The sequence below is a fragment of the Cervus elaphus genome, chromosome 4 (genome assembly GCF_910594005.1).
Source record: "Cervus elaphus chromosome 4, mCerEla1.1, whole genome shotgun sequence".
In the NCBI taxonomy this organism is placed as follows: domain Eukaryota; kingdom Metazoa; phylum Chordata; class Mammalia; order Artiodactyla; family Cervidae; genus Cervus; species Cervus elaphus.
In genome coordinates, this window is record NC_057818.1 from 15238805 (window position 1) to 15377606 (window position 138802).

At 61.7% G+C, this 138802-nt stretch overlaps 2 protein-coding genes across 4 annotated transcripts; both read left to right on the forward strand.

The window, feature by feature from the left end:
- The first annotated feature begins 1419 nt into the window (after positions 1-1419).
- On the forward strand, positions 1420-48385 carry ZNF469 (zinc finger protein 469). Its single transcript, XM_043898265.1, has 3 exons — positions 1420-1590; positions 34230-34289; positions 35581-48385. Exon 3 carries the CDS (start codon positions 35706-35708, stop codon positions 47064-47066), a length of 11361 nt encoding a protein of 3786 aa, XP_043754200.1. The 5' UTR covers positions 1420-1590; positions 34230-34289; positions 35581-35705; the 3' UTR covers positions 47067-48385.
- Positions 48386-52565: 4180 nt separating this feature from the next.
- On the forward strand, positions 52566-118153 carry ZFPM1 (zinc finger protein, FOG family member 1). 3 transcript variants are annotated; one of them, XM_043898266.1, is made up of 11 exons: positions 57109-57233; positions 71865-72024; positions 81227-81337; positions 83811-83939; positions 102967-103100; positions 110323-110425; positions 111984-112193; positions 115373-115606; positions 115801-115896; positions 115979-116125; positions 116193-118153. In XM_043898266.1, the coding sequence occupies exons 3-11, from the start codon at positions 81241-81243 to the stop codon at positions 118031-118033; spliced, it is 2991 nt and encodes a 996-aa protein (XP_043754201.1). In that variant the 5' UTR covers positions 57109-57233; positions 71865-72024; positions 81227-81240; the 3' UTR covers positions 118034-118153. The 3 variants fall into 3 exon arrangements, with proteins under 3 accessions (XP_043754202.1, XP_043754203.1, XP_043754201.1); XM_043898267.1 differs by lacking the exons at positions 57109-57233; positions 71865-72024 and adding an exon at positions 52566-56487; XM_043898268.1 differs by lacking the exon at positions 71865-72024 and having other exon boundaries at positions 56770-57233; positions 116286-118153.
- Positions 118154-138802: the final 20649 nt, after the last annotated feature.

Here is a 138802-nt window from a genome sequence, read left to right on the forward strand (position 1 = left end):
CCGTGGAGAGGGCGATCCCAGGACCCTGAGGCCCAGAATGATGCCACGGAAATGTGAGCTGAGGCCCGGAGCCCCCAAGCCCCTAGCCCCCAGGTTCAGGTTTTCAAGACAGCTGGCAGGGATTTCTGGAACCTCCTCTGACACTGTAATGAGCAGCCAGAGGAAAACTGAGTTCGATTCACAGCATGCTTTAGCTGATTGTGAATTGTCGGTGAAGAGCTCAATGCTCGGCCACTGATGGAAACTCACAGGCTACGGGGTAGGGGGGTGGCGGCAGCCCATTCACTCATTTCCAAAGGCCCTCGTTACCTATACCTTGCTTTACATAAGAAAGGTGTTCCTAAGAGGGTGTGAAACTTGAACTTCGGTAGTCCAGCTCCCTGCAGCACTCTCAGGGGAAGCATGGTTCAAAGGACTATTTAGGAAAGGATGCCCTTTCTGGAAGTGAAGAATCCCCCCCAACTTCACATCTTAGAAGCCGTAAGCCTATGCCTTGGTTCATCTAAAGTGGGGAGGGGCTGCAGCTGTTGCAGGACACCTCCCACGAGGACTGCCCCCTGATCTCAAAGGACCCACATGTCCACACGAGGAACTGGCCTCTCGCTCCTGCCTGTCCCAGGATAGCCCATGTCACATGCTCTGGGCTGTGTGGCTTTGGGCAGGTCCCTTGCCTTCTCTGGGCCTGATGTCCTCATCTGTGAATGAACCCCTGAGCAGCTGACCTGTAAGGGCCCCTCCCGCTCTAGGGGCCTGCATGGTTCCATCTTCCCACCATCTGTGTTCCAGGCTGGGGGGTGGGGGGCAGAGCAAAGGCACTCTGATTCTAGGGACCCTGGACTCCCACCTTTGAGGCATGGGGCTACCTCAGACGGGAGTCCCCCAAGTAGGTGCCAAACAAGAGGGGTGCCCTCATCCTCCTGACTGGAAGCACAGGGGAAGAAGGTGTTTACCCTGCTGGTACCTGGTGGGGGCAGGAGATGAGGCAGGCGGGGATGGAGACAGGAGCACTTGGAAACCACAGGACACACTTCAACAGCCTGGAAAGTTCTGCTAAATCCAGTACTTGCCTCTGAGCAGCAGCAAGACCCGCCAGTCTTGGGTGGGCGGGCAGGGGTCTGGGCTTACATACCTTCCCCATGGGGATCCCCATCTCTAGGGTGGGTCCCCTGAAACAAACACCCAGGAAGAGCAGTGCTTACAGTATTGGGGGCGGGGGGCGGGGGCGGCCGGGGGGAGTGAAATTTTGTAACCTTAGCCACCGGTTCCCTGGGGCAGACCCCGCAGGCCGCCGAGGGCTGGGCGGAGGGCGCTCGGAGCACCCGGCCGGCTGCCGGAGCTTGTTTGGAGAGGACTTGGCCCGCGCGGCCCGACCTGGGAAGCGGGTGGAGGTTGCTTTCCTCCTCTCCCCACCCCGCCCCGGAGGGGCAGAGCGCTGCGCGGCCGGGCGGGCCTGCGGTCGGGGATGAGGACTGCGCCTCCGCGCCGCAGAGCGCCGTGCGCGGGCCGGACGCCGGCGGCTGCCGCTGCCGTTCCGGGAGCTCGTTTGCATCCGCCAGCGCGGCGAGCGGCGCGGGGCCCTCGGAGCGGAAGGTGAGTGTGGATGCGCCGCGCCGCGCGCCGCCCGAGGCTGCGGGTCAGCGCCACCGGTTCGGGCGGCTCCGGAAGAACTCAGGGCTTGCTCCCCGGGGTCACCTGGCCGCCCCCGCCCCTCCACATCCCCGCGCCCTCGGTGGCGCGCCCCGGCGGGACCGGACGGACCCTCCCGGCCCTCGCTGCGCCGCGGCCCGGCTGCCCCGACCTCGCTCATGGCCCGGGACGGCCGTGCAGCTACTCAGACGCCGGGGCGCGCCGGGGGCTCTGTGGGGGCCGTGGCCGTGCCGCCCGGCCTCAGCCCTGTCCAGCGCCCTTGACAAGAGTTTGGGCCAGCTCCGCCGGACACTTTGCAAAGTGCAACCCAAGTGCCGGGAACTGCGAGCCCGCTGGGGCCGCTGGGCGGTGGGTTGGGGGAGCTAGGAGCCGCCCGGCCGGACTGCTGGGAGCGGCGAGCGGGGGACGTATGGCCAGGGATTCCGGGGGGAGCGGGAGGGCCGGGCAGGGACGAGAGCCGCGGTGGACGGACCATTCATTGCAGACCGCAGCAGCTGGTTCCCAAGCCGGGCCGTTGCCTCCTCTGGGTCGCCCCGGGGCGTGCTGGCCCTGTGGCCCTCGGTCAGGCAGCAGAGGCAACAGGAGGAGCGGGGTGGGGTCTTTCCGGTCTTGGGGGGCTCTGCGCCGCTGTGCTGCTGCGGGGGAGGCCACGAGGCTCCCCCACCCGGCCCGCGCCCCTGGCTGGCTCAGGGCACCAGGGGAACCCAGCCAGAGGGACCCGTGGGGACGCGGCGCCGCGCGGCGGCAGCCGGAAGGGAAGGCCAGCTAGGCGCGCGGAGACTTCCCGCGGCCGCCAGACCCTGCCCCTGCCCCCTTCACTCGAGGGGCAACGGAGCCGGAGGGACAAGCCTCTGGGTGCGGAGGAGGTGGTGGGGGGTTCTCGCAGTGGCAACCGCTGAGGCCATTAACCCTTTCTGGACGGGCGTGTGAGCAGACGCTCCTTACTGTGTCGAGACTGTGCCACGTGTTACTGTGCTTGCTTGGTCCTTCTGTCGTGAGCGAGGTGTCCTGTATCCTGGATGAAGAAACCGAGGGTCAGAGAGGTTAGGTAACTGGGCCAGCACAGCACGGCTGGTGAGCAGCGGTGCTGACAGCCCTCTCCATTTCATCAGATAGACTCCGCATCTGCGTCGTGGCTGAGCGAGTGTGTCCTGAGCCCGCTCTGTGCCCCCACACTGTCCCAGGCACCCCCTGACCCAGCAAAGACCCCTGCCTTCCCGAGAAGGAGCAGGGTAACAGGCAGTGTCAGACAGGGAGCTGGCTGCCGGGGAGTGGGGCGGAGTTACAGTCTTAGGAAGGGTAGCCAGGCTGCCTCTGAGAAGGTGGCCTGGGAGGGCGTGCCCACATGTCCCTTGTGCCCAGCCTGGCAGGTCCAGAACCACACAGCAGAGCCTGCCTGGAGCCTCCCTGCAGGAGGAAGAGGGGGAGTCCTTTTTGAGGAAAATAGGAAGGTTGGGCCATCTGGAGGGGCACCGTGGCCCCTCCAGCATCTCAGCGTGGGAAACACAGGTAAAGGATGCGTGATCCCCACCTGGATCCCTGGCTGGCCACCCTGGCAGGCAATGTGGAAGCAGCAAGTCCCAGGATTTCAGGGTCAGAGGGAACTTAGAGGTCATGAACTTCAACCCCCTCATCCAGCCTTCAGTCTCCACCAGACCCAGCCTCCAGGTTACCGACTCTGCTTGAATACCCCCAGTGATGGGAAACTCATTCCTGTCTCAGCAGCGAGGTCCCACCCTTGAAACCCACTGGAGAGCCCCGAGCCAGCCCTGCTGCAGGTAGAGCAGAAACCTCCCACCTGTGGCTCCTATCGACCCCAGTCCTGCCCTCTGGGAGCCAGGCATTCAGGCTAACTCACACACAGTTGCCTCTGGAGAACGTTAACAGAGAGGTTACATCCCCTTTCAGTCTAATCTCAGGGCCTACGCCTTTTTAGACTGACTTCCAGGCCAGGTACCCTCGCACCTCTCTCTCTCTCTTTCAGAGAAGGTTGGCAGGTCTCCGCCAGTTTCACATTCGTGAGCACCAGGGTGGCCTGGAAGCAGAGACCTGCCCTCACCTCCTTTTTTCTGGAACCCTGCCACCACCGATGGTGCCAAAGATGCATGTGCCCCTGGACGCCGCTCACACAGTGGCTTCCTCTGGAGCCTGAGACTGCCCAGCCCAGCACACCCCATCCCTGTTGGCTTTGACTCTAAGAGTTCAATTACCCTCCTCTTCCTTGTTCAAAAGGGCCGGCTGAGAGCGAGGGGCAGGCCATGCAGATCAAGGGTGCAGGCTCTAGAGACAGCTGTCCAGGGGCTGTGTGGGCAAGTCACCAGCACAATGGGGGACCTCATAGGGCCTCACGGGACCCACCATGGTGCAGAGCGTGGGGGCACAGGTGGGCCTGCCCAGCCCTGTGGTCACTGGCCTGGGACTCTCAGAGACTCCATGGGGTTTGTGGGAAGGGTCTGGAAGATGCAGAAGACTTAGGGGTGTGCAGTGCCAGCTGCCAGTCCCGAACAAAGGGAGGTCATAGGGAACCGTTGTGCAGCCTGGGTCCTCCTGGTGGGCCCGCTTCCCAGCCCATCCCCGCTGGCCCGCCCACCTTGGCATTGTTCATCCTAGTTGTGCGGTAGGGAAGAGGTAGGGTAAGCACAGGAGCAACCCGCTCTTCTGCCCCGGCAGACAGAGCAGAGCTGGAGCCCAGCATTTGTGGATGGCCACAGTCCAGCCCGCTCTCCCCTGGAAGGCGCTCCAGGTCCATCAGCATACAGGACGCCAGCTCCCCTCCCCACTCCTGGCCCGGATACTGGACATCCGGTCTCTCATCTCCACCGGCCCACCTTCCCCGTCAGGGTGCCCCCTCCTCTGCTCTGCCCTCATTCCTCCTGGCACCCCCCCATCACCTGTGGGCCTGCCTGTCTCCCACTCGCCTGTCCCCCGTGAACAGGAAGCTGATTCTGGTGCTCGGACCTCTGTCCTCCAAGCTGTACAGCGCACTCAGCAGTCCCAGCTTCTATTGCCAGCCTCATCCTGATAGAATTGGGGGCTGAACTGAGCATGGTGGAAGGAGGAGGGTGGGGGGGTAGTGAGCACTGGGAGACGTTCTTGCAGGTGCCTGGGGTCCCTCTCTGGCTAGTTTATCCTCACCTTTCACTTAGTGACCATGGCCAGGGTGGCAGACACTGTCCTTGGGGACTGATTGCAATCTTGTACTTCATTCAGTTCCATCATTTCCTTGGTTGGAAGGAAAGGTGGGCCTGTACGGTTGGGTAGGTTGTTCACTGCACAAGGGCACCCAACTATATACTATACTCTGCTCACCAGGCCTCCGCTTGCCCAGGCTGTGTCCATCCTGGGGGTGCCTGTTCTGCACTCTCAGAGATCCTGGAAGCGTGAGTGGTGGCCCCGCATTAGATGTGTGAGCAGTGCACGCAGAGCTGTCCTTGTTCCTGAGGAGGCCACACGCAGTGCAGTCACATGCGCAGCCTGGAAGCTGCCCTCCCATAGGACCAAGGCCTCTGTGCCTTCTGACTTGGGATTCCCTCCTCCCTCCTCAAACGCTGTCAAGTCTCTAGGCTCCTCAGCCTCCTTTGGTGTCCACATCACTGGCCCCCCTTGGCCTGGGTGTGTCCCACCAACTTGGAGGGAGGGTAGGAGGCAGGGTGGGGCCGCTCAGGGACCCTCCCCCAACCGATGTGCTGGGGGCCAGGGCCTGGCTGCGGTCAGCACAGAGAGTTCCTGCGTCCAGATGGTCCTTGGAGCCTACGGCCCCGCCCCTCACACCACGGCCTGTGGTTGCCAGTCCTGAGTCCTGGAGACCAGAAGTGAGATCAGTGACTGAACTGGCAGGACTCAGGGCTGTGACCCCAGCATCAAAACGTAGGCTTCCTGCGATTACTCATCCCAGCTCTTGTCAGGATTGAAGTGGTCTCTGAGAATTATATCCTTGTCTAAATAAAGCCAGCTTCTCAGAGCACAGCTCCAAATATAAGCTCCCTTTATGACCATGGGGAGAGCCTGAGAAGGGGGGTGAGCAGGCAGGGCTCATCTGGGGAACCCTGGGGGTCACCTACTGCATCCTGACACCGTCAGCCTAGGCCCCAGCCTTCCCATCACCCAGCACTTGAAGCAAGAGGGGCCACCACCTGCCACCCAGGAGCTGGCAGCCCAGCAGTTATGTGCCCACACCAACAGCTCCCCCCTTCCCAGGTTGGGGTGGGAGATCCTCCAGTGAAGAAATGAGTTTAAAGGGAACTCAGAGCCTACGGTCAAGTCCCACTCAGCCTCCCCAAGGCCAGAACGAGGCAGTGGCCCCTTGGAAGCCCAGAGGGGGCCAGGGGAGGTGGTCTTCAGGGTGTGGAATGCAGCTGTTTGTCCTGGTCTTGGCCACTCCACCTGGACCTGGGGTCCGCAACCAGTGGAGGAGGGCAGGGCCATGCTGGTGACAGCAGGAGGCGAACGTGCTACAGGTGGACAGAACCGGGCCCCGCGCCCAGGCAGCCTCCTCTGCCATCCCCAGGCCCTCCTGGCCAGCGGGAACCAGCAGCAGGCCGTCTGCTGCGGCCTCTGTCCCGACTCTGGGCTGTTCGCAGACTTGCATCCCAGCCAGCGGCCAAACAGACTCCACATTCATGAGCAGCCTCGAGTCTTCCCAAAGGCCCAGCCTTACAGAATGTGACCATTGCATTTTCCGAATTCCTCTGGGACGACGGGGCCAAGGTGGCCATGTGTAAGCAGGGCCTGCTCCTCTGGGCCTTGTATGTGTCCAGCAGAGAAGCTGCAGAATGGGGCCTCTCTGGGTTCCCGGCTGGGGGGGCTGGGGGAGCGGTCAGTGTCGGATGGCCACGGCCACGGCCAGACGGGGCAAGGGAGCCAGGCCCAGGCCCTGGTACTGGAGGAGGCAGCCCTATTGGTGGAGGCTGTGGGCTGGTGGGTGTCCTGTGTCCATCAGCCTAGCAGGAACCTTTTCTTTTAAAAACAAAACATAATTCGTGCACCATAAAATTCACCCTTAGAAAGTGTACACGTCAGTGGGTTTTAGTATATTCACAGGGTTGTGCAACCATCGCCACCGTCTTGTTCTAGAACATTCTCGTCACCCCAAAACGAAACCCGGACCCACTGGCAGTCCCTCCAGCCCCTCCCCCAGTCTTGGCAACCACTTAGCTGCTTTCTGTCTTTGCCCATCCTGGATGTTTCACACGAACAAAACCACACCGTGTTTATCTTTCTGACTCTCTTCACTGGGTGCTTGCCCGGCGCATCCACGTTGTAGGTGGGATGGGCACTTTGTTCCTTTTCATGGCTGAATAATATTCCAGACTGTTTATGACCACACTGTGTGGATGACACCGATATGAACACATGTGCACAGGCGTTTGTGTGGACGTGTGTTCTCATCTCTCCTGGGTAGACGTCCGTAGGGTCAGGTGGTCACTCTAACCTGTCACTCTGAGGAGCTGCCGGAACATTCCTCATGGCAGCCACACCGTTTCCTATTCCCACCTGTGGGTAAGGCCGTGGGGACCCCGACCCTCTTCCTGTGACGTGGAATCCAGGACCAGGAGGTGGAGGCACTGACTCGGGTCACAGATTCAGCCTCTGCCTGGGTGCGGAGGCAGGATCGAGGCCAAGGGCGGCCGCCACAACCCTGAGGCCATGTCCTTAAGGAACAGCCCTGTCCTGCAGGAGGCTCTGTCCTCTGGCCCCACCAGTCCCTGAGATGTCTCCCCTGAACGAAGGGGAGACCCGGGCCCCTCCAGGGAACCCCGCTGCTCTGCCAGAAATGTGCGCTTGCTCGCCACTCCCGCCACCTTGCCCAAGGGGCTTTTTCTCAGGACGGGGGAGGGTGGTGCCCTTGGAGAGAGACCAAGCACATGACTCAGGGACCACTAGCTCTGAACCAATCCCAGGAAAGCCCGAAGTCACTTACTGAAGTCAGGTGAACCTGTAGAGTGTTAGCTCAGGTCCGTCCCAAAGTGGACCCCGTAACCCATCCTGCGGTTGTTTCCACGGTTCCAGAACACACAGCTGGAAAGATGAATCCGACAACTAGTGGCGTCTGGGACACCCGGGGAATGGGAGCAGGCGGTGTCCTCCCTGGCGGCCCTGCGACCCCTCTGGGTGCTGGGCTCCCTCTGTGCCCCATGCCTTCGTCCAACAAGCATTTGTGCAGGGCCGCCCGGGCTGGGCTGGGCCCCAGGCACCGCCCCACCTCACCCCCACAGGAGCTCAGCATACCTGGGGCAAAGTTGCGAAGGGGACTTCTGTGCAGGGTCGGGGAGGCCACGAGGAGACGGTGTTCCGGGGCTGATCCCAGGAAGAGAAGAGCAGAACCCGGTGACAGGTTACCAGCCTGTGCGCCCAGCCCACCTCCTGGCCTGTAGAGTCCATGAGAAGCCAGAGCTCCGTGGCCCGCACCCCTGCCATGCGTGCCATGTTCTGCTCAAGGGAGCCGTAGACCATGGCCTGCCCGTGTTGCCATGTGAGGCCCCGTGCAGCCATCAGAGCAGGGGCATGCGCATGTGTATGTGTGCACATGTGTGCCTGTGTGCGCATATGTGAGTGTCACGTGCGTGCATGACAGTGTGTTGTGAGTACTGTATGTACACGTATAGTACATTACCAGAGTAACGTTACCAAAGTAATTACTTAACAGGGGTAAGTTTAACTGTTCTGAGAGCCACATTTAAAAACAAAAAGTGACAGGAGTGAAATTGATCGTATTTAATACGATATGTCCAAAAAGGCATCTCTCCAGCATGAGGTCGATACACGATCTGTGAGGCAGTTTAGGTTCTTGAGGTCTGGCGTGTGCTGGCAGCCGCCCTGCCCTGCTGTTCTCCAGGTGCCTTGCAGTTGTGGCGCGCCTGACACCACCCCCAGCACAGGGCCCTCCCCTCTTCAAGCCCACCTCACCTTCTCACCTGCTTCCTCCAGGAAGCCTCTCCAGACTGCATTTCCTTCTCTGGGCTTTGTGACCCCGGATCAGACCCTGTCTCACCCAGGCCTGCTGAATCAAAAATCACTAGAGGAGGACCTGGGGCCTGCGTGTTCATAAGCTCTCCTGGCGACTTGAAGGCTTTACCCACGTTGAAGTTGGAGACCCTCCTAAGCCCTTATCTCTTTGTTCCTAGGTGTCATGTTTTAGGTACACCGGACAGCAGCTGTCCACACACACAGCACTTCTTGCCCACTGCCATATCATTGCACGTGCTGTTTTTCTCTCTTTGGGACATTTGGAAAGCTCCTATTCATCCTTCTAAACCCACCACCAACATTGCCCTGCCTTTCCTCTGAGGTTTACCTCCCAGGGAAGCATGAGTCCTCTCCCCTCCATTCCTCCTCCTTAATTCCACCCTGTGCATGATGGGTCTACCTCTGAAGTCCCTGGTGTGCTGGGACCTGGTCCCAGCTCTCCTCTGAGCTCCCAGAGCCTGGCTGGGCCCCCAGCATGAAGCGACCTCCAAGCATGGATGTGGAATGAATCTGGGCATGCGTGGGTGGGTTGGTCTCTGCAATCTCAGTAAACATCTGGCCACAGGGCCTGGCAGGAAGTTGACCTCGAGGGTACCACTCAGCTGGCAGCCGTCTATAAATACATTCTAAACTTGGACCAGCCCACGTGCATTCCTGCTCCCCACCCTGGAGTGCCCTTCCCAGCGGAAGAAAGGCAGCCGGCAGCCCTGCAGGCCTGGCCAGGGTGGTCGCTCCCAGCGAGCCGGAGCGTGTCCGCTCTGGGGTCAGCTCAGGGCCTGGCGCATCCGATTGTTATCTGAGCACACTGGCTGGCAGGCTAGTGCCCAGGCTGCATTTAGCTCTGAGAGAGGCTCCCCGTGCCGGCAGCATGCTTTTCTTGGATGTCTAGGCTATGTTTATGCCGGGCTGGTGCCTGGGGAGTAATTAAAGCTTCAGAGACTCCCAGAGGGGCCTGCCTGCCCTGGATAGGTGCTGGGTCTGTGCGCGCAGGCCCGAGGCCCTGTTCCATGCGGTCTGTTGAGCAGAGACTGAAGCTGGGCTGTACTCTGGTGGCTCTGAGCTAAGCCCCATCAGGGGACTCCGGTGCGTCGGGCAGGACGAGGGGTCTGGGGGAGGGTCAGCCAGCCTGGGCTTCTTCGGTGCGTCACCTCCTGGACGCTCAGCCCTCCTGCCCACAGTCCCCACTCACGGTTTTGCCACCCAGCACCTGTATGGCCTGCAGTGGGTCTGAAAGGGCTCTGGCCAGCCAGGCCTGGTATCCGGCAGCCGGCGTCATGCTCCCCAAAAGTGGAGTGGACGCCTCCCGGCAGCCCGGCCTCTTGGACACACGCCTTCATCAGGGACTGCCAGCCCCAGAATGTAGAGCAGTGATGGGGCCTGGGAACACGGCACTGTGGCTGGAACGCAGTGCAAGCCCTGGGGACCGCTCCACGTCCTGGTGGCTGGGCAAGGAGGGGGACAGGCGGCGCCAGCCTCCACGGTGTGTCTGACCCACATCTTACCTGTCGTCTGTAAGATCGACCCCAGAGGCACTTCTCATTTCTCTGGGTTTAGCGGGGGAGGGGACAGCACCGTGTGCGCCCAGAGCAGCCTGGGAGGCAGGGTTGGGGGTCACGCTCCCGTCCCAGCTCCCCTGGGATGTCACGCCCCACGTGTCCTGGAGCCCGGCTGTGGCTGGTGGGATCATGGCCCCAGACGTCAGGGGACTGGCAGGTTCTGGCGGGTAAGGGAAGGAGACACGCCGTGTCCAAGGGAACTTGGGGCTCAGGGACTCCCAGCCCCGTGGTTTCCATGAGGTTTCCATCCTCACGGTCCCCACAGGCTGCTGCGCCTGCCCCAGGCACCCACACCTCTCAGCCTGCCCCACACCGCCCCCAACCCGCTCCCCTGGACATCACCTCCACCCAGGCAGTTCCCCAAGCCTGGCTCAGCCTAGACCCTACCTGGGGCAGATCGTGCAGGCAGGGCCTCAGGAAGTTGTGGCAAGGAGGATGTTTCTCTGACAGCCACAGCCAGCCAGTGGGGAAGCGCTGCAGGGAGTGTGAGGTGTCTGGAGGTGGAAGGCAGAGGTACAGGGGTGGTTGTATTAATGGATGATATTTTGTTACAATAGAGCACCATGCGTAACATAGAGTTGTATACATTGTATCATGCAAAGTGTAGAACCATGCGTTTAAGTATATACTTGATGTTTATAAACTGCACACTGGGGCTCCTGGGATGGTGTGCCATTCCCAGGCACCACCTGCCAGGCACCATGTTAGAACTTTGCCCGGATAACTGATGTTTCTCTCATTGTACCCCTCTGGGCAGATTAAGACACTATAATTCCCACTTGAGGCTCCAAGACTACAGTGACTTGTCTGAGTTCACACACCCGTCGAGGGGAGCTGGGGTTGGAACCAGGTGTCAGCTCCGGGAGGCTGTCTGTCCATCCCACCATGTGGCCCCCACCACCAAGAGCATCACTGCACGGAGACTGTCCCTCCTCTCTGGACACCTGTCCCCGAGGGCCACAGCCCTGGGCTGTCCCCAGTGGACTACGCTACCTCAGTCCCTGCTGGTCATCTCACACCCAGGCCCCTGCACAGGCAGAGTCACCCACAGGGATGTCCGCTGTCCATTCACTCATTTTCGGTTCCCATCTTACACCCCCTCTCTGAGCGCTTTCTCCTCATCATCCCACTTTTAGTTGGACCTTGTTGTGTGCACCAATTACCTTGAGTACAAGTGGCAGAACAACTCTTGACTGGCTTGTGGGGCTGAGAAGGCCCTGGGATGGTAGGATTCCTGGGCGATATCTCAGAAGTCTGCCTCTCTGCCTCTGGGCTCTATCTTTGCTGTGTGGGCCTCGAAGGAGACCCTCCTGAGGGAGCAGGGAGGCCTCTGTCCCACCTGCTATCCCAGCCTCTCCTTATGGAGGTGTGCCCACCATGCCCCGGTCTCTGTGGTCTGAGCATGCCCCGGGGCAGGTCTGGGTCGTGCGCCCTCCCCCGGACCGGCGGTGGGAGCGGCCTGAGTCTCTCCCTTCCCCATCCTCCAGCCCTCATCATGGGGTCTGGATCGTGGGTCCCTCTCCCAGCTGTTGGGGAAGAGAGGGTGAGGGCAAGGGAGGTGGGGAGGGCATAGCTGTGCACCCTCCTAAGTTAGTAATCTTTGCTCTGACACATAAACACGAATCCGAATATTTATGTAGGTGTCCTGTATGTGTGTGTGAGATAGACTGATTCTGTCTAGGAGACTTCTCTTAGACACAATTCAAGGTTTCAGTGACTACAAACATTGGAAGACCCCAGGCTCAGATGACCTCAGACCCTCGTTGCAGACACGCTGGCGTCCGGGCGTCTGGGAGTGATGGTCAGTAGAGGAGCCCGGCCCTCATACCCCAGCCTTCCCATTTGGGGTTCAGGCCCCTGGGCGTTAGGGTGCCCAGAGCCCGGGCACAGGTCAGAGGCATCCCTGTCCCGGCCAGCTGGGTGGCGCGTGGCAGATGGCGCCCCTCTCGTCAGCACACTGGGCAAAGCTTTGTCAAAGAAAACAAAACAAAGGCCTTAAAAGCACTTTCTCTCAGCAAATAAAGAGTGCCAGAGGAAGCGAGTGTTCTCTCCCTCGGACAGGCCTTTGATCCCTGCCTCCCGCTGCGGAGTCACAGGGGCTTCTGCAGTGACCGTGGGGGGCAGCAAGTGGGGCGCGGGGCCCTCCCCACATCTCTCTCAGGCCCCCTGCTTCCCCGCTCAGGACACATCTGAGTGCAAAGATGCAGTCGTCGGGGAGGAGAACAGGCTGACCGATGCCCCAAGGCAGGGGGACAGGAGTTCTCAGATGAACTTGGATCCGCGTCCTTGGCAGCGGCCCGGAGCGTCTGGGACAAGGATTGTGACCAGACGGTCAGCTGGGACCCAAGTCACTTTCCCACAGGAAAACGATCATTTTCACGGGTCCTGGGACAAAACCGATAAAGTCACAGCAGCTGTCGCTGGGCTGCGCTTACTGTGCCGAGAACTTGAGTTGCACCCTCCTGTTTAACCCACCCCACACCCCACTTAGAGAAGAAAGCTAAAGCTGAGAGGTGCCGAGGACTACAGCTACCCGCTGCCGCGTAACAAGCAGCCCCAGCCTAGGGGCTCACACGACTGTGATTTATCCGTGTTTGTGCTTCTGTGGGTGGGCAGCAGGGTTTCTGCTGGTCCCACCCAGGCCCCTCTGAGGCAGCATTTGGTTGGTGGGTTGGTAGGCAGCCAGCTGGTCCCAACTGGTGGTGCTCACGTGGCTGGTGGTTGGTGGTTTGGGCAGAGGCCAGCTGAGAACACCCCAGCCGGGCAGCCCCTCTCTCCTGGGTGTTCCTTCTCCAGGACCCAGCCCAGGGCCACCTAAGGGGGAGGGCTGAGTAGGGCTCACAGGCCAGCAGGCGCCCTGGGACCCCCAGGGCAAAGCACCCAGGAGGTGGGAGCCACACTCCAGTCCCCACCCCTGCTAGACTCAGGGTGACAAGCATAGTGTGACCCCAGACAGTTCTGACCACCTCCCTGGACCTCGAGTCCTCCACGAGAAGCTGGGGATGACGTCATCCTGGCAGCTTGCAGGTTAGTGTGAGAATCAGCCCCCCGCCCGCCTCAGATGGATGTGGCAGGTGGGGTGAGCGGAAGATGCAGTGAGCTGCTTCCAGCAGCATCTGCTGTGGTGGCCATCACTGGGGAGCCCAGAGCCACCCGCCCTCATGGCAGAAAGGGACTGGGGCACCCTGGGCGTCCTTGACCGCCAGCATCGGCACTCATGAGCCCGGATTCTGTCCCAGCCCACGGCAGCCCCTGAACCTCAGGGACCTCCGGACCCTAGCTTCCACCTGGGTCTGGCAGCTAGAAAATCGGCTCTACTTTCCAGATGCGGGGGACTGAGGCACTGCCTGCTAGGAGAGGGGTGCAGACTCTGACTTTGAGGGTGACCTCTGCTCTCCCAGGCGTACCCCATCCCAGCCAGCACGGAAGGAGCAGGTCCCACGGCCTCTGTGGTTCTCGGAAGCACTTCACTGGTGCCTGCTTTCCGGAACCTCCAAGCCCAGCGGCCTCCTCAGGGCCCGGAACCCCGCCTCTCCCATCAGTCCCTCCTCTCAGCTGTGAAAACAGAGCAGCGGCCACAGGAGAGCTGGCTCAGCCCCGGGTCAGCTGGGGGCTGCAGTGCAGGGACCCCAGTCAGAGGCTGACAGTGAGCTGAGGTCACACCCCAGCTCCATCTGAACCTCCTGGCATCTTGGTAATTGGCAGTCACCCTGCTGTCAGGGTGCTGCAAGAGGGTCTTCTAGGACCCTAGCATAGCAAATTACTATAGCCGGGGGCTGAGCCTGCCCAGGGAAGGGCTAGGAGTGAGATGGGGCTGGGAAGGGGCCTGGAAGCAGAAAGGCCGTCTGTCCCTCTGGGCCCTCTGACAGGCCAGGTCCCAGATTCAGTCTGGCTCCCGCACCCCCAGCCCCTTGCCACGTCTTTGGCCCCCAAGGCCCTGGGGCCCTCCATAGGCTCAAGCAGAAAAGGGGTCCAGACCTTCAGTGGTTTTGTATGGTCCCTCCACTACGGGATCACAGAGCTGACCAGGAGTCACTGGGGAGAAGGGGGGTGTATCCCCTTCCCAGCCTTGGGACAGAGCGTTCGGTAACAGAGGTGGTGTCTCTGCTGTGGGCACCCGTGCCATGCAGCACCAGTCATGGTGGGTCCGCTTTCAGGGGAGGGGGGGTTCACAGGGCGGGGGAGGGGGGCAGTTGCTTACTCCAAAGCATCATAGCACCATCAGTTCTGCTGCAAGCCAGGGGTGTAATATAGCACTCAGGGCCCTAAGACTGGAATTCTAGTCCTGGTGATGGATGTGTGGTTAGATGATGATGGATGGTGAGTGGATGGATGGATAGATGGATATTGGATAGGTGGATGGATGATGGATGGATGGTAGGTAGATGGATGGATGGTGGGTGGATGGATGGATTGATGATAGGTGGATAGATGGTAAATGGGTGGGTGGTGAGTGGCTGGATTGATGGTGGGTGGATGGATGGATATTGGATGGATGGTGGATGGATGGATGGTAAGTAGGTAGGTGGATGGACAGTGCATGGATAGGTGGCTAGATGGATGACTCCTTTTGCCAGGCATTGTGCTGAGCAGCAGACACAAGGGTGAACCCTTCAGGCTAGTCCCTGCCCTCCAAGAGCTTCCCATCTGGCTCAGAAGGCTGAGTGACCAGGTGGACGGGTGGCTGGAGGGCTCTGGGCACTGGGAGTGGACACTGCCCTGCGGCACAGTGATCAACTCCCTGAAAGAGGGTGTGGTGGGACGAGGGTGCCGGATGGACATGTGGGGTTTGAAGAGTCCTGTGGATGCAGACATCCCAGTGGGGCCCAGCCCCTAGTCAGTCTTGACTCCTCCCACAGTCGACCTGGGCCCACACCTGTGCCCCAGGCTTCCAGCGTTCACCTCTCTCTGAGTCCTCACATCCCTACCAGGAGGAGGGGGTGCAGGGGTGTCCACACCTGCCTCAGGGCCTTACTCTCCTGAGTCCCTTTATCCAATCCGGCCCACCTCCCATCCGTCACCCTCACCCAGTCTCCTCTCCTGGTGGAGAAACATCTGGGCAGGGTGGGGGGTGGGGCGCCCAGAGTCAGGCAGCCAGTTAAGCTTTTAGGACTCTGCTGATTCTCTCATCTGACCAGCCCAAAGGGAACAGAAAGGCACCATAAAAAGGCCAGTTTACCCTAAGAAGATAAGACCATAAATGCCAGCACCCAGCCACACATACCAGAGCTCAGATATGTGGGAGATACGTGTAGATCAGGACACTCAGCTTTTACAAGGTCCAGACATGGGGAGGGGAGGGCGGATGCGGTCAGGGCGCTGCAGAGCTGGCCGTGGAGGGCAGTCCTGGGGATGGGTGGAGTCAGGACCCTCAAGCTGTAGATCTCACCGAGAACGAGGCGCACCCCAGTAGGGGACCCTTTCTATTTTGCTATTATTATAAATTTATCACTTGGATTCTTTTTCTTTTAGTACCCTTTTACTCTGAGAAGTACCCAGTTTGGACTGTACATTCTCTGGTCTGCATCGAGGCCAGGAAGGGACCACCCCCTGCCGCCCCCTGCCATCCCCCACTGAGGGACCCTCTTTCCAGAAACCTTTCCTCCTGGAGCCAACAAAGCAGATTGCCCAAGATCCCTGGCAATCCTGGGGTCCTTAGAAAAACAGTTGGAATTTGTGTGGCAGTAGTTGTTTTATAGGATAGCTGTTTTCAGGTATCTATGTTGCACCTTTTTAAATGTCAACAAAGGTAGTGATAAAGGCACCCTGAGCGGCCCATTGGCCGCTGCGATGGTTACTGACACCTGGTCGCCTCCCCCCTCGGTTATCCTTGTTGTGTTTTTGAAGCAAATCCCAGATACAGCACCGTTTCATCTGCGAAGGTGTCAAGAAGAGCAGTTGGTCCTTCCGAGACGAGACAAGGGGGTGCTCAGTTGTGGGGGCATTTCAGTCAGCATGTCAGTGAGTTTCCGGCGTGAAGGGTTGTCTGCCTTTTTAACCTAAATGAGAATGAGTCAGTGGCTGTCCCGTTGCCATATCCCTGCACAGTCTCAGAGGGACTGTGCGCAGTCCTGCACAGAGGGAGGCCTGGGCCCCCGGAGCTTTGGGTGTCCAGGAGTGTGGGGGGATGGTTTGGACATCTCTGGTGGCAGGACGTTGCCTCACAGCCCATTGGAGGCAGGAGGCGTGTGCCAGTGTGTGAACCAATGCACTCAATGAGGGCAATGTTTCTTCTGAGTTGGCAGGTAGGGGACAGCGGGGAGCTGTGGGAAGGAGGTTCGGACCATGGGGAGAGGCAAGGCCAGGTGGCTGAGTGAGGAGAGCAGTAACGAGCAGATCACAGGGTGCTCTGGGCCGCTCATGAGAGCCAGCAGCTGATGCCCAGAACAAAGCTGTCGCCCAGCAGGGTAGTCTGTGAGTCCCCCACCCCCCCCACCCCATCAATATAAACCCCACGAGTTTATATTGATCAGGATGCTTTTCAGCTACCGGGGAACAGAACTCAACTCAAAATAGGTTAAATAAAAAGAAGATTGTTGGTTCACCTAACTGAATATGCAGGGCATGCTTCAGGCATAGCTGGATCCAGGTGCTCAAATAGTGGCATCAGAATCCAGTCTAATAGAACAGCGGAGGGTCAGCCCCACCAAAGTCACACAATCAGAGCACGGGGTGGGTAGAGAAAACCCAAGGTGCTATTGCCAGGAACAGGAGGATGTGCTGGGCAGGCAGGAAGCAGGTGTTCTCACCACGGGAACATCCACAGGTCCAGGGGTGGTCCAGGGCTAGAAATAGGGCAGAGCCAGAAGGGTCAAGCCCCAAACCCGGGGTGCGGCCACAAGCAAGATGGGCACCGCAGACTGGGAGCCCTGGGTCAGGTCCACCTGGTATGTTTAGTTGCCCACAGCAGTTTTAAAATCATAGAATTCCACAAGGCTGTCCAAGTTTCTGGTGGAAACCAAGAGATGCATCCACGCTGGGCCCATGATGCCACCAGGAAAACAGTCGGATCAGGGAATGCAGCCAGAAGCCCCTGCTGGCCGCAGTCTCCAGCGTTCCCTATTGCCCACCCCCAGAACACCCGCCTTGCCTGTGTTCTCACCCCTTCCATTTGGGCACTTGCGTCTGCACTTCAGGACCTAGAGGGGGTACCAAGGGCGGGAGAGGCTGAGAGAGTGTGGGCCCAGGGCCCCAGCCAGGTAGCATGAACAGGAACAGAACAGAGGGTGCAGGGGGCCCCACAGGCCCCCAGGAAATGCAGACAAAGTTTAGAGTATCCGGGCAGTGACGGCCAGCTCCTCCCAGCCACCCAACGGGGCCACCGTGTCCTGGCCATCCATCTCCTGCCCAGTCAAGCCCTGCTGTTCTGCTCCAGGGCCCAGGCCCAACGTGTCCTCCAGCCTGCAGCTCTTGGCCCCAGAAGCAGAAAAGCCCTGCAGTTCAACAGATCAAGATGGTTCCTACATTCTCCTCCCACCCACTCCCCAAAAGGCACACACTCATACACACACACGTCTTGGCAGCTGGCGAGCGCTAACGTGGCTGAATTGCTATTGGGGACTTTGAAGGAAGCTAATTAAAACCAGCTGAGATGTGAAAAGCTGGAAGGTGGCAGGAGCCAGGGACAACTTTCCATGGGGCTCCGGAGCCAACTCTCTGCCACCGCCAGCCGTAGTGTCCAGCCAGGCCCCGCGACAGCCCAGCCTGGCCAGAGGAGGGACCGGCCAGGAAACTGCCCCTGCACGAGGCCGAGAGCTGCACGCGGGGTTGAGGCAGGAAGGCAGGGTGTGGGGGTCGGGGTGGAGTGGCGGAGGGGCCACAAGGCTGCTCACCTCTGTGCCTGCGGGGTCACCAGCTGAGGCTCCAGGAGCAGTCCTGCCCTTCCCTGAGGGTGCTCTGCAGAGCACCCCACAGCCCCATCCCCCGTGGCCGGGGCTGGGGCCCCACACCTTGCACTCAGAGGAGCAGAGTGAGCTTCTTCAGAAGGTCCCTGTTGCACCCTGTTGATCATCAAAGCAATTGCCACTCCATGTCAGACACAGATGTTTAAAAAGTGAGCCGGTGAGGCCCCATCCCTTCCAATCCCCACCGCAGACTTCCAGAATTCTCTCCATGAGCACAGGCTGGCTTCTGTTTGCTTTTTACGAGATAGATCTCACTGCGCGCACGCCATGGGCACCTTGCTTCTCCATTAGGGTGGTACGGGGTTGGTACTGTTCCCATTGAGTGCATTTGTTCTCACACTGGCACACAACTCCTGCCTCTAGCAGGCTGTGAGGCAATGTCCTGCCACCAGAGATGTCCAAACCATCCCCCCACATTCCCGCCCCCCCCCACCGCTGCTCCACCCTCATCTCTGCGACAGCCCCCCAGGAGCACCTGGGAGTCTGTGCTGCAGTGACCAATCCTGTCAATGGCGTTTGGGGCTGCCAGGTTGCTTTTCTGTTTCTTCCAATCTTTGCATAACCTTTCCAATCTTAGCATAAACATGTTATTTTAGAAAAAAAGAGCGGGGGGAATCATCAGGCTGTGCCTACAGGCTTGGAGGTGGTTGCACATATCAGTCAGTCCTACCGATGCCCGAGGCAGTCTGTTGGGATGGCACCCGGCCTTTGCTCCCCAGCCGCCGTGACCCCAGCGGGTGCCGGCAGTCGGCCTCAGCGGGGCGAGTGGCAGAGCCTTAGGGGACCATGTCCCCAGGCAGAAACGGCTGGCCCAGAGCTCCCGTGTGCATGAGCCAGCGCACCTGCCTGCACGTGTGCGTGCACACCAGAGTCCCCCGCCTGTGTGTGCACACTCAGATGCATGCACACACACCACCCTAATTCTCGCCTCCCCCAGAGCCTACCTGAGCAGGAACCTTGTAACAGGCACCATCTGCTGGACACTTGGGCCAGCGGAGGGAGTCACCAGGCCTCCAAGAACCGGCTCAGCCAAGGCACCACCACCGCCCCCCCCACAAGTGGAGCCCCAGGGGTGGGAGGGCCAGTGGTGTCATACCCATTTTTCTGGTGGGGAAGTGGAGTCCCAGAGAGATGCTTTCCTAACATCACTTTAAAACATCTACACTTTCTTTATCTTATAGCCAGGCCTGTCCATTCAACCTCAGGGCAATGGGAGAGATTAGCTAATATAAAAATGATGATAATGGAATAATAGCTTGCAGCCACTGAGGCATAGAACCAGCTCACTGGTTTCCATACAGTGTCTGATGTCACCCCACAGACCATGGGAGGTAGGGATGACCCGTTTACAGGTGGGTGAATGAGGCTCAGAGAGGTTAAGTCAGTTGCCTGAAGTCACACAGCAAAGAAGTGGTGGTGCATGTGCTCTCACCATGACACCATAATGCCTTTGGTCCCAGTCTCCCAAGAGGGGGCTGCCTGGCCTGGGCCCCCAGCTTGTGAGTGGGGCCAGGACCCCTCTCTCTGGGGTCGGCCTGCCTTGGGCTGCCACTCACACCATCTTCCCCTACAGATAATGGTCAGGGTGGTCCCACACAGGGGAGGCTACAGAGCCCAGAGGCCAAGGGCAGTGTCTGGCTTCTTAGTGCATGCACTGGGCTCCCTCCCACTGCCCAGGAGACAGAGAGGGGACCATGGGGACATGCTAGCTGGGCAGGCGATGGGACAGACACACTGTCTCCCCTTCCTCTTCTGTCCACTGGACCGGAGCCCATGACAATTGCATCGTTCAACCCCCGAGGCTCTGGTCCCTCACCCCAGAGCAGCGGTCCAGGGCAGTGTCACTCCAAGTGAAAGTCATCCCCAGGTCAGGGTCACTCCAGTTCAGGGTCACCTCCAGGTCAGGGTCACCCCCGGGCCAGGGTCACCCAGGTCAGGGTCACCCCCAGGCCAGGTTCATCCCAGGTCAGGGTCACCCCCGGGCCAGGGTCACCCAGGTCATGGCTGCCCCCAGGAAGACCACCTTCCTGCAGCAAGGTGTGCACTGCCCTGTCCTTCCCTACCCTACACTCTCCCCACTCAAGAGCTTCGAACAAGCTGGGTCTCCAAGGTCCCCCCTCATGAGAGGAGAAGCCCCCAGTGGACTGGGAGGGCAGGACCCCGTGTGACCGGGCCCTGTGCCCACAGCCCCAGAGCTGCCCCTCTTGCTCTGGGGAGGGACTGGCCTGGATGACTTGCCCCTCCAGGCCCACGGCAGCTCGGAGACCTCGGCTGGGCACACAGTCAGACACAGGCAGCACCTGGACTGGGGCTTCCCCTCCCTCAGAAGGGAGCGAGGAGGATAAATCCTGGCCACCAATGTCAGCACCAGCCTCCTGCTCTCACTGGCTGTGCCGTGATCTCGAAAGCCAGCTATTAGTACCTTCTGAGCCTCAGCGTCCTCACCTGTAACACAGAGGAGGGAATTCACAGCCACTGAGCAAACACTGCACCAGGCCTGGGACACCTGGCATCTCCTTTTGTCTCAGCGCAGTGCTGGGAGGTGGGGACTGGTCGGCAGGGTGGCAGGAAGGCTGTTACCGCGCATGTGCCTCACCCAGGCTGCCCCCCACCCCGGTAAGACAGTGGGAGAGACAAGCTCGCCGCGTCTTGTTCCCTTTGTAGCTTGGCGCCCAGGTAGCTCAGAGCTTAATTTGGCCCTCCCAACAGATTTTGGCTTCTGTCCTGACAACCTGTGGTGTAGGCACCATTTTTCCTGTGCCCCTTTTAGTCCTGGCTTGGGCAGAATTACAAGCTTTAAAGAAAGAAATTGGTGGGAGGGGAATTAAAGATGGAGGAAGAGAGGCAGGGGCTGCTGCCATCAGACCAGTGTGAGGGGACAGCCCTAACCAGCAGTCAGGGTCAGCACACTCCAGGGGCTCAGAGTCAGCCAGAGTCATTCCTGCACACACCCATGAGCACCAGCTGTATGCACAGCACTGCCTCCGGCATCTTCTCTCTCTCCTCCACGTGTGTGTGTGTGTGTGTGTGTGTGTGTCTCAGGCCCCCTTCCAGTCCCCAGTGCTTGGCTCACACAGGCTTCCTGCCTGGATGGGGCTTGCCCTCCTCCAACCGCTGCAGACCCTCACTGTCTCAAAGGCGGCCCCCTCCACCTCCACCTCGAAGGCCAGAGGGAGAAGACTCTGGGGCCGGGCTCCCCACGGCCATCAAAGAAACACATGGTCACAATGCCTTTTCAGTCCCTGCAAAATATTCCGCTGTCTTCCTTTCTTCCCTCCTTTTCTCCAGCTGATGAAAGAAAAACAGCCCGAGGGCTGGGGAGGGAGGGGCGTTCTGCGGGTCTCAGCCAGCGCCACCCTCGGAGGCCAACAGAGCCAGGACTTGTCTGGGATGAATATCCGCGTTATTTGGGCTGCACCCCTTAGGGCCGGGGCCCCTTGCTGGCCAGCCATCCACTTCGGGCCCCTCTGCAGGGAGGCAGGGACATGGGGGCTGTGTCTCCCAGGCTGCCAGCAGGGGTTATGACTCCAGAGACCCCCAGAGTGCAGTCCGTGGAGGTCCCCTGGGGGACCCTGGGCTCGGGCGTCCCTGACCTCACTCTGGCTTAGTTCCCCCCAGCTCTGCAGGTGCAGTGTCAGGGCCCCGGGGGCGCCACATGAAATGGGTGGAGGACAGAGGTGGGGACACGTGACTGTGGAGTCTGAGGTCACCCGGGCAAAACCAGGGTCTGTGATGGAGGCTGGCAGCCCGTCCGCGTGGGGAGCCACTGCAGAGCGGTGGGGGCACAGGGGTCCTCAGGGTGGCGATGTTCCCTCTCACATGCTGTGTGCGTGTCTTGTGTACATGCGCACACATGCTATAAAAACATACGTGCTTTATGAATGTATGTAAATACACACTTTTATACGTATGTCCACTTCATGATGAAATTTAAAATAAAGCTGGATAAAGCAGGGCCAGGAGATATTAACAGAAAGTGCTGGGGACCCGGGTCAAGGTGGTCAAAGGACCCAGTGGTCAGAGGTGCCACTGGTCAGCCAGCACATGGGCAGGGAAGAGCCGTCCGCGGCTGTCTAGGGAGCAGGGCTCCAGCCAGAGGAGGCTGAGGTGAAGCCCCGGGCTGGGTGAACGAGGGCTCCGGGTAGGGCCCCTGCCCTGGAGGCTGTGGGGAGAACGGACTGGGGAAGGGGCGACAGGGGTGCAGGGGGGTGACCGCAGTGGCCAGTCTGCCCCCACCTTCATGTGGCATCTCCTCCAGGTCTGTCTCTCCTTTCTCTTCTAAGGACAGGGCCACCCTGACCTAGGATGGCCCATCTTGACCACCCCTACAGAGACCCTGTTCCCAGTAAGGCTGCATTCCCAGGTGCCTGGGGCAGAGGTGGGGGTGGGTGGTCAGGACCTGCTGACATCTTTGAGGGGACACAGTCCAGCCCACCCACCTCCCACCACTCACACTGCCTGGGTAAAGCAAGGGCACACAGACCTGAAGGAGAATCATACCCGTTCAGACTCTGCAAGGAGGGGTCCAGACCCCAGGCAGCCATGGCGGGGAGGTCTCTGAGGGACGTTCCCAGAACAGGGACCCTGGAGGGAAAGGCCCCAAGGCATTCTAGAAGGCCCAGGAGGCAGGACCCCGACAGTCCAGGGGCTCACAGCCAGGATGGGACTTGATTCCAATACCAGCAAAGCTGTGGAGCATTTGCAAAGGGGGATATGGCCCCCATCTGTGCTTGGAAAGACCCCCTGGCTGCTCTGGGGAGAGGGAAGTGCGAGAGGCCCCAGGGAAGCTGGGGACAGAGCATTGCAGACAGGAGATGGTCGCCTGGTCCAGTGAGAGAGGGGCACCAGGGATGCAGCCAGATGGAGACCAGCCCAGGTCTCCCGGCCTGCGGCCTGTAGGCTGTGTGTTCACGGGCAAGTGTCCCAGCCCCTCCCGGCCCATCTGCAGTGAGGATGAAGGTCCCCTTCTTGTCACACAGCTGGACAGGACCAGTGTGTCATCCAGGACTTCAGACCAGCCCCCCCGCCCCCAGTGTCCTGGAGACCGAGCAGACCCCTGCACCAGCCAACCCTGCCCTCCCCGGGGAGGAACCCCACCCTTACAGGCAGCTGCCAGCAGCGGGTCTGGAAAGGACCGGCCTGGGTGCTTGTGGTGGGCGGTCGGTGACAGACAGCTGCTGGCGCCTCCTACATGGGAGGGGAACCTGAACACATCTGTCCCTCCTGGAACCTAGGCCAGCCTCAGGCCAGGAAGATGCCCGGGTGCGGGCCTGGCACACCCCCACCCTCCCTCAGGCCACAGTGCTCAGCTTGCCCTCGGTCTGCAGAGCCTCCCCGGGCCCTGCCCTCTCTGCAGCCTGCTGTGTGGCCTGGGGCACAGGGCATAACCTCTCCGACCCCCACTTTGCCAGTGCAGGATTTTCCCCCTCCATCAGGGGTTCCAGCAATCCTAGAGCTTTCCAGGGCGTCGCAGGCCTTCACCAGACGTGGCGTCAGGAGACCTGAGTTCACATCCTGAGCACCCTAAACCTGGCCCCCTAGGGGGGACATGGAGGGGCACGGTGTCCATCCTTTCCCTGGCGCCTGGTGGGGAGCCTGGCCACAGATGAATGAGTGAGGGAGCCGGTGACTGAACTCATCCCCCCACTGAGGGCACAGCCTGGGGGGGCCTCCACCCACAGGAAGGTCACGGGAGACCAACCACAGCCCCAGTCGCCCCAGCCGCTTCAGCCCACAGTACTTATTTTGTCTTAGGTGAATTTGCTGCCAAAGTTTTAAAATGGGGAGATTTCACTTTAAAACCTGGATTTCTGGCTTTTCCTGAAAAATCAGAGGGCTGCCTCTGTGCTGGATTTCCCGGCTGAGCAGCTGCCCGGCGGGCGGGGCAGGCAGGGTGGGTGCCAGGCGCTCCTGCAGCCGTGGACCCGTCCGCGGGGAGGAGAGCGGGTGCCGGTGGTCTGGCCTCTTCCCCTCCGTGAAGAAACACATGTTGATGCGGGCAGGGTGCTTGGCTCCAGGGCACGGAAACGCTTATACTAAGGAAAAGCTCAGTCCAAGGGGAGAAACAGCCGAATCCACAGTGTGTCCGAGAGGATGGGACTGAGTGGTGAATCGCACACAGCCAGGTGAGCCCAGGGACTGCCCGACCTGGGGAGGGGCGAGGCAGGAGCAGGGGACAGACCCAGAGGGCTCCCCCTGGAGCCCCCCTTCCCTTTCTCCACCCTCGGGGGGGTGCGGACAGGACAGCAGGCACTGAGCGAGGGAGCAGCCGTAAATGAGAGGCTGGGACCGCGCCTTCCGGGAAGGGCCGTCGCTGCCCGCGGGGGCCGGCCGGCAGCCCTGTGTCTCAGCACCGAGTCGTGTGAGTGAGTGCCTGTCCCGTCGGCCTGCGGCCCCTGCTCCACAGCCCCTGGCTGTGCGCCCACCCTCGGGATCTCAGCTGCCCCTTCTGTGCAGAGCTGGTGGGTGCGAGACGGGGCCTCCCTGCCCAGCTCCGGGCAAGGTTGCCGCCGGGTGTCGTGCCCAGGCAGGGGCGGGTGGCTTGGTGCTGGCGCGGCTCCGGCCAGCGCTGCCTCTGGCTCTGTGGCCTCGGCCTTTCCTTCTGTGGACAGCGGTGCCCCCTGCAGCCGGCCCTGGATGCGCTCTGGGGACAAACAGGCTGGGGAGGTACCCCGGTCCTGCCCCCTGCCCCACCCCCACCACGTTCTAGGAGGCGAGGTGACAGGTGCCATCAGGGGAGGGCTGGCAGGGAGGGCACAGAGGGGTCTTGGCGAGGCGGGGACCCTGAGCTCAGGCAGGGCAGCACAAGTCATGGACGGGGAAACAGCCTGAGGCTGAGGAGGAGCTGCCAGGCCCCTCAGCCTCAGACGCCGGGGCCTCTGGTTCCCTGCACTTGTCACACCTCGTGCCCCTCGACCATCAATCCCAAGGGTCACCAGGAGGAAGGAAGGGGCTCCCTGCCTGGTTCCCCTGCCAGCATGCATTCCCCCCAGAAGCCTTGGAGTCTGATGCTCCATGGCTCCCCAGTGCCCACGCTTCACCCCAACATGCTGAGTGCTCCCCACACATGGGCACCTGCGGGGTGGGCCTCAGGAGCCGGGAACAGATGTGGCCGACCTGGCAGGGATAATGAGAAGGAAGTGTGTGTTCCTCCCCTGCCCCCCGCCGGAGGAGCCCGGGGCCCCCAGAGTGCAGGTGTGATGCCGGGTGGGGAGTGAGCTGGCCAGGCGGCAACTCCCGGGAGACGGACAGACAGTGGCAGTGACAAGGCCCTCAGGTGGTCAGGGCCTGTGAGGGAGCAGGACAGAAGGTCCCACAGCTGCAGTGGGAGGCTGGGGGCCTGCAGGGCCACATCTCCCTCCTGCCCTCCACCCTCTGGAACAGCCAAGCCCCGCAGATGCCCTCAGGGAGGGCAGCCTCCCGCCCCTGGGACCAGGGGCTCCGTGGTGCCAAGCCGCTGCAGCCAGAGGCCCACAGCCACCCCGATCGGCCCCTTCTGAGCTCTGATCACCCACCACAGCGAGGGCACCCGGGGGAGGCTTTTCAGAGGGGCTTGGTCAGCCGGGTCTGGCTGGCCAGGGCAGAGCTCGGCCAAGCGCTTGGAGCCCAGCTGCCCAGAGACAGCCAAGGCCGTGCTGTCAGAGGACAGGCTCGCGGGAACGTGAGGGGATTGTCCTTTCCCGGGCCACCGCCAGCCGTGTGGGCACGGCTGGTCCCATTTAGGCACCAGGATGATGGCAGACATCCCTCACCACCGAGGAAGCCCCTGGAGCAGCTGGGACCCGCAGCGGGACTCCAGCCCCCCAGGTCCTCTCAGGACACAGCCTGGCTTGTCCGCAGATGATAAGGCAACAGGAGAGTGGGCAGAGCTTGGAAGTGGCCGGAGTGGAGCACCTATCCCCCAGCATGGAGGAGCCGAGGCCCCCACATGCCAAGTCTCGATTTTCTCATCTGTAAATTGGGTTGAGTGCCTGCCTGCTTCCCAGCCGTGGGGCCATGAGCCCAGCGGGCAGCAGGCATCTCACTGAATCGATTGCCCGGGGTATGTCACCTGACACACGGCCCCCCACAACCCCCGATGCAGCAGATCCCCAACTGTCCAGGGCCCCCCACCTGGCTGCTGCCCAGTGGGCTTCACTAACCCTCTGGTTCTGAGGAATGAAATCATAATCACTTTTAATTGAGAAAGGAGGCTGATAGGATTCTGAACTTGATAGGACAGTAATTAAGCTGCCGAGGAAGCTCATTAATCTTGTCACTCAGGAGATAGCTCGTTAAAGCCCGCCATCCCTGCATCCCCGCCAAGCACAGTGACCTCTCCGCAGGCCCCTGCTTCTCACGCGAAGGCCCCGTGTGGGGTGACATGGTTGCTTCCAAAAGCCAGAAGGCTTCCAGGCCCTGTTTGGGGGTCTCAGGCACAGGGTGGGAATTCCAAGGTTGTGTCCCAGTTCATTTACTTCCCTCAGCCTCAGCCTCCTCTCCTGTAAAATGGGTCTGATGTATACTCCACCCCAGGCTGGCTGGCAGGTGAGATGATGGCCTGGGGCTCACTGTCCCGAGGCCTGGAAGAGCCAGGAGCAAGCCCGGCCCAGGGAGGCCCATAGAACATACAAAACAGGCCCGATGCATTACAGGGTCCCACCGCCCCTCTGCAGCCTGGTCCCTGCTGTCTGTCACACGTCAGGATCACAGGGTGTCCAAGCTTCCCAGGCACACTCTGGCCCCAGCCCAGGCTTCAGACCAAGACTCGGCCTCTGGGTGCTGGTCCTCGACCCACCCTGAACAGCGGAGTTCTGGAAGCCCGTCTCTCATGTGAGGGCCGTGGAAAGGAGAGGGTGTGGACAGAGCCCCTCTAGGCACCGGCGCTGTAACGACAGTGCCCGCGGACTCTGCGTCACAGGTTGACAGAGGACTGCCAATGTTTATAACCAAGAGTCACATGTGGATGATTGGAGGGTCGATTGGAGGCAAGGATGGAGACAACCTTTCCTACAAAATCAAAAGTGCCCAGAGCCTTGAACACCCTTCAACCTCCAGAATGTCTCAGCCTGGCCGTGACCCCAGGCTCCAGGACAAGGGCAGGCCCAGGGGCTGCGGGGGCTTTTTCAGAACCACTACACCCCATTTGGAGTGATGTCGCCCTTCCCTTCTCTGGGAGGCCAGGAGCTGGGCCTCCTCTGGCCCCCAGCTTCTGTTACCGGCTGATTCGAGTGTCGCTGGGCTGCTGCCCTCCTGGTCTCTGCTGCTGTGTGGCCTTGGGCAAGCTCCCCCCTCTCTGAGCTGCCATTCCCCACTTGTGCAGGGAGCTCCCTGCGCGAGGTGCTCCCAGGGGTGCTCATGTGGAGTTCTGGAACCAAGCTGCCCCCAGGTCCCTCTGAAGAAAGTGCCCCATTCAGCATGGCTTTCAAGGTGGCCTCCGCGGAGACCCGGCCACTATCTCTTGTGCTTACAGCCCCACCGCCCTCCCTGCCCTGAGCAGCCTGGCATGGACGAGCTGCCTGTCGGCTCTGGGATGGTCGGCGCTCACTCCATTCACCTGGGACTTGGGTGGGGGTTTCCCGGGGCCACTGAGCCCCAGTATGCTCCTGCAGATGGGACCCCGGCAGTCCTGACAGTGGTGGGGTGGGGGGAGAGACCCTCCAAGGCCAGGCAAGGGGCAACCAGAGTTCCTTGGGCAGAGCTTGGTACACTTAACTTCTAGGGTGTAAGACCTGCTCCCAAAACATCAGCCTCACCAACAAACATTCCTGGACCCGGGCACTATGTGGAGAGATGGGGAGCCTGAGGGTGCTGTCTGTGCACCCCCACACCTGCCTCCCCCCAGCAACTCCCCACCTGCTGGCTGCTGCACACAGAACATCCTGAGGCCCCATCTAGAAATGCGGGCCAGAGGCAGAGAGCGGGCAGCCCTGCACAACCCTGGGAGGGGTGTGGGGGCATGCGTGTGGTGTGAGCATGTGCATGTGTGCATACATTCATGCGTGTGTGCAAATCCGTATGTGAGGGTGTGTGTCCCCATGTCCGTGGACTCATCTGCCTGTGGGTGCCTGTGGGCCCAAGCATGTGCAGCTGTGTGTCCTGCACACCCCCTGGTGGCCCCCCAGACCCTGAGCCCCAGGTGAGGCCTGGGCCCCAAGGTCCCCAATGCGTGTTTCGTCCTGTTCCGTGACATTGTGCTTAGGTGGGTGGGGGCGCGCCCGCTAACAGTGACCACAGCGCTCCCAGAGGTGCCTGGCGAGGTCAGCTGGCGGGCTGGGCAGACCCAGCTCCTCTGCTGCCGGGCTGGTCTCCCGGGGGGTTTGCAGAGGGGCAGACAGTGGGGCCTGAGCAGCCTGACCTGGGCACCCATCGGGCAGCCTGCTTGCGGAGGCGTGTGGTTTGGCAGAGGCAGGCGGCAGGGGGGAAGCGTGTTCCCCAAGAGACTGACAGGTGGGCCTCGGGGCAGAGGCTTCCTGGCGCAGGTGGCCTTGGAGCTGGACCAGAAGGAGGGAAGGAGGGACACCCCCAAGGGCCCGGCCCGTGCAGGGGTCTAAGCAGGAGCCGCCTGGCATGCGGCAGCACAGAGGGTGGCAGGGGTGAGTAGGTACCAGGGAGGTGGCGGCAGATGAGAGCAGAGGGCAGGGGGGCGGGAGGGTCCAGGCAGCCTGTGTAGCCCCCTCGACGGGTGGGCACTGAAGCAGGCGCTCAGGAATGATGGCACGAGATCCCCCATGGCCACGGGCAGTGCTGAGGGCTCCTGCCTGGGTCCCAGTGTCCTGACCTCTGCAGACCGTTCACCTGTCTTCCTCTTGAGTCTCCAGCCCTTCCCTGCTCAGCCTGTGGGCCAGTGTGGTCCCTCCCATCCTGCTGTTTGGGCACCGAGGCCCTTGGAAAACTGCTGGTGTCCAAAGAGCACCAGTCAGCACAGGCGTCAGGGGTAGCCCTTCCTGGGAGTGGTGGCCAGGCCCAGAATCACCTTTGATTTCGGCGGCTCTCCTGAAGCCAGGTGGTCAGCTGCGCCAGCAAGCACGTCCATATCCACACAGGCCCTTGGGATGTGCCAGATGAGACACTGCAGTCCGGCAGCTGAGGCCAGGGCGCGGCTTCTTGGGCAGAGCCAGGCGTGGACAGATAGCCCTTATCTCTTCCTGTGTCCACCCTGCCCCAAATCGTTCTGCACCCCCTGGTCCATCCTCCTTCAAGGCCCTGCTTGGACTTCCAGGGCTCCCAGCACTGTCAGAGTTAAGGTCCTAGTTCTGCGTCATGTCCAGAGTGCAGCCATGTGGTGTCAGCAGGCTGTGGGACTTGTTCTAGGAGGAATCAGCCAAGAACTAAGTCAGGAGCCTTTTCACACCCCCCCTCCCCGCCCCGAATATGGGTCTCAGAGGAACAGGAGGGATGGAGGCATTCGCGGCTTCCGTGGGCAATGGGTCCAGCCTTTCAGCACGAACCCCTGGCAGCCCCGCGGCCGCCTCCCTGTCAATTGTGAAGACATCGTTTTCTCCCCACGTGCTCCTCTTATCTGACTCCTGTTAAAGGATCTCAAATATGCACCCCGATAAGGTGGAACGCACCCCCGCTTCCCAGTCCCATCCAACACCAGCCTCCACTTTCCCCCAAAGTAATTAAGATAAATGCAGCTGATAATTTGCCCAGGATTCTTAAACAGACCCTCGGGCCATATCTCAGATATAATTTTACCTGCTAAGGTTTATCTGAGCACTCGGGTAACAGATAGTTTTTAAGCAAAGCGGCAGCTTCTGAAGCAAAAGGAAAGGGGAATGTTTGTAAAATAAATGTCACAAGGAGCTGCCACAGCAGCCCCTCAGTGTGGGCTGTGCCGACCGAGACCCCGCCTCATCTGGGCTGGCCACCCTGCTCCGCTTGCTGGCCAGGATTTGGAGCCCGTCGTGGGGCTGGCTGGGAAGGGAGCTGGGCTGGGCATGGAGGGGACACAAGAGAGCAGCGTGTGGGGGAGGCTGGTGGGGGGCAGTCATGGGGCGGTGCCCAAGGCTGTGCCCCTCATGCTTTTCCAGCCACACTAGTCAGGGATGACCTGGAGCGGAGATGATCCGGTTGAGCTGGCGTGCAAGGTGTCCATCAGGGATTAGGCTGGCGGGGGGTGTGGGGGGCGGGCTGGTCCAAGCCACGGGCCAGCAGTGGTGCAGGCACGGGTGGCCAGGCAGCAGGGCCAGTGTCCAGGGAGGCACAGCTCAGGGCACTTGGCCTGGACGGGCAGCCAGAGGCAGGCAGGGGTCTATAAAGGGGCCCGGGTTGGTGCCTCCCAGGGGAGCATTGTGTCTGGGGGTGGCAGAGGGTGGAAGGGGATGCCAGGGTGGGGGGCAGGGTCCTACTCCAGGCTCTGCCTTAGACAGGCCAGTCTTCTGGGACCCTCAGTTTCCCCATCCACACCTGGTCAGGCTGGAGCCTGGCTGCCCATCACAGCCTGGTCTACCTAGCAGCACCTACATCTTGCCTCCTGATCGGTGTCTAGGATGGGGGGGCGGTGGGCCTAGAGTGTGTGTGTCCACGGCATCCCTGATCCGCCAGTAAGACCCCCGGTGGCTGCCCCCTCGCCAGCCTGCTCACCAACCCAGTTTCACCACACCTCCTGGCCAGGGGACCCATCCCCCACACCGTACCTGAGGGACCCTTACCCAAGGCCTGGCCACACATGGCCGAGGGTCACCTCCTCGGAGGGGCTTCTCAGACCCCTGTGCCTGCTACTGTCAGCCGGACCCTGCTTCCTCCCTCTGCCGTGGTCACGACCGGCCACTGCAAGCTCCATCCCAAAAGGCGTCACGCCATGCTGCCCTCACCCCATGGGGACCAAACCCCTCTCCAAGCCTCTGTTCCCACCTGTAGCAGGAGTGAGCACTGGCCACGAAGGGGGGCCATGAGGTCAAGGTGGTGTCCACACGGTCCTCTGTGGTCACTGCCGTTGCCTCTGCATCATCCCCTAAAGCTGCCAGCTCCTCAGGGAGGGACAGATGATACAGGAGAGGGGACAGCTGCCCAGCCTGCCCCCGCCCACACCTGCTCCCCATGCCCGTCCGGTCACCCAGTGCCCAGCCAGCAGAGGCCACACACGGGCGCCGCCAGGCCAAGGCCAGGATGGAGCAAGCGTGCAGCCTCCCCTCACAACCTCGTCCAATGCTGACCACTTCCCATGGCCAAGACAGGACAAGGGGACGAAAGGGCAGACGCCTCTACCCCACCTCACTGTGGGCCTCGCCCCTCACAGGTGGAAACCAGAAGGGCCAGGTTCCTGCCTGTTTAGAAGGTGTGGCCCCACCCTGATGAGACAGACATTCTAACGGGGAAGTTAAACACACCCACATCTGGGCAGGTCGGCAGCAGGGAGACCGAGGAGACCGCAGGGCCAGAACCAGGTCTACTGCCGGCCAGAGGTCCCGAGTCACAGAAGATGGGCGGCCTGAGGGGTCAGCAGCCCCAGCCCCTCATCTAGAGCAGAGGAAACTGAGGCCGCAGGACCCGGGGAGCTTTGGCAGCGAGGGGGGTGGTGGAGCAGAAAGCTCTGACCCAGCAGGGCCATCTGTGCTGAGCTGCCCAGACACCAGGTGTTGGGGGACAGCCCCCTGCCGAAGGCTCCCAAAATCATTCCTGCTTCACCAGTGGACATACACATAACTGAAAGGGCTTCTTGGAAGAGGCAGGCTGTAGAGGAGCCTGGAGGAGCAGTGACTGCATTCAGAGTCAGCGTCTGCGGGCTTAGTGTGCGGTTCCGTCCAGCCTCCCAGCCACAAGCCTTTGAGGCCAGAGCTGTGGTCATCCCATTTTATAGCCAGAAGTGCTAGAGCCAGGATTCAAGTCCGGGCCGAGCTGACCCCCTTGCCAATGGTCTCCCTTTAGAAGTGAGTGGGAATTGGGAAGGTGGGGGAGAAGGCGGGGGCATCTGCGCAGGGGCACTGCTTAGACAAAGGCCTGAGAGGGTCCAGGGGAGTGGGCAGGAGTGGGCATGAGGGCCCGGATCAAGGACAAGAGGCCATAGCTGAAATGGGGCAGGTTGAAAGGAGAGGTGAGGGCAGAGGGTCAGGAGCAGAGCCTGGACTCTGCTGCAGCCTGGGGTCCATGGGGAGGGGGCACTGGAGGGCAGGGGCCCAGGCCTGCAGCAGGACACCCCTCACCAGGAGCTGCCACCCATACCCAGCTGGAGCCAGCCAGCACCACCGAGGGCTTGAGTTACCCAGAGGCTGGGGCCAGGTGGTGTTTCTGAGTGAAAAGGAGACGCCTGCACTCCTGGAGTTCCCGGGGGCAGGCCAGGGTCTGGGGGATTGGATCTCCCCACTTCAAAGGGGCCCCAGGCCTGCTGAAACCCACACCGGCCAGAACCAGGGGGCTTTGCCAAGAGCCTGGGCAGGGATGGGAACCCAAGACCAGGCAAATGCTGCCCCCTGCCTGCCCCACTGTCTGAGCACCCAGGACGGGCCGTCAAGTCCCTGAAGGGGCAGCCAGGCTGGGGTGCCCTGGGTGCTGCAGGCAGAATGTGTGGCCCATTAGCTCTGCCCACAGGTCCGCACATGGAGCAGGGCCACCTCAGGAAGAGAGGGGCCCTGAGGTGGGGCCAAAGTGCAGAGCCACTCGGTCCTGCACAGGGCAAGCATGGTCCCCGGAGCCCTGCCTCACATTGCCCCATGTTTGCTGCATGCTATGTGACTTGGACAAGTCACACAATCTCTCTGAGCCTCAGTTTCCTCATCTGTGGTTCCTGTTGATGTTTCACAGCAGAGGCAGAGGCAGTCACTCACCACCATGTGACAGACGCCTGACCTAGTGTCTGGCAGAAATGGTGAAGATCTCTGAATGCATGAAGGAGTGAGTGACTGAATGAAGAAGTGAGTGACTAAATGAAGAAGTGAGTGACTGAATGAAGGAGTGAGTGAATGAATAAGTGAATGAGTGAGTGAATGAATAAATGAATGAGTGAATGAATAAATGAATGAGTGAGTGAATGAATAAATGAATGAGTGAGTGAGTGAATGGGAAGCTGCAGGGAAGATCTCTGCATCCTGCAGGCCCTCCCCAGGACTTGGCCTGCCCCACTCCAGGCAAGGGCACGCTTCCCGCCCTGTGATGCCAGAAATCTCCACATCTCAGGATTCTCCACATCTCGGGGGTGGGGGGGGGGGATGCAAGTCGGCACAACCACCAAGAATTGTCCTAGTTGTTCCCTAATGCTCTGTGACACATAGCAGCTTGAAATCTACGGGTTTCTGTGGGTCCGGAATTTGGGCAGGTATTCTTTTCATCAGTCGCCAGTCGCCACGTCCAGCCCCTGTTGCAGGGGAGGGACTTGGGCTCCACCTTTTGGAGGGACGAGGATCAAAGAATTTGTGGCCAAATGTTGAAACCACAACAGTGGTTAACCTGACCATGTCTTTAGATCACAAGTGCATTTGCCCTTGACCATGCTGTTTCTTCCTTGTGTTTGTTCTGCTGGTCTCCTTACACATGTTCATTGCTCTACTACTTATAAAGGCCCAGAGAGGACAACCCAGCATCTGTCCACCCAGAAGGGTCTGGGTGTAGGCGTAGCTGTTCCGCAGAATGTTCCATAGCTGTGTGTTGGTGGAGAGGTGGATAGACAGACATCAGCCAGGAGTTGCTCTAGGGGTGCTGTGGAGGTACCACCAAGGTTCAGATGCAAAAAGTAATGCACAGTGGACTGTGTGTGCAGTGGACTGTCTCTTGAAGAAAGGGGGAGAATGGAAATATTTATTTACATTTGCTGGTATTTGCATCAAGAAACTCTGGAAAGAAACACAAGAAGCTGCTTCCTGTGCTGACCCAGCAAGGCAGGGAAAGAGTATCCGTGGGCTGGGGGTGGAGATGGGGGCATTGTGGAGACCTCTCACTTCAGACTTTCGAACCACAGGAACCTGTGATCTATGCACATGAAATACCACAACAAGAAACGTAAAATCACCCTTAACCCAGTGCGAAAGCAGCCAGCTGACCCCAGCCCTGCAGCCCAGCCCTGCCCCCGCCCCACCAGGGCTGGGGGTCCCCCAAGCTCACCCAGCTCCCCACAGCCCTGCCCTCAGCAGCTTTCCGGGGGCTCTGCAGGCGCTATGCTCCCTCGCCAGCTCCCCCTGGGGCTCTTGGTCCCCAGCCAAGCACCAGAGTGATGCTGACATGCTCCCCATTTTCTTTGCAGCCAAGAAATCCCCACCCACAAGGAAGCTGCGCAGCAATCCAGCTGAGGGCCGACTCCCAGGTTTGTAGAAGGGATGGCCGGCGTGGACACCAGAGCTGCCCGGCCCGGCCCCCACCTGCCCCACTGCCCCGTCTCCCTCCATCTCGCTCGCTTACTCGGGAAGTGCATCTCACCCATAAATCAGGGGTGACAATAACTCTCTGACCTCTCAAGCCACTGAGAGAACGAGAGGAGTGATGGGACGCACTCTGTGCCCTGGTCCACAGCAGGGCCCACGGGAGCTCAGGCCTCTGTTCTGCCATCATTATCCGTTCAGCACACGGCACCCAGGAGCCCTGCCCCCAAGGGCTGTCAACCCTTGGAGACCTTGAAAGGGGAGCTGAGGACTCGCCTGGGGCAATGCAGCCCAGAGCAGGGGGAGGCCTCCACCTCGGAGGGAGGACCTCCCCAGTAGGCAGGACTGGCCTGGCTGAGGAAGGGGCAAGGTGGGTGACAAGATGCCCTCTGCTGTCCGGCACCTGGACCACACCCCCTGAGTCGAGGAGTCCCTGCCCTGACCTCAGAGCTGGCGGCTGACCTCCCTGGACTGCCCCAGGAAAGCCAAGGAAATAAGTGAGGTGACCAGCCAGCCCCAGGCTTCCTCTGAGAATGAGACCCCCAGCACTGGGGTGGGAGTGGGGTTGTGGGGTCACAGAGACAAGAAGGGGGGCCTGGGGCTCCCCTCACCCAGCGTCTCCCTGCACTCCAGAAGCTCAACGTTTGGGGTGGGGCTTTTCTCCAGAGGCCTGTGGGGGCTGAGCTTCGCTTGAGGGTCATGAGCACACGGCACACACGTGTGCCCCAAACAGCAGGTCAACTCAGGGCCCAGGAAAAGGAGCCATCAGCTTCCGGAGGCTGGGGGTCCGCTGCAGGGGCAGCAGGTGGGAGCCTCGGCCAGACCCACCCTCTGTCCTTCCTGGGCTGTTTGCCCTGGCATCTAGTGCCCATTACCCGCACTGTGAGGCCTCTGCAGGTCTGGAAGCAACGTGCCACATGGGGCCTTCCTGCTCAGGGCCCGGCTGGCACCCCGCAGGGCTGCTCGGGGGTGGCCAGGGTCTTCCCACACCTCCGGCCCCCAGCAGCATTCGCTCTCTTTGCCTTCTTCCTCCCCACCCCCAGCCCACCCCCACCCACTAAGCCCTTCCTCAGTCTGGCAGGAGCTCATCTTCCCTCATCTCTCGAGGGACCATCGGAGCCAAGCCGCCACCCCTAAAAGGGAAGGCTGTGTGCCCACCACTTCTGCTCCAGCCTGCCACACCACCACAGAGCCACAGAGCCATTGTCCCCCACTTACTCTGTCCTTTTCTTGCAGGCTCGTCAGGACCATGCGAGCAGGCTTCTCCAGGGCTCCTCGAGGGGCCAGGATGGCCACCCAGCCCGCTTTCTGCGGCCCTCCTCGGACCACAGCATCCTCCTAGCGCCCAGGACGGAGGGGCCATGCCTGGGGAGCAGCCCCTCGGAGCGCCACCCCCAACCATGACTGGAGACCTGCAGCCCTGCCCGGCGGCCAGTGGCACAGGGGGCCCCCTGCGGCCCCCCGGAGAGATCAGTGCCCTGGCCAACAGGACCACCAAGGCCATGGGCAGCAGGACCCAGGCCATGGACGACCCCAAGACCCAGGTGCAGCAGGCTGGGAAGGGGGTTGCCGAGGCCCCGCTGCCCAGAGCGCAGGCCCTGAGCAGCGGCCCCGGCAAGGCCAGCGGCCCCCAAACCCCAGCGGGGAGCAACCTCGTGCAGGCTCGTGTCCGGCGGGCAGGCAGGGCAGCCGGCAGCCCCCAGCAGCTCTACAGTTTGAGCATCGCCAGCACAAGGCCCAAACCCACCCTGGATGGGAAGACCCCTGAGGGCCTGCAGCCCAAGGCCCTCCGGCCCCTAGACGCAGAGATGACCCCAAGCCAAGGGACCAGAGCCGGTCTCAGGCCCGGCCGTCCCAGGGCCGAGGCCTCCCCTGCCCCGGAGGAGCTCAACTTCCAAAAGTGCTTCCAGGAGACCCCCTCCAGCTTTACCTCCACCAACTATACCTCACCGAGTGCCACCCCCGGGCCCCCACCCCTCAGGGCCCCCCAGAGCAGGGGCACTAGCCCCTGTCGGCCAGCCTCCTACCTGGAATTCCAGGCCGGTGGGGCTGACGCCTGGCCTCCCCCAGCTGAGAACAGCTTCCCAGGTGCTAGTTTTGGGGTCCCCCCGACTGAGCCGGAGCCCTTTCCAGAAGGCAGCAGCCCCGGGGTGGCAGCCTTTCAGTACCCCTTCCCAGAGCTGCAGGGGGCCGGCCGGAGACCCTTCCCAGAGGACACGGCCGGGCCCAAGTACCCCGAACGGGCGGTGGTGCTCACCTTCCACCAGCCTCGGGGAGCATGGCCGGAAGCAGTGGGCACGGGCCCGGCCTACCCCCTGGCTACCCGCCCGGCCCCCCCACCCCCACCCTGCTACTCCAGCCGACCCGGCGGCCTGGAGGCCCCCAGTGACCTTGGCGGTGTGCTCCCTCCCCCTAGTGCTGCTCATCTGGCCTCCAACCCCTTCTCGGAGAGCACAGCCACCTTCCGGGACAGTTTGCACGAGACCATGACCAAAGTGCTCCCTGAGAGACCTCCTTCGGCCCATGAAGGGCTAGGGAGCCCCAGGGGGCCCCCAAACTCCTTGTCCCAGAGGCAGTTTCCAGGGCAGGCCTATGGAAGCCCCGGAGCCAGTGGAGTGGGCACCAGCCCAGGGCCTCGGGACACAGAGCTGGCCGCCTCAGGGCCTCCCACCGCCAGGCTGCCCCCGCTGTGGGACCCCGCCCCGGCCCCTTACCCTCCACCTCCCCTGGGTCCCCCAGCCACCACGTTCTTCGAAGCCCAGCCCAGCCCAGGCCAGCGGCTCAACCTGCCCCAGAGCCCCCCGCTGCCCTGGCCCCAGGTGCTCCCGGCCGCCGGACCCGGCTCCCACCGAATGGAGATGCTGAACCGGCTGCCTTTCCCCCCAGGGGCCCCCGAGTGGCAGGGGGGCAGCCAGGGAGCCCCGGGTGCTATGGGCAAGACAGCCGGGCCGGGCGAGAAGCTGGCCGTCCTGAGAAACAGCCCGGGCCAGCACGGCAGTGGCTCCCCTGGCCTGTTTGCCTACAATGGGCTGAAGGACCCGGGAGCCCAGCCCCTATTCTTTGGGGCAGCCCAGCCACAGGCCTCACCCCGGGGACCCCCCGGCCTGCCCCCACCCAGGGTGGTGGGAGCCTCCCCCAGTGAGTCCCCCTTGCCCTCCCCGGCCACCCACACGGCCAGCAGCACCTGCTCATCACTCTCTCCACTGTCTAGCAGCCCAGCCAACCCCAGCTCGGATGAGAGCCAGGTGCCTGGGCCGCTCGCGCCCTCTGCTTTCTTCCACCCGGCCCCTCACCCCCAGGAAGCTGGCAGCCCCTTCCCATCCCCTGAGCCCTCGCACAGCCTCCCCATCCACTACCAGCCAGAGCCAGCCAAGACCTTCCCTTTCCCCACAGAGGGGCTGGAGGAGACCCCGTTCCCCAACTCGGGGCTCCAGGCGGGCAGTGCAAGCCTGGAGGGCTTCCCCCAGGGGCCGCCCCCCTACTCCGCCCACCACTTCCCCCTCAGCAGCGCCAGCCTGGACCAGCTGGACGTGCTCCTCACCTGCAGGCAGTGTGACCGGAACTACAGCAGCCTGGCCGCCTTCCTGGGCCACCGGCAGTTCTGCGGCCTGCTGCCAGCCAGGGCCCAGGACAACCACCAGCAGCCCCCGGGTCTCCCCGCGACCCCCAGAGTGCCCGCCGGCAGGACCCCAAGCCCACTCAGCCACACCAGGACAGCTCCCTTCCTGCTGGGCGGAGACCTCCGGCCCGATGGCAGAGACGACCCCATGAGGACGAGCTTCCTGCCCAGCTCCACCGCCACCCCCTTCCCGCTCCCCACAGGGGACCTGGACTTGGAGGACGCTGCCAAGTTGGACAGCCTCATCACGGAGGCACTCAATGGCCTGGAGTACCAGTCTGACAACCCTGAGATCGACAGCAGCTTCATTGATGTCTTCACTGACGAGGAACCTTCGGGGCCCAAGGGCCCCGCTGCCGGGCAGCCCCCCAAGGCCAGGCTGGGGGCAACACCAGATAACAAAGCCCCAGCCCCAGCCCCACCCCCAGCAGCGGATGTCCCACTGGAGACCCAGCCCCGCCAGCCTGGGGATGGGGGCTACCCAGCTGGCCCCAGGCCCAAAACCCGCTCCCTGGGCCCAGCACCTGCAGAGACAGATGGGGCCAGCCTGGCTGGCCAGCAGAGGAGAGGAAAGCGGTTCAAGTTGTTTCAGAAAGAGCTGGACACAGTTAACACCACCAAGAGGCCTGGCAGGGGCTCCAGGGCCGCCCGCCTGAGGCCACGGAGGAAAGGCCGGGCTGAGGCCCGCCCACGGGATCTCAGAACCCAGGCCCCCAAGAGCCACACAGACCCTGGGGGCCGGGCCCTGCTGGTGGAGACCAGGAGCTCCCGGCGCCTCCGACTGTCCCCCGGCCAGGATTGCAGGCGGAGGCGGGCACGGGGCGGCACCTGGAGCAAGGAGCTCATCCACAAGATCGTGCAGCAGAAGAACCGGGCAGGTGGGCACAGCCCAGCCCCGGGTGCCTTGGATGGCGGGCCCCAGCACTGCGACTGCGCCTCCGAGTCTGAGGAGGAGGACGGACCGCGGCCCCCGGGCTCCCGCTTCAGAGGCCGGCCCCGCCCCAGCGGCCGGCGATGGCGCCGGGGCGAGAAGAGGAAGGAAGTGGACTTGACCCCAGGCCCCAGAGAGGACGGGCAGCAGCAGAAACCCAGGAAGGTGGTGAAGCAGGAGGCTGCGAGGTCTGGGGGCTACCCGGGCCCCGAGGAGCTGGGCAGGCCTGAGCCAGGCCCCAGCCAGAGTCCCAGGGCCCAGGGCCCGTCGCACAGCCCAGAGGCTGGAGTGGACCCGGAGGAGAAAGGCCCCCAGCTTCTCCTACAGGATCTCACTGGTGCCGAGACCCCAGAGGAGAGTCCTCCGCCTCCGGGCTTCCCTCAAGACACTGAGACCCCTGAAATCGCTGATGACCTTCCTCCTGATGCCATGGAACTTCACAAGGAGGCTCCAGACTCCTCTCCAGCTCCCTGCAGGGGAGGCGGCCCCTGCCCCCCAGCCCCCGAGCGACCACAGCTCCACAGGGAGGACACAGTGCTGCCCCTCGCAAGCTCACCCACATTGGGTGCACATCGGTGCTTGGAGCCAGTCACCTCTCAGGACAGAGAGGACCTGCCTGCCTCTCCATCCGGAGAATCACTGGTGACTGTCGCTAACGCTGTCCACACGGTCCACTTGGACCCTAGCACCCTCTTTGTGAAGAACCCTGGTCTTGGAGAGTCCATGGAGGCTCCAGCTGCCAGAAAGGGGCCTCAGCCCTACAGCAGCCCCCGCAGTGAGCTGTTCCTCGGACCCAAAGACCTGGCCGGCTGTTTCCACAAAGACCTGGGCTCCCACTCCTCAGCCCCAGACAGCCCACAAGCCATTAGGGCACGCCTACGCCAGGATGACCACAATGCCAGTTCCCCAGATCCAAAGCCGCCCAGGAGCCCGCCCTACACAGGCGTCACAGACCCAGGCAGAGACCAATCGGCGCTGGCCTTGGAGCCCACGCCCCTCCCCTCGGGGCTGCCCAGGGACAACTTCCACCCGCCAACCTACGGCAGCCTCTCTGGGCACAGGGACACCCCTGAGCTGCATGCGTGTGCTGCCACTCCCCCGAGGAAACCCCAGCTAGACCCACCGTACCCCTCGCTTCTGCCTGAAAGGGGCTGGTCCCTGCTGGAGGAAGTGTCCCCGGTGCCACCCAGCCAGCCGGGCTTTTTTCCCAGCCTCTTGGGGGAAAAGACTCTCAGTCAGCAGTGTCCCAGTGAAGGGTCCGTGGCCGCCAGCCTTAGTTGTCTGCCCGCCAGGGCTGTCGAGGGTAGCACCACAGCTACCTGCGACCTGTCCGAGGAGGAGTTGGAGATCAAACGGCTGGTCACGGAACTGGAGAGTCAGCTGCAGAGCAGAGAGCCGTGCAGGGCCAGCACCACTGGTCCCGGGGAGTCGAGTCCACACGGGGAGGGGGCGGACACCACGGGGGGCGCCCTGGCGAGCCCCCAGGAGGAGTGGCCCTCACCCTTGACCCTAGGAGAAGCAGCCTTGGCCCCCAGCACCCACAAGGACGTGGTTCCTCAGGGTCCTTCCAGCCCCGTGGGGGCCAGCCTCAGTTTCCAATTAGTGCAGAAAGCCAGAGTCTCAAAGACAAGGCTCCCCAGAGCCGAAGGAGGCCAAAGGGCCCACCAGGAAGTCTGCGTACCGGACCCCGTGTCAGATGTGGGGAGTTTAGCGAAGCGCTGCCCAAGCCTGGAGCCTTCGCTTCCTAAGGGTCACGGGGCCCCCAGAACACAACATGGCCAAAGCCTCCCGCTGCTCCTTCCCTGCCCACCGAGAGGGGGGCTTTCCCCGGGACCCCGCAAGGCACCTGGGCCCTGTCAAGATCCTCTGGAGCTGGAGGCATTCAGCAGCCCCACTGCCCACCTAGCGCCTGGCTTGGCATTTCGGGGTGCCGAGCTTCTGCCTCTGGGCGCCACCCCATCTTCTGCTGCCATCCATAGCAGCGTCCCCAGGGGACACTCTGTAAGCAGCACAGGTGAGCCAGGAGGAACAGGTCTCCTGCCCCCTGTCGCAGCAGGCCCTGGCCATGAGGGCAAGGAGGAGTTTGTGCCAGAAGGAGTCTCTCCAAGCTGTGCCTCTGCGCCCAACCCCAGCCCGGGCAGGAGGCTCCAGGACCCAGCCTCCAGCCCACTTCATCAGCTGCAGCTCCTGGTGGCCAGAGCGGCTGAGAGGGGAGATGATGCCCAGGTCTCAAGGGCAACCCCCCCTGCTGACACCCAGAGCCCTCTGCACAGCAATCCCTCAGATCTGGGAGGTGATGGCAAGGAAGGAGGGACAGTGGCCCACAGCCCTGCCCTGGGCTCCCTGGGAGACATGCAGATGACCACCGTGGCCGGATGTCAGCTGGAGCCAGACGAAGATGGACATGCAGGCACACATGGCCAGGCCGAGAAGCCCAGGGTCCAAGCCGAAGCTGGCCACCTGCAGCCAGGTGACCGAGGGAGGCCAGGGAGACTGGACAGCTGCACCACAGCCAGTGCCGACCCTGAAACCACACCGGCCGGGCTGGTCAGGGCTGCAGACCAGCTGGGGGCACAGCTCCAGGGAAGCAGGGCAGCCATGGGCCTTTGCAACGAGGCACAGGACACCCCAAGCCCCACCTCCTCTGAGACAGACTCTTCAGTCCCAGCCTTGGTGGCAGCCCACACCCCAGACAGGCCCGGGGACTGGACTCTGGATGCGGTGGCAGCTGGCCCAGGCCATAGGAAGCATCTGCTGTTCGCTGGGGAAAGCCCAGAGCCCCCCACCAGGGACCTGGCCAGCCGCACCCCTTCGTCCGCCTCTGCAGGCCCCTCTGATCCCTGCGGCCTCAAGCCCCTACAGCAGGAAGGCCCTCCCGCGGCACCTTCAGGGGAGCTCAGGGACCTGCTCCCAGCGTCTCCATCCCACGGGGGCGCTGCCAGCCCTCAGCTTCTGTTGGCCTCTTCTCCCACCTGGACACCTCCAGAAGGGGCCAACTGCAGCCCAGCACCCACAGGCACTGCGGCACCCCTGGCAGCGTCCCCCTCTTTGAAGACAAGCCACTGTGGCCTCAAGGATAGCCTGGCTCACCACCCTCTCCTGGGGGACGGCAGCCCCCTGGAAGACCCTCCCAAGGAGCCCAGCTTCATCAGCATCGTCAGCGCCGCCCACAGAGGGGCCCGCCCTGGAGGTCATGTGTCAAAAACCCTAGAAGCTTCCAAAAAAGAGAGGCCAAGAGACTCCCCTGCCCGTGCCACCCCTCCCCACCCAATGACCATCAGCACCCCAGGAGTGACTGTCAAGGCTGCTGCCCTGCCCAGCATCCGCACCACTGGTGGCCTGGGGGCACTCAGAGGCCCCAGGGCTGAGTCGCCAGACCCCAGGGGAGTCCTGCCCATCACGCACCCAGATGGGGTGCCCACAGGCTCCTCCTCTGAACCCCTAGGCAACAGGGAAGGCCAGGGTGTCACCACTGTGCCCACTGACCCTTCCACATGGGGGGCCATGTGGCCAGATCCCCACATCTGCCAAGAAGGCAAGGCTCTGGCCAGCCTCCAAGGACAGAAGAGCCTGGAGATGCCTGGGGCCAGGCCCCCTGCCATTACCAAGGCATCCGAGGCTGGTGCCAGGGGTGTGCCAGTGACCTGCCCTTCCACAGAGCTCTGCCCAGGCAGCACAACCAACGATTCCAGAGCCCACTCCCCCCAAAGTGCCCTCCACCAGAGACCCCAGGCAGATGTCCTCAATCCCCAGAACCTCAGACAGAAGCCGCGTGGCTTTAAAAAGAAGCCGGTGTTCACTGAGAATGGCCACTGGAGAGGCGGAGCCCCCAGCGGGCGGCCAGTGACCTGCGAGGTCTGCTCAGCTTCCTTCCGCTCCAGGCCAGGCCTGAGCCGCCACCGAGCCAGGAAGCATGGGCTGCACAAGGGTGCTGCGTCCCAGCCAAGCCCAGTGCCCCAACCTGCTCCCCAGACGTGCCACCGCCCCGGGAAGAAGAATCGCAGAGCGCTGGGGAAGGAGGAACCTGGGCGCTTGGCGGGAGACCCCAGCCAGGCCCGGGCGGCACCCCCTGTTCGTGGCTCTACAGCCCCTGAGGATGCCCTGGGTCCCGAGACATCCAAGGGACTCAGGCAGGGGCTCAGCCTTCTAGGAGCTCCAGGCTGTCCCCCAAGCTGGGAGCCGTACACCCCAGATACAATCAGGCAAGGGGTGGACGTGAGGCCTACAGAGCCCAGGAAACAGGACCGGCTGGGGAGGGAAGAGCTCCGACCCAAACAGGCAGAGAAAGGCGGGGGCCAGAGGCGTGGCAGACCGCCCACAGACTTCCCCAGCGAGTCAGAGGGGAAATCTAACAAGAAAGCGAGGAAGCCCAGAGCAAGAAGGTTCCGGGAGGAGAGCAATCCCCAGGTCCCTGCCAACGTGACTCCAAACGGAAGCTGCTGGAGTCCATCCACCTCCACTGCCAGCTGCCGCCGCCCGTCACCCAAAACAGAGCAAGAGACCAAGGCCACGGACCTGGAGGAGACACCTGCACAGAAGCCACCTGGGGACTGGGTGGCTCGTCCAAGGATGGTGGAGGGGGCGCCTCCGGGGGAAGGGCCAGGGGAGCAGAAGGCAGCCCTGGTAAGAGGGTGTGGGGGACCCAGAGAGACCAGGACATCTGGCATCTGTGAAGAGCCACTGAGGGAGACTGGGGGTAAGCCTGCAGGGGACAGTAGAGAGGCCAACAGCAGATCAGGGCATGATGTCTGGGAGGGGCAGGAGCCCCCCTGGGCCCCCCAGGGCCCCCCTCAGACTCATGGTTCTGAAGCAGGCGGCACCATCAGCAGTTCTTGCTCCCAGGCCCCCCTGCACAGCCCAGGAGAGGGTGTCTCAGAGCAGGAGGGCATGGCTCCTAAAGCCCCCGGCCCGGAGCATGGGGACCCTCTGAGCTTGTTGGATGATGAGGCCTCTTTTTCCCAGCTCTTCCCCTTGGGAGACCGCTTGGCTCGGAAGAAGAACCCCCGTGTCTATGGGAAGCGCTGTAAAAAGTCGGAGCCCCCGCCCCGGGCGGAGCCCAGTGGCCAAGTAGGGGGCAGTGTCACTCTGTCCTCTGCCCGCCTGCCCACAGACCTCAGTGACTCTGGCTCGCTCTGCCTGTCCCACGAGGACCCATGGGGTGATGAGGCCACCGAGCTGCCTGAGTCCTTCCTCCTGGAGGGCTTCCTCAACAGCAAGGTTCCAGGCATCGACCCCTGGGCCCCAGGCCCCAGCCTGTGGGCCCTGGAGCCCCACCTGGAGGCAAACCCCTGCTGCGCTGAGGACCACCCGTCGGAAAACATCCCCGAGCTACACATGGTCCCGGCAGCTTGGCGAGGCCTGGAGCTTCAGGCCCCCGTGGACGAGGTCACCTCTTCTCTAGGAGATGTGAGCCCTGAGCCCCCCAACCTGGAGCGAGAGCACTACGACTGTGGGGTGCCCAGGAGTGTCATGGACCTGGAGACGCTTGGCACCAAACTGGAGATACAGGACCTGTGCTTCCTGGGACCCTGTGAAGACCCTGTGGGTCTCCCCAGCACCAGCTTCTTGGATGTCAAGGCTACGGCCGGTTCCCAGGGCCCACGGAGCAGGACAGAGGAGGCGGACAGGGCAAGAAGGGCCGCAGGCGAAGGCCAGCATGCCAAGGCCAGGAGAGCATCCTACAAGTGCAGGGTGTGCTTCCAGCGCTTCCACGGCCTGGGCGAGCTGGACCTGCACAAGCTGGCTCACAGCCCCTCCCCTCCCCCCACCTGCTACATGTGCGTGGAGCGCAGGTTCGGCTCCCGGGAGCTGCTCCGGGAGCACCTGCTGGAGAAGCACGTGCAGAGCAAGGCAGGGCTGTGGGCCTGCGGCATGTGCCTGCGGGAGGTGTCCGACGTCTGGATGTACAACGAGCACCTGCGGGAACACGCCGTGCGCTTCGCCCGCAAGGGGCAGGCGCGGCGGTCGCTGGGGGACCTGCCCTCATGCTGGGAGGGCGGCGACGTAGTCACGCACTTCCTGAGCGGCATCGCGGGGCAGGCCTCCAGATCCCACCGGGGCAAGCGCTCAGTCTCCGGCAAGGCAGGCGAGGGCTGCGCAGAGGCGTCGGGGCCGGACGCGGGAGCCGGAAAGGCGTTCCCGAGGGAGCGGCGGAGGCCCCAGGCCCGCAGCCGCGGCTGCGACGCGGTCGGCGCTTCGGCGCAGGGCAGCCCTTCCGCCTGCGCGCGCCCGATCCCGGCCGGCGACGCGTCCCCTGAAGCCCGTCCCCACGGCGAACCCCCGCTCCCGGCCGTCCCGGTGCACCAGGACTGCAAGGACCCGGCCCGCGACTGCCACCACTGCGGGAAGCGGTTCCCCAAGCCCTTCAAGCTGCAGCGCCACCTGGCGGTGCACAGCCCGCAGCGCGTCTACCTGTGCCCGCAGTGCCCGCGCGTCTACCCAGAGCACCAGGAGCTGCGCGCGCACCTGGGCGGCGAACACGGGCTGAGCGGGGAGCTGGAGCTGGCGCACACGCCGCTGTACGCCTGCGAGCTCTGCGCCAATGTCACGCACATCAGCAAGCGGTCCTTCGTCTGCAGCTCCTGCAACTACACCTTCGCCAAAAAGGAGCAGTTCGACCGGCATATGGACAAACACCGGAGGAAGGGGCAGCAGCCCTTCACGTTCCGCGGCGTGAGGAGGCCCGGCGCCCCCGGGCGGAAGGCTTCGGCCCGAGAGGGCACGCTGCCTAGCAAACGGCGCAGGGTGGCTGCGCCCAGCAGCCCTGCCAGGTCCAGCGCGAATGGGCCTCTGTCCCAGGGAAGCAGCCCCACCCCGAGTGAGGGGTCCCTCCCAGCCCTGCTCCAGCCCTGCCCAGAGGCAGCTCCCGGCACCACCGCCGGGCAGCCCGGGACCCCAGAAAAGCCCATAGACCCTCTAGACCACCAGGAGCTCCTGCCCCCATCCTTGTCTCCTTTCCCAGCGGCCTCCGCTGATGGCAAAAATGGCCACAAGCCGGACCAGGCCCTGGAGAGCTCCGAGGATGAGGCCTCCCCAGGCAGCCCTGAGCACCTCCTCCAGCAGGCTTTCCTGCCGGGAGGCTCTCTGCCCCTGCTGGGGGCCGTAGACCAAGAGGTAGAGGAAAAGAGGACAGCTGGCCCGTTCTCAGGGAAACACAGGACCCCAAGTGCACCTGGCAGATGTGCCCCTGACAATCACCCGGAAGCCCCCTCTCTGCTCTGGAAGGAGAAGCAGGTGTCCACGTGTCATGCGGTGCCTGCAGGGGCGACAGGGGGCCCCTCCCACAGAGGCAGTGCCCCCAAGCCTAGGGGCTGCGGGAGTTTATCAAAGGACAGGTCAAGCTCATCCACCCCCAACAAAGCACCCAAGGTCCCAGGACAACTGAAGAAGGCGGTAGCCAGCCCAGTGCCCGGTGAACTCCCCCGTGGCACTGAGGAGAGGCCGAAGCCCACCCCCCTCAAAGCCAAGCCAGGCTCTCAAGGTGCTGGAGGCCCCCGGCAGGGCACCAAGGCAGTGGGCGGCAGCCAGCCCCAGCCAGCCAGTGGACGGCTCCAAAGCGAGACAGCCACCACCCCAGCCAAGCCCGACTGCCCAGGCCAGGGCCCTGCCCCAGACAAGGCCCTCCCTCGTGCCCTAGCCAAAGGCTACCCCAAGGGACCAAGGGAAGCTGGTGGCCAGGGGCTGCGAGGGAGTCTGGGCCCCAGGGAGGACGCAGACAGCAGTGAGAAGAAGAGAAAAGGCCGGGCCCCGGAACCAGCCAGGAGCGAAGGTGTGGGGAGCCTGGGCAAAGGCCCCTCGGCCCCCAACAAACCCCCCCGGGCTCCCCGGAAGCAGGCAACTCCCAGCCGCGTGATCCCCGCCAAGCCCAAGCCCAAGCCCAAGCCCAGTAGCCAGAACAGCTCGATGCTCCCTCAGTCCTCAGAGGTGCAGAAGCGGGAGCCCGGCCATGCCCACGGGGACCTCAGATACAGCAAGGAGGGGCTGAGCAAGGCCCTCCCCCAGACAAGACCTCTACACAGGCCCCCCAGGAAGGGTGGGGCTGTCCACAGTGCGGAACCCCCTAACCCCCGGGCCTGCCGCACAGCCGAGTCCCAGAGCCACCTCCTCAGCCAGCTGTTCGGTCAGAGACTAACCAGTTTCAAGATCCCTTTGAAAAAGGACTCTTCTGAGTAATTTATAGGAGCCAGCAAGTGCCTGGGAGTGGGATTGGAGACAAACTCACAAATGGGGGACCCTGGTCTTTTTTTGAGGAGCTCCAGTCGTCTGAGAGTTTGCCTGATGGCCACATCTTAATCCATCTGATGTACCATGAAAATGCTCAGACTTTAGTGTTAGAGCTGCAACTGTGATGCCTTGAGCAGAGCCTGGGGTGGACAGCAATCCCTTTATAGCTGGTAGGTGAGGGTGAGGGCTGGGCCAGCTGCAGCCTCTTTGAGGCCATGCAGCTGTTTATCCAGTACCAAGAAGTTAAGGAGAGAGTGGCGCATCCCCCCAGCCCCATGTGCCCCACAGTTAAGGCCCAGTATGCCACAGAACCCCTCGCTTTGAGGATTTCCACAGGGCCCCCCCACCCTTGTCATCTAACAGGAAGTCAGTTGAGGCAGCTGCCAGTCAGATGGTGGCAGCCTCCATCTTAGTGTCGTTGCTGCTGTTGCTGGAATTCCAAAGCGACCCTAGAAATCAGATGGGGGCCAAAGAGCCATCTCTGAGCTGCCCAGCCCCATAGAGCACAACAGGCCTCTGACCGCAGGGTTGTGAGGCCACTGTCCGTGCTGCTGACAGAAAAGCTGGTCTCTAGTGCACCTTGACCCCTGGTCCTCTGTCTCCACCCCCACCACCTCCACCCCAGCCTCCGCAGTTGCCCTCTCTAGAGCCTGCCTCCTACACGGAGCTCTCTGCTGCAAGTATGAGCAATTTTACTCTGAAGTTTCTGGTGCTATTTTCATGTAATGTGAATACAGGCTTCCTTGATTTGTTTTACCTGGGGGATGGGGTCGGACCAAGAGGCGCTAGGGGTCACGCAGGCTGCCCAAGGCACCAGCGGCCCAAGAAGCCCTGACTGGCTCCCAGCCGCCTACGTGTGGCTCCAGCCCCGCGGTCAGGTCGGAGCAGCCAGATGGGACCCTCAAGGCCGGCTCATGCACTGACCCGACCAGGGGCCGGCACGCATGTCCTTTTCACAGAATCGTGTCTTCACGGGGGCAGGAGGTGGGGAGAGGCTACCTTCTGTCCTTAGGTGTCTCTGAGGTTTGCGGTTTGTTTTGTTGTTTCTTCATTTTAACCTTAGGTACAGTGTGTATGTCAAAAGTTCTAATTTTGATATTTTGAGAGAGACCAAATCAAGCCCAAACTGCCTTTTTTTGTAGAAGGTGTGTGTGCCACTCAGAGTGCCTCTTTAGTGCTGATGAATAAACCTGGGGTGGGGGGAGCTCTGAGGTTGTACTGTAAAACCGTAGCAATCCGTGCTGTCAAATATATGCCCACTGTTGTCACAGGGCGCCTCCGCCGTGGCCTCTGTCCTCCCACCAGCCCCACCCTGCTGCCCCGCCGAGCCGCCTCCCTCGTCCTGCTCCAGAGTCACCTGGCCCTGCAGAGCCTACCGGCAGTGCAGCAGTCCCACCAGGTCCCAGACCCGTTAACACGGCGAAGATAATGCCTCAGTGCTGCGGGCCCCTCTGGGTTAGGGAACCGGAGGTCAGCACAGACAGCAGGGGGGACCAGACCCGGAGACCGCCCCCCACAGGCTCTGACCCCTAGGGACCCCGAGTCCTGAAGATGTCTCCAGAGACCCCTGTGTTGGGGACAAGCACTTGGAAGTCAGCAGATCCCTGTCTGGCCCCTGACAGCTGCCTGGGCTTGTTGGGGGCAGAGTGGGGGAGCATCTCTCAGAGCAGGCCCCCAACCACACTTGCTGCTGGGCAGTGGGAGGGGAGCCACGCCATCCACAGGGAAACGGGTCCTGCACACAGCGCAGGACCACCTTGCCCACAGCCCCACCCACCCTACCACTCCCCTCGTCCCACCAGGCCCTGGCCCCACACTTCCATCCACCAGGGACACTCTGCCCAGGTCCTTGCCCTCAGTCTCAGCCCCTCCCATCAATGCCCCCTGCCCAGCAGGCTGCCTCCCTCAATCTGGCACTTACACACCTACTGTGGGCTGCAGAGCAAGCCAGCAGCTGACAAGGGGTGCCAACTGGGGGTTGGGGTTGCAGTGGGTGGAGTCAGTGGGCTCAGAGCCGCACTTGAGAAACACCATCCGGGGGCTTGGTGGTGGACACCTTGTGGGGTCAGCCAGGTCTGCAGCACTAGGTGCCTCTGCCCAGCTCGCCATGCCTCGGTCAGCCTCGGGCCAGCCTCCACGTCTCTGGAAACACAATGGGGCGTCCAGGCCCTGCCACAGGCTGTGATTGGTGGGGGAGGGAATGAGCCTGGCGCTCTGCAGGGTCATGTGCCCATGGGTGCTGAGGCTCACAACATCGGGGACCCCTCAGCTCTAGTGTTCGGGGCGGGACATGAGTGAACCTGCCCTCCTGGGTCCTGAGCCCACGGCGGCGCTGTGAGCCCATGTGTGGACAGTAGCAGCCTGGCCAGCAGGTGGCAGCATTCGCCAGCCCGGTGGGGCCAGGGCAGCTCGGGTACCACAGGCGCACATCACGGGTACGCGGGGCACCCTCATCCTCACCGAAGGGCTCAGAGACACGCTCACAGCACACAGGGGTGCACTGTTCCCAGGCCTCACACACACCACCACACACACAACCACAGACAGCCACACACACAACCACACACACCACACATACAACCACACACACAACCATACACGCGCACCCACACACACAGCCACACACAAGCACCCACACACACAGCCACACACACACAGCACACATACAACCACACACAACCACAGCCACACACACAGCCACACAGACAACCACATACACACAACCATACACAAGCACCCACACACACAGCCACACACCTGACTGATTCTGGGCATATCTGTGGGAACCGGCCCAAGCGAGGGGTCCGGGGTGGGCATCCTGAAGGGCCCCATGTGGGCTGTGGGAGCTGGCCGGATGGGGTAGGAGAGGGTTTGGTGGGCACAGACCCTGTTCAGGGGCCACAGCTCCCTTAGGACCCGAGTAGTCAGAGCCCAGCCCCCACAGGCCCACCATCCTCAGGCAGAGCCCTTCTGCCTGGGCCCCAAGGGCCTGGCTCGCCCCCTCTAAGAAGCCAGAGTGCCCCTCACCCCGAGACTACCAGATCCCCCAGAGCTGCCAGGCAGGGGGCAAGGAGCAGGGCAGCCTGAGGGTCAGCAGCAAGGTCACGTGAATGCTGTATCTGACAACTGCACTCCACCAGGTCCCAAAGCCTGACCCCAGTGACCCCTTGGCCCCACCAGTCCAGACATGGGCCCGGAGAGAAGATAGTGCCTGGGAGCAGGTGAGGAGTGGCAGGTGGCAGGGACAGCCTGGAGAGCACGTGGGGGTCTGCTTGGGCACGTGGGACAGGGCTGCGGGAGGGAGAGAGCCGGCGGTGGAGCAGGCGGCAGGCCCCATCCCCGGGCCCCATCCCCAGACCCCATGAAGCGGGAGGCTTGCCTGGGCGGCCAGAGGGCATGTCCACCAGGAATGGCTGGAGAACGTCCTTAGGATGGGCTTGTCTAGGCTTCGGGGCCACAGACAGCTCAGAGAACCCAACCTCCCAGGGAGAGGATGTAGAAGGCCACGCTCACATAGGCAGAAGAATCCGCACGTCCGGAGTCCCACAGAGAGGGCCACCAGCGATGGGCCAGGTCCATGTCACCGGGATCCCTCCAAGCACCGCCATGGGGGGACAGGACCTGGAGGCTGTGGGTCCTGTCCATGTCACCTGAGAATGTGCCACAGTGGGCTCTGGTCTTGAACCTGAGGCTGCGCCCCGCGAGACGCCATTTCTCTGCCTGACTGGTGGGTGGTCAGCGGGCCCAGGGTCCTGCTACTGTGGCTACAGGACCACTGCCCAGAAGCAGCCACGCCAAGCATTCCAGCCTGGGCCTGGGCACCCAAGGCCACAGCCCCTTCCCACGGGCCAATGGCTGCCTCCCTGACCAGCTGGCCTGGCCTTGTGGGCTGCAGCTCAAGGCCACCGGCCTCCTCCCTGGAGCCCCCGGCTGAGAGAGGATGCAGACAGGGCCCTCCGTAGGTTTAACTGGGCCTGAACACGCCTCTGTCTCAGCTGCTGAGAGACCCAGGCCCATTGCTGGGCCCAGACAGGAGGGCGAGTGCCCAGGGCCTCACCATCCCCCCTGGGTGCAGCAGTCATCAGAAACCTGTCCAGCCCTGACTCTTGGGCTCCCTCCGAGGTCTAAGTGCTGGGGCTCACTGGCTCTGGCCAGAGCCTCTCCCCACGCCGTCCACTTGGCTCCCTCCCTCCCCTCCTTCAGGGATTTGCTCAGAGGCAGCCTCCCTAACCACCTGCCAAGATGACGGCTGCACCCCAGTGCCCAGGCCTGAGGCTGCGGGACTGAGACGCATCTGCCCTGGGGCGCCCACGGCCCGCTCCTTAATCCTGGCTGCTGTCCTGCCGCTGGACTCGAGTGCCGCGTCCTGTTGCTGTCCACAGTTGTACCGCCGGCGCTGGAATGGGAGGAAGGGGGAGGGAGAAGGAAGGAGGCGGATGGGGAAGTGTGAGCTTCCTGACCCCTACTCTCTTCCTTCAGAAACGTCCAGATAATATTTCCTGTCTGCACCAGGCTGGTAAATAGGCCACACCTGGGCAGCTGCACGAGGGGGTGGGTCACTAACCCCTCACGACAGTGTCCAGGCAGAACCCGTGTGTCCCAGGGCCTTGGAGGGCACGGCTTGTTAGAGATGCTGTTTCAGAGAGTCTCGCCGAGCCCAGAGGGGACCAGCTGTGTCCCACCCTCTGCTCCCCTCAGACAGGGAACACCTGAGCCTATCCCCCAGACCAGAGCCAGCCCCAGCCCCCCGCAGCAGCCTGCCCCCGACACCTCAGGGTGGCATCCAGTTGTCCCCGGCATCGCCTGGCTCCTCCCTTGCCCATCCTGCAGGCCGCCTCTGATCCCTAGCTTAATTTATTTTGACATCCTTGCTGCTGTGTGACCTCCTTGTGGTATCACGTGTTGCTCAAAACTCATTATCCCCCCCAACTTGAAACAGGAAGTTAATTAAACCCTTCACAGAGCCAGTGTTATGACGAGTGTCGGCGTGGGCTCCCAGCATGGCTGCCCAGCACTCCAGGGCCTGGGGCTGACAGGTGGCAGGGGAGAGAGGCCTGGGCCCCCCTTCCCCACAGGGCAGCCGCCAGGGGTCATGCTGGAGCAGCAGGTGTGGATCTCCAAGGGAGGCTCTGCTCCTCACCTGCTGTGTGGCCTGGGAGGGGGTGACTTCACTTCTCTGAGCCTGTTTCCTTGTCTGGCAAATAGGAATTCTGAGAGTCCCTTCTTCAGACAGTGCTTGGCACAAGGCCTGGCAGTGAGGAGCCATCCGCTGCTCTCTGCCCTCACCCCACGTGTGAGGTAACAGAGTGCTGAGAACCACAGAAAAGGCACCCGGGCCCTGCAGGCTGGACCAGAGAGGAGAGGCCCACCGTGGTCTGGAAGCAATCAGGGCCTCCTCAAGGAAGGGAAGGTGGGCGGGCAGTGGGAGGGAAGGGTGCCGCTAGTGGCAGGAACAGCGTGAGGGGCCGCAGGACACCTGGACCTGTTCAGGGAGGTTCAGAGGAGGACTGAGGGGGGCCGGCTGAGATTATCACAGTTGCTTTCGGGAGGTCCCACTGGCTTCAGCCTGCAGTGGGGGCAGGAGTGGCTCGGGGCCAGCAGCGGTCAGGGTGGTGGGTGAAGGAGGCTTAGAGCTGGGTGGGGATGATGGCAGAGTCCCCAAGGGGCTTCTCAGGGCTATAAGGAGGTGCAGTCAGGGACACTCGGGGGGGGGGGGGACAGTGAGGCAGAAAGAGGACTTCCGGTGCAGCCTGGCAGTCAGAGCCCCTTACCTGACCTGGGCTAGGGACACGCTCCTCCTAGTCTGTCCAGCCCTCCCAGCCTTTGCCCCTGCTCCTCCCTTAGCCGAGAATGCCTTTCTCCTACCACTCTTTCCTGAATCATCTTCATCCTTCAGTGTTCAGCTTAAGTTTCTAGAACATTCTGTGGCTCCCTTGGCCTAACAACCAGGACAGAGCTGGCTATGTGGGAAGTGCCACAATCAGTCCCCTCCCCACCCACAGCCACTGCCCGCTCCCGGGCAGTCCCCCTGGGACAGGGCAGCACAGAGCATGCCCATCAGCAAAGCCAAGCCCCCAGACTGCCGGCCCACAGGGCAGAGGTGGAGCAGATGTGAGCCCGGAACCACAATGGCATCTAGACTAGAGGGTCCTGCCCCACCCACTTACAGATGAGGAAACCAAGGGCTTAAGGACTTGCTCGGGGTCACAGCCTCCTATGTGGCAGAGCCAAGATTTGAACCTGTTCTCCCAGGGCCCAGCCAGGGTTAAGAACGTGGGCTGTGCCCTGTGGCTGCCTGGGATACAGGAATCATGACCATTTCTGAGCTGTAGGGCCACTCTGAGCCTCAGTGTCATTACCACCACGACAGCCTTGATGCTGTATCCTAGGCCCAGCGCTGCCACTTCCTGCCAAGGGACCACCAGAGGGTTGCTAGGACAGGATGCCATGAGAGACCATGAGCCAGTCCCAAAAAGGACCGGGGAAAGGCTAGAGGTGCTGATAATGATATGACCCTAGTGTGGGCACCCAGAGCTGTCCCTAGGAGCCTCTCCTGGGCCCAGGTACCCTTGGCACCTTCCCCAGGGCCTCCAGGCTATTAGGGCTTGAAATTCAGCAAAGCAGGAAACAATCAGGCCGTGGTCAGGGCAGCCGAGCTCCACGCCGAGCCCTTCCCAGCTCCAGGGCACGTGTTGCAAATGCCCACGTGCACTGAGTACGGTTCTGTTTCCACCACCAGTGATGTTTGCATGTGAATCGTGATACTCCCCCAAGGAATGCAGGTGGCCGCTAGGACCCCGCAGCAGCCCCTCTCCCAGCTCCCCCTCTGCCATCTGAGCAGGGACTCCTGCTGAACCCCACAGAGATGACGCCTCCTCCGGTCAGCCTTCTTTGACTTCCCCAGGCAAAGGTGGTGACTCCTGCTCTGTCCTAAGCCAGGCCTTCCTTTCTTCAGTATTTCTTGCTACTCTTTCCTCAGTTTATTGTCGTGATCATAGAGCTCTGTGGAGGGTGTCATGGCCTGTATGCGTCAGGTCCAGTGACCCCCCCCATCGGTCATGAGGAACCTGCAGTGTCATTATCTTTTCAGTGGTGGGAATAACAGCCCTTGCAAGGCAGACAGAGTGGGCTGAGCATGGAAGCAAAGTTCCCCAGCACCGGCCTGAGTCAAGGCTGTCATGGCGTTTCACAGGCAGGTGTCCTCCGGCACAGGTACACGGAACTCTAGCCTTGTTTTAAGGTTCCTCTGAGGCTGCACAAAAATGTTTAATTTTTGAACAAGGGGCTCCATATTTTCATTTTCCAGTGAGCCCTGAGAATTATGAAATGGGTCCTGGTCAGCAGGTTCTGTTTCTGACCTGCCCCTGCCCTTAAGTCCCTGGGTAATGGGGGTCTTAGGAGCCTAGAGCAGCCTGAAGTGCAGTCCTCTCTCCCCTCACCCTCAACATGCGTACTCAGTCGTGTCTGACTCTCTGCAACCCCGTGGACTATAGCCCGCCAGACTCCTCTAACCATGGGATTCTCTGGACAAGAATACTGGAGTGGATTGCCATTCCCTCCTCCAGGGGATCTTCCCATTGAGGGATCGAACAGTGTCTCCTGCGGCTCCTGCATTGCAGGCAGATTCTTTACCACTGAGCCACAAGGGAAGCCCCCCCAACCCCCGCAGGGATCAGGCATCACTAACTGGTCGTGGTTCTTCTGCTCCTGCTGACCCTCAGAACCCTCCTCCACACAGACCTCCTGCCACTCCAGCAGTGGTACCAACCTGGGTGCCACTTGCTGTGCATGGAGCCTCAAGCCCGGCAGAGGTCCAGTTCGTGGCCACCTCTTCCAGGGATCCCTCTGACTGCCAGGTGCCCATCCTGTAAAGAGGCTCCCCACTTTGGGAAGGCAGCAGGCCCAATGGGAAACCCAGACAGGTGGAGTCCCTTGTCTCATTGACAGACATAGTGGGAGCCCCGGGCTGAGTGAATCAGTCAACTATGAGCCACGTACTCCACAGAGAAGGGGTACAGCTCCATGGCAGCTGCAGGAAGGCTGTACCCACTGGGCACAGCCTGGGCAGGGAGTGGGAAGTGTGGGCAAGCTCATGACTCTGGACAGGTCTCTTGGCCTCCTGGCCTCAGTGTTCTGGCCTGTCTGGGGGCAGTGGCTTATCCTGGGGGGACCTCAGCCTTCTGCCCCACCTGCCAACCTCCTGCCCTCCTGAGAGCAGCAGCAGCAGGGGAGAGTGCCCAGGTCCTGGGGGCAAATTCTTCCTCTTCTAATGGGGAAGGGCAAGGGCAACAGGAGTCAGAATGAGGGGGTCTAAGGGCAGAGTGCTTAGCACCCAGCCAGCCCCCACACATGACTGTGAGGATCACCTGCCATCGGGTGGGTGGGTCCAGCTTTGCGGACAAGCATCCAGACACCCTGTTTGCAAAGCTCTTCCCCTTAGCCTCTGGCCCCTGCTAACTTCCTATTTCTTGTGAATATGGGGTTGGGGACGGCGGGGTGCACCAAATGCAGGCCAAGAATATTAAAGGAATACAGTTGAGCTCCCAGGAACCACTCTAATGCTGTGTGACCTTGAGCCTCCTGGAACGTGGGGGGGCCTCTGGGATCCCATGAACATACTCCAAAGGACAGAAGGGCTGGCCTCCGTGTCCACCGCCGGAACAGGCAGTACTAACCGTGGGAACCTCGCTCCTTTCTACTTCCTGGGCCTCCAGCAGGGGCGCCCTGGAGAGGCATGGCCTGGGAAGGAGAGACCCAGAGGGGCAACGCCTAGGGGCTGCCGCGGCGGGGCCGGAGAGCAGGCACAGGCCTCTGGCTTCTGCGGCCTCCCGGATTTCCAGCCAGATCTGAGCCCAAGGGAGGAGGGCCCGAAGTCCCTCGCTCTCCATTTGGGGCTCTGGTCACCGGAGGCGGCGAACCCCGCGGATGCTGCTTCCACCAGTCTTGGGTGGAATCCCCACCGTGCCAGAGCCGGCTCCACACCCCAAATCTGGTCCCAGGCAATGTGGGACGTCAAGGCCTCGGGCTGCTTGACCCGGCCCTCATTGTCCCATACCCGGCGGGCCGAGGAGGGTGGTCGCAGAGCCTAGAAGTTCTGGGCAGGTCAGAGGCCCTGAAGACGGAGTTATAGAGCAGCGGGGCGGAGTGATGGAGCGGTGAGCGGAGCCCAGGCTTTGGGGTGTGCTCTGGGCGGGGCCTCGGAGTTTAGGGGCCGAACCAGGTCAGGTCAGGCTTGGGGGCGGAGCTGGCATCGGGGGGCGGGCCCAGAGGGAGCTTGAGCCGGGTCGGGCGCGGTGGTCCGGAGCGGCGGAGTGTATTGGGTCGCAGAGCCTGAGCCAGGCCTGGGGACAAAGCAGCAGGGCCAAAAGAGGTGTGGAGGAGGCCACAGGTTCCCCCAGAGCGGGGGCCAGCTTCCTCGGGGCGGGGCCAGCAGGCGGGGCGGGACCATTTTAGCGTAGAAGCAAGGGGGCGAGTCAGGGTGTCGGGGCGGGGCCTGCCGAGGCGGGGAGAGGCCAAAGCCGCGAGGAAGCAGGACCGCCCGGGGGCGGGTGCGCGCTGCGCGGGCGGGGGCGGGGCCGGAGGCGGGGCCGGGGCCAGAGGCGGGCCCGGCGGCGGGGCGGGGGCGGGGCCAGGGGGCCGGACCAGGCGGCGGGGCGGGGCCGGAGGCGGGGCGGGCCCGGAGGCGCGGCGCCGTGACGCGCACGCCCCGCCCGCACGCCCCGAGCGCCCAGGCAGAGGCCGCCAGGTCCGCCGCGCGCTACCCGCAGGTTCCATTGAGAAGAGCCGAGCAGCGGCGGCGGCGGCGGCGGCGGCGTCTGCGCGGGAGCGGAGAAGCCGGCAGCAGCCCGCCGCCCGCCGCCCCCGGCAGTCTGCGCGGCCGCACAGCAGGGCCGAGACTCCGGCCTCCTCAGCGGCGCCGGGCCGGACGCGGCGGGCTGGGGGCGCGGGCCGGGGCGGCCGTGGAGCCGAGGGGCCGGGGGCATGAGCCGCCCCGCGGCCCCGCCGCGCCCCCGCCGCCCGCCGCCGCCCACCAGGGGCTAGAGGCGGCCGCCGGGAGGGCGCGCGGCGCCGGAGACATGTCCAGGAGGAAACAGAGCAACCCCCGGCAGATCAAGCGTAAGTCAAACTTTGCCCGCTGGCCCCGACCCCCGCCGCCCCCCCACCCCGGCCCCCGGCCCGCCCCGCTCTGCCCGCGGCGCCCGCGACCTTCACCCCGCGCCGCGCCCCCCGCGCTGTGTGCCAAGCGCGCCGTAATCTAATCTCTGCCGGCGGGCCGGGCCCCCGCGTCTGGGCTGTAGCACTGGGGGTCCGGCCTGGAGGGGGTGTCCGCCCAGAGGGCCGGAACGGGGTGGCTGGGGGCGCGGCCACCTCGCGGCCTGCCCCTCCCCCGCATCCCAGAGATGGTGCAGCGATAAGGCGGCCCCGATCTGGGCTCAGATAAAGTTTAAAATATTCCATTCTGCAAGTCCCATCCTGATAAGATCGCTCTGTCGGGACGGGCTGAAATTGTGATCTTATCTTGCGCGGTTGACTCTCCCAGGCTTTGTATCTAGAGGGAGAAAGAGAGACCTGAGAGGGAGAAGGGGCACCCAGGGCGCGTGGAAGTGCAGGCCAAGTAACAGAGACCCGCGGGTGCCCACCACCATGCCTTCTGGCCACAGAACCTCCTGGCTGGGGGTGGGGGGCGGGGGTGCTGCTACCACAGCTGGGCTCCAGCCCTGTCTACCGGGTCTCCAACTCCAGCTTTCCCTGCCGGGGACAACCTCCTGGAGGCCTTCTCCCTGTGTCCCAGCCAGGACCACAGGGGCTCTTGCGCTCCTAGGCTTGCGGTCACACACCCGCACTCGTTCTATCCGAGGGGCTGCTCCTAGTCAGGGAGGGGTCTCCCGGGACTCAGTCCTGGGCCAGGTGTCCAAGTTTCTCACCCATCTGGATTAAAGGCCATTCCCCAGGGGGGAGCCAGGCAGTCACTGCTGATGCCCAGCCCCCAACCCCCTACCCCAGCGATAAGAGCGCCCTGAACTCTTGGGGCCACTCCGCTGAAAGAGGGCAGTGCACAGGAAGCAGGACTCCCCACCCCACGCCAATAATAACTTCACGCCTCTGCAGCCAGGGCCAGGGCTCAAGGCTTTCTACCTGGGTTACATCTCCCGGGCCAGCCCGTCAAGTCCTTGGGGCAAAGAGGTGGCCAGCCCCATGCTCCTGAGCACTGCCTCTTCTGTCCACGTGAGCTCTGCCTTCAGGACCCCTTGTGAGTGCTCCTGGGGGAGTGCCTAGTCCCCAGATCCCATAGAGGGGGAAGGCAAGCGTGAATCCGGGTTCCCGTAACCTGACTCCTCAGCGTGTAAGCGGGACTGTTTTCCGAAAGTCGCCTTCTATCAAGTCAACTCAAGTATTAAAACCACCCACAGGTCCCGATCTGCGCTGGTTCTCTGGTTTCTTTTTCCCCTCCTCCCCTGTGTGCCTCTGTTGGGTCTGTTCTCGTGTGTGCGTGTGTCTGTGTTTCAGCGTGATGAGAAATGCAGATAACGCGGGCAGGGAGATTGCAGGTTGGGAGCCGATGCCAGTGCCGATAAGGCCCAGAGCAAGGCGAGTGCCCGGGCTGGGCTGGTTGGGCTGAGCGGAGCGCGTTGTGGACCGGGACCAAAGCGGGCGGGAGGGCGAGCCCCGCTGTCCCCTTTCAGTACGCCCGGGAACCAGGCTAGGGAGGGAGCCGACCCTGGGAGGTGGAGCTGGGGAACCATCCCTTCAGCCTGCGGCCCGGGGCGTCTCCACCCCCGGGCAGATCTAGGCGCGTTAAGATGCGAGCGCTGATTGTCACCAAGCGGCGGCGCCCGCACGCCCGCCCTCTGCCCGGGGCTGTGCGTACGGGCCCTCGCAGCTGTGTGCCCGCTCCACTGGCCTTACCTGCGACCAGGCCGCGAGCGGGGGGCGGGGGGGGGGGGTGGGGAGCGCTTGGGGCGCCGCCCCCGTGCCCCCACCAAAGCCGGGGCGCAGCTGCCCGCGCCTCTGTACGCCTTTTGTTCCGCGCGCAGATAGATGTGCCGCGCTGATAAGGCGCACAACCGATGGCGGAGGCGATAGGCGCTCCCATTTATTAACTTCAAACGTGGGAGCGGGGGAGGGCGAGGCGGGAGCGCGGCCTTGGCCGGCCAGATGGCTGTGAAGATAGGCCGGGCCGCGCTGGCGGGGAACACGGGGCGGAGCGCAGCTAGGGACCCCCGGCGCCCCCGGCCCGCCGAGGTTTCCTCCCGCCCGGGTCGATGGGAGCTCAGATAAGCGCCGGGGCCGGTCGGCCGGATGGCGATCTCCAACAGCGATAAGACGCCTTATCTACGGCCACCAGGCCCGGCAGGGTTGGAGGCAACAACAGCGCGGGGGCGGCGCGGCTGGGGCGAGTGGGGTCCTCCGAAGGCCGGAGAGGGGTGGAGGGGCATGCGTGCCTGGGTCCGTTTGGGCGAGTTTTCATCCCAAACACACTTCATTGCCAAGAAGTTGATTCTCCCCCTGCGGGTGGTACAGTCCGTCAAAATGAAAGAAAACTGACTTTGCAGCGGCCAGGAGGTGGGGGACACCCAACCCTGATTCCTATTAGATGGTGTGAGATACAGTCAGGCGGAACGAGAGAGGATGTTTTCCCCCTTGAGTCACGTTGGGGTTGGGGGTCTTCCTAGCAACTGGTAGGTATAACCTGCTTGCAGTTTTTGTCGTTGTTGTTGTTTTTGAGAAAAGAATCAGAGTGGCTTCCACTGCCGGGTTGAGGTTGGGGGAGCCCAGTGTACTAGCTTTTTTTGAACGGGTCCTGAAAATCAGAAGGGAACGTCTACTCGGACCTGCCTTGATTCATTCAGCAGGTCTTGATTGAGCACTTGCTGTATGCAAGCACTGGGTCACAGTCACTGCCCTGGGAGCCAGAGGTGGGGTAAGCGAATCGGAGGCAGAGGGAGAGCAGTGTGGGAAATGGGGGAGGGGGCAGATGGGGCTCTGCCTGCAAGGGGGGGACCTCCAGCAGGGGTCAGGAAAGAGCCCAGCATGGTGGTCCCTCCAGGGACAATGGGATAGCTTCAGTTTCCAGCTCTCAACACTGGGGACATAGAAAGCCCCCAGATCAGACTGGGGGTGCTGAGCCCCTTTGCAGTGGGAGGGTGCCCAGGGGCCATGATTCCAGATGGCAAGTGGAAACCAAGGACAGCCAGGCAAGGGGTTCCCGGAAGAAGCTCTACCGGTCCATGCGCCAGCAGCTGGTCCATGCCCCAGCAGCCGCTCCATCACAGGTGGGGGTGTTTTTCACACATCCTCAGAGTTTGATTAAGCAAATTATTGGTGGCCACAGGATGACTCATTCACTCCGAGCTTTAAGCTACCTACCCGCTCCCCCTAGCAGCCCAACGCCCACCTAGGGGCTGGCAGCATCTTCTGGCTGAGCCAGTTCCAGGGAGAGCCTGAGTGGGGCCGGAAGGGGCTGAGGTGGTCTCTATCTGAGTTGTTAGGAACTTAAGAGGGATCATCTTCACAGAGCCATGCACATCCCCTCCAGGTGTGGGAGGCCGAGGGAGTCGCCTGGTTCTAGGGGCCACCTTGCAATACCCACCACCGCACCATAGTGGCCGAGAAGCAGGGAGAGAGGGGGCTTTGGCTACACAGCTGCCCCTGACTGGAGCCCCAGCTGGTGGGCTGCGACCCAGACTGGGCTCGCAGGCCCTAAGGTTGGGCCTTCACACTGTCTCCAAGCAGTTCTTGGTTTTCCTGCGTCTGAGGGAAGACAGCTCTTTTGCTTATTAGGCAGTAACAGTGATACCAGTAGTAGCTACTGCTTACTCTGCGCCAGGCCACACGGTGTCTTAGAGTGGGTCCCCTTCTTACCATTTACCTTGTGGGGCAACGGAAGTGCACAGAAGTTCTCACCCAAGAAAATGACAGCTGGAGTTGGAAGGCTGGCAGCGTGGCCCTGCCCTGAGCAGCACACTGCTCAGAGGAGTGAGGAACCACAGCTCCTCACTTCTGTCTGCCTCTGGGCTTCCCAGCCTCAGTCTCCACAGCTGTGCAATGGGCCCCTGGGAGCAGAGGTACCCAGCAGTCTTTCCACAGCCCTGCCCTTGCCAAGTCTCCCACGGCTCCTTCCTGAGATGTTCACGTTGACAGGAGTGGGCTCCCAGGAGGCTTTAGCCAGCCCTGCCCGGGGCCTGAGCCCAGGTCTTATCCCGCCCACCTGACCAGCCCCTCCCCAGAGGTCACTGGGAGCCCAGCATGGCACCAGCACCGCCAGGGATTTAAATGGGTCAGTTGGGGAAGAAAGGAGGAGGGAACACGATGCCATTAATTGTACCCCTTATCTCCTGTTTCTATGCCAACCAGACGTTCCTGGGGCTTGACGGGCTCGTGAATAATACTCCCGGCAGCCTATCTGCCATCGACAGGCCTCCTCCTGGAGGCAGTTGTTGCCTTGCTGATGGGTATCGCCCCCCCACCCCCAAATAGACCCAGGCCTGTCCCCGCACGAAGGCCGGCCGGGCAGCGCTTGGGCGCCTGGCTGGCTCCTGCCCACCAGCCACCATCCTATTGGTTGTCCTGGCCCTGCTCCCCATTCCTGCAACAGCCCTGTCCCCATTTCACAGAGGGGGAGACTGAGGCCACCATCGCATATTCGCTCTCTGGACCTTGCCCACTGTTCCCTACTCTGGCAGGAGTGGCCTGGCCCCAGGAGGGTTGTAGAAGTGAGGGCCAACACCTGCCAAGTGGGCCTCCATGTCCTCGACTGTGGCAACGGGAGGCAGGTGGCCCCACGTGTAAGGACTCAGCTGCCCTCAAGCTGCATGCAGTGTGTACGGTCCTGTGAGGAGAGGAGGGCCAGCCCCCATCAGGGCTGACCCCTCACTGGGGCCTGGGCTCAAGCCGAGATCTGGAGGGTTTCTCTCTGGCTTCTCTTTTTACCCCCTTTTGGCCTCAGTTTCCCCGTCTATGCAATAGGGATGATGACACTGGTGGTCCCTGGGAATCAACGTGAAATACACATCACCTCAGACAGCTGCCAGCATCCCCATCCCCCTTCTCCGAGATATCTTTGTGGTCCATTGGTCAAGTCAGATCTGTGGTTTCCAGTTTATCTGTGAGAGACAAATCTCTTTTCCCAAACTGTCTCCAGAGAGTAAAACACATACAAGGACCCTGTCCAGGAAGTGGGCACCCCAGCCTCCCCCAGTCCTCTCACTCCTCTTCGTGGCTAGTTTTTCCCTCCAGCCATTCCAATGACAGCTTGCCGAACAAATGCCCAGGCTGTGCAAACCTGACATCAGTTGTCCTCTCTGAGCTGAGGTTTCACCATCAGAGAAGAAGGGCTGCATTGGGCATTGGCACCAATGTTCCTCTCTCCCCCACCCCTCCCCCCTCCCCCCCTCCCCCGCCCCCTCTTCCCCTCCCTGCCTGAGCTCTGGATGGGTTTGGACCAAGCCAGCCCAGAGTTGAAGGGCTGTGGGGTCAGGTAACCAAATGAGAGGACCCTAGGGCCTCCTGCATCCCTGTACCTACCTCACAGATGAGGAGCTGGAGGCCTGTAATGAACAGGGTCTTGCCGAAGGTACCCGTTCAGCATCAGTGTGGTGTCCCACCGTTGCCTCAGTTTGCCTACTGGTTCAATGGGCATATCCCAGCCCAGTGCCCCAATGAAGATGGCAAGAGGCTGGACCTTGAGTCCTGCCCCGCTCCCCAACTTTCCATTCCAGCCCTGTGGGCCTGCCTTCAGCTCCGGCATCACAGCCGCCAGCCCAGGGGCCTCAGGAGACATCTTGTGTTTTCTCACCTGTGGAAGGAGTGTGACCATGCTCTCGCAAGGCTGGGACACAGAGGCGATGAGCAATGCGTGTGGGGCATATCTGGCTCCCACATCAGAGGGGGGCTGTTGTTGCTGGGTGGCATATTGCTGCCACCCACCCCAGCCGTCCCTGGGGCCAACATGTGGGCTGAGGACAGGACCCTTTCACTCCGGGTCCCAGGGGTTCCATCTCTACCCCACCCCACCCGGTGCCCCGCAGCAGGGCATGGGAGCTCTGAGATCCAGGCCACTGGCCAGCCCTTGACTCTGCGTGGGCTGCCACATGGCCTAAGTCCTGGCCTTGCTGTGACCCTGTGGTCAGGGGCCTGTCTCCTGCCTCAGTTGCTGCTTTTGAAGTGGGAGCTTAATAAGAGCACCTCCTCCTGGGGCCTGTATGTGGGGTCCGTGAGATCCCAGATGCAAATTGTAAAGTGCTGTCCGGGGTCAAGTCTTGGGTGGACGTTGCAGCCTTGGGAGCTGCTGGCTGCACTGCTGATATTTTGCCAGAATTCCCCAGGGTTGGCCGTGTCACACAGAGTCCTGCCTCCTGTCTTCTTTTCCTTCATGTGTTAGTTTTTGCATTGGGGGTGAGCCACGGGCCACGTGCCCTGACTGCAGGACAGGGCTGGTTCAGGCCCCCTCAGTCCCTTTCCAGCCCAGATATCTTACCTGCTGTTAATAATCATCAGCCTTATGGACTGACCCATCTTACAGGCAAGAAAACTGAGGCCCTGGGAGGCAGTGACATGCTCAAGACCTTGTGACCCAGGAGCTGGGGTCTGTGGGCCCCAGAGGTGGGCCCAGGTTTCTCTGGGCACTGCCCACACAGCCCCCAGCCACCGGCCCTGCCCTCCTGAGTTGTCCTGTGTCCTCCTGGCCCAGCCCCGCCTCCCCCCTCCTCTGGTCTCCTGTTTGGGAGAAGGCAGCGCCCGCTCGGACAGGAATGTGGTGGCTGACCTTGGGCCAGAGCCGGGCAGATAGGCAGGCCCCTCCCCTCCCCTTCTGTCCCTCCGTTCTGCCTCTCCTGGGCCTGCTGGCCGGGGAGTCACGGTTTCTGCTCCCGTGAAAGAGGTGATGGGTGTGATGTGAGCTTCCGTGAGCCCCATACCGTTGGAGCTCAGCCCTGGCCCAGGTCCCCAGGCTGGTCCAGGGACAGAGACCCAGCCAGCCAGACTCGACTGGGGTTCTCAAACCATTTTGCACCAGAAAATGGAGGATCAGAGAGGGTGGGTGGTTGCACCAGGGCCACACAGGACATGAATGATGTGGAGAGGGGATCAGAGGGGCAGTCTGTGTAACCCCACGCCAGCTCCTGGGCACCCCCAGAACTAGGATGCATGTTGAACCCTGGGCAGGAGGGGCTGGCCATGGTGGGGGCTCTGTATGCAGGTGGCAGCAGGAGCACCCCGGGGGCGGGGGGCTCTTGGGCTCTGCAGGTCCGCAGACATCATGCTGCCTTCCTGAGCCTCAGTGTCCACCTCTGCAGCGTGGGGATGTCGTGGAGACACTGGGCTGGGTGCATGCCCAGCCCCTGCCCCGAGCCTCAGTTCCCCTGCAAGGTTTCAGTAGAACCATTATGCTGAGCTCACAGGGCAGCGAGGCTGGCAAGACCTGACGGCAGAAGTCCAGCCTGGGCCAGAGCCCCTGCGTCGTCTGTGTCATTTGGCAAAGTTAAAATGAAGAGGGGGATGACATCCCCCCACCTCCCTTGCCCTGCTTCCTGCCAGTTCCTCTTGGCTTCTCACTTAAAGCCGTCCAGCTTTCCTGACCTGCCACGTGCACCTGCCGCAGCCTCCTGCGTTAGTCTCCCTTTTCTCCACCCTGCAATATGCAGCAGGAGGGAGTCCTGGGCGCAGGAGCGGGAGAGGGTGGGGCCACCGGACAGGGGTCTCGGCTCCGTCCTGCAGTGGGCAACGGGGAAGAGCTTCCCAAGGGCCCACCCCACAGGTCATCCAGGATACTGCTGCGTTCTCAGCCCTGCTCTGCTTTTCAGGCACCCCTGGCATCAGGCACTTGGCCCCGTGTAATGGGAGAGAAAGCCACAGCATCCTCGTGTGACCCCCGCTCATGGGGCCCCAAGCTCATCCTGAGACCACCAACAGTGTGGGCACTGGTCATGACAGCAGGCGTTAGCTGAGCACCCACTAAGCCCCTGCTGGGTGCCCAGCTCTTGCAGCCGTGAGCTCACAACCTGGGCTCAGCAGTTAGCTCAGTGCTCAGAGGGGAAACTGAGGCTTAGAGATTGGAAAGGTCATACTCCGGACGGCAGCTCAAGCTTCCCACCCTGGAGGGAGCAGAGGATGGTGACGGTCGTGGTGTCCCAGTCCAGAGCTGTCCCTGCTGGGTCAGCACCAGGGCGTGGTGCCACTATGTTCAAGTCCAGGAAACTGAGGCCTTCCCGCAGTTCCAGAAAGCATCCAGCTGTGGTCTCCTTGCTGGCTCTGTGACCTTGGGCCAGTCCCTTCCCTTCCTGGGCCAGAGAAGCCGCAGCCCAGCCCCCAGCTGCAGGAGGGAGACCAGAGCCAGGACTGCACTGGCACCTGGTGACTGAGCCCACCTGGGGCAGTTCCCAGTCACACGGGGCCCCCGGGTGAGCCCCTTGCTCTGCACCTCGGCTGTAGTGTTCCCCAAGGAGTGAGTGGCCATGGGGACCCCTGCTTCTAAATGGGCAGAGGTGTTCTGTTTATGAGCCCTGGTGCCCCATCCCCCAGGGTGTCCCACGTCGGGACCTGCAGGCAGGTGGCAAGCCCTCAACATTTTAGGGCCATGCTGAGCATACCCCGAACCCCAGGTCAGGACTGGCAGGGGTAGAGCCCACCAGGGCTGTTTTATTACTGATGCTTCCTGCTCCTGGGGCTTGGAACCTGGAGAAGGCTTTGGGGGTGGGCGGGGTGGAGACCCTGAGGGCTGCAGGCAGGAGGGCAGGCTGCTTGCACCCCGTCCCCGCCTGCCATGCCTCCACACACCCACCCTTTTCATGTCATAGGCCTGGTGTGGCTCAGGAGGGCCGAGGCCACCCAGCCCCACTGGGACCCTGAGGTGGCCTGCTGCCTCAGTTTCCTCTCCTGCACAGGATGTCTATGTTCCGCTCCACCAAAACTGGATGTTTTCCCAGAGAACAGAGGAACCCCCTCCACTTACTGCGGGGGCCTTGATGGTCAGGGTTCCCCGGGGGCCCCAGCCAGGTCCTCCTCTCCATCCCGGCTTTGCCGGCCTGGGCCTGGGCTGCCCGAACTGTCTCCTGGTCCAGGCCTCTGGCGGGCGCAGGTTTCAGCTCCTGTGATAACTGGAAAGTTGAACTGGCCCCATTACCGCGCCGAGATGGTTGGGGAGATACGGCCTTGATAATGGGGGAGATATGGCGTCTCCGTGGCCAATAGCCCAGCCTCTCCACCCATTAACATTCCCCACCAGCGATCCCTCCGCGCTATCTCCTCCATTTCCACTCCTCCCGCAGATAAGAATGGAAATTCTGACTTCATAGCTCACTGATTAAAGTGTCTGGATTTCTTGATAATACACAGATAAATTATGTTTTTGAAAAAGAAGGTAGGGAGGAGGGTGGGCAGGGTGGGAGCCATCTCTCCCAGCCTCTCCTGGCCCCCCCGCGGGCCATGAACCTTGGCATGTCCGGCCTGCACCTCCCAGGCCTCTGTGTGAAGACGGTGTCCTGGGGCCAGGGTAGCAGGAGTGGTGTTGGGGGGAGTGAGGGCCGAGGGGTGCCCTCATGGGGACGGAGTCCTCACCAGCTCCTCGCCAGAGCTGGACGTCTGGACCATCCGCCTGGCGCCAACTCCTGGGACATATCTCTGGGCCTCAGTGTCCTCTGTCTAGTGGGCCAGGTGTAGGATGAGAATGTGGGAAATTTGCCTGTCTGGGTCTCTGCTCTCTCTCCCCGACCCCTGAAATGGGCCATGCCTGGTTATATAGTAGGTGCCCCGTAAATGTTGAGGGACCCAGTGGGGCAGCTGTCTCCCCGCCCTGCCATCAGAGGCCTGCCGGCCGCCACATGTGACAGCTGGCGCCCAGGTGGGGCTGAGGTGCCATCTCCGCGTCTGTCTGGATAAAGCCGCCTCCTTCAGCTGATCCGAGATCCAGCGCTGATGGTGTGATGAGCGCGATTAGGGCCGCCATGGGGCTAATCCTCCAGCTGAGGGACAGGTGCGGCAGCCGTGGGGGAGGCGGGGGCGGGGAGAGGTGGCCAGGCACCCCGCCCTCTCCACGCAGAAAGCCAGCAGAGGGGCTGCCTGGGGCTCCTGGCAGGCGTGGGACAGCTGGCCGTCTTCCCTGCTCTTTGCATTTATTTTTTAAGCACCTCTTGAGAAATGAGATCCTAGAGGCAGGAGGCCTGACGGGATAGTCAGTGACATTTCTCGGTGAGTCAGGGGCTCCCCACTTCCCATCCAAGTGGAACCCTTGTTAGCTGACAGCTCCATTCACTGCTTGTTGCATGCCAGGCCTGGACGTGACCCGTGTTCTGTAACATCCTCCCGACATCCTGGCAGGGGCCCCAGCGACCTCATTTTTTTCTTGGCGGACTCGAGGCTCAGAGAGGTTCCGTAACCCAGCCAAGATCACACAGCAGAGGAGGGAACCGTAGGGACCTGAGGTGGAGGCCTGGTCAAGGTCTGGGTCTCCATCCTGGAGGTTCTCAGGGTGTTGGTACCCGTGGGCTTCCACCTGCCCTAAGGGGGCTGCCCGATAATTGGGAAGTGCCCGGACACAGAGAGTATGAGGGCCGCACAGTCCTTTCCAAGAGTGGGTGGGGGATGTCGGGGCGACTGCTCCCGCTTACATGTGGGGGTCATTTCATCTGTCCTCAGAAAATAGGCCCCTTTGGTGACTATTTGGTTTCTTTCTGTCTTTGGGTTTTATTTCGTTTCAGTATTCTAAAGGAAGTCAGCTGTTTCCAGTAAAATGGATGCATATGTGGGGGAGGGGGCCCAGAGTGGTGGGCGTTGTCTAAGTTTGAACCCTGCCCCCCGGTGGAGGGGGGCATGGGCAGGTGACTCACTGCTTCCTCACCCGTGCTGCGAAAGGCAGGATTGCACTATAGCCTCCTCGGCCTTTGAGGGAGGAGAGGGGGAGAGGTAGGGAGAGCATCCTGGGTCCCATGCAGCCAGACGTGGGGTTCCCTGGGGCGCCTGCAGGGGCCAGGGTCCCCGAAGCCTCCCTGCTGGCGGCAACTCCTCCTCCATCCTGCCAGCATCCTTCCGGGGTGCTCTCAACAGCAGCCTGGGGGTTCCAGAATGTCTGTCCCGTGGGCCCAGCAGTCCTCCCCTCGGACCCTCTGCTTTCACCAGGGCCAGAGAGAATGTGGGGGTGGGGAGGGGATCCAGCCTGCCCATCGCTGTGTTCATAGGCACTTCCCTGTCCTGAGCCTCTGTTTCTACGTCTACAAAAACAAGGCTGAAGACACTGAGGCCTGCCCTGCAGGCACTGGGCTGGGAGTCAGTGGCTTCTTTGGTCATCTCCCTGAGGGCCCCTGTGCCCACCTAGCCCTACCCTCCCGGGGCTGGCAGGACTTCTCAAGGAAGGAACTCTGTATCCACTCTCCAGATCCTGGGCCCCAGCATAGCCCAGCTGTGTCATCTCTCTGGGCTCCCTGCCCTCATCCTAGAATGGGGGTCAGCCTCCTCGGGGCCCTTTTGGCATGGCTGGTGAGAGCGAACTGGGTCCGCTCTTGAGAGCAGGTGCTCCCCTGCATTCGTCACCCACCGCAATGCTGACATGGACCCTGGGGACCCCAACCTCTTCCAGCCAGGGGCTCCGGGCCTGGGCGCTGGGTGTGTTAAAGATGCGGAAGGAGCACGCCTGAGAGGGAGGCCCCCAGCTCAGGTCCCAGCGTGGGGGTGGGGTGGAGGTGTGTTCCGCCCTGCCCCCCAAGCAGAAAGAAAGAAAAGGGAACTGCGATAGGAGCCGATAGGCCTGGTGGTAGAGCAGCCCTATCGCGTTATCTATCTGCCTGCCGCTCCCAGCGGTTCTGTTGTTTCCTCTTATCTCACCCACCAAAATGCCAGGAACAAAGCCTGTGCACACACACACGCACACACCCGCCAGCCCACCACCCTGCAACTCAGAGCCACAAACATGGTGCCACCAGATCTAAGGTGAAAGCCGGAGGACTGGGTCCTCGTAAAGCCGTCATCAGTGTCGTCACCACTTTGCAAGGAAGCCAAAATATAGCCCTCCCCGAGACAAGACGAGGCAGCTAAAAATAAGATTGGCCCTAGAGGGCCTCCCTGGAGGGAAGGACTCAGCCTTGCGGTGGGAGCCAGACTGGAAGTGAGGTCCCAGCTGTGCTGCTGCGTCCTGGCTGTGTGACCTTGGGTCGGTATCTTTCCTGATCTGAGTCATCATAATGGGTAGGAGGGGGAGGATTTAAGGAAGAGCCCGCACCATAACCAGAGTTCTTATGCAGCAGGTGGCCCTTTGGGACCCAGACTTGAGGTTAAGACAGGTCACCCTGAGCCCAGCACCCACCCACCCCACCTAGAGCCTGCTCCCCCACCCCCATCAGAGCCCCAGCCCTTAGCGCTCAGGCTCCCCAGAACGTCCGGCAGAGGCAGTCTCCCCCAGAGGTAGCCCCCACTCCAACCTGCCAGGTCCCCCAGTACCCGCCGGTCCCTACAGTCAGGTAACCGAGATCCTAACCTGTGTGTCCTCAGCCAGTGGAAACGCGGCATGCAAATGAGCAGGAATGAGCGCCGGGGATTGGCTGAGCACTGTGGGAGGAGCGGCCTCCTCAGTGGGCGGGGCCTCCAGGGGAGCCCTTAATATGGGGAATAGTGTCCTGGGCAGGACCTTTCCCCAGTGCTGGAAACCCCAGTCCAGGCCTCACATTAGTCTGGACGTTGGGGGGGGATGGACAGGCGGGCCTTTGGGTGACCTCCTGCTGACCCACAGAGCCCAGACCCCCACACCCTGAGTTGGGGGCCCAGGACTTAGGTGTTCCTGGGATCAGGGCAGCCAGCCGACTCCCGGATGGGAACACGGAGTTCAAGAGCAGGGCGGGACAGCTCAAGGCCGGCCAGCTCCCCCTCCCACTGCATGTGTCTGGGGCACCTCCAGACCTGATGTGAGCTGCCCCCTCTCCCTCCGCACTGCCCACTGGGATCCTCATCTGGACTCTCACTCTGCCAGCTCCATGTAGCCCCAGGCTGGAGGCAGGGGCCTCAGCATCATCCCGACGCATCACAGACCAACCCTTTGGCCAAAACTGCTAAGTGGTCCGTAAGGCAGGCAGACCTGGCCTGGCTGCCTCCAGGGTGTCTGTGCGCTCCCTGGGGCTTGCCCTGGGGCTTGCCCTGTCCGCACAGCGAGAGCTCACCCAGTACCCTGTCTGGTGTGGGGGCTTCTCTCCTGTCTGTGGCTGAGTATATTCTGGAAACTGGGGTTCCCTGCAGCTCCCATCCTAGAAGTTTACACGACAATGGACCATGTCTCTAGGAAGCAATCAAGAAACTTTGGAGAATTCTCACCGTGTTGAGGGCAGTTTGCATCCCCTGGGATGTCTTGTTGGCAAGATGGGGCCCAGAATCCGGCCAAGGCCCCCCCGGCTCCCACGGCACCCACAGGGCTCCATGACCTGAAAAGCAGTCACAGGCGTGGGTGTTTTTCAAAAATGCTTAAGTGGAAAATTGAGGTGAGGAGGGAAGGAGTTTGGGCTGAGATCAAGGAGAAGGAAGCGGGGAGGGGGCCTTTGGACCAGAACTGGAGTGCCGCCGGGTGACTGCAGCAGAGCTGCTCTGTCTCCCCCGACAGTGCAGGGCATACAGCAGGCACTCCATACATGCTCCCTCGACTGAGCTTCCCTGGCCCAGGGGAGCAGAGTGAACCCAGGGAACAAACAGAGCTGGAAGAGGGAGCTGTCGTGGGTCATGGCCACCTGGGATGTGGACACGTGGGTCATGGGCAGGGCTGAGGCTCGCTGCTTCAGGACACCTGGGAACGGACAGGGATGGACAAGAGACATGCAGAGGTGCACAGTGTGTGTGGGGCAGAGGGAACAGCAGCCCTACAGGGAGACAGACAGCTGGCTGAGGGGAGAGGATGCTGGCTGAAGGGGGTGTATCCAGGCCAGGGAAGCCTGGCCCCTATTAGGAGAGACCAGCAGGGCTGGGCCATGACCGGCCACAGAGATTTGCCCAGGACCGGTCAGCGCACCCCACCGCCCTCGTGGACTCGATGCCCTCCCCAGCATCCCCAGCCCCTACCCGTGGACACAGGACCATACCCCGCCGAGGCCTGGCCTGTCTCCCAAGCTAGCATGTGGCCTGGGGCAGCATGGTGGGGCAGGCTGTGGAGGGGTGTGTGTCTGAATCCGTAAGGGAGGGAACAGGCACTCAGGTAGCCCCACTATTGCTTGTGGTGATAGGTGGCAGACCCACATGTATGTGTGTGTGTGTCTGTGCTTGGTAAATTCACGTGATGTGAAACACCGTGTATCCATTTCAAGTAACTCAGTGGCAGTAAGTCATTCACAAGTCCATCACCACTTTCCATTTCCAGAAATTCTCCATCTTCCCAATGAGGCTCTGTCCCACTGAACCCTGACCGCCCCCCCACCCCCCCAGTCCCCTAGCCCCCGCAGCCTCCTTCTTTCATCTGTGAACTTGAGGCTGATGGTTAACTTCCACTTTACACCTGAGGAGCCAGGCTCAGGGTGGTGAGTGGCCATCTGGTATCCCCGCCCCCAGCTTCCTGGATGCTGTGGCTCCAGGCCCCACAGGCTCCACAGGAGGTCGGGGCTCAGGCCCTGCACAGCCACCAACTCCCCGTGGGCCCCGGAGCCCAGCCACTTCTGGCCTCGGTTTCCCCATCTGTGCAGTGGGGGCAGAGGGGATTGGGCTACTTCTGACCAGGCACACCAAGCAGGAAAAGAGGCCCTGCCCCCAAAGGACTGTGCTCCTTCCTCCCTCACTGCATGCCATCCCCAGGTGCTGGAGAAACACCCACGGCGCTGGCCTCGAGTCTGGACACTAGAGTCTCACAGGCCCAATGCGCATCCTGGTCCTGGCTCTCCAAGCATCCAGAAGGCCTACCTGGAGGAGGAGACACCTGCCCCCGCCCTCTGGGTTCCTGGAACCCAGAGCCCAGGTGGGTGCGGGAGTCCCCGTGGCGAGAGGGCCCTCTGCAGTGTGGGACCAAGGCAGTTGTGCCTGGGGGCAGGTCTGGCCATGGGCCTCTTGGGGCCGCAGCCCCCAGGGGTGAGAGTTGAGGAGGGCTTGGCGCCCAGCCCATGCCCCCCAAGTCTCCCACCCCCCATCAGATGGCAGGGCCTGTCACACGGAGCCCCAGCCGGGAAGTAGTCTGCCTCTACCCGTCTGACGCAGGCTGCGCGGCGACGGCTCCATTAGCCGCGGCCCCGCTCCCATCTGTCAGCCTTATCGGCCCATCTGGAGAGAATCTCTCCGCGGCCCCGTCCTCGTCCTCGGGCGCTCCTCCTGTCCTCTCCTCCCCCGCCCCCCGCCTGCTCATGGCTGTGCCACAGCATCGGTCACCCTTCCACACGCCACGGCCTTGACTGCCGCTCCTGCCCCGCGAGTGGCCTCACGCCCTCCTCCTCTCCACCAGTCATCCGTGGGGTCTCTGCCACACACGCCAGTGTGTTCTGGAAAACCCCAGCCCTCCCCCCACCCCCACCCCTGGCCACGTGGTCTGCACCCCTCCCCCAGGAGCGTCCGTAATCGTAATCGGTTCTCCAGAGTGAAACAATCTCGCGTAATCTATCAGCAGCTATCAGGCCCATCGGAGGGCTGGGAGTGGCCAGGCCCAGAGATGGCGCCAACCTCTAGCGTTGATAAAGTTTCCGAGCTCAGCGGTGATGAATGTTGAGTAAGTGCAGGCCGCCGGTAGGATGTGGACTTGGCAGACGCGGCTCTGGCTGAAACCAATCTCTCCTCTATCAGCCAGGCTGGGCTTTCTCAGGCCCCGCGCTTTCTTCCCGCCCCCTCTGCCTTGCCCGCCTGGGCCTCTGCCCCCAGGGACCAAGGTGGGGGACCAGCCCACTGGCCCTGATCTGAGAGACGGGACAGGCTCCAGGCAGGGAAGAACCCAGAGCCGACCTGAGAAGGTGGCAAAGAACCAGGGGCAGCCTGGAGGTGGCTGCCGGGCCATGGCAGCCGCTACCTGGGGTCCTTCCTGCAGTCCAGGGTCCACATTCTGCTGTGTCCCACAGTGCTGAGAATAAACCCTGATTGGCCGGCCTCTCTGCCTCTCTCTCGGCCTGGTGCTCCATCCTCGGCTGCAGCAGCCAAATCACCAAACTCTTCTCCAATCCCGGGATTTTGCACGGGCAGTTCTCCCTGTTCACAGTCACAGCTTAAATGTCACCTCCTCCGAGAAGCCCTTGGTGACCACTCCATACCCACCCACCATTCTTTTTCCTGCACCCTTCCTGGCCCTTCATGGTATCTGAGGTGTGTCCCTGGTCTGGGCCTGTTTGCCCACAGTTAACCCAACATGTGGCAGGCCTGGTGGAGGGAATCACGGTGCTCCTGGGAAGGACACCCCCATGCAGGGGGGATCTTTATCTCCTGAGAAGCCTTTTCCTGTCCACCTTCACGGCAGCTCTTCAAGGTCCATGAGTGGCCCCCTGTCTCTACAAACAGGGACAGCGGGTTGGGGGCGTTGGGCCTCGGGGAGAATACAGGACTCTGGGAGGGAGAGCACATGGCAGCCTGTCCACTACCCCAGATGCAAGGCCTTGGGCAAGTTTCTTTACTTCTCTGTGTCCTGGTTCCCCCACCCTCCCCGGAGAATTGGGTCACATCAGGGGTCGTTACAAGTGTCATGATGGTTGTGGCATTGCTCCTCCCTGGCAGAGATCCCAGAGCTGCTCGTGGTCCTGCCTGCCCAGTGCAGCCTTGAGGGGTGATGCGTGTGTGTGGGCGGTGTCCAGTCATGGTCCTTGGACAGGGGCAGTTAAGACCCCCAAGCTCACCTGTCAGCTCCAGGCTGGCTGCAGGAGGAAGTGATGGTGGCTGGGCTCAGGGCCCCGTGGGTCTTGGTGTCCTATTTCCCACAACTCCTCCCTGCCCGCCTGTAACCCCCTACTCACCAGGACTCAGAGACCCAGGCAGGGCCGGCCAGCTTATCTTCCGCCAGTGGGGGCAGGTGGCATGCTCAGGGCTCCCGGGACTCATTCCCTGGTCACACCCACCCCCCAACAAGCAGGCTCAGCCCCAAGGCTCCCCTCTAGGGCTAACCAGATGCCCCCATGCCCCACCACTGTGCCCTGGCTCCTCCCCTGGGGGCCCCGTGGCCCCCAGCCTGTTCCCTTCCCCCACCCATTATGTGGTCACCAGAATCCCTGAGCACCAACTGTGGGCCAGAGCTGAGGGTGTCCCAGTCTCGGGGCTCAGACAGAGGAGGGGTGATGGAACAAGTGTGCCATGAGGAGACAGTGCTGCCTTGCCAGAGCCAGGGGCAGGCAGGCACTGGTGTGGTCACGGTGGGCCATGGCCCATGGGAGGTCTAAGTGAGCATCACCAGGAACCAGGGACGGGGAGACAGGTGGAGACAGTCACTCAGCATCCGTGCTGACGACCCCAAGAGAGAGGCTGGGGGAGCTGGCGAGTGTGGCCAAGGTTAGGGAGGAGGCCTGGGGTGGTCCTCCAGGCTCAGCAGCTGCAGCAGACAGCAGGGCTCCCGTGTCCGGGGCTGGGGAACAGGGGATCCCCAGGAGTGGGCCTGCTGGGCTCACTCTGCACCCCCCACCTACCCCCTCTGCTGTCTTCTGGGCACCCAGGAATTCCCTCCACAGCTGACAGCCCAGCTGGACCTCCTGCAAGGGCGTCAGCACATAAGTCGGAGGGTCCTGGGAGTGGAGACAAGGAAGCTGGGATCAGGACCCTATGGCCAGAGGCTGGGTCAGCTGAGGGTGTGGAGAAGTGACTGAGAAAGGTGTTCGATGCCATAAAGGGGCTAAGATTGACCCCTGCAGAGCTTTGGGGAGAAGCCAGTGGGCATTTGGGCTGCTGGAGTATTTGCACAAGCCTGAGCCATGGGAGGCCCGGGTTTCATTTGAATTATGTAGGACTGTCCTGTTCCTCTTTCTTTTCCTTTGGCTACAAGGGGTCTCACTTGCAGCATGCAGGATCTTCCCTGTTCATTGTGGCGTGAGGAATCTTTAGTTGCAGCATGCGAACTCTTAGTTGTGGCATGTGGGATCTAGTTCCCCGACAAGCGATCGAACCCGGGCCCCCTGCTTTGGGAGCATGGAGTCTTAGCTACTGGACCCCCAGGGGAAAAGTGAAAAGTGAAGTCGCTCAGTCGTGTTGACTCTTTGCGACCCCATGGACTGTAGCCTACCAGACTCCTCTGTCCATGGGATTTTCCAGGCAGGAGTAACAGAGTGGGTTGCTATTTCCTTCTCCAGGGGATCTTCCAGACCCAAGGATCGAACCCAGGTCTCCTGCATTGCAGGCAGATGCTTTACCCTCTGAGCCACCAGGGAAACATGTCTTTAAATGAACAGGCTTCCAAAAGTTGAGTGATACCTAAAAGGACGAATGTCACTATATGCGAAAGCTATCTCCTTGCAGTGTTTTAATTTGTTAAAAGCTGGGGTAGATCACGGCACTCTATTCCTAGGAGTGTGGGGCCCCCATTCCTAGAGAGTATGGCCCTGCTAAGCTCGGTTCTGAGCACCCAAGTCCCTCCTTGCCCTCCAGTGACCCAGAGTGGGTTGTGACAGCAGCCAGCCACCTCCTGGGCCTGCCTCGCTGGGGACACCGTGCCCGCCAGCACCCCCAGGGTCGATCTGGGTGCCCTGGGGGCTAGAAGGCCTCATGGGTCAAGTCCAGCTCTCAGCCTGGAAGCAAAGGCAGGTGACCCACCGCTCACAGCACCACAGCCATGGAGGGGGGCTGCGCCGAGGGTGGCCCTCGCCCACACCTGCTCCTCTGCAAGGAGTTGCGAGCCCCCCAGTGTACGGTGCGCCTGAGTGCGTCCTGCTGACCCTTAGCGGGAGTCAGTCTGTCCCCCCGACCCCCGTCTCCTCTGTCCTCAGGGCCATGCCCTTCCTGGGCAGGTCGGGGGCGGGGGGGCGTGCCAGGACCAGCGCAGGAGGGCGGCTGGGCCCAGGCCCCCAGCGCACAGAGGTTCAGCCCCTCACTGTCCCATCCGCAGGGCAGGCTGCCCACTCAAAGAAGCCAAGATTATCTCGCCAACATCCTCTTTGTGGTCGCCCTGGCTGTCAGCGGGGCCTGATCCTGGGTTGATGGCGGCTGGCGGGTCACCGCGGGGGCGTGTGCGCCCCTCCCAGTCCTAGCCTCCAGAAGACCAAAGGCCTCTCTGCACTCGCAGGGAGCCATCCCATCATCACGGCTGTGGGCACACCTTCAGCCTGGGTGCAGCAGCCCGCTAGGCCGACTGCGGCAACGTCTTCCGAGATGTGGTCTGCAGCAGGGTCGGGGGTCTCCCTACTGGGGGCACTGCGGGGCAGCAAAGCATCAGAGCACCCCACCCCGGGGAGAATTGCAGACAAATGTGAGGCTGCAGGGCCGACCTGGACTTGGTGGGGGGTGGGGGGGGTGGGGATCTCACAGAGGGAGGAGGAGGCCTCAGCTGGGCGGGGGGTGGGACATCGTGGCCAAGGGCCCCTGGCGGGAGGGTGGGTGTGGGAGGACCCACGGGCGCCCAGGCTCCCAGCCTCCTCCAAGGGGCCTGTGCCTCTATGCTGTGCAAGCCTCTTAGGGCCCAGGGGCCGGGACCCACCTCCCTACTGAGTGTTGGCAGAGGTGTAAGAAGTCCTGACTTAATGGGACCCTCCAGGCCTTGGTGATCTTCCCTGGGCCCGAGACTCTGTCTCTACCCCGCTGCCTACCGCTGTGCCTCTTTCCTGCCTGGGCTCTGAGGCGTGGGACAGCCCTGCCCTTCACCCTGGCCCCATGCGCCAGGTCCGCCCTGCTCGCCCGCCCCGGCCAAGGGCTCCTCTTCTCACTCGCTTTGCTCCATCCAACTCGGCTTGGCTCCTTGTGAGAACTGGGGGTGAAGGAGGGGTCATGTGGCCCCAAGGGGCTGGGGCAGCTTCTGCACTCAGGGCTTCGGCTCCCTCCTCCACACAGCTGCGCCAGAGCCCCTCCTGCTGGGGGTGGGTCACCAGAGGTCCCACGGGCCCCCCAGGGGTCAGGCTTCAGACCCACACAGTCTACGAGTGTGGCCTGAGCCCCCAGGACACAGCACAGCCCCGCGGGGAGAGCGGGCCCGTCCCTACCGCCTTCTGTCCCCGCCGTGGCCCGAGCTGCCCTGCTGCCCAGCGATGGGAAAGTCTGAATCTGTTGCTATTTTCTCTCTGTTATCGGGCCCTTATCTGGTCACTGTGCCGCCCAGAGGCCAGGGTCTCTCCCTGGCAGCCCCGTGCCTCTCCTGCCCGCCAGCTGACCAGAGCCAGCGAGACAGGGGGCCAGGCCTTCCACCAGCCTGGGGGGCAGTCTTTCTCCTCCGCCCACGATGCCCTGCCCAGCCCCCAGCCCCTCATATCCCTCCCTCTGCCACGCCCCTCGGTCTTCACCCCCATGCACCCTGAAACCCGCCCAGAGGAGTCCATAGGGCCCCTCCCTGGGGAGCTGAAACCATAGCAACAGTTGTAATATAGTCAGGCCTGTGCTCAGCACCCACTGACACCACCTCACTGAGCCCTGACCCCAGCCCCGGACACAAGCTGCTCTCGCAAGCTGCTTTCCACGTGGGACCTGGGCTGGAGGGGTGGGTGGCACACAAGGCCCAGGCCTCTGCTCTTCCTTCCTCCTGGAGTGCTCTTCCCCAGCCCCACTTGCAGGCAGTCTTCTGTCCCATCCCAGATCGCCGCTTACTTGTCACCTCCTCCAGGAAGCCTTCCCTGACTGGCCTTACCACCTCTCCTTGGTGGCAGTAGCCACACTTGCATTTTTCACATCTTTTTTTTCCTGGGGGATGGGGGGCAGGCCATGTGTTGGCTGCAGGGTCCCCAGGGCCTGGTGCAGGAAGGTGGACTCAGGGGAGGTTTCATGAGTGAATAGAGAACTAGGGAGTGAACAGCGGTTGAGCAGGAGGCTGTGGGCACCCATGTCCACCGCACTCCAGGTGGGGACCTGAGCAGGGTCGCGTGCCCACCAGTGTCCATCCCACCCCTGGGCCAGTGGGCCTGTGAGCATGACCAGGCCCCGGCCCCAACACTGAGGGAGGCCTGGCAGTCCCACCTCCCCTCCTCCTCTGTGCTTTCGGGACACAGAGGACCGCCCCACAGCTGTGAATGACTGTGTAACACAGCAGCTGCGTGGGGGGTCTTGGGAAAGGCCCACATCCGGGTCACGCATGGAGTCCAGGTGCGAGGCCGCCGGACTTGGCCCCAATTCTTTCACTTAATGTTTCCAGTGGCCTTGGGGGTGAGCACGGTCTGCAGAGGCCGGCAGGGTTCACCCGGGGCCTCTGGACTTCCCGACTCTGCGCCAGCTCCCTTGGGGCCACCTCGGGGGCTTTTGTCCCCCTCAGCCGCCAGCTCCAGCTTTTTTCTGGGCAGTCATTCAAAAGGACCCCCAGCTGTCTCACCATCAAAGCTGGGAGGACCAGGCAGCCCAGGACTTGGAAGGAGCAGGGATCGTTCCTCCACACAGAGTCTGTCTCAGTAATTCAGTTTTAAAGCATGAAAAAAGGGAGTTGATGAAATTCCACTATCAGCGCCAAGCCAATATGCAAAATATCTCACCCCCAATCAAATAGCTATTATGTTTTCATTTCCATTTCGGCGTCCGGCTTAATGAGTAGGAGACAGATCGGCTCGCGGGGTGTCTGCTTGCCGTGATAACCGAGGGGCTCCGGGCAGCGGGGGCTGTGCCCAGTGCAGGTGACCAGCATTGTCCCCCGTGGATGCCTCCAGACAGGTGCTCGGCCTTGGACCCCGCTGTCCACCCCTCCGGGCAACGGGGCTGGTGTCACCCTCACCCCAGGTCACGGGAGAGGCCTGAGCAGCAGCCAGGAAGTTGCAGTGTTGGGGGGTTCTGGCCGAGGGCCTCTGTTGACTCACCTGCAAAGTGGCCACGACTGGGGCTCAACTCTGGGGCGTTGGGAGGCCCCCAGGCACTTGCCCGTTGCACCTGACATCCGGGCCTGCCTCCCGCTGCTGCTCCCCATTCACACCTTCCCCACTGTCCTCCACCCCTGGGTTACGAGGCCAGGGAGGGCTTAAGGGGGAGACGTTTGTAGATGCTGAGCGCAGGGCTCAAAGACACGTGAAGCTCCATAGGAGCAGTACGCCTCCCCACCCTGGCCCCGTTTCCCAGGCCCTGCTGGGTGCAGGGCGTCAGTAACTGTTAATGTTGGTGTGATGTTGATGTTGGTGATGTTGGTGTTTCCTGCACACTTACTGTGTGTCAGGCCCTGATCACGGCTCCATGCAGATGAAATCAGGCTTCATGATGCGGGGTTGGAGCTATTACGATTTCTGAGCGCAGAGAGGTAGAGCGACTTGCCTGAAGTCACACAGCAAGGACCCCGCCTGCCTGGCCGAGGGCTGGCCTGGCCCAGCTGCTGGGGTGTCTGGGCAGAAAGGGTTCCTCAGGGATAAGCGGGGTCTTTTCTGGCCCAGGGCGCTTCAAGAAGCAGCAGTGTCCCTCTGGTCAGTGGAGAAACTTTCCTGCCCCCCTGCCCCCTCAGGTGGAGCCGGGACCCAGGTGCCCAGGTGGCCCCTGGGGTGTCACAGCGGCAGGGAGGCTCCAGCAGAGGATCCAAGGCCTCGTGGGGCAGGATTCACAGCATCACATCCCATCACATCCCTCTTGTGGGCCTGGAGCCACTTGCTGGTTGGCGATTGTCTCCCGTGTTATCAGAGCATTAATTGTGCTAGAATGAATTAGCGCCATTAGGATAAATTGCTGCGGCCGGCAGCCTCTTTCTTCACGCTCCTGTCACGCTTTGTGCCAAGCGGATGCCTTTGTTCTTTCATAAATGGAGCCGCCAGGAGCTGGGGCCTCCCTGGGTGGCTGAGGCCCACCTGGGCGGGAGAGTGGGATGGGGAGAGGCAAATGCCCAACCCCAGGACTCTGGTCCCCGCAGTCCCTGAAAGCAGGAGCTTCGCACCCCTTCTCCGGAGCTGGCCACTGAGGCCAGGAAGTCCCTGCCATCTGCATGAGGGCCCACAGCTTCGGGGCCCCCTCTCCACTCTGAGTAAGCTGCCGAAGCACCCGGGCTCTAGAAAGAGGCCGGCAAATGGGCCGACCCCAGGCCTGTGTGCTGCGCCCCGCAAGGCGACCGGCAGTGCTTGCTCCAGCCAACCCCACGGGCGGGGGAGGTCACAGAGGGTCAGGCCACCCACTCACCCCAGGGGCACGAGTCGGACCCTCCCAGCCTGCCGTGGAGCCTCCCTTGTGGGCGCACAGAGGAGAGTGCGCCATGCCATGAGGGTTCACCCCAGGGCTGGTTCTGTGTCTGAGCCCCACGGCCACGAGAGGTGAGCGCCAGCCGGCCCACCTCCTGTCCTTACAGCTCCATGGGGGCCTGGAGCTAGAATCCAGGGGTGCAGCTGAGCAGTGGGCGGGGAGGGGCGGGGCAGGTGTCCCAAGGAGGAGCTGGGAAGGGGGCGGGGTGAGGGTCTGGGGGATTGGCGGCGGGTGAGGTGGGACAGCTGCTCTCCACCGGTCTCGTGCCCCCTGCACAGGCACCGTCCTGACTCTGCCACCCTGGCCTGCAGGGTGGGGACCCTGCAGTGGGGACCCCCGGCAGGTTGCTCAGGTGGTCTGGGGTCAGGCTGCCTGCTCGGCTGTCAGAAGAGCCCTGCAGGGCGCCGCCCGCCCCCCCCCCCCCCGCCCCCCGCAGGAGCCTCTGAGGGAAGATGATGGGCTGGTTGCAGGCACCTTCGTGCCCACCTGTGCCTCATCGGCCATTGCCCCTTGAATCGGGTTGACGAGCTCCTCCTGTGGGCCAGGCCCTGGGGCACGTCCCCGGACTTCGGAACCCTGAGTGTGGGGACTTCCTGCAGGAGGGGGCCCAGGCATGGGGGCGACTGCGCAGAGGCCGGGGTGATGTCTCCCTTGGGGGGCCCGGCGAGCAGGCCCGGGCAGCGGGTGACTGGGTGACCCCCAGGTGTGGGAACCGGTGCAGGGCTTGGGGTGGGTACAGGGGCGGGGTACACGCATCCGGGGGGACGCCCTGCTCGTGGTCGCCCCCTTGAGGCCTCTGACCGCATAGGGGCTGAGACTCCGCCTGGTTCCCGCTGCGCCGGCCCCCGGGGCTGCGCCAGTTCTGACAGGGTCAGGGGGCCGGTGGTGGGTGCACTGTGAGGGGGCAGCGCCTCACGACTCCTCTGGGGCTGTGTCCGCAGGTTCCCTCGGAGATATGGAGGCCAAAGAAGAGGCCCAGGCCGCGGACTCCAGCCTTCCAGAGCGGGAGGCCACAGCGCTGGAGCCCGAGCCCGCAAGCCCTTCCAGTCCAGGTGAGTTGGGCAGTGGGTCCCGCAGGCCTGGCCCCGGCCTCCTGGGCTGCCCCCCATCCTTGCCACTTCACATGAGCCGGTGCCCGCCGAGGACTCAAGTTTCCACATGTGTGAAATGGGCGTTGTGCTGAGAGGTGCCTGCGGGCCGGCCGTGCCCAGCAGGGCCAGGAGAAGGCGTGGAGGGGGTCGGGGATGGGGGTCTAGAAAGCTGGGCCCTTCATGGCGCAGATGGGGAGAGCGAGGCCCAGAGGGGGCAGGTCTAGTCCAGGCTGAGTTGGGGTCACGTGGGCTCCAAGTGACCTCCCCGACTCAGTGAAACACAGACGCTTGCCTCAGCACATGGGCTCCCTTTACAAACGAGAGAATGAGGCCCCAAGAGGCTAAGTGATTTGCCGGGGGTCACCCTGCCTGTGAACTCCCAAACAGAATCCCACCCTAGGTCTGGATTCAGGTGGACTCCCCTGCTCTCTGCCGGCTACCCTCACCACCCCACCCCACCCTGGGCACCTGGAACCTTTCCTTGGGCCCTCCTGGTGGCAGCGTCCCAGGGGTTGGGGATGTGTTTCTGAAGCTGAGGACAGGACTTGGGAGGAGAGATTCCCACACACACCCAGGGGTGGATTAACTGACACCAAGGAGTCTCCTCTGGCCAGGTCCCTGGAAGGACCTCAAAGCTGGACCAGCCTCTCGGGCCAGCCACATCCTCAGATTGCCCCAGAGACCCCGAGGAGGAGGGGCCTCCCTGAGACGGAGGCCCTGGGGGAGGTCAGTGCCCTCACCCCTGTTTTCCAGAAGAGGGGCCTGAGACTGGGGGGCAGTCAGTAGAAGGTTTGGGGGTGGGCTCTGAGTCCTGCTCACCTCACCCCGCCCCCCTCTGCCCTGCTGGCCGTGGGTGGAAACCTCACTCCCACCCCTGCTCTGTGCCACGAAGCCTGGTGCACAGAGGCAGAGTCACCCCCAGGCCATAGTGTGATGGGGAGGCAGTCACAGGACTGAGTGGTGCTGTGACCCGGAGTGAAGGCCAGATGGGTGGGGGCAGGTGTGAGCAGACCTGCAGGATGTGTGGAGCTGCCCGTGCAAAGGCCCTGGGGTGGGACACAGAAGGACAGCAGGACAGCCCAGCAGGGCTGGGACTGAGGGGCAGAGATTCCAGACAGAAGGTGAAGGGGCTTCTCACTATGGACCCCCCACCCCCCTAAGGTGCCAGTGTCAGAGTCTCCCAGGGATAACCACAGGCCCCCAACAGGCCCCATCCTCTGAGACCTGCAGCCTGTGTGCCCTTCCCCAACGCAGCCCGTCAGGGTCCCGGCCCCTGCAGTGAGGCCAGGCCAGCAGGACTCGAGCCCAGGGCCAGGGCTCCCATCATCTTGAGCTCCCCTGAGCAGAGCGCAGAGCAGAGGGGCACAGGCCTGGACTCTGACACTCTTGTTCATGGCTGTTTCTGTCTCTGCCTTCATCATCTCCATCAGTCACTTAGCACTGCAGCCAGCACCCGCCCCGCCCACCCCAGCCTGGCCCCAGCCTCAGCCCTCTCTGAGCCTTGGTTTCCACATCTGTAACTGGGCCTGAGCCCCTCAGTGGCCCAGGGCGTGGCGGGGAGCCCTCACCACCACCCCCATCACCATCAGGTGCTGCGAGCTCACGGGGGCCTCGCTCTCCAGAGGGCCAGTGGCTGGTTCCTGGTGGACTTTGCCCCTGGGAGCCGGGTCCCTTATCTGATCTGGGAGCTGGGCTGCATGGAGTGGGGGCGGGCCCGGGGAGGAGCTGGAAAAAACAGTCGGGGTTGCACCTGGCACAGACTGCAGTGATAACGCGCTGATGGGCGCGATAAGGCGGCAGGAGCAATGTCTGCCTGTCGGGCAGGCCCAGCGTGGCTCCCGCGCAGTGGCTGGAGCTCAGATGCCAGCCGCGTTGATTTATAGCCAAAAATAATAGGACTTTTATACCGTGTGATTGATTTATTCGATGTTAATCACAGCCCTTATCACAGTATTAATAATCTGCCTGGTGCGTGACGTCACCAAGGGGGGGCTTTTATGGGACCTCATTGATTGGGGGCCGCAGTGGTTATCGGTCCAGCAGGGAAGGCAAATATGCCCTTTGGGCTGGAATTGGGTGCGGGGCTTGGCGGAGGGGCCCCCAGCTGCCAGCGAGGAGACCGGGAGCCGGGCTGCGCGTGTGCCCGCTGGCCTGGGCGTGCCGAGAGGCCATCCACACTCTAATTATTAACAGCAGTGGGGAGGGCACCTATCACTGCTGCAGTTAATGAGGGGCTGAGGGTTTTTTTTAAGGCCGGGGGGGCAAAACTGAGATGTCTGATCGCACCCCAGTTTGAAGAAGCCTGGGTGAGGGGGCCACTGCAGCCACATGCTCACCCACCTGGCTTCAGTATCCCTCTCGGCCGCGGGCCGGGGTGGACAGACACCTCGGTGTCCTGAGGCTCCAGGGAACCTACTGGTCTTCCTTTTTGCAGACGCTAATCCTCCACCCCCTCCGCTGCCGCCAGCCCCCACGTCCCCAGGAGGCCCTGAGGAGCCGGAGCATCGGGAGCCAGAGATGAGGCCGGAGGAGGAGGCAGCCAGCAGCCCCTGGAGCGGGCCAGGTAAGTGTGCCTGCAGCCGGGTCCGGCAGCGTCACCTCACAGGGCGGCCCTGGGGCCCAGCCAGTGGGGGGTCCTGAGAACCGGCCAGCTGACGGCGTGGGGTGGGGCGCGGTGGCCAGGAGGTGGGTGATGAGCTGTTGGGCCCAAGCCTGGCGGCTGTTCCAAAGTCCAGCCGGCCTGTGGGTCCACAGGTTCCCTGGAGGGGGCACCTAGCTGTGCCGATGCTCAGAGCTAAACCAGGCCCGCGCAGTGGACGGGCCTCTGAGGGTTCCTTGGAGGCAGGGTGTGGTCTGGCTGGGACAGCGGAGTAGCCGTAAGACGGGAAGGGCATCCGCCAGGCGGGAGCAGCAGGGCCAAGGCAGGGTGGCAGGGGTGTGGATCTGGAACTGCCCGCGTGCCAGGCCCTCGCCAGCCAGGAAGGGGCTCTGGCCTCGGGGGGTGGGAGGGACAGGAGACTGGAGGCGGCTCCAGCCCCCGGGGGTTCCTGGACGAAGGGCGTGTCTTTGAAGCGGTTCTGTGCCTCCCAGCACTGCCCCGCCCCACCCCATTTGTAGCTGGAACTGTGAGCTCGGGGCCCACTAGGCTCTCCCCGAGGCGCCCCATTTCCACCGGCTTGAGTCGCAGGCGGGCTGGGCCCATCGCCTGTTCCTGCGATTCCTAATCGGAGCTGATGGGCTCACCCGGCACAGTGCGGCTGGCCGTCTGGGCCCTGCGTGGGGGCCGCTAGGTGAGGGCGGGCGGGCGTGGCCCTGGTGAACACAGGGCCTGGATGGAGGCCGCACTCCCGGGCCAGGTGCGTGGCCACATAGCAAGCACGTACTGAGCACCTGCTGTGTGCCGGACGTCAGCTCTGAACAGACAGGCTCCTGGGGAACTGGGACACTAGTGCGGCTAGCAGCGCGGGGAGGGAGGTCGCAGGGGACGTGCAGCTAGGGCCTCAGCTTGTGGGGGCCGGGATGACCTCACCCGGGCAGAGAGGACCCCCGTGGTCTCCCAGGGGTGTTAGAGATGCTCTCCTGCCGTTCAGTTCTAGTAGCCCTGTGAACCTCGTTGTGATCCCGAGGTGCCAATGAGACAGTGCTGGATTGATTAGTGGTGTCTGCAGGACACCAAAGAGATGAGGGCTTATGTGTTTTCCGGGCTCCCTGCTGTCTTCACACACCTCTTTCTGCTGTATGTGCACGTCTGAGGCCCAGAGAGGGCAGGGTTGGCCATTGGTCACAACCAGGATGGGGACCACGACCACAGACTCAAGGCCAGGGGCGAGTCAGTCCACTGAGAGCGTGGGTGGGCCGTGGAGCACCCTGGGTCAGACAGGCTGGGCCCCCGTGCTAGCCCAGGACGGGAAGGGGCGTTAGCACAGCCCCTCTGCTGCGGTCAGGACTCCTCGGCTGTCCCCACGTCACCCTGGTGACCCAGTGACAGGCAGGGAGGGGCCCCGGGAGCCCTGGCCAGCTGTGCCCACAGCGCACGGAGCACCTGGCCAGGGACAGGCCTCAGGCCACGTGTCTATGCAGCCCGAACCACCGGTCGGGGATGGCTGAGCTGGACACCCCCCTGCAGGGCCAGGCCTCTCCACACACAGGGGACAGAGCCGTGGGGCTGGGGCCGACTCTGCTGCCCCATTTTCCTTGGGTCTAGGATGAGGTAACAGCAAGGCACCTAAAGACTCCAAGTCAGCCCTGCTTTGGCCCCATGGCTCCCACACTCCAGGGTGGTCCAGGGACCACCACCAGTCCAAGGATTGGATCCTTTGCAGGCGGGGGCTGAGACTGCAGTCTGGAGCGTGACTGCAGTGACAAAGGGGCTGGGCTGTCCTCACACCAGCCCCTGAGGCAGGCACAGAGCAGCCCTGGGGCTGGTCCACGTCACCGCCCAGAGGCAACACACCAGACTCCAGCCCTGGAGCTCTGGCTGTGCATGTGTGGACGCCGGCCCAGCTGTCCTGCGTTGGCCCCTGCCCACCATGCGGCCTTCTTAGCATCCGCATCCATGTTCTACAGACAGGAAGGCAGAGGCCCCTGGAGATCAGGGCCTGGCCTCAGGGTGGCTGTGGGGGCCGTGGCTTGGGTGGGTGCACTCGGGAGCTTCCTGCGCTATTTGCATCTTCGGGGGGCCATGGGGGGGCTCCCTGTCAGTCCCCACAGATAGGAATTTCTGTGTAGTGGGCAGCGATGGGCCGATAAGCGGTCGCTGGCCAACCGCCGTGGTGGCCGTCCTCTATCAGACCCCAAACAGGCCACACTTATCGCCTGGCCGGGAAGCCAGAGAGGCCCCGTGGGCTCTTATCTTGTAGGGACCGCCCCACTGGTGATGGGAGGCAGGCCTTGCCGGGGCCGGCTGGATCAGCGTCCCCAGGGGCAGCGCCCGGCCCAGGGACCGGCCAACCAAGGGAAAGGGGTGTGCAGCCAAGCCTTCGCCAGGTCCTGGTGCCCTGGTGGTTCCCTGGCCCCTCCCGCACGGTCCCTCTGACCCCTTCCCCAACTGAGGATCTCTTGAAATCCAGTTCCTCCTGCCCCATCCCACGTGAGGACTGCCACCCTGGGGACCTGGCTTGTCAGGCCAGGGATGGTGGTGGGGGGCTACCTTTCCTTCTGGGATGGAGGCGCCAGCCGGGACCACGTGCACCCTGTCCTGCCTGGCTCTGGGGGGCCACTGAGCCTCAGTTTCCCGTGTGAGGCCCAGGGCTCACACACATCTGGTACGGCCCTGGCAGGGGGTGGCCCCCCACCCCTCGCCTTCCTCGCTACTGTCTTCTGCTGGCCAGGACAGCTCCTGGGTCAGACCCATGCCAGGGGGTGCTGAGACCGCAAGGTCCCAGGGCATGTGAGTCGACCCGGCAGAGAGGCTGGGCCACACGCCTCTGTTCAGCCACGCGTGGGTCTGGTGCAGCTGCCCTTCCTGCAGGGGTCCAGGCCCTGAGCAGAGACCCCAGGAGATACCTCCACCCCAGGCAGAAGGGAGGCCTTCCAGCTCCTCCTCCCCGGGGGCCCTGGATGCGCGCCACACACACGGTGAAATCTGGGCCATAGGGTGTTTGAGGGGCCTGTCAGCTCCAGCCTCGTTACTGCCCCCATGCCAACTGCCCCCCACCCCCGCACCCCACCACGACCCCAGAGTTCCAGAAACAGGTGGGGAGGCACTCAGGATGTCACTTCACTTCAGACGTCAAGAGCGTCGTCAGCTGCCGGCGGCTAGTTCTCAAGTGCGACTGCTTCAAGCAGGAACCCCATCCAGACCCGGCTGTTCTGAGAGGCCGGAAGCTGCCTGCCCAGGCCTGGGGCCAGCTTTGCTGAATGACTGGGGCAGCTTGCCTGACTTCTCTGGGCTTGGTTTCCTTGCCTTTATAAGCACGCAGAGCAGAGCCAGCTCCCCACTCAGTGCCAGCAGTCTGCCAGGACGGCCCAGGCCCCTCTGGGCCAGGGAGGGTCTGGGGGAGAAGCCACTGTGTGAGACCACGCAGCAGGGAGGGGCCCCTGCTGGTAACGGGCACCTTGGCCAGGGGTCCCTGCTGACCGTCAGGAGCCCGGGGTCCTGGCTGGGTCTGCAGAGAGGTCGCTCCCCTCCTCCGAGCGGCAGGGGCAGCAGCCCTGGGGGTGAGGCTGGTACGGAGGCCATACCAGCTGGGCAGGGGCACCCCCATCCTCATGGAGCCCAAACACCACCAGCCCCGTGGACTGTCTGGGAGGGGAGGGTCCTCGCCAGAAAAGTGACCCCAACACTGAGGTCAGCAGTTCCGCGTGGATGTGGGAGAGGAGAGTGCCCACCAGAGCACAGCCCACGCCAGGACCCCAGGGAGCTGAGCCGGGTGCTGGGGGGAGCGTCTGGTCCCAAGAGAGGGGGTCCCTGGGGCTGCCACTGGGAAAGTGAATGAGAGCAGAGCAGGGGACCCACCCCGGCCATGAGTCTGTGGGGCGGCTGCAGTCCACAGTGGGGAGGGGGTGTTGGGCACAGGGCTGCCCTGCCTGGTACTGTCCTCATCTCCCGTTGAGCCACCAGCCCGAGTGAGAGGGTAGAGGAGAGGGGTGGACGGCAGGGTGTTTTTATCTTTGAAATGACCTTGTTTGTGCAAGGGGCTGGCTGTTTAGAGTTCCGATATGCAGATGGCTGGGAGCTATAATCTGAAATCCCCACCTCGCATCTGTGATGGCCCTGCCCTACCTCTGCTCCGCGGCCCCAGTGATGGGCTCCCCCTTTGCCTCCCCAGTTAACGTGCAGGAAAAGCAGAGGGGTGGGTACACAGGCAGCCCCAGGGAGGGCTGCGAGCCCTGAGGGTCCCCTTCAACTGTGGAGGGTCCTGGCCCTATCACCCGCCTCATGGCCCCCGTTGCAGTGGCGGTTGGCGTGACCTCAGCCTCCTGGCCGGGGCATGAGAAACAGAGGGCAGTGAGTGGGGGCTGTGCTGGGTTTGGGCCCCCAGGGACCCGAGAGCCTCTGCAGCCAGACCTCGTGGGGGTCCCCTCCCCCCAGGGACTTGCCTGGGGCAGACCACATGAGCACTTCCCATCCAGTTCTCTGCGTGCCTGCCCAGGAGGCAGCATGGTCCAGACACCCCTGAGTGCAGGGCTGTCCACCTCAGGGGCAGTGAGCAGCTGGGGAGTGAAGGAGTGAACCTAGGGGACCCCAGGGCTCCCCACCAGCTCTGGTGGCTAGTCAAGTGGCCCTGAGCATGGCCTGGGCTCCACAGATGGCCAGGCCCGTGACCTGACAGTGTGGTCAGAGCCCCAGGAACAGGGTCCCTTCACCTGTAAGTGTATCGGGGCCTGGAACTCTTTCCTGGTGACCTGTGTTTACAAGACAAAATTCAGATGACCAAACATGAGGTGTCACCTTCTTGGTTCTCAGCTTCATCCCAGGCCCTTGAGGCCAAGATGGGAAGGCTGGCCACGTCCCCACTGCACTGCAGGTCAGCAGAGGGGACAGCCAGCTTGTCAGGCCACGACAGCACCATAGGTGTACCCCACCCCCAAGGTGCAGCCTAAAGAATACATTGGAGTGGGGCAAGGGTGTTCAGTGAGGAGCGGGCACATGCAAATGCCCTGAGGTTTGAACAGCATGGGCGCAGCTGGAGCAGGGTTGGGGAGAGACAGGACAGGCCACAGATGGGTCAGGGTTTGGGCTCAAGGCCATGGACTGTAGTGAGATGCCTCCACCGTCTTGGCTGTAACATGGGGTGGGCGTGAAGCAGGGTGTTTGGTTGGCCGCTGCCTGGAGAGTGGGCTAGTGGACACCACCTCTGGGAGCAGGGGGCGGGTATGACGGCTGCTGTTTTCCACTTGGGCCCCGGAGCAGCTTCTTCTCTGTGCAGGGTCCCGGGGTCTGCCGGAGGTCTGGCATGCTCGCCCAGGAGCATGCGCAAGGGGGTCGGGCTAGCCGTCTGGGTGCACTCAGTGGACTAATCTTGCCGCCTGGAGTTTCTCTGCAGACCTCAAGGTTTGTTATCGGGCGGCGGCGGTGGGCAGGCGGCTGAGGCAGGACGGCCCGTCCTGATGGACAGCGGGGAGATGGGCTGATACGGCCTGGCCACACGGCCCCTCCCGCCCGCTCGGCATGTGTGGGTGGGAAAAATCATTTCAGCTATTTTGTGTTATCACTGGGCCTGGCGTTGCGGCCCAATAGGCCCATTTATCTTAGATTAGCGGGGGGGGGAGGGGCACAGGAGGGAGCAACGGCGGGCGGTGGGGGTCAGCCTGGGGTCAGCTCAGAGACCAGAGCCAGGAGCGCCAGGAGCCACCTTCTCTCCGTGTTCCACGCCAGATGTCCCCAGAGAGATGTGTTCCCTGAGACCGCCCCCCTACCCCCGTCCAGAGGGCCCTCCACCCATCCTGACCCCCTTCGCAGCTGAGTGGACCAGGACTGGAGCAGTGGGGAGGGGGCGCACCGAGGAGGGGGTCGTTGGTTTTTGGAGCCGCCATCCTTGCCAGGTGGTTACTACGTACCGCCAGCTGGAAAGGGGAGGTGTGTCTCCGGTGATGCGGGCCGTTAGAAGCAAGTAGTGGGGGTCTGCAGTCCAGGAGTGGGCCAGAGAAGGGGGTTGTTTATTCACTCAACAAACCCCTGTGCTTCCTGCACTTACTCAGTGCCAGCATCATCCCGGCCCCCCAGGGGACTGTTGTTTCGATCAGGGAGACAGAGACTAAATAATAAGTAAAAGCATCACATGTCCAGGGGTGTTAAGAGGGTGAGGCTCTGGAATGAACTGAGGGGCGGCCTGAGCCGCGTTTGAGCAAAGACCAGAAAAGTGAGGGGAGCTGGCTGCCGTCTGGGGACTGCTGACCAGGACGGTCTCAGAAAGCAGGCGGATCCCACTCTGTAGGTGGTTTTCATGGAAATGGGGTTCAGGGTCACAGGCTTTGGCTGGCTGTGACTCTGACGGGCCCCCTTGAGTTCCTCCTTGGCTCCCTCTCAAGCCCTTCCCTAGGGCATCAGTCCCCAGGCTAGGGGAGTGGCCTGAACCCCCAGCCAGCGTCCAGCAGCACAGCTCAGCGCTGCCGTCCCCTGAGCAGGGCCCTGTGGGAGAGCCCCAGAGCCAAGGCTGAGCTAGGGCCATCAGCCTGAGGTCCCTCCTTCTGGCTGGCCTGGCCCACGTGGATGCCGCGTCGTGTGCCGCCCGGTGGGCACCAGAGGCCCAGGTGCCAGGCCACACACAACACCCCAGGAGGGCCCTGAGCAGAGGGCCTGCACCCCCTCCACCCTTAGTGGGGGCTGAGGCCATGGCCCACCACCCCCAGACGTGATGCTTCAGCCCAGCTAGTGGAAGCCGCCCTTCGGCCCCATTCTGACTTCAACCTCCGCCCCGACAAAGGCCCGGGCCTCGGGTCACTCAGGGGGCCAGGACCCATGAGCAGGGCTGGCAATCCATGGGCCGCTCTTTAGCAAGACTTGCCCATCATCCCACTGGACTTGCCCGCCACACAGCCTGTCCACTCACTAACTTCCATTTTCATTCATTGAGCACCTACTGTGTGCCAGTCTTTGTCACGGACCCTGGGGGAGCCCCGGCCCTCCCAGGGCCACGGACTATGCGGAGAGCGGTCAGCAGGGGCCCAGAAGCTAAGCAGAGAAGGTGACCGAGAAGGGGCACGCATGGTGAGGGGTACGTGCCTCTTGCCCTCGGGGATCTGCACCAGGAGGTCCGCGGCAGGGAGCCGGCCCACCTGTGCGGCTGGTGCGGGCCCGGCGGGGAGACCACACGGGCCAGCCCGGCAGCCTTGTGGCAAGTGGACTATAGGGGCTCCGGTGTGGACACGAGAGACCCATGGAAAGGCTGACACTGAAATGTGGTGGCAGGCACCGTGCTCCCGTGTTTCAGGCGAGGACAATGAAGCCCAGAGAGATTCGGGGGGGACCCGGGCTGGGCCCTGCAGTCCCGCCTCCCGGCCCAGCCCCACAGGGTTCTCCGGGCCCTTTGGTGGGCGGCTGTGGACCCTGTGCCGGCAGAGATGGAGGGGGCACGGGGTGCCCTGCAGGGAGCGTGACCAGGCCCAGATCCCCCTCTCCCAGCGGCGGGTGGGGGCCCAGGCCTGGCCACTGACCTCACCGCCTTCCGGGAGTGGCTATCTGCGGCTGGGCCGCCTATCTCTGCCGCGGGTGCTAATCGAGCCGGCTTCCTCCTCCGCCCTCCCGCCGGCTTCCTGCCCTGGCTGCCCCCAACCCCGAGGCCGGGCGTCTGAGCGTCCGCCTGTCCCGCCAGGGCCTCCAGACATCAGGGCTGCAGGGCCACCTGGCCCCGGCTGGAGCCCCTGGAGAGGGCGGCCCCTCCCGGAAGCATGCTTCCTCATCCTCCTGGGCCCACCGTGGCCTGGGACGCCTCAGCTCGCCTCCCCTCCCACCCCCCACCCCCCACCCCCCACCTCCTGTGGAATGCGCAGGCCACACACAGGACGCCAGGCCAGCTTCACAGCAGGAGGTCAGGGCCTCGCCGGCTGTCACTATCATCCGTGCCTTCGCTGGTGAGGGACCTGAGTGGCCGCGGTTACTGCCACCAGCACCGGTGACCATCCAGCTACTCCCGGCTGGGGGAGCCCACTGACCACGGGCATCAGGACAGACTGACTTCTTGCCGTCCCACTCCTACTGGGGTGTATGGCTTGGCACCTGGGCCGCGCGTCTATGGGACAGGAGCCCGGACACTCGGGCCATCTGGAAGAGCCAGGAGGGCTGAGGACGGTGGGCGGGATGGCAGAGCGGTGTGTGTGCTGTGGGGCCCCCTCCAAGCCCTCACGGGGGACACCTTGGGGCGGCCTGGGGCTCAGGGCCCTGGGGGCGGAGGGAGACCGGGGCAGGGCCACCCTCACGCCCTCACGCCTGACTCTGCCTGTCTCGGGATCTCCCTGCAACCCAGGGAGCGGGCAACTCTGGCCGGCCCATCTGACAGGTGAGGAAGGCGAACTGCAGAGGGTTGGCCAGACCAGGAGGGGAGCCGCCCCTGGCCTTCCCGATCTAACAGTGTCCCTGAGCCCCTCCCACCCGACGCTGGGCTCCTTATTTATTTATTTATTGTTAGTGCTCTGTCTGTGCGCTAACTTCTTATTTCCTCACCGCGTGTTTCCATTACTACGGCAGTGGACGCGACCGATAAGATCGGTGCCTGGAGATGGGACAAAGGGGCTGCCATCGGCTCGAGGGCTGGTCATATCCTGCCCGAAGGGGCCGAGCGGGGCCTGAAATGAGCGATGTTATCAGGGCATATTGTGTGTGGGGGGGAGGGGTCCTGCTGCCTTGGCCACCCCTCCCCTTCCAGACAGAGGCTCTGTGTCCACCCCTCCCTGACCCCATCCCCATCCCCACACACACAGCCCCTCCGCTAGGTGGCCCTGGCATCTAGTCAGCCAGCCCAGGTCCCAGGTCCGCTGTGGTCTCCATGGGGCTGGGAGCTGCTGGGTGCAGTGGGTGCCAAGTTGGCCACCGCAGCCCCGCAAGTGCTCACACAGGTCCAGGTGCTCAGGCCAGAGCCTCCTGAGCCCCTCAGGGCGCCCAGATGCCCCTGCCTTGACTCAGCAGTTCAACTTCTAGGAATTTACCCCAGAAAAAATAATCTCAAACGCAGACAGGCGTAGGGTGGTGTGGTGGTGTGGATAGTCATCGCCGCGTGCAGAAGATAGTAAGCCATCAATGTTTTTATTTCTGCTGCTCTGCAAAATGTCCACATGAAAGGGGAGAAATGATTCCCAAAGAAACAGATTGCGCACAGACGCCCTGCCGTGCTGTGAGTGCGCCTCCTGCCACCGCTGCCTCCCCGGGCCCAGGCCTTTCTGCCTCCCCTGCGGGCCCGGGACCTGGCAGAGAGGGCAGGAGCCATCACCTCAGCAGATGAGAGGGGTGCAGGTCCCGAGGCAGAGACCCGGTGGAGCCCAGCTGTGGGGTGCAGACACGCGTGCTCTGTGGAGGGTCAGCGGGGGCGCCCTGGAGGCTCCTGGGCAGAGGCTCGGGGAAGGGCGCTGTGTCTGGAGCTGGGGCCGGCCGGGGCCCGCTGTGTGCAGGAAGCAGGGCCTTCTGTCCTCTAGCCGCTTCTTCCTTGCCCCTTCCCCACCCTGCCCCACCCCATCCGCCCACCCCCAACACACGGGCAGGAAGAACAGAGCGCTCGACAGGAATCAGAGTCTGGGCTTGAACTCCGTCACCACCGCGCTGTGTGGCCAGATCCCCTCTGACCCTTGGTCTCCGCCTCTGTGAACGCAGAGAATCGCCACCCCCAGGGCACGTGGTAGCTTGAGGACTGAGTCATCCACGTCCTGGGTGCAGGCATCTGCAGGTCCGCACGGCTCCTGAGAAGGGCTTACAGTTCTCGGGACCGGCCTCATGCTGGGTCATCCTCAGGGGCCCCGGGCCTGTGCCCCAGAGCCCTGGGGCCTTGGGTGACACAGCCCTCCCCAGGCTCAGCCTCCTCCATGGGCGGAGTAGCCCAAGGGTGTTCACACAGGGTCTGCTAGTGCTTCTCCCAAGGGAGATTCTTACTCCCTAGGGGCTGGCCCTGCGGGGTGGGGTAGTGTGGCAACTTCCTCGATGGTGTTGGCCAACCTCAGTGCCCACCACTGCCCTTAGGGCCGGAGTGGGCCCCTGCCAGGCTGGGATGGGCACCCTCCCTTTACCCTCTCAACCACCCAGCCTGGGCCCAGAGCCTCAGCTGCCTTCATGCCCACCTCTCCTGCCCATTCACAGTAGAGAGACAGGGCCCGAGGGGCAGATGGGTGGGACCAAGGCACGGGGCAGCGGGGCCAGCTGGGCCGACTGAGAGGTGGTGAGCTGGAAGCCGGCCGGAAGGAAAGGCCCTTGGTGGCGTTGGCCCCTGGAAAACAGGGCCGAGGCCAGGACGCCCAGGCTGATAGGAGCCTGATAAGCTGTTTGCACAGGAGGTATTTTCCTTACCTTATCACAGGTCCTGCTTCCAGCCCACCCCTCCAGGACCAGGCAGGGCTGAGGAGAGCCAGGGACCCCCTCCCACCCGGTTTCTCAGGCCACAGGGTCTCTCCCGAGATCAGAGTCCCAGGGCCTGGAGCTGCTGGGGCCCTCTGCCCACTCTGCAGGTGGGAAGGCTGAGGCCTGGAGACCAGGACAGTTCTTTTTTTCTTCTAAGCTTTTCGAGAAGGCTGGAGAGACCACGCGGCCACCAACTTTGCGGCCCTGGGGCCCCGCGGGCCGGTGGGCGAGGGTGGTCCGTCGGAACCCTGGTGTGGGGCCGGCCCCACCCTGCACTGCTGGCTCTCCCCAGGCAGTCCCAGTCTGCCATTAGCCGGGGCCAGGGTTCAGCCCGATAGAGATAGGCTGTTGTTCTGTGTCAAAAAATCAATAATCCCAGTGATGTCCCAGCGATAGGAAGAGAAGTTCACAGCACCAGCTGGCAGGGGCGGGGGGGCAGGGGCTCAGCGCCTGGGGGCTGGCGTCACCCGCTGGCGGGTGGGGCCAGTCCACAGTGGACTCCAGGCCCAGGGGCCAGCGTGCCCCCCTCCTCGCCCATCCTGCGTGCCAGCTCTTCACAGATGGGAAGCAGGAGCCTCAGGGGCGGCTCTGAGCCTCCATGCATCTGGGGTACCAGGGCAGGTACAGGCGGGCTGGGGGACATACCCCACCCCCGCCCTACACGACCAGCTGCCCCTTCTCCCAGGCCTGTGGCTCGTCAGCAGGGCCCGGGTCCTCAGCCCCAGGTCCACCCCCCTGCCACCATCCTGCAGACAGATGCCCGCAGGGTGGGCTGCACCCAGGCGCTCTCAGCACAGCCAGCGGCCAGTGCCCCCTGCCCAAGGAGTACATTCTAGGGAGAGACTGAGAGCCACTGAACGCACACGTGGGCCCCTCGGCCCTGGAGGCAGCTCAGGGCACAGTGAGCTGGTGGAGGCACCCCCACTGCATGCATGAGGGGACTTGGGAACAGAGGCCCCCAGCCAGGGTGTCCAGGGTCCTGCCTCCTGAAGGGCCCTTCCTGGCCTAGGCCCTGCGGTGCCTGGCACCACCAGCCCACAATGGACGGGCCTCCGTGCCGCCCCCACCAGCCCCCTCTGCCGTCAGCTCCAGGGAACCTGCCTGCCTGCCGGCTCCACCCCGCATTAGGCGGGCCCCATGAGGCACAGCCACCGTGGGGGCAGGTGTGCCCCACCCCAAGGGAGGGGCTTGAGAGGGGTCCTCTGAGTCTGAGCTCCAGCCCTGCCCCCACCGCTGGCCACTGTGAGTGCAGGGACTGTGGACAGCTTCTTGGGAAGGAGCTTCTGGGCTCAAAGCCCTTTGAAAACCTCTGGCCTGGAATGAGAAGGCCACCCCATTCCAGGGAGGCTCAGCCTCTGCCCAGCCTGGAACTCAGGGATGCTGGCAGAGGGCACCAGGCTGGCAGACCAATGGGAGACCCACGAGCGGCAGTGCGCCACTGGGGCAGCTCCCAGCAGTCCTCTCGTCTGACTTCCCTGTCAGTGAATCGGGCATCGTCTTGGTCACCGCCACAGCTCCAGAGTCAGGCTCTTGGTAACGTGAACTACACAGCGGAGATCTGATGGAGCTCGGCCCCCAGAGTGGGTGTGGGATAGGGTGGCGTTTGAGGCCAAGGGGCGGCAGGCTGCACTGGGCTCCAGCAGGTCGTGGTCCCGTGGGAACCAGAGCCTGGCTCTGTCTCAGCATCCAGTTACCCCCACGAGGCCAGAGACCCTGGTGTATGCCATATGATTCTTAACTCGTTGCAGCCCGTCACCATTTTCATACGTGCCCCCAGCTCTCAGCCCCTCCAGCTGTTTCTGCTGGTTCTAGGCTCTCCTGCCAGGGTCCAGGTACTCCAAGGGGCTCCCTGGGGGAACCCAGGCTGGAGGCAGAGGGGAAACCCTCACCCGGCCCCAAAGAGCCACTAATCCTCCGAACACTCAAGTGGCTTTGTTCTGAGCCAGTGGCTCCCTGAGCTGTCTTATCTAGAAGGCGTGCGTCAGGTTATTCCTTCCATCTTGTCCATGCCGCTGCTGTGGGCCCAGGGTTCCAGGGTTGGGCCTGACAGGCAGGACTGGTGTCAGGATGGCTTCCCACCCTGCTTAGCTCCCCTGAGGAAAGGGGACAGGGACAGGATAGTGCCTAGGGCCCAGAATGCTCAGCCTCTCCTTGTGCTGGCTTTGCTGTGAGCGAGAGCATACTGCCTGGGTCGGGTCGCAGGTTGGGGTCAGGGAGATCTGGGCTTCACCCTCCTGTGCTGCTTGCTGGCCCTGTGACCTAAGACCATCCCCTGACCTCTCCAAGATGTGTTCTCCACGCCTTGCAATGAGTGGCAGAAATAGACCCCACCAATTTTACCCCAAAGCTTAACCATGTCCCTTTGACACTTTGTCCTTGTGAGTCACAGCTGGGAGCCTAAGTCTGTACAAAAGGCACCATGGTCACTAGTGACTGCAGAGTTAGGATCAAGCTCCGCCCCTTTTAATTTCCTGATGTGGGATTCAGGTGTGGCCTGATTCAGGCCATCTTCTGGTCCTGAGGCCTGGAGGGCGGGACAGCTTAGAGAAGGCCACCAAGCCTGTCAGCAGCCAGGGTGAGAGTCTTGCCACAACCCAGCCTGGGGCACCAGCCCAGGTGGGAGAAGCCACATGGCTCCAGCAGGTGTGTGGGCCTCCTGCAGAGCAGCTGGCTGCCCACCATGCACTTCAACCTCGCTGGCTCACCCAGGCACATCCCACAGCGCTGCTCATGCCGCAGGACCTGGGTCCCCCTCCTGGCCTGTCCACAGTCCCCTCCTCTGGGCCTTGTTGCCCCGTCGGTAAACAGGAATCAAAAGCAGGCCGGCAAGTGGGACCTAGGGTGGGAGCGTTCGGAGGAGATGATGGGAGTTTGCCGTCTGCCCCTCCAGCCAGATCACAGGATAGCCACACATGGCCAGGGCCTCAGCGCCAGTATAGACAGACCCTCCCCTCCCAGCCCAGAGACTCCATGGTCACAGAGCAGGAGGGAAGGTGACCAGCTCCGGGTCTTGTGTGTCCAGATGGGCCCCCACAGCCTTGGTGGTGCCCACCCTACCTGGTCAGGCTAACCCCACCACCTGGCCTGCTGCGTGACCTTGAGGGAGGTGCATGCCCCTTCTGTGCCTGCTTGCACGTTGGTGCAGGACATGCTGCTCTGGGACCAGGCCCTTGGAGACTTCTAGAACCCGCTAGGGCGGAGCCTGCTCACTCTGGGGTTTTCTTCTTCTCCCTCTCACTCCTTCTGTCCCTTTTCTGTGACTTTTATCAAAGGCAAACAGCATGATCCCTGAGATAGGGCCGCTCCCGACAAAGCCGGGGCCAGCTGGCCCCCGGGAGCCGCAGGGCGGGGCCGGGCGGGAGCGATGAGGCCGATTAGATAAGTGGGTTCTGGCAGTGACCCCAGGGTGGGCACCCACACACTGATCCCAGAGCCCACCGTTCAGGGCGGGGACTGCCGGGCGGCTGGCCTTTGTACCCTGGAGGCCACTGGCCATTAGCACAAATGGAGCCCGGCCCCTGGAAGGAGGGGCCAGCCAGCAGAGCGCGGGGCAGGCCTGAGCTCACAGACACTCCTGAGGACATCAGGGCCCTTCGGGCAGAACCGCCAAGCGGCCAGTGGGCCGTGGTTCGGCAGGACCTGGGGGTGGCTGGGCTTGCGGGCTCTGGAGCCAGATGGTCTGGGTTGGAGCCCCGGATCCTTCCTCAAGAAGGAGCTCAGGTCTGGCCAGATGGCTGCAGCCCTTGCTGAGCATCCGAGCTCTCTGGGCCATTCCAGTGGGAAGCACAGGGAGACCAGAACCTTCTCACTGTTTCGCCTGCTGTTGAAGGAGGTAGCCAAGGACTCCAGGCTGTGGGACAGAGCTGGGGGCAGGGCCAAGTCTGAGGACAGCCCTTTGCAGCCCTGGCAGGACCAGAGGTGTGGAAACACCCAGGCGCAGGGGAGGGGGCGTGCCGGGCCCACAAGCTGACGGGCACCATCTTTACTCTCGGAGCCACCAGCCCAGCAGGTGACCGGAGGCTCAGCGAGAGCCAGGCAGTGGCAGGACTGGCCTGTTTGTAGACTCCAGACCCCAGTGCTCCCAGCCGCCACCCCATCTTCTGGGCTCCCACTCCAGGCCTGGGGTGGCCATGCCCAGTCCTGCCTCCTTTCTGTGGCCTCTCAGGATGCCATTGAAGCGGTTTGAGACCTAAATAGATGTTTAAATCATGTAAATATGCAAAGGCTGAATTTTCTCATCTGGACTCTCACACATGCTTTGGGGGTGAAATTGAATCCCAGCGTGGCATGTTTGTTCTGGAAATAACATGTGTGGGGTTGTTTGCCAGAATAAATTAGTCTCTGTCCCAACACTGTGCCGGTAGTGATGGCCCGACCCCCGTGGGGAGGCCCACCCAGGCCTGCCCCTCCCCCACACCAGGAGGAGCCAGCCTGCGACAGGAGAGCAGGGGCTGCCCACTGCCCCCCACTGCCCTCCAGCTGCCTCTCCCCACCCTCTCTTCTCTATCGCCTCCTGCCTCCACCCAGAAAGACCCAGAAAAGGGTGTCAGGGCCCTGACCGGGAGCGTGCTAGGGCTCTGGTCAAATCCCACCAGCCAGCTGTGTACCCCGGGCTGGTCTTTTAACCTCTCTGAACCTCGGTCTCTCCCCTTGTACACCTGTGGGGGGACAGCTTCAGCGTGGCTGGGAGGAATCCCAGTGATTTATGGCAAGCGTTTGGCTAAGGCTCAATAAACAGAAGCTGGAAGCTCCATGAAGACCGCGTCAGTTCTCAGGGCAGATGGCATCGTTCCCCCACTGTCCAGCTGTGGGGACAGGGCCGTGGTAGGTAAGGCAGGGAGGACTCCGCCAGGACCTTGCTGGAGCTGGAGTCCTAGCTGCTCTGCTTACTCCAGCTTCTCTGGACCTGGGAGGAGGAGATGGAGACGTGGTCACAGGAGGCGCCCAGGGCGGAGGACACCTCCACCTGGAAGTCCACCCTGATTGGCCCACCAGCAGTGCTGCCACTGCTACCCATGTTTCCTGGGAGTTCTGACGGCAGAGGATGTGCCACTCTCAGCTCTGCCCCAGGTACCTACCTGGGGTTCTGTTAAGTTCAAAGACGGTTCCGGTCCCACCTGGCCAGGCCTCACTCCTGGGCCTCCCTGGCTCCACGTTTCCTGTGAGTGCAGTTGGGAGCTGACCATCTCCAAGGCCACCAGTGTCTAGATCCTCTGGAGCTTTAGGCGCTGTTTAAAATTAGCTGTGTCTTCCTGTCTGTCACTTACCTGGTCAGCTCCCACCCCCAGCCCCTTCCTTGCTCATTCGTACTTTAATTCATTCTCAGTTTTGAATGGAGCTCTCACCGAGTACCCAGTCTGCCAGGGGTAGGTGGCCTCACCCACCCTCCCCCCACTTTTTTGGATACAGTTTTATTTCTGGTTGGGAAAGGGTCTCTGATAGGTGCTAACTGGGCTTTAACACCTGCTTGACTTGTGCTTGGGGTTAGGCAGGAACTGGGAGCTGAAAATAGGTTATCTGAGTGTTTGGATGCAGAACATCACCAGGGCCATCGTGGACAGTTGCACAGGTTGTATACCACACAAGTGCACTGAGTGAGCTGAGGCTGAGATCTAGCCATGTTCACCCCACCCAGCTAGGCACCTGCTATGGCCCTGACTGCCCACATGGGGTACCCTTTCTAATGCCCAGCCTCTCAGGGGTAGCCTCCCCTGGACTAGGGAAGTGGGTTCTGATTGACCGTTGCCTGATCCTCAGCTCACATCCCTCAGGTCCCTGGCCTCTGTGCCTTTCCCAGGCCTGGGCCTGCCCCCAGCAAGCCCAAAGTGGTGGGTTCTACCTCCTCATGCTGAACGGCTGCCTTTATCAGGAGCCGTCCTCTCTGGTGGTGCGTGATACCCAGGAGATGGAGCGGCTGCCACGGGAAGCACCAGCCATGCTGTTATCTGGGAGCGGGGGCCGCCAGCCCTGGGGTGCGATTAGGGAGCCGGCAGTTTGTTGTGGTACGGCGTGGGTGGGTGCTCTCTCTGCCTCTTCCTCCAGGAGGCCGCCAGGGCTAGAGGGGCTTCAGGATCCCACAGCTGTAGCAAGTCAGGGGTGACTGGGAGCCCAGGGCTGCATCCCATCCCCTCCTTGGAGGGGGACCTGGGCCAGCCACCCCCGTCCCCGCTGTGTCCCCAGGTCTGGGTGGGACTCGGCCACTCTTGGGAAGACTGAACTGACTTCCTGCTCCTCCTCCCCCGGGGAAGGTGGGTGCTGGCCTCGGACGGACAGCACTGTCTCCTGCAGGGGGCCCCCAGCCTGACCAGCCAGAAGCAGGCCCCGGACAGTGAGCGGACTGCCCCTGGCTTCTCCGTGGCCCCAGCAGCAGAGCTGAAGTCCAGGGAGGGGCGTGGACCTCCCTGCTCCAGAGGCCTGTGCATGTGCAGACCCCGCGAGGCTTGAAGGCTCTGGCTGTCTGCACATCGGGGTTCTGAAAGATTCCTCCTTGACCCCTGCCTCCAGTGGGGGCAATGGGAGGGACGGGCAGTATACCCTAACCCTGGTGGGCTCCCCCACCCTCGGAAGCAACACCCACGAGGGCCCAGCAAGCTCGCCATTAGGCAGCCTCTTCTACTCCCCACATTCCCACCCCCTGGGGCCAGCCAAATGGGGCACCAGAGACCCAGGTACACCCTGGAGAGCAGGGGCCTGGGCTCAGATCCTGACCTCCCACTGCCAGCCTCATGACCTCTCAGGGCCTGTTTCTTCATCTGTACTGGGGGAAGGAACAAGGGGAGGGCCAATGTCACAGGGCCGTTTGGGCAGGAACAGGTGACCGGGTGCCGGCCAGTACCCTGCGGAGCCCTGGCCAGGACCCAGGCCATCCTGGTGCGCGGGTAGAGGACACAGCCCCTTGTGGGCGGGCCACAGAGCAATGGGGCGGCCTCTGCCCCTCCCCACGGGGCCGATAAAGGGCACCGCCTCCTGGCCTCGTCCTGGTCCCCTGCCATCTTATCAGCCCTGGGGAAGACAAGGACCCAGTTAGAACGTTTTAGCCAGGCCTCCTGGCGTATTTGCACGTTATCTGTGCCATTAGGCCGGCAGTTATCTGATAATCAGGCCCATTAAGGCCACAGCCTGCCCGATCAGGGATCCAGGAAGTGGGGCCGACACGGCAGTGCTTGCTCGGGGCCCAGGCCAGGCCACATGAGGCTTCTGTAGGCCCAGGTGGCACCTAAGGGACAAGGTGGCCCCGCCTTCCAGGGCCGAGGGCATGTGGCCTGGGGAGGGACCGCCCTGTCGGGGCGCGGCCACCATCATCCCCTCCCTGGTGAGGACACTGGGTCTAGCGGGCGGGTAACTTGCCACACGTGTCTCTCCCAGGGCGGCCCAGGGAAAATCACACAACCTTGGTGCCTTGAAATGTCCGAAATCTGCTCTCTCACAGCTCTGGAGCTTCAGTCCCGAGGCTTCAGGGACAGTGTCCCGGCGGCTGTGTCACTCCAGTCCCTGCTCTGTCTTCACAGGGGCTTCTTCCTGTGTCTCTCTCACAAAGACACCTGTCGTTTGCTGCAGGGCCCACCCCAGGTTGCGGCACAGGTGTCTTTAGGGGCCGCCCTGTGGTCCGCCCCATGAGGTTATGTGGGTCGTGCGGCAAGGCCCGGCTGAGCCTGGGAGCCTGACTGCAGTCACTGTGCAGCCCTGAGGTCCTGCCCCCTGAGAGGGACTGGGGAAGCTCCCGGCAGAGGCCGGCAGTCCACATCCACGGGACAGAGCCCTGCGGTGGCCGCCCCGGCCACAGCACAGGCGGCCTCAGCCTGAGGGCCTTCGACCCCCAGTAGCGCAGCAGACTGCTCAGAAAGGCAGCTGCTGACCAAGGGCCACAGCAGGAATCCGGTCCAGACCTTTCCAGAGAGTGGGTGGGGGTCCTGCAGGGAGTGATGGCGCCACCTGGGTGCACGCGGTCTGGCTGTGCCAAGGACCTCAGGGGCAGGACCCTTGGCTCCTGGCCCAGCTCCCCTGCTGGGCCCTGTGCTCGGGTGCTAAGAGGGCTGACTCACTCAGCCTCACCCCAACCCCAGGAGGTGGGGGTATGCAGTCCCTGACTCACAGTGGGAAGCCAGCATTTCCACCGATGCCTGCACAGGTGCGCTCTGCAGACCTCGGGACTCAAGCCGATGGGGGACGGCCGGGAGGACTGTGTGGCGGGACGGGAGGTGGGTCTTGTCGGCATCGTTGTCCTTGGTGGTGTCGCCCCCGTGTAAGGCAGAGGGGGTGACCTGGCTCTGTGTGCCCGCCCTGAGCTGTGCAAGGCACACGCGTCCCAATGTGGCAGGCGTGGTCCCTGAGCTGTGCGCCCACCTGCTCAGATCCAGTGGCAGGCGCCCCTTGTTGTCTGGTTGCTGCAGCCTGCCATCCCCCATAAAAAGTCTGAGCGTGGGGTCTGGCCTGGCCCCCAGGACCCAGCACCACCCTTGTAACCTGGGCCGGGCCACAGGGCCACCCACCCGTCGCCCGCCCTCCTCTACCCTCAGTTCCCCGAATGCTCCTGGGTGAGGGGGGCTGCAAGGATGGACTGAACCTGGGCAACGGGCCTTCCTCACACCTCTTACATCTCTCCCTGTAGACGAGCTGGAGCCGCTGCTGCAAGATGGACAGAGGTGCGTGCGGGCTCGGTGCAGCCTCACCGAGGGCCTGTCCTGGGGCCCGTTCTGTGGGAGCATCCAGACCAGAGCCTCATCCCCCAGGCAGGCAGAACTGGTAAGTAGCCCAATCTCAGTCACATAGGCCAAGGCAGTGTCCAGGGCTGGGCTAGACCCCCGCCCAGGAGCTCCTGCCTCTCTACTTGAAACAGGTCAGGAGATGCAGATATGAGGTGCTGGGACCTGGAGGGAAGAGAAGAGGTAACTTTGTGGGAGCACAGGGAGGGCTGCCTGGAAGAGGTGGTGCAGGGCCTATGGGGCCTCAGGGTGCAAGAGGAGGGCTGCCCGGAGGGGGGGTGTGGAGCTATAGCCCTCAGGGTGACCAAGGAAGGGCGGCCTGGGGGAGGGTTCTTTACGTGGGCCTTCAGTGAAGGAGTAGACACTGGTGAGGCAGAGAAAGGGAAGGGCATCTGCAGGGAGGAAGCAACAAGGAGCCAAGTGGTGGGGCCGGGCCTGGCCTGTGCCCAGGCAGGCAGGCGGCGCTGCCCCCGGCACTGGACTTCAGGGGCGGGGCCACCCCCATTGGCCAGTGAGGTGGGTTTCTGGATACAGCTACCACCCAGGGCGAGCGACCGTCCCTTCCCGTGCCTGTGGGTCCTCCTGATGACAGGGAGCGGGCCCTGTCGGTGCCCGAGCGCTTCCAGTACGGGCTGATGACCACTGGGCGACATGTCACCTGTCTCAGGGCCACTTGTCCTTAAGGCAAGTCTGTGCAGCGTCCTCTCGCAGGGGGCACAAGTGCTCACTTTAGAACCTGTGTGAGTTGGTGTGTGGGCGGTGGAGTGGCCACCTGCTGTGATGGGGAATGGGGTGGGGAGGGAGGCTGTGCATGATGAGTGTTCGGGAAACACCTCCAGCCGTGGTGACGCTGGCCTGGAAGGCCAGGCAGCACCCAGCTTGGCTCACCCAAGTCCAGGGCCCAGCGCCCCGCATGTGCAGGCGCAGCCATGACCTGGGCCCTTGTGATTGCTAGTGTGGCATTCAGGTGAGGCTGGATCCAGGGTGCTAGCAGGTGCCCTGTGGTGCTGGGCCTCTGGTCGGCCTTCAGTGGCAGTGCGGGGCCGTGAGGGTGGGCTTGCCCCCTCCCCATAGCCCTAATCAGCTCCAACCAGACAGAGCCCGTTTCTCTGCAGAGGGAACCGGGCCCAGGCACAGGGCCTGCAGCAGGGCTGGCCAGGAGTGTGGGCAGGATCCCCAGCCACGCCCTTCGGACAGTGGCTCACGGCCCCTAGCCACGCTGGTGAGAAATGAAGCCTGAGCATGGGTCACACTGGGGCAGAGGTCTCAGAATCAGAACGCGGATTTCAGGAGCTTGGAGACGGCTCAGCAAGGTGGTGGGAGGCTGGCCCAGGACGCAGGGCACCCACCTTCAAGGCCAGGCCATTACCATGGCACAGGGTCAGACCCTGGGGTCTCCCACCCTGTGGCCGCTTTGCCGTGTGCCCCACCTCTCTGAGCTGTTCTCTCCTCAGCCCGGGGAACCTCAGGGGGACACACAGGAGTCCCGTAGGGTCCTTGAGGCCTGAGCCTGTACTCCCGGCAGTGAAGAGGGTGGCAGAGTGGCAGCTCGTCTGTAAGGCGGGGAAGCCGGCTTCCCGGAGTTGCTGGGTGAGTTAAATGAGGTGATACACGTGCGGCGATTACCCCAGGCCACACCACCAGGGGAGCATGGCCGGCACCCTGTGGAGGGCGACCCTCCTGTCCCAAGGCCCCAGGCAGGTAGGAAGCAGCGAGAGTTCCAGCGTGGATTTCAGCAACTTGGAAGGAGCCAGACTTTGGCTCCACTGTGTGATTGAGGCTGTGGTGCTTACCGCAGTCCCTATGGTCAGGAAGCTCCCTGTCACTGGAGGGATGCAAGCAGCAATCTACCCTCGAGAGGGTAGCTGTTAGGGGGGTGTTGGTGGGAGCTCTGTGACTATCACATCTCAACTCTCAAGTGTCGAGAAAAGCCGTAGGGGTGACGGCACCAAGGCAGACTGACTGGCTCCCTCCGTCTGTCCTGAGCCGGGCCCCCACCTCTCCCTCCGCTCCTTCCTCCTTCCAAGGGACAGCTGGGTGTTCCAGACACAACTCTAGGCACCTGTCTTTAGACTTGGCCCCTCGTTTTCTCCCTGCCGGAGGGAGGCACTGCTGTTCCCAATGTCCAGATGAGAAAACTGAGGCCCGAGAGGGGAGGTAACGTGATGCAGTCACCAGGACCAAAGAGCAGAGACCCCTGAAGGTGGGGCTGGGGGACTGGAGCCCCGAGATCCCCACTGCACCCCCACCCCCGGACCCTCCCCTCCCGCCGGCAGCCTCCCCTCTGGAGGTTCTTGTACTCCTTGGGCCCAGGGCACAGGTCAGCCTGGGGAGACTTGGCATGAGGCTGGAAACCCTCTCCAGGCAGAGAGATAGTGTCCAGGGAGCACTCCTCTGAGACTCGTGCAGAGGAGCCCAGGGAGGAAGGGCAGCCCGCTCAGCCTGCGACTTATCTCCTGCAGAATTAAATCCTTGATTAACCCTTATCTCCCCAGCAGGCGCTATCTCCGCCTTGGCGCCAAGTGTCCAGACACGCGTACAAGATGATTGATTTCTTAAAGATATGCGTGCCTCTCCGATACTTCATTTATTGTCTAAATATTTTCGCTAGTGTTCCAGCGGGCCCCTTATCGAGCTCAGTTGATGGGCCCAGCTCTCTCCCCCGCGTACCTCCCACCCCAGACCATCCTGTCGCCCGCCACGCAGCTTGTCTTTGCTGTTTGGAGGACGAAGTGGGAGAGGGGCAACTGGGGTGCGGCAGCACTTTCCCACGATCGCCCTGGGCCTAGGCCGCCTGCAGAGCCGAGGGGAGGCACGGTGGCGTCCCTGCACACGCCGGGCCTTGGGGATGGGACCGAGGAGAGGACACAGCGCACAGAGCCTGCCAGGAGTCAAGTCGGTTCACTGTGGGACCTCAGGGTACCCCAGGATGCAACTGTGGCCTTTGCTGAAAACCCAGGGGTTGGAGGCCCAGCAGTGTAAAACGTGTACTCAGATGCAGAAGAAATGTTCAGGATGGGTGGTGGGTGGATATGTAGATGGGTAAGAGAATGATGAGTGGAGGATAGGTAGAGGGATGGATGGATGGGTGGACAGGCAGATGGTAGACAGATGACCTGGATGGTAGAATGATGGGCAGAGGTGGATGGGAGGGTAAGTGGATACTGGCTAGATAACTGGATGGATGTGTGTACAGGCAGGTAGATGTTGGATAGAAGGTTAAGTGCTGCATGTATGGGCAAAAGGTAGATGGATAATAGAGGAAGAATAGTAGATGGACGAGGATGGATGGAAGGCTGAGTGGACACTGGATGGATAAATGGATGGATGCATGTACAGGTAGATGTCAGATGGAAGGTTGCGTGCTGGATGGATGGGCAGGTGGATGGTGAATGGATGAGTGGATACTGGATGGTTAAATGGAAGATAGATGGACAAGTGAAGGATGGATAGGTGGGTGAATCTGTGGGCAGGTAGAAGATGGGTGGATGAGTAGGTGAATGGATGGATAGGTAGGTATGTAACTATGTGAAAGGGTAAATGGATGGTGGATGGATGAATGAACAAGCAGGCCTGCACTAACCTGGCCCATCCATCTACCTGTCCAGCTGCCCTCCCAGAGCTCATCCACTTTATCTGCAAGGCCACCGTGACGTCAGTGAAAGGCAGGAGGGACCCTCTGGAGGAGCAGCAGGTCTGGGCAGGCAGCCCCTGCCCATGAGGCTGACATGAGGTCAGCTGGCTCCACACAGATGGGGCTGGGCCATCGGGAACAACAGCTTCTGAGCGGCTCTCCCCATGGGATCCCCCCCCCCCAAAGGCTGTCATCAGTGGTCATGGCCAGGCAGAGCCAAACTTTCAGCAGGACAAGCCCTGCCTGGCCAGAGGGTGGGGTGCTGCAGTGCACCGGACCAGTGCCCTCCCGGTGAGGTCCCTCTTCCTGCGGCTGCCATAGGGAGTGATCCCTAAGGGAAGACGCCCAGCCCGGGCATGGCACATGGTGGGTCCCTTGTGCCTCTCTCGCCTGACACACCTGAGCCGCCCCCAGGGTGGGGATGCCTCTGGCAATGGTGAGTGGGACGGACCGACAAGACAGGGGTGCAGGCCTGGTCAGAGCCCACCACAGCCTGCGCCCCTGACCTCCCATGAGCCTGCCCGTGGCACCCTGGGAGGCCTTCCGCGGGGCGTCTGGCTCCCTGAGCCAGGACCCCGCCACCCCTGGACACTGCTTCACGGACGCAACGCAGGTTTGGGAACAGCCTGAGATATGGCTGTCACAGCGGATGCGGTGGAGATAGGGTTTCTGATGGTTATCGGCGGGCAGAGAACCCAGACACTGACCTCTTTGTTGGGGGAACAAGGAGGGTTCTCAGATGCACCCAGAGAATTTAAAGGGGCCGCCCGCTATCCCGGGGCTGGGTGGGGAGGCCTAGTCAGGAAGGGACCAAGCAACCCCCACAGCTAAGGCAGGGTGGGGTACCAAGCTTCTTGCTCACTCTGGACCTAGCCTGTCCAGAGTGAGCTAGACCCAAACCCCCCAGTGAGCCTGGGGGCACCCGGGGAAGGGAGGTAGCCAGTCTCTGATAGTTTTGGCAGAAGGGCCAGGCTCACACCCTGCTGCCCACAGGACCCTCAACCACCAGAGAAAAGGGCTCTGTCCCAGGACTGCCTGGAATTAGGGTGGGGGCAGAGGGGAAGAAGAAAAGATAGAATAGGGCAGCTCGAACCGTGTCTGCCTCTTCACAGCAGGGGAGGCAGAGACTGAACTCTGTCCTTACCGCCCAGGGCTGGGCGGGGGGCAGGCTGCAGCTGCCGGGACAGGGTGGGTGGAGGCGTGCTCCCTTCCCTGGAACTGTGGTGGGGCACTGGTGCCTGCACGCCTAGGGTCCAAGCGCAGGAGGGGAGGCCGGGGTGGTGGGCTCAGCCTTCCCCATGTAAGTGGGGGCCAGGCTCCCCCAGAGTATTAAGGGCCAAGGGAATGAGGGGGAAGGGTCCTAACACTGGATCTCCTGGCCCCTCTCCCTCTTGGAATTCAGGCATGGGGTCCCCATGTCCCCTGCCCTTCGCCCACCCTCATGGGCACCCAGCCAGTCCAGGGCAGCCACCGGGCAAGGGGCGGCTCCTGGCAGGAGGCACAGAGCCCCCGGAACATGGCGCTGCCTCCTGCCCTCCGCGTGGACGGACGTGGAGAATCGAGGGTTCTGCAGCGTCAGCAGGGCTGTGCTTTTATCATGCCGCGAACACGCCGCTCCCGGGAGTGATAAGCACTAAACCGACCGGGAGGCTGTCAGTCTCAGTTTGAGGGTTTAGAAATATTGGGACGAATAATTAGATTTCATATCGTTACCGCAGCACCCATCGGAGGATCAGGCAGATTAATTTTTTTCTCCCTCCTCCACTCATTAATATTCATTAGAGACGCGGAGAGGCCCCCGCCTCTGCGAGCTGCCGGCCCAGATCGGGCCAGCCAGGATGCGGGAGCTGCCGGCCACGCGCTGCTGCACCCACTCCACTTTGGCCCCGGCCTGTCCCCAGCTGTGGGTGGCAGAAACCTCCCAGCGGGGAGACCCCCGGCTCTGCGGCCTTCCCTCAAAAGCCAGCTCCTTGGTGGAGGCCCTCGCCTCCAGTTGATGTCTGGCGGTTGACAGCCTGGTGGCCTCCTGGGCCCGGAGGCACAGCCCCTGCCCGCTGTGTCCTGCCGGCTGGAGGGAATGGAGGAGCAAGGGTGGCCGTGCTCCTGTTCTTCACTTGCCAGGCAGGCGCTGTCCAAAGCTGGGGGAGCGCCACACCGACAGTGACTGCCCGGTGCCCCAGGGGAAACCGAGTCACAGAGAGGGACGTGACCCAGCCCTAGAGCAGGCGGCAGCACAGGGTCAGTCAAGGGGGCAGGCGGGCTCCGGGCATCACTGTCTGCAGAGATGCTGAGGCCCAGGCAGGGTGGGCATGGTGCTGGCCAGCTCCACTCCCATGACCCGCCGGCTGACTATTCTCCGCTCGACTGTTCCACGACTGAGCTGTGAGGCTGGTCCACTGGCGGGGCTGCGCAAGTCCACACAGGAGGAGGGCAAGGCGCGGAGGGGTATGGTGAGGCCGCTGTGCACTGAGGGCCAGTGCCCTCCCAAGTCTCCCAGTCAGGGAGTCTGGACTGCACCCCAGTACCCAGCTCTGGAGCCCACGTGGTCCCTGCATGCAAAGCCCAGTAAAGCCGTGGGCTTGGACCAGACGTGGTGGTGCCCACAACCCATCAGAGGAGCCCCCCAAGTGCTACTTGCCCCAGCCATCCCACCATGTAGCATCCTGGCCAACTGCCACGTGTGCCCTGGGGTGCACAAACATCCCCATCCGGGGGGCCGCAGGTAACACGGTCTTACAGTTAGGTCAACACAGTTTGCACATGGCACCCAGGGACTGAGCTTGGCAGCCCCACTGGAGAGGAGCAGTCCAGAACCCACCCAGCCCTTGGGCTGCAGCCTGATGGGTGGCAGTGGTCACTCCAACCACCTGGGGCCAGGCAGGGAAAGCTGGCCCTTGCACTGCTCCCTGCTGGGCGCCTCAAAGACCAGACTCTCAGGCCAGGCCACTGGGGGAGTGAGCTGGCCCCCTTCCCTTCCCTCACCTGTGAAGTGGAAGGAGGGTGCTGCCAGCAAGGTGGGGGCGAGGGGCTGACCACGCTCTGGGAGCCACGAGGAGGCTGGCTGCTCAGCCAGCAAGGCAGGGGTACATCTTGCTGCCCGGGGTCCTCATGGGGCTGCTGGGCCCAGGCAGAAGTTCCTCGCGTGTCCGCCATCTGCCAGCCCCGGGATGGACCGGACAGAGGTGCGCCGGCGCACCCCAGGGCTGGGAGGGAGGACAGGGACGATGCCATCTCCTCCAGGCCAGTCCCCTGGTCACTCCAGGGGTCTGTGCGCCAGAAGCCTGAGCGTGGGGTAGCAGCCCACTCAGGAGGGGGCGGCTGCAGCGAATGGAGGTCTGGGCATGCCTCTACTCTGCCACTCACTGGCTGTGCAGCCCTGGGCGAGCTGCTCGACCTCTCTGGGCCTTAGTTCCCCAGTGAACCCAGCACCTGACCCGTGGAAGGCACCGGCTCCCTGCGGTGTGCCTGTTGCTAGCGTAGTGCTTGGCGCAGCCTGGACAAGATACCCATGGGGTGGACTCTCAGGCTTCTGCCCACGTGGCCCCTGGGGACGCTCCTGGCCTACCTCTTTCTCTGCTGTGTCCGGGAGCATGACTGAGTGCTTGCTGACCCTTCTTCCTGCCCCCAGAGCCCAGCCCTGACCCTGCTGCTGGAGGACGAGGCCTGCTGGCTGAGGACACTGCCCCAGGCCCTGGCTGAGGCTGAGGCCAACGCGGAGATCTACCGGAAGGGTTGGTATCCTGGCGCTTCCCTCACGGCTTCCGGAGGAGGGGGTCATGCTCTCCCTGGGGCGGCCCTTAAAGGCAAACCAGCCTGCCTGGGCCACTGCTGCCATGCCCCAATCAATGCCAGTCTGAGGCTGGACAGGCGTCTGCCTGGGCATGGAGGAACAGCCCCCCAATGAGGCCAGGACTGCCCTCAGGACCTCTGGGAGACCACCAGGGCAGCCGAGGAACCAGGCCTGGTGGGCTGCCGGGTCTGGCAGGGGCCGGCAGGTCCATGTGGGGTCTCTGTCTTGTGAGGACAAGGAAAGCACTCGCCCCCATGTCCCTCCTGCGCCATCCAGGAGTGGCCCTCAAGGGAGGGGGGCAGGCTGGGTCCTCAGCACCCCTGGTGTTCTCGTCCTGCCTGCCCAGGTCTGCCCAGACCAGCCTTCCCAGTGTGTGACGATCTGGGTGTCAAGGTGGGGGCCCTCCCTTTACAGATGGAGGCTCTGGTTCCAGGGTGGGTAGGGGGACAGACTCATGACAAGTTCTACACCTGAGCAAGGGCCAGCCACCACAGCCTGGACACCTAGAAGGGCCATGTGCCTGCTGACCACAGGAAACCCACCTCCTTCCCCGACAGGGGGCTCCACTTTGGTAGAATGTTCTGGGGGTGTCCCCCTCACCTGAGTACAATGAATTAAGTTTCCTGGGGGCAAGAGGGGACCAGGCTGAGCTGCTGCTCCAACACCCACCCTAGCCCCTCCCCATGTGGGGTCCCCGGGGCACGAAGGCCCAAGCGGTGGTTGAGATCAGCACCCAGGGACTTGAGCTTCCCCTCTGCCCTGTGCTGACCCATGGACCTGGCTAACATGGCCCCCGTGTACCCCTCTCTAGAGGACCCTGACCCCTCCTCCCTGCTTGAGGGTACTCTTCAGGGCCCAGAGAGCACTGGAGGGCCCGGGTTGGCAGCAGCTGACCAGCTAGGGGACTGGACACCTGACTGGGACATGGCCTGGTTAGCACTGCCTGGCCTGGTCAGCAAGGCACATCTGCCTGGGTAGGACAAGGGTCCCTGAGGGTCTCATAAGGTGGCCTGGGGTCGTGCCTCTTAGGGAAGGCAGGCTCCTGGCAGCCTCTGAGCTGGACTGAGTCCTGTTAGCCGAGGCTGCCACCTGCAGGCCGCTGTGGAAACAGCCATGTCGGCTGAGCTGTGAGTCCTTTCCAGGGCTTGGTGAGTGGCTACCCAGCCCTCCGGTCTGCTCGACTCCCCTCTCCTGGAAAAGGGCCCTCCCACTCAGACAGGCTTGGGCAGGGAGGCCCAAAGAGCAGGCACACTCCGGGGGACCACTCAGGAGCCCCAAGGATGCAGGGGGCACCATGGAAACTAGCTGGCCACAGCTGCCCACCTGGTGTGGCCTCTCTCCGGCCCCCATGCCCGGCTGCGGAACCCAGGTGTCTAAGATGGGGTCGTGCAGAGGCGCTCAGGAGGATAAGATTGAGGCGGGTGGGTAGTCTTTGCAGAGGCATGGCCGTCGTGGCCTGGAGCTGCCGGCCGCCGCGTCACAGCTGCCCTCCCCCGCAGATGAAGCCCTCTGGTGCCGGCTCACCAGGCCGGTGCCTGCAGGTGGACAGCTGAAAGTGCTCCTGGTGGCCAAGCCCCCCAGCAACCCCAGCCACCCTGTGAAGAAGGAGCCGGCGGAGCCCGAGAGCCCAGCCCCCTCCCACCCTGACATCCAGCTCCTGCCCCAGCAGGCCGGCATGGCGTCCATCCTTGCAACCGCGGTTGTCAACAGTGAGTAACCCACTGCCACTCACCCCCTCTAGAATGCAAGGGGTGCCCAGCTTAAGATCTGCAGGGACCAGTCACCTGGTCTGTTAGCTGACTAGAGGAGGCCTGGAGGCCTGGCTGTGGGGTTCCGGGGAAAGCCCCAGGATGCAGCCCATGGGTGAGGGGGTCTTTCACCTGGCATGTCTGGCACACACAGGTTCTGCAGCTCCTCCTCGGCCAGCCTTGTGGGGCTGGGGTGGGGCCTCTGATGCGCCCACCCTGGGGGCCCTGCCTGAACCCACTATGTGCTGGCCCCGCTCCCTGCCTCCCAGTTGTGAGGGATGCGGCCGTGTCCCTGGGACAGAGCTGCTGGTGAGACCAGCTGAAGCAGAGGGACCCTCCCCACAACCAGCAGAGGGTCTCGACTTGCTTATTCCTCAAATCCTTGTTTGATGTCCACGCCACACCAAGCAGTGGGGGGACCTGCCTGTGTTGAGGGAACCACTACCACCCCCAGGGCAGAGGCAGGTGGCCACGGGCAGGTTCACGATGGGAAAGCAGTGACGTGGGCACTGGCCGGGGCTGCCTCAGTCAGGGTGCTCAGGAGACCCCCAGACCAGGGAGGGCAGCTGTGCAGACAGGCAGCTCAGCAAGACCATCACCTTGGCCACAGCAAGATTCCGAGAGTGGTCCCATGTGAGGGTGGGGTCCCTTCTGAGAAATGACCCCAGCAGAGGGGTTTCAGGCAGCAGTGTGTATGCAGTTGCTAAGTCAGGGATCCAATTTAGTTCTAAAATTGCATGGCTGTTAGATGGAGAAAAGTGGCCTTCTTCTTAAGCAGGTCAAACATGATGACCTGAAGCGGGTGGAGGCACCGAGGCGGAGGCTGGAGAGGCGGTGGAGCCCGAAGGCCTGCTGGGGGAGGAGGCAGCAGCACGAGGCCAGGACTGCGGCGTGGCCGTGGACTGTTCGTCCACCACAGGCAGGGAGGAGGGCCCACCCAGCAGCCTGACCCGAGGCGCCTGCTGGGCACTGAGTGGACCTGTGCTGGGACTCAGGGTGTGGCCAGAGTGGGGAGCTCTGGGTGGGATGAGGCCCCAGGGAGAGACAGCATCTGCAGACACTGGAACAGACAACATGACCCAAACAGTTGCAGCCAAGTGAGGTGGGTGTCGCCAGAGGGGAGGGGGACAAGCGCAGGCAGGAGGCCCGTACCCAGATCCCGCATGGAGGGACTATACTGGACAGGGCAAGGCCACTGCCCCAGGGAGAATGGGTCCTGCAGGGGGCTCAGGGCAGTGGTGAGCACAGAGGGGTCTCATCTAAACACTGGAGTTTCAGGAAGGAGGGAGGCTGAATGGAAGGGTCTCTAAGGGGCCAAGATGGCCACTGCACCTGGGCAGGAAATGGCATCCGTTGCCCAGCAGGGCATCTCCCCTCTGTTGGAGGGAGGCCCTCCAGGAGCCCCCGTGCTGGAGGACTTCCTCTAGAGCCAGCCCAGAGGCAGCCTCTCTGGGTCTCCGTTTCCCTCCCCTTGAGTTTGATGTTTCATCTGTGAGGCCATGGTGGGCTTGCTATCGAGTTTACACCAACTCCACCCCAGCCTCAAGTGGGTCTCCAGCTGGTGGTCTAGAAAGGTCCTCAGATCCTGAGCTCCACAGTCAATCAGACCCAGTTTAATTCCTGAGACTAGCGCTCGGAGCCTCCGTTTTCTCACTATGAGAGGAATGGAGCTGATGCCCATCTCAAGGCATCTGTGCAGGTCACGGGGCTGTGTCCACCCAGGACTCGGGTCACCCCTGGTCAGTGGGGCCGTGACCGTCCTCGCTGTTTCAGGGCTAGGGCTCACCTGGGGCTCCAAGGTTCCCACCCCCTCCCCGTGCCACAGCCAGCCCCCCACCCCCCAGGACTGAGCTTGCAGATACCAAAAGCCCACCACCAGCTCCAGGCCTCCGCTGATAAGAGAACAGAGCTGCCCTGAGGCCCCCAAATAAAAGGGAACTTGAAAACCAGTGGTAACACAGTGGGAAGGTTGGGGCCAGTGAAACTGCAGATACTGCGCATGAAGGGACGACCTCAGCCCACAGACAGGTACTACATTCCTGAGAGCAAGGCTCCCCAGCCTCTGGGATCTAACACCTGATGATGTGAGACGGAGCTGATGGAACAGCAGAAATGAAGTGCACAATAAATGTGATGCATTTGAATCATCCCCAAACCATCCCCACTCCACCCCCATCTGTGGAAAAATTGCCTTCTATGAAGCTGGCCCCTGGTGCCAAACAGGCTGGGGACTGCTGGTTTAAAGGAGGCAGAAGGTGGAAACTTGGCAGCACCCGCGGGCGGTGGGGAGGCAGCCACCTCTTCAGTAACTGCCAACCAGCGGGATGAGGAACACATCCTAACCTACAGAGTTTAAAACCCCAAGAAGGGGTCCCAGCCTCCTCCACCCATCAAGGTCAGGACACAGAACAAAGCCTCCCCCTCCCTGGGTTCAGCCACAGAGCAGGGCAGAAACGACAGGACATTCCTTAAGGATCTCTGAGAACCTGAGGGCTGCTGAAGCGCCCATCAGAGAAATCCTCACCAGTTGGCAGGTCCACCCCCACAGGCCACACTCCCATAAACCAGAAACGCAGAGGCAGCCCAGGCGGGTAAGTGTGGCAAGTCAGCAAAGCCTGACCAGTAACACATGGAGCCATCAGGTGGGGGGTGTATTTGACTCGGACGCTCTTCATCCCCCGCAGCTCCTGGCCTCCACCTGCCCCCAGTGCTTGGGGACACGTGCACCTGGATGCCCACCCATCTGTCTCCTCCTCCTCCACGGGCACCCAGCTCCAGGCTGTCCCCCATGTCCTGTCATCCCCACCGACCACATTCCTTCCATGGGCACCCACAAGACCCCAGCATCTCCTTACAGGGCTCACTGTTGGAAAGCAGTGCAGGGGCCATCCTGGAGGACCCCATCCACGTGTCCCCATGGCATCCTGGAGATCCACAGAAAGGGGACACGGTGTCATCAAGGGACACCTGAGAAGGCACAGCCCAAGTCACAGGCCTCACTCCCCTGAGCTGGAGGACCTCACGGCACAACCCTCGTGTTGCAGAGGGCCAAGCCTGCCCTGGGTGGGAGGTGGCCACACTGCTGCCGGGGCACCCCCTCAGGCTGGGCCCGACTCTCCCCTGCCTTCTCGTCCCCTCAGAAGACGTCTTTCCCTGCAAAGACTGTGGCATCTGGTACCGTAGCGAGCGGAACCTGCAAGCTCACCTCCTCTACTACTGTGCCAGCCGCCAGGGTGCTGGCTCCCCTGCCGTGGCCGCCCCGGAAGAGAAGCCCAAGGAGACCTACCCCAATGAGCGGGTCTGCCCCTTCCCCCAGTGCCGCAAAAGCTGCCCGAGCGCCAGTTCCCTGGAGATCCACATGCGTAGCCATAGTGGTGAGCACCCCCCCAACGCCGTGTCCTCCCACCCAGGCTCACCATGCCTGTCCTGGGGTTGCATGCCAGCCATGTGTGTGCCTGGGTGGTTCTCTCTACGACTCCCTGCTGCCTCCCACGGGCCCCAGGGTCCTGGGAGGCAGAGCTTAGGGGTCTTTGGCCAGTGAGGCTCCCTCACAAGGCCTGTGTTCCAGGAGAGCGCCCCTTCGTGTGTCTCATCTGCCTGTCCGCCTTCACCACCAAGGCCAACTGTGAGCGGCACCTCAAGGTGCACACAGACACGCTGACCGGTAAGCAGGCTGGGGATGGAGGCCGTGGGCAAGGTCGGTGGGGCCCAGCGCCTAGGGCCCTGACTCCATGGCCCTTCTGCAGGAGTCTGCCACAGCTGCGGCTTCATCTCCACCACAAGGGACATCCTCTACAGCCATCTGGTGACCAACCACATGGTCTGCCAGCCAGGCTCTAAGGCTGAGATCTACTCACCAGGGGCGGGCCACCCAACTGCCAAGCTCTCCACAGGTGAGCCCCTGGGAACTGGGAAGAGGGGTGGCAGTTTCAGACTTGGTTCTGTACCACGTCCGCCCAGCCCCGTTCTCCCTTCTCACCCTCCCCGCTTCAGGTCTGGCCCAGGCAGGTCCTGCTCCAGCCCTGACAGGTGGCCCCTGGGCTCTCCCCACAGACAGTCTGGCCACCTTCCAGCAGCACACGGCACTGCACGGCCCCCTGGCCTCTGCCGACCTAGGCCTGGCGCCTGCTCCCTCGCCAGGAGTGGATAGGAAGGCCCTGGCCGAGGCCACCAACGGAGAGGCTAGAGCGGGTCCCCAGAACGGGGGCGGCGGCGAGCCCCCAGCGGCCCCCAGAAGCATCAAGGTGGAGGCAGCGGAGGAGCCCGAGGCAGAGCCAGGGCCCCTCGCCCCTTCACGAACGCCTTCACCACCTAGCCCTGACCCCGCGCGGGTGAAAGCAGAGCTGTCCAGCCCCACGCCTGGCTCCAGCCCGGGTCCCAGCGCACTGTTCCTGCCGCACCTGCCCGCAGCGCCACCGGCCTCCGAGATCCTGGCCAAGATGTCCGAGCTGGTGCACAACCGGCTGCAGGCGGGTGCGGGGGTGGGCGCGCCTGCCGGCCTCTTCGCGGGGGCCCCCAAGGGCGCCACGTGCTTCGAGTGCGACATCACCTTCAACAACGTGAACAACTTCTATGTACACAAGCGCCTCTACTGCTCTGGCCGCCGGCCGCCCGACGACGCGCCCCCAGCCCGCCGGCCCAAGGCGGCCCCCGCCCCGCCTCGCGTGCCCCCTGCCCCGCCATCCGCCGAGGCCGAGGCGCCGCGCTCGTCGCCGGGTCCCGGGGCACGCGAGGACGAGGCGGGGAGCGCGGCCACGCCCGAGGCCGAGGCTGATGCGAGCGGCCGGGGCAGCGAGGGCAGCCCTAGCCCGGGCAGCGGGGCGGACGAGGATGACGACCCCCGCCGGACGCTGTGCGAGGCCTGCAACATCCGCTTCAGCCGCCACGAGACCTACACGGTACACAAGCGTTACTACTGCGCCTCGCGCCACGACCCACCGCCGCGTCGCCCAGCACCAGCCGGGACACCCGCGCCCTCGGCGCCGCCAGTGCGCACGCGCAGGCGCCGCAAGCTCTACGAGTTGCACGCGGCCGGGCCCGCCCCGCCCCTGGTCGGATCTGCCCCTCCCTCCGCGCCAGGTCCCGCCCCTACGCCACCCGGACCCGCCCCCACACCGCCCGCATCGCCGCGGCCCGGAAGCGGAAGTGGAGGCGGAAGCGGCCTGGACGCTGCCGAAGGCCCTATCGACCTAAGTAAGAAGCCGCGACGCCAGGCTGCTGCAGCCGTCCCCGGCCCTGCGCCTGGCCTGGCGGCCCTGGCCGATTACCACGAGTGCACGGCTTGCCGCGTGAGCTTCCACAGCCTCGAGGCCTACCTGGCGCACAAAAAGTTCTCGTGCCCCGCCGCCCCGCGCCGCCTGCGTGCGGCCCCCGAGGACCCGCCCGCCGTCGTTTGCCCCTACTGCCCCCCGAACGGCGTGGTGCGCGGCGACCTCATTGAGCACTTCCGCTTGGCGCACGGGCTGTTGCTGGGCAAGCCCCTAGTCGGCCCCAGCGCGGAGGCCCGGACGCCCTCGCCCGCTGCTCCCCGCGATGGCCTCAACGGCCAGGACCTGCAGGAGCCGCCTGCCAGCAGCCCCCGGCCCGGCCCGCCCCCAGCCGCGTCCCCGGAGGCGGTGCCGGCGCCCCCCTCGCATTCGGACAAGGGCGTGCAGACCCCCAGCCAGGGATCCCCGGCCCCCGTGCCCAACGGCAACCACAGGTACTGCCGCCTGTGCAACATCAGGTTCAGCAGCCTGTCCACCTTCATCGCCCACAAAAAGTATTACTGCTCCTCCCACGCGGCCGAGCACGTAAAGTGAGCGCCCGGCTGCTGCTGCCCTGCCGGGGCCGGGGAAACCACGCACATGCCTCGGCAGAGGGGCTGCAGGGGACAGCGCCCGCCTGGACCTTGGCACTTAATAAAAAAGTTCAGTTTGCTGAGCACAGTGGTGGAGCAGCCTAGTTCTCTGAGCAGAGGGCCCTACGGGGTGGGCGCACATAGGGCCAGCACCACACCCGAGTACACACTGGCCATAGCAGGCCAGAGTCACATGGTTAGTGGCCTTAAGAGCTGGATCTCGGCCAGGGTCGGGCCTGATGACACTGCTCCGGGCCCCTGAGGCATGGGGAGAGCAGGTGCTGGCCTTCCTGGTCTACTGCTGCCCTCCAGGATCCAGCCAGAAGCTCTCGTTTGGGCACCAGATGCCAAAGAGAAGCACTTCATCCTGGCCAGCTCACAGCTCTTCCACATGCTCAGTGCTGATCGCTGGATGCCACCTGTCTGGTCACAGGCCACCGAGTCATCCAGAGATGGAAGCACCATGCTTGCCAAGGCCGATGGGGGCAGAAGGGAGATGGGCAGCCGAAGCCCCAAGCTGACAGTGTGTCATGAGAGGAGCCAGCTCTTGGACTGGGGGCAGCAGGCACCTGTGGGGGCTGCAGTGGGCATGAGGTTGGGGCCACCCCACTCCCAGTCTGCCCTGCTGGTGCTATGGAGGCTGCATGCACCATGGCTGACCATGACCTGGCCCAAACCCAAGCAAGGAATCCGGCTGTGGTCTTGGCACTTGGAAGTGAGGCCTGACTTTTGGCCTTTTTCTCCTTCCAAATATCTGAAAGGCTTCCTGCCACACACTCAGACTCACTCTCCTGCCCAAGGCAAGTTCCATCCCACCCAGTCCTCAGTGGTAGAAGGCTGAGGAGCCTGTGTCAGGACAAGAAGAGCCCCCTCCTGCTTGCTCTCGGCTGACCCTAAGTACCAGGGTGTGACCAGAGTTGCTGGTCAGGGCCCCCAGGGAGCCAGCTAGCTTCCTGGTAGATGCCCACCTTGTGAAGACCATCCCACCTGCCCTCCCAGGCTGGGGAATGGGAGGCCCAGTGCTTCATTTGCACAGACTTTGAGGTGTCACCTCTGAGTGGAACCACATGAGGCAGAGGCCATTAAACCTCAGGGTGAATGTTCCTGTGTGCTGATGAGCACAGAGGCTCAAAGCGGGAGGATGGGATCAGCGTCCTCCACCCTCCCACCCCTCACTGCATGAGTGGAAGGCAGCACCACTCGGAAAAGGGCCTCAGGGTCCATGCCCACGGATTGAGTGTGGTGCACTGCAGGATCCCAGAGCCGACCTCCGACCCCTGCCCCAGGCCTGAACTGCTGACCAGGCCAAGCTCTGCCCAGCCAAGGTCCCCAGTGCTGGGTCCACCCACCCTCCTAGGACCCCCCCGCCCATTTCCCACACCCTGCCTCGAGTCACCCCCATCTCCCTGAGAACACTACCATCACCACAGTCGCCACCCAGGGACACCCATCTCCAGAAGCCATGATGCTCCTGAACAACCTCCAACTGTGAGGGCTCAGGGCCACCACCCCCATTCGCAGCTCTCCATTCACTATCCTGGGCGGGCATGTGAGTTCCCATGACCCTACCTCTCTCCAGCCCAGCCATGCCCCTTGGCCCAACCTGTGCCCCCACTACGTGTCTCTCAAAGGCCCTGACTCGCCCAAGACTGAACTCCCACCCGTCTCCGCCCTGCACCTGAGCATGCACGGATCTGCATGTCTACTCACACCTCACTGTCACAGCAACTTTGATTCCACCAAACCCACCTCTGCCTGCTCTGGCTCCCAGGTCACCTCCATTCTCCCCCAGCCACCAATTCCAAACCTTTCAACCTCTAGGAACAGGTGCCTCCAGTTGCACCCCATCTGATGGACTGGCCACTGCCCCGGCCAGCACCGACCGCCCTTCACTGCAAGGACGACTGGCTGGGAGACCAGATGGCGGCACGCCCGGCTTCAGGCCTTCAGGGTTCCTGCTGCACGGAGGTAGCCGCCATGCCGTCTCCCAAAGCCCTGTTCACGCTGCTCCAGCCCTCCTCGCATCTGCTCCTGCGAAGGGCTGCTCCTGTCATGCGGCTTAGAGAGCTTCCCTAACCCTGCATCCTAACACCTGGTCCTCTCCCCAGAAGGGCGGTCACTCGGGATCTCCTGGTTTTATTTTCTTATCTCCTTCCCCCACCCCCACCGGCCTCACCTGGCTTGACTACTGCCTCCTGGGCACCTGGCCTTGGGGAGGAGCACGTGATCAGATAAGCTGGGGGAGTGAAAGGACTGGCAGGGAAAAGAGAGGCCCCCCCACCTCACGGCCTCCACGAAGCCGGCCCTGCCTGGCCATCCCCTGCTCACTGCCCTCCTGCCTTTGGCCGCCCCTCCACTGAGCCAGTTTCGCCTCCCGAGGCCAGGTCTGACCAGACGACACTGCACACACCATACACACAGCATGCGGTCCACGTTCAAGACCACAGGCCACCCTCAGCTCCTCCTAACTGGGCCGCCCACCCAGAGTGGTGTGCAAACCTCACCCAGATCGTTACTCTCCACAGCCCTGAGCACCCCGGGGCCAGTGCTGCCTGCACATCTCTGGGCACAGCCTGGCACCAGGAATCACTGCATATGGACGTTCCTGGCACCAGGGGTCAGCAGCGACTCATTTACGTGGGCCGGCAGGCCAGGTGACAGGAGCTCTGCTGGCCGGGCTGTCTCCTGAGGGGCGGGAGGGGTGGGCAGCAGCCACGGGTCCCAGTGCAAAGGGATCGGAGAATAGGCAGAACTTCAGCGCACAGCTCGCGGCCCCGAGTCTGGAGCTGCATGGTCTCCACCGAAGGGGAAGGAGCTACAGAGGGGACCGGCCAGTGCAGGAGCACCCCCGAGGGTTTGGCCCTGTGTGTCGGGGTGTGTTGGAGAAGGTGGGGGTCCCCAGGCAGAGCCCCAGCAGTATCCCTGGAGGTACAGCCTCGCCCCCACCGCTGTCCTCACAGGAGGGACATGGCCGGCCATACTCAAGCTGGCGCAGGGAGCCCTGTGGCTTAGTGCATTCACGGCCGCCATCCACAACCAGGCTTCCCCTGACCCCTGTCCAGCCTCACCCGCAGGCCTGCCCTCACCTGGCTCACGCTGGCAGCAGCTGAGAGCACTGACCCTGGGCCTCCCGGCCGCCCCAGGGACAACTTAGAAGGGAGTTTCTCTGTGACAGCTCCTAGTTCCCGAGAGCACTCTTCTCCAGGACAGCCACATCCCATCACCCAAGTCGGCAGAGGCCCTGAACAGGCCAGGGCCTGGGAATCAGCACTGATCAGCGGCCAGCAGAGTGTTCTCTGGCAAGTTTGAGAAATGCCTGCAGGGCAAGTGCTCCGGTCTTCGCGCCTCTCTGATCAGCCCAACGGGTACAGGACGGCCCTGCCGAGGGGCCTCTCCGCTGGGGCAGGACACAGTCAGGAGGGGCCAGGCCCAGACCTCCACCCTTCAGAAGGGCAGGTGGCTGGGACTCTGCAGGGTCCAGTTCACTAGGTTGCTCGCGGGTTGGAACCACGGCCAGTGGCGGTCCTGGAGGGAGGTGCCCAGCAGCCTCCAGAGAAGGGACCCCGCCCTGACGTTGTGCTGCGGTCTGACCCTCCCTCAGGCAGCGCCCAGGCCCGCGGCCCCTCTGCTACCACACAGCCGTCGCTGCCACACTCCGCCCCGCCCCTGTGGGGGACAGACAGCGTCCCCCGGCCTGCCCCCGGGGCACAGAGGCATGAGACCTAGAGGCCCGACAGCATCAGCCTGAGCACCGGCTCCCCATGCACCTAAAACCCAGGAGGTGCGCACACACGCACATGCCCACACGGGCGGCCCAGATGCTGTGTTTGGGGCCAGGGTGGGGGACAGGGTCCTGTGCTACTCTGTTGTGGGGGCCGCCCCATCCCAGGGAGGCTGACCAGGGCACTTGCAGAGGGAGGCAGCCACTGGGACGTCCATGTGACAATATGTCAGGTCACATCAGTGGCTGACAACAGGGAATTAGAAATGGAAACTCGAGATTCAGACATGTCTGGAGATTCAAAATAGTGCAGGACTTTGCACAGCAGGCCGGGGACAAGGCCACTAGGTGTCACGACACCAGCTCATTGCCTCTGAGATGGGGCCACCAGCCAGTATTTCCAAGGGGTCCAAATTGCAGAGCCTTTAAAAGACCCCCAGAGACTGAGGACCAAATTTTGGAGGGACACACGGGGGTGACCCGCCCCCACCCAGGACCCCCACCCAGCTCTGGGAGAGTCAAAGCAAAGGCTGCAGTCAGGAGGCCCCGGGCTCCACGACGAGGCTCCTCAGGACACAGAGCCAAACCCCAGGGCACCGGCCACGCAGGCTCGGGAGGGGTCCTCCCCTGCAGACGCGGCGCCTGGTCCTCAGCCAGGGGTGTCGCCACTCGGACGCAAGGAAGCCAGTGGGAGACACTGAACGAGGCCCGACGCCCCATCAGGCCATGTGTCACATCTCCGGCCCTGGCAACCCCCGATGGCCCTGGTTCCACCCACAGTCTTAGGAGGCCCCAGCGGACCCCCAAACCCGAGGATCCCAGCAGCCCCTTTGTGACTCCCGGGTCCACCTTTTTTTTTTTTACACTAAAGCCTGATTGTGATTCTCACTAGCACTGGACTCTGGTCCTCACTACAGCCTCACTCTGCTGCTCACTATAGCCTGACTCTGGTCCTCACAAAGCCTGACACTGTTCATTACGAAAGCCTGACTCTGGTCCTCACTAAAGGCAGAATCTGGTCTTCAATTAAGACTGAGGCCGCTCTTTAATATAGCCTGACTCTGTTTCCCCACCAAAACCTGCCTCTGGCCCTCACTACAGCCTGACTCTGGTGCTCACTACAGTCTGAATCTGGTCCTTAATAAAGGCTACCTTTACTCTTCACTAAACCTTAACTTTACTTTTCATAAACCCTCACACTAGTCTCCACTAATCCCTGACTCTATCTCACTAAAGCTTGACTCTGGTCCCCACTACAGCGAGACACTGCTGCTCACTGTAGCCTGATTCTGGTCCTCCCTCAGAATTGGGTTTGCGTCCAGCTCTCAGAATTCTGCCATCATCCGCCCTCTGATCAGACTCACAGCAAGAAATACAGCTGAGACCACCAATGTGTCCAAGAACACTGAGGAATGAAACCTGTTCCCCACGAGGCTGTCCGTTCTAACCCCCAGAACCTCTGCCTGCTTCCCTCCAGGGTGAAGGGGCTTCTCAAGGTGCTGCTGACCAGATGACCTCGAGATGGAGAGGCCACGCCAAGGGGACAGGACGCAGAGGGAGCAGGGCCAGCCGGCAGGGCAGACTGCCAGGCAGGCAGAAGAGCAAGCCCCTGGACCCTGAGAAGGACCACCACCCACAGCCTGTGCGTCAGGTCTGGACCTGGGCGTGCCCGGGCTCAGCCATCTCCCCAGGGGTTCCCTAAGCCACATCTCTAACCTGCGGTGGGCAGAGCTCAGTCCCAGGGCCAGGAGCAGAGCGGCTTGAGCTCACCTTCCAGGACACTCCTGCCACCCGACAGACGGCAGGTGGGAGGGAGTACGGACACACAGACACACTCCTGTGCTTTTACACTAGCAGCTCTGAGGGTTCGCCAGGGGACCCACGGGTGCCCCCATCCCTTCCAGAGGGCCAGTGGGGCCCTCCTTTGATGAAAGTTGTGTGAGTTGTGGCAGGAAAGCCAAGGTGGCTGTGACAAGTGAACCTCAGTGCTGACCTAGCCCCTCCCGCCCCATCTCTCAAGAAAGCAACAAAAAGCAGTTTCAACTAAGAATGTCCCTGATGGAGCAGTAAAAAAGAAAAAAAAAAAATTAAGTCTATCAAATCTCACCCACTGAGCACCGTCTCCTTAACATTCTATGTGAGGATGGAGGAAGAGTGAACTGGTAGCCCCAAGGAGAACCCTGGAGGACAGAAAGAGTCCCCAAGATGGACCCCCTGATGATTCCAGGGAACACTGTTGGCTGGAAGACTGGATGCTGGGCACGTGATTCCCGAAAACGGAGCAATCAGCCTGTCTAGTGGGGAAAACCCATGAGCATTTGTTGCCAGGGTTAAAACTGGATCTCTGAAGTGGAGAGCAGAAATTGTGCCCATCACTGTCGGCTTGACAGCTTCTCAATATTTAAAGATTGTTTTGAAGAGACCGGTGATGATTTTAATGAAAGGGAATTTTCTAGGTTGTGAGATGAAAGGTGCTGGTCTTCCAAGGCCACGTGACTCTAACAGCGATGGGGGAGTCTCACAGAACCACGCAGGAGACGCGCTCACCAGAGGAAGCAGATTCCAGATGTAGGGCAGGCGCTGAGCCTGACTGCTGACTGCTCTTCCCCAGATAATGGAATGCAGAGACAACATGTGTTTAGGTGAACCAGGAGACAACACGGTCAGCACAGAACTCTACACGCAGCAAGAACATCCTTCAGGGATGGTGATGGAAGTGTCATTTGAAGACACACAGAAGTGGAGAGCGACGTTCCCAGCGCTACAGGGACACCACGCCAGTGGGGCCCACATCCACGGGAGGAGAGGAGCACATGGAGATGCAGGAAACCCGTCCTCCTTCTGGCCTTAAACTTTCTGAAAGTCAAACTCAAAACTGACAGGGAGGTCTCAGGGTTTATAAATACCGAGAGGTGAAACTGCATTCACTGAGTACAAATCACCCCAAGTGAAAAGGCAGAAAGCTCACAACAGGACACTGTGGTGAAGGGGGGGACACGGCAGCCCAAGGGGACCCGAAACTACCCACGAAGGTCTCCTGAGCAGGGCCCCGTCACGTCTCAGCCTTACTTCCCGAGCATCCATCTGTCTGTCCCCACGGACGCTGACCACACACTTGCAGCCTCAGTCCCAGAGCCCAGGGGTGTCCCGTTGTGTGGACAAGGGACCGCAGCCCAGGGAGGGGGACACCCGCACGGAAACCACACCCAGCTGCAGTCTTCCCGCCGCTGCCACGTCACCTCTCCAGGAGCGGAGAAGTGCTCTCCCACAAAGGGCCACTTGTGCCCAGCGGTGGCGTCTATAAAGGGCCCGTTGGTGGCAGACCGTCTGCCTCCTCAGAGCAAAGGAGCCCTGCGTAAGCGCCTGGGAATCATTTGGAGAGAGATGACCAGACCGTCTAAGTACCAAGGCGCTGAGTTCTGGAGCCTTGAGGAGTTGACAGGCATTTGAGAAACTGCGGGATGCCTGCTGGGACGCAAGATACGGAGGTGGCGGTGTCCTTGGATGGATGGTGGTAGCACTCTGCTCCCCGGGACGGGGCGGCTGTGCCAGGGCGTGCGTGCTCCCTGCAAGGACTGAGCCCACGGGCCCTGGGAGGTGCAACAGCCAGTGACAGGCACTCCATACCGCCGGGCCGAGGGTGCCAGCAGGAGGCGAGGAGGGGCCAGAGAAAGTCGGCCTGGGAGAGGTGCTCTGCCTCTTCCTGCTTCCCACCCCGGTCCACTCCGCCCCACCGCCCCATGAGTATCCTGGGGCATCAAGAGCACAGCACCACAGGCTGGGATGCCAAGGCAGAGGTGAAGGTGTGGGCAGGTGCCCCTCCCGAGGCTCTGGGACAGGTCTGTCCTCCAGTGCCTTCGGGCACTCTGCTTGCTCCCCAGGACGACTTGCCCCAAGGTGGGTGCTGCTTAGCCCTCCGAGCCCCAGGCTGTGGCCACTCCCCTCAGGGGTCCCCAGACCCCTGCCTCTGCCCTCTCTCCTCAGTGTCTGCGTCTCTTCTAGGACCACCCTAACCCAGGGTGACACCCAAAGGCAAGGTGTGATCTTTACCTTAATCATTTCTGCAAAGATTCTTCTTCCAAGCAAGGGCTCAGCATGAGGCTCCAGGTGGGCATGAACTTGGAGGACACTGACCCAATGCCCGATGGCTCTGGGGAGACTGGCCTCCCTCCTCCCCAGAGCTCCTGAAGTATCAGAATGACCACCTTCCCACAACCTGGCCCCATGGGGTTGAGAACAGCTCAATTAATCCCTTCCCCTCTCCGGGCACCAGTGGTTTCCCTTGAGGGAAGTGCCCCACAGTCACGGAAGCTAAGGCCGCGACAGGGGTCTGCGGTCTGAGAACCACGGTCACCATGTGTCCCAGGCCTGTCCTCACGCTGGGCCCCAGGTGGGCTCCGATCCCAGTCTGGACCTCCTGGCTCCAAGTTCAGCCATTTCTGCAATCTATAGCGACCCTGACGGTGACCATGGTATCAACCCTGAGACCCCAGGGGAGACTGGGGCACCCCTTTTTTCAGTCTGAGAGAGAAAAGCAGAGCCTGATAAACAGGAAGAGCCACAGAGAGATGGAAAGTGGAGAGTGACGGCAGGACAGGAGCCAGGCTGGCGTGTCCACGTCATCTGTCCCCCTAGCTCTGTTCACAGCTCCCCACCTGCACCTAAGTGGGCTCCGAGCCTGCCTGCAAGTCCCCCCAGGCAATCTGCCCCCCACCCTCCTGCACCACTCAAGGGAGGGGCACACCTGGGGGACTCTCTCCTTGGAGACGAGCACGCGGAGGGCACAGCGTCCTGGGGGTGTGCAGGGGCCTGGGGGCGGCCCCCACCTGCAAGGCTGAGGGCGTGCTGGCGGCCTCCCCCACCCTCCAAAGGGACAGCCAAGCCCCTACCCTGCACCACCCAGGCCGCCCCGCACCCAAGGGACTGTGCCGAGTCACCTCGGGACAGCCCTGGTGGTGGGGGTGAGGGGGACAGCTGATTGTTGAGCAGCTTTATTGAGAAATAGGTCACATGCCATACACAGAATCACTTAACGGGTGTCCTTTTCCATCTAGCTTCTCTCAGGTGCAGCCAGGCTTCAGCCTATGTCAGCGCTTCAGTCCCTTTAAGGATAAGTAGAATATTCCCCCATGTGGATGGATGTGTTCTGCTCATTCATTAGGTGATGCACACTTTTTAGCAACGTGAACAGCATGGCTGCGAACATCCACGCACATGTGTTTACACGGGTGTGTGCTTTCATGTCTCTGGACAGATGACCGGGTGAGGGATGCTGGGTCTGTGCCAACTGGATATCTAAGCTTTTGAGGGACCTGCTGCCCGGTCTCCATGTTTGACACCCACCCCCAGAACGAGAGGGTCTGCTTTCTCCTCCTCTTCTTAGATGGACACTTGCTACCACCAGACCTCCCGCTTAGCTGACCTCTATCCTCCGGGTGTGGGCGGTGCCTCGCTGCCGGCTCACTTCCCCGTGGCTAATGCTGCTGAGCGTCTTTTCCTGTCCTTGCTGGCCGTTCCTACAACCCTGGAGAAATGCCTCTGCAACTCCTTCCCTCACCCCTACGATGTTTTTATGTTCTCTGAAATGAAGAAGCTGAAGGTCATCCGAATCTAAAAGTGACAGGATGGGACTCTGGCGCCTCAGACGCCTGGACTGGATCCCACCCTGGTACTTTCCAGACATGTGGCCACAGGCAGGCCTCCAGGACCTTCAGTGCCCTGGCCAGCCAGGAGGGTGAGGGCTCGCCCACAGCGGGTGATGACCAGGATGAGCCACGGCAGGTGCTCAGGAGTGAAGCACATGGAGCCCCAGGGCAGAGCTAACAGCCCTTCCGGACCCAAGGCAGACCAAGTGGCGTGAGCGTGCCCCAAGTGTGCAGGCAGAGGAGTGGCCGAGCACCTGAAGCCAGCAGGTGAAGGCGGAGTGGGGGGTGAGCCACTTTTCCCTGAGGGGACAGAAGCAGAGCTGGGGCTCACCCCACGGGAGGCAGAAAGGGCTCCCGGCCCCCAGCCCTGGCAGCAGGGAACCGGTGTCACCTAGGGGGGCCACTGCCCCCTTCCTCCCACACAGTGTCACCCATGGAATCCCAGGTACCCTCCTGACTCCACCCCAAGCTCATGGCTGTATCGCTTGCCAGTGGATCCCTGAGTGGCCCAGTCTGAGGGTCCCTGCTCTGCCCACCAGGACCACCCCCTCCGATCTGGCTGGACCAACAGCTCAGCCACCAGTTCCTTCCCAGGGCCTCCACCCTGGCACGTGGCCTCCGACCTGGCTGGACCACTGGCTCCTTCCCAGGGCCTCCAGCCCAGCACGTGGCCTCCGACCTGGCTGGACCACTGGCTCCTTCCCAGGGCCTCCACCCTGGCACATGGCCTCCGACCTGGCTGGACCACTGGCTCCTTCCCAGGGCCTCCAGCCTGGCACATGGCCTCCGACCTGGCTGGACCACTGGCTCCTTCCCAGGGCCTCCAGCCCAGCACGTGGCTGGTCCCAGGGGGTCATTGCTGGGTCTCGGAGCTGGAGGCTGGAGAGGATAAAGCTCCCCTGCAGAGCAGGGTCCCCCAGCCTTTGAAAAATCACAATCCAAAACTGTCAACAATGACCTCCAGTCTTTCTCTTCTGTTTCTTCCTTCCTTCCCCCTTTCCTTTCCCAGATACTGACATTCATTTTCTAAAACTACTGTTTAATCATCTCAGTATTTCATAAAAACACACTAACATAAAAAAAAAGTCAGGAGGAGGACATAATCTCAGAACAAAAGGCAGTCTTTTACATGAAGCAGGTTTGACTTCACGAAACCCCCGATTTTGCTCTAGTTTTTTCCATTTGACTGCTGACTCTTAGAAATATTGTCAAAGAGCACCCATCCCAGGTCAGGGCTTCGGAACCTCTGCTCCCATCTGAACCTTCCCACCCTGACTTCGTTTCACAGAAGAGGAAACAGAGGATCAAGGGGTTAAACGCAGGGTCACTAGCAGCGCCCAGCAGGACCCCTGCTGCTCTGAGTCACAGCGTATGGACCCTGATTTTAGCCAGAATCCATGCCAACTTGAATGGCAAAGAGCACAAAAAGCTTGGGAAATATCAAAGTACAGTAAAGGCAGTCAATTTCTGAATCTAAAAATAGGTATCCCATCAGTGTCAGCCTCACAGAAGGAGTCATTGTGCTCTGATTTTAATGGTAGTGTCTAAAATACTTTAGTGCTGGTTTTTAAAGTGCTCATTCAAAAAAGAAAAGTGGCAAGTCACTTGGATCCACGTCAGACTGTCAGAAATTTAGTTTTCAGGCGAACACTCATTCAGACAGGAACAAGAACTCCTGGAGCCATCTGATGCCGGGGAGAGGATGGGGCATTCCAGGCAAGGTCAGTCTGGGCTGAGACATCAGAGCCCAGGCCCTCGGACAGCTGAGCCCCAACAACCCCAGCAACCCTTGAAGGCTGGCCCTCTCCTCCTGGTGTTATGGTCAGCTGGGAACTCCACTGTGAGGCAAGACAAAGGAACTTCCCAGTACTGCAGCCCCACAAGGTCCCCTCCCCAAAACACTCGATGCATCTCTACTCCTTGTCCAGTGCTCCCTCCCTTCCAGAAGGCACCTCAACGGAGCAGGGGCCTAGGCCACCTGGTCTGGAGCTGGCCAATGACCAATGTCCACCACCAGGTGGCCCTCTTCCCTAGTTGGGCTCCCAGTAGAGCGGAGTCCAGGTCCAAGCTCAGAGGGGAGAGGCTGCCCAGGACCGACCTGCAGGGAGCCATCTACTGACTTGAGATGGTCCTTATACCACCCCCGTCCCTAAGACTGGAATCCCGGAATATCCCAGTTTGGTCTCAGTGAGATGAGCCTTGAGGACAGGACAGGGTGGGGGACAGGAGTCAATGGCGATGGACCGCGTGTTGTTAAGTCACCAAGCGGCATCTGTCAGGCTACCCTAGCCCCCCAACCCCTTTATTTAATGGACATGGCACTCACAGGACACTTCAGCGGCATTTGACACTTCAGTGGTGTCCTGTGCAGACATCCCCGTTTCCACTTTGAGGCGATGCTTCCTCCCCTGAGGAAACTTCTGCACCAGTCCTCACACCCCACTCCTCCCCATCTGCCCACCCCAGCGGCCTTTCCTCTGCTCCCCATCTGTAGGGATATGCCTGTTCTGGGCGCTTTCTATGAGTGGAATCCCACCCCCCGGCCTTGGGCACCCGGACCTGTTCACGCAGTGTGTCCCCGGGACCATCAGTGCTGCACATGTGTCCAGGGCCCCCTTCTTCAGCCTGGTCAACATGCCGTGTGTATTGGCCGAGCTCTGTGGATACCCCATCCAGGGAGGGGCTTCTGTCTTGCTTTGCTTTAAACGTGTTCATGGCAGCTAGTAGCAGCTCTGACTCGTGAGGCTGGCAGAGCTGAGCTCTGTAAGTACACCCCCCTGCCCGCTGTGTGGCTTGACCTGCCTCCCGTCACTTTCCCTAAGACGATGCGCAGGAAAGCCCCACCTGCCCTGGTGAAAGGAGTCAGGCCGTCATCTCTCCAAGAAGCAGTGACCTTGCCCAGGGGCCATTGAGTGACACCTGGCCGGCAGCGTTCCCCCCAGGTGGAGCTGTCCCCGCCTGCCCCCACCCCACAAACCTGAGCCTCACCCCTCTCTTCCCCATACCTTCCTGTATGCTGTCCCCTCTGGGAGCGCCCTTCTCCCATCTTCCCCACACCCAAGTCCCACTCATTGCCAAGGATCCCACAAAGGGACCGCAGTAACTGCTCCTTCCTTGAAACCCCCTCACTAGGGGCCTGCTGTGGGCTGAATTGTGTCCCCTCAGAAGATACATCCACGTCCTGACCTCCACCTCGCTGGCCCCTGCTTATGAGGCCCTATTTGGAAACTGGGCCTTTGCAGATGTCTGCAAATTAAGCTGAGCTCATCCTAGGTTAGGTGGGTCGTGCATCCAATACAGGGATTGGTGTCCTTGTAAGAAGAGCTCAGGACACAAAGAGACCCAGAGACACAGCGGCCGGGAGACATGGAGGCAGAGATGCGACGGATGCAGCCAGGAGCCCAGGACACCAACAATCACAGAAGTGGAAGAGGGAAGGAGGGACCCGCCCCTGGGGCCTCTGAACACCCTGATTCCAGACTTGTCACCTCCATAACAGGAGAGAATAGATGTCTGTGTTGTAAGCCCTCTGCCTGGGACACTCTGTCAGCTGAGTGAAGCTCATGGGGGCCTTGTATTTAATACTGTGAATTATCATCATTTATAAGAGGATTTCACCTCCTGTGTCAGGCAGGAGGCTCCTGCGCTCATTAAAACTGCACTCCCAGCCTGGCACTTGGCAACAGCTGGAGGACAAGGGTGGGGGGCAGCAGATGGCTGGGGAGTGAGTTCTGGACCCTGCACCACAGATGAGGAAGGCCTTCAGAGGCCAGTGGCCCCAGGAGTCGTCAGCCATAGCATCTCCTGTTTTCTTAACTCCTTTCTTTTTTCAAACTGCTTTTTATTTATTTGGCTGCACTAGATCTTTGCTGTGGCATGCAGGCTTTGCTAGTTGAGATGCACGGGCATGGTAGTTGTGGCAGGCAGGCTTAGTTACTCTGTGGCATGTGGGATCCTGTGGGATCTTAACCAGGGATCAAACCTGAGTCCCTTGCTTTGAGAGGCAGATTCTTAATCACTGGGCCACCAGGAAGTCCCTGAAATGCTTTCTTTGCTTTTCTTTTTTAAAGCATATTTCTTTTTTATTTATTTGTATCCTGGTCACGCTGTACAGCATGCAGGATGGTTCCCCGACCAGGGATCGAACCTGGGCCCGCTGCAGTGGAAGCGCCAAATGCTAACCGTGAGGCTACCAGGAAACTCCCGTTTTCTCTTGAAGCCACAGATCAAGCACTGCAGGGGAGGTGCTTTCATGTCCCTCCCTTGAACCTGCCGTGAAGAGCAAGGTAAGTAGGCACTTGGATCCCAGTAAAGTCACACACACCTCACTGCAGCTGCTGTAAGCTGAACTTATCAGTGTTCAATTAAAGGGTCATTTCTGGGGAATTGGGGCTGTGTGGGGCAGAGGACCTTCCCCACTGAGTGGGATTGAGGCAGAGGGATGCAGCCCGAGTCAGGTTTCCCTGGAAATGGGTCTGCAGGCTCTGGTTAGGCTAGAAGGACCCAGGCTATGCAGAGCTGGGACGGGTTGTTGTGCTGGGAGGGGGCACCCCCGGGACTCCTGCTGGCATTCGAAGTCGTCTCCTCCACTCCGTTAAGAGGGAGAGAGGGGCTGGGTGGTGGGGGTCTTCAGTAGGTCTAGGGCCTCAGTGAAAGCTCCAGTGTTTCCAGAGGCCTCAGCCCGGGCTGGCCATGGCCACTCCATCACCGCAGGATACCACCCATCTCATGCTGGCGGCCTCATCACATATGTAAGATGTTTCCAGCTTGGAGGGGGCGGGTGTCTGAAGGGGTCACCCGGAGGCCCGGGCTAGGCCAGGACTCTGTCCCTGCACGTGTGCCACGTGGCTGTCATGACCGATGACCACAAACCTCAGGGTTTAGAGCCACAGTCCAGTGCTGACCTGATGGGGTGAGAACGCAGGTGTTACCAGGATAGTATTCTTTGCAGCCAAAGACGGAGACGCTCTATACAGTCAGCAAAAACAAGACCGGGAGCTGACTGTGGCTCGGATCATGAACTCCTTATTGCCAAATTCAGACTTAAACTGAAGAAAGTAGGGAAAACCACTAGACCTCTCAGGTATGACCTAAATCAAATCCCTTATGACTATACAGTGGAAGTGAGAAATAGATTTAAGGGACTTGATCTGACAGACAGAGTGCCTGATGAACTATGGACGGAGGTTCGTGACATTGTACAGGAGACAGGGATCAAGACCATCCCCATGGAAAAGAAATGCAAAAAGGCAAAATGGTTGTCTGAGGAGACCTTACAAATAGCTGTGAAAAGAAGAGAAGCGGAGAACAGTGTGGAGATTTCTTAAAAAACTGGAAATAGAACTGCCATATGACCCAGCAATCCCACTTCTGGGCATACACACCGAGGAAACCAGATCTGAAAGAGACACGTGCACCCCAGTGTTCATCGCAGCACTGTTTATAATAGCCAGGACATGGAAGCAACCTAGATGCCCATCAGCAGATGAATGGATAAGGAAGCTGTGGTACATATACACCATGGAATATTACTCAGCCATTAAAAAGAATTCATTTGAATCAGTTCTAATGAGATGGATGAAACTGGAGCCCATTATACAGAGTGAAGTAAGCCAGAAAGATAAAGACCAATACAGTATACTAACGCATATATATGGAATTTAAACAGATGGTAACGATAACCCTATATGCAAAACAGAAAAAGAGACACAGATGTACAGAACAGAATTTTGGACTCTGTGGGAGAAGGTGAGGGTGGGATGTTTTGAGAGAACAGCATCGAAACATGTATATTTTCTAGGGTGAAACAGATCACCAGCCCAGGCTGGATGCATAAGACAAGTGCTTGGACCTGGTGCACTGGGAAGACCCAGAGGAATCGGATGGAGAGGGAGGTGGGAGGGGGAGCAGGATGGGGAATACATGTAAATCCATGGCTGATTCATGTCAATGTATGACAAAAACCACTATGATATTGTAAAGTACTTAGCCTCCAAGTAATAAAAATAAATGAAGGGAAAAAAAAGAAGAGAAGCGAAAAGCAAAGGAGAAAAGGAAAGATATTCCCATTTGAATGCAGACTTCCAAAGAATAGCCAGGAGAGATAAGAAAGCCTTCCTCAGTGATCAGTGCAAAGAAATAGAGGAAAACAACAGAATGGGAAAGGCTAGAGATCTCTTCAAGAAAATAAGAGATACCAAGGGAACATTTCAGGCAAAGATGGGTTCGATAAAGGACAGAAATGGTATGGACCTAACAGAAGCAGAAGATATTAAGAAGAGGTGGCAAGAATACACAGAAGAACTGTACAAAAAATATCTCCACGACCCAGATAATCACAATGGTGTGATCACTCACCTAGAGCCAGACATCCTGGAATGTGAAGTCAAGTGGGCCTTAGAAAGCATCACTATGAACAAAGCTAGTGGATGTGACGGAATTCCAGTTGAGCTATTTCAAATCCTGAAAGATGGTGCTGTGAAAGTGCTGCACTCAATATGCCAGCAAATTTGGAAAACTCAGCAGTGGCCACAGGACTGGAAAAGGTCAGTTTTCATTCTAATCCCTAAGAAAGGCAATCCCAAAGAATGCTCAAACTACTGCACAATTGCACTCATCTCACACGCTAGTAAAGTAATGCTCAAAATTCTCCAAGCCAGGCTTCAGTAATACGTGAACCATGAACTTCCAGATGTTCAAGCTGGTTTTAGAAAAGGCAGAGGAACCAGAGATCAAATTGCCAATATCCGCTGGATCATCGAAAAAGCAAGAGAGTTCCAGAAAAACATCTATTTCTGCTTTATTGACTACGCCAAAGCCTTTGACTGTGTGGATCACAATAAATTGTGGAAAATTCTGAAAGAGATGGGAATACCAGACCACCTGACCTGCCTCTTGAGAAACCTGTATGCAGGCCAGGAAGCAACAGTTAGAACTGGACATGGAACAACAGACTGGTTCCAAATAGGAGAGTAAGTCAAGGCTGTATATTGTCACCCTGCTTATTTAACTTATATGCAGAGTACATCATGAGAAACGCTGGGCTGGAAGAAGCACAAGCTGGAATCAAGATTGCTGGGAGAAATATCAATAACCTCAGATACGCAGATGACACCACCCTTATGGCAGAAAGTGAACAGGAACTAAAAAGCCTCTTGCTGAAAGTGAAAGAGGAGAGTGGAAAAGTTGGCTTAAAGCTTTACATTCAGAAAACTAAGATCATGGCATCTGGTCCCATCACCTCATGGGAAATAGATGGGGAGACAGTGGAAGCAGTGTCAGACTTCATTTTTTTGGGCTCCAAAATCACTGCGGATGGTGACTGCAGCCATGAAATTAAAAGATGCTTACTCCTTGGAAGAAAAGTTATGACCAACCAAGATAGCATATTAAAAAGCAGAGACATTACTTTGCCAACAAAGGTCCGTCTGGTCAAGGCTATGGTTTTTCCAGTGGTCATGTATGGATGTGAGAGTTGGACTGTGAAGAAAACTGAGCACCGAAGAATTGACGCTTTTGAACTGTGGCGTTGGAGAAGACTCTTGAGAGTCCCTTGGACTGCAAGGAGATCCAACCAGTCCATCCTAAAGGAAATCAGTCCTGGGTGTTCACTGGAAGGACTGATGCTGAAGCTAAAATTCCAGTACTTTGGCCACCTGATGTGAAGAGTTGACTCATTGGAAAAGACCCTGATGCTTGGAGGGATTGGGGGCAGGAGGAGAAGCGGACGACAGAGGATGAGATGCCTGGATGGCATCACCGACTCGATGGGCATGAGTTTGAGTAAACTCCGGGAGTTGGTGATGGACAGGGAGGCCTGGCGTGTTGCGATTTATGGGGTCTCAAAGAGTCAGACACGACTGAGCTACTGAAATGAACTGAACTGACCAGGATAATCCCCCCTGGAGGCTCCGGGAGAACCCGTCACTGCCTCTCCCAGCTTTCAGAGGCGCCACGTCCCTGGCTCAGAGCCTCTCCCCTCTGGTCTGACCGGCTGCCTCTGCCTGCCAGGACCTTGTGATGACCCTGCTCACCCAATACGTGAGGACCATCTCTCCCCTTCAGAGTCCTTAGAGGCCCCTCACCTGCAAAGCCCCTTGGCTACCAGAGGCTCTGCCTCCACAGCACCTGACCCAGGACAGGCTCACTCGGCCCCACCCATGGGAACAGCTCTTGATTTACAAGCACCTTTACATCTGCATCCTTGGTGAGCCTCACAATGACCCACGAGGCAGGGACTCTCCTGTCTTAGGACCACATGCTCAGGCATGGCCCAGGTTACCTGCTGAGGCCCCACAGCAGGACTGGGGCCAGTCCCTGCCTGGCTCCACAGCGGGGCTCCAGGTGGGGAGAACCCCGGGGGGGGGCCAGGCAGGCATTGTCCTGGGGCAGTGCAGGCATTCAGAGGAAGGAGACCACCAGATCCCCAGCCTGGGCCCAGTGGAGAAAGATGGCAGGTGAGACCTGAAGCAGGAAGCCTCAAGGTGAGAGGCGACCCAGAGAGAGCCAGGGAGGGGAAGGGAGAGAGGAAGGGAGGGGGGCCAGGCTGAGTGCTGGGGGCCTGGAGTGGGGACACGATGGAGACTGGGCTGTACCGCCGGTGGTGGAGATGCTGGGGGAGAGGGGGCGGCGAGGAGTGTGTGTGTCTGCAGCTAGTGTGTCCCGGGGGAGAGAAGGGAACCGGGGTCACGGTGAGTTTACAGCCACGGGCTGGACTCCTGCAGGGGCGAGGTCCTGAGCCCTTATTCTGGCTGCTGGTCCCGCCCCAGCTCCCCGAGAACACCCGGCTCCCGGCATCCTGGCCACAGACCCCTCAGCAGCTCTCTGCAGCTGGCCCCACCCACCCCCCCACTCCCAGTCCAGGACAGGCCTCCCTAACACAGCCGAGAGGGGCTCCACCTGGGCAGGTGTGCCTGAGCTTGCTCATCCCATTTAGCACTGGTGCAGACGGCGCACACACGAGTGACGGGCTCCTGCGTCGGGCTGCTCTGTGCCCTCAACCCGGCACCACTCCCCACTCTGTCTCTCTCTCCTGACCTGCCGCGGCCAGCCGCCCCCCACCCCCACTCCAGGCCGGCTCTCTACTTCCTCCACCTCCTCCTGCAAACCCTGACCGTCTCCTCTTGGAGAAGTATCGCTGAACAGAACACAGAATCTGTGAGCAGAACTTCAGTGTCATCGGCCTTGTCGGCTCCAGGTCTGCACGCGTCCTCTCTGGGCCCCTCCCTGTCTTATTCATCACCCCGTCTCCACCCTGCGCACGCGACTGAGAAGTGACTAGAAGCTCCCCATGAGCCACCAGCATCTGCGAATGGCCCCACGGGGCGACCCAGCACCCTGAGGGTGGCCAGTCCTGGTTTCAGAAGAGAGGAAGTGATGTACCATCCACCTGAGCACCTCTGACCACGCTTCCTTTTTTCATAAACAAACTTTTTTCACTTTGGTAACATGTACACAACATAAAATTTACCATCTTATCCATTTTTTAATGCACAACTCTGTAGCATTAAGTACCTTTACCTGTTGTGCAACCATCATCCCATCGTCTCCAGAACTCTTGCAACACTCCAAACTGAAACTCGGTCCCCATTAAACACCAACTTTCCATCTCTATCTCCCCAGCCCCTGGCACCTGCCCGTCTACATTTTTAGAAAATATTTATTTATTTATTTGGCTGCATCGGGTCTTAGGTGCAGCAGGCGGGGTCATTCCTTGTGATGTGCAGGCTTCTCTCTAGTTGTGGCATGGGTGGGCGGGGGGCTTACTTGCCCTATGGCATGTGGGATCTTTCAATCCCGACCAGGGGTTGAACTTGCTTTCCCAGCATCGGAAGGTGGATTCTTAACCACTGGACCACCAGGGAAGTTCCCTACTCTTCTCCTTTCTGTCTTTATGGATTTGACTCCTCTAGGGACCTCATCCGAGTGGAATCATACAGGATTTGTCCGTGACTGGCTTATTTTTCTTAATATAATGTCCTCAAGGGCTTTCCTGGTGGCTTTGTGGTAAAGAATCTACCTGCCAATGCAGAGGACCTGTGTCTGATACCTGGTCCAGGAAGATCCCATGTGCTGCAGGGTAACTGAGACGGAGTGCACAGTTACTAAGACTGTGCCCTAGAGTCTGGGAGCCATAGTACTGAGTGCCCAGGGCCTGTGCGCTACAGTCAGAGAAGCGACCACGGTGAGAAGCTCCTGCACCACTGCTGAAGACTAGCCCCTGGCTCACCCCAACTAGAGAAAAGCCCACACCGCAATGAGGACCCAGCACAGCCAAAAATAAAAACAAACAAATAACATCCTCAAGGTTCATCCATGTTGGAGCATCCATCAGCAACTTCATTCCTTTTCAAAGCTGAATAATATTCCATTGTGTGTTTATACCACATTTTGTGTAGCCACTGTCAGTGGATATTTGTGTTGCTTCCACTCCCTGGCTGTTGTGAACAATGCTGCTGTGAACAGGGGTGTGCAAATCTCTCTAAAGACGCTGCGTTCAATTCTTCTGGGTACACACCCAGAGGCAGAGGTGCTGAGTCATGTAGCAATTCTGTTTTTTAATTTTTTTGAGGAACCACCATACTGTTTTCCACAGCAGCTATTTTTAGTCTTCTATATTCCTAGCAGCGCACAAAATTTCCAGTTTCTCTATATCCTAGCCAACACTTATCTGGTTTTCTGATAGTAGCCAACCAATATTGCATAGGAACCTGGAATGTTAGGTCCATGAATAAAGGTAAATTGGAAGTGGTCAAAAAGGAGATGGCAAGAGTGAACATCGGTATTTTAGGAATCAGCGAACTAAAATGGACAGGAATGGGCAAATTTAATTCAGATGACCATTATATCTATTACTGTGGGCAAGAATCCCTTAGAAGACATGAAGGAGCCCTGATAGTCAACAAAAGAGTCCAAAATGCAGTACTTGAGTGCAATCTTAAAAATGACAGGATGATCTCTGTTTGTTTCCAAGGCAAACCATTCAATATCACAGTAATTCAAGTCTATGCCCCAACCAGTAGTGCTGAAGAAGCTGAACAGTTCTATGAAGACCTATAGGACCTTCTAGAACTAACACTGAAAAAAGATGTCCTTTTCATTATAGGGGACTGGAATGTAAAAGTAGGAAATCAGGAGATACCTTGAGTAGCAGGCAAGTTTGGCCTTGGAGTACAAAATGAAGTCGGGCAAAGGCTAACAGAGTTTTGCCAAGGGAAAGTACTGGTCATAGCAAACACCCTCTTCCAACAACACAAGAGACAACTCTACACATGGACATCACCACATGGTCAACAGAGAAATCAGATTGATCGTATTCTTTGCAGCCAAAGATGGAGAAGCACTATGCAGTCAGCAAAAACGAAAC

Excerpts from the sequence above, each read along its gene's own strand:
- ZNF469 (XM_043898265.1), top strand. The coding sequence starts at position 35,706 with ATGCCTGGGGAGCAGCCCCTCGGAGCGCCACCCCCAACCATGACTGGA.
- ZFPM1 (XM_043898267.1), top strand. The coding sequence starts at position 81,241 with ATGGAGGCCAAAGAAGAGGCCCAGGCCGCGGACTCCAGCCTTCCAGAG. Across the intron at positions 112,194-115,372 it reads TGCAACCGCGGTTGTCAACA|AAGACGTCTTTCCCTGCAAA; the intron begins GTGAGTAACCCA and ends TCGTCCCCTCAG. Across the intron at positions 116,126-116,192 it reads AACTGCCAAGCTCTCCACAG|CCCCGTTCTCCCTTCTCACC; the intron begins GTGAGCCCCTGG and ends ACGTCCGCCCAG.